General features: G+C 43.5%; 1 protein-coding gene across 3 annotated transcripts; it reads left to right on the forward strand.

The window, feature by feature from the left end:
• Positions 1 to 15,838: 15,838 nt before the first annotated feature.
• On the forward strand, positions 15,839 to 107,862 carry PTCH1 (patched 1). Of its 3 annotated transcripts, none has more exons than XM_044273482.1 (24): positions 15,839 to 15,950; positions 40,104 to 40,296; positions 64,407 to 64,596; positions 65,244 to 65,313; positions 66,572 to 66,663; positions 67,514 to 67,709; positions 68,138 to 68,259; positions 71,186 to 71,333; positions 74,857 to 74,988; positions 75,151 to 75,306; positions 76,776 to 76,874; positions 77,183 to 77,308; positions 79,336 to 79,454; positions 80,789 to 81,179; positions 81,426 to 81,735; positions 87,640 to 87,782; positions 92,537 to 92,717; positions 93,723 to 94,003; positions 95,768 to 95,905; positions 97,271 to 97,413; positions 101,352 to 101,451; positions 102,113 to 102,364; positions 103,554 to 104,082; positions 105,927 to 107,862. In XM_044273482.1, exons 1-23 carry the CDS (start codon positions 15,948 to 15,950, stop codon positions 104,079 to 104,081), a joined length of 4,113 nt encoding a protein of 1,370 aa, XP_044129417.1. In that variant the 5' UTR covers positions 15,839 to 15,947; the 3' UTR covers position 104,082; positions 105,927 to 107,862. The 3 variants fall into 3 exon arrangements, with proteins under 3 accessions (XP_044129417.1, XP_044129399.1, XP_044129409.1); XM_044273464.1 differs by lacking the exon at positions 15,839 to 15,950 and adding an exon at positions 35,592 to 36,181; XM_044273474.1 differs by lacking the exons at positions 15,839 to 15,950; positions 75,151 to 75,306 and adding an exon at positions 35,592 to 36,181.
• Positions 107,863 to 144,179: the final 36,317 nt, after the last annotated feature.

Raw genomic sequence — 144,179 nt, forward strand, 5'->3', positions numbered from 1 at the left:
TGCCCAGTCGCTTACTGCTCGCCTTCTTCATATTAAATCTTATATATGATTGAAAGTCTGTCACACGTACAGTAGTGTAGGATTTGGAAGTGTATGCGCAAACAAATTTTAAAAGGTATTTGGGATGTGGAAACGTCACACAGGAGATATCCCGCAGATAATGTCAATGCTGTCACCAGTGGTTAATGAAAAATTACAGGGAATGTCACAGGTATTTGGGATGAGGAAACGTTATACAGGAGAGGTACCACTGGTAATGTCACTGTACACAGCGTCTATGCAAAAAAGTACACTGTATGTCACAGATAAATTTTAGAAGCACACACGTTACACTGCAGATGTGGCACTGGTAATGTCACTGTCCGCAGCAGACACCGTCTACGGAAAAAGTACACTGTATGTGAAAGATACATTTTTAAAGCGCACATGTCAGTACAGAAATCTATCCCATCATCTATTTATCCCCAGGACTGTGACTGTGACGAGGGGACATCCTCTGCGTCTGGAGGAAAGAAAGTTTGTACGCAAACATAGAAGAGGATTCTTTACGGTAAGAGCAGTGACACTATGGAACTCTCTGCCTGAGGAGGTGGTGATGGTGAGTTCACTAAGGCTACTTTCACACTAGCGTTCGATCGGATCCGTTCTGAACGGATCCGATCATATTAATGCAGACGGAGGCTCCGTTCAGAACGGATCCGTCTGCATTAAAATGGCAAAAAAAAGCTAAGTGTGAAAATAGCCTCGGACGGATCCGTTCAGACTTTCAATGTAAAGTCAATAGGGGACGGATCCGCTTGAAGATTGAGCCATATTGTGGCATCTTCAAGCGGATCCGTCCCCATTGACTTACATTGTAAGTCTGGACGGATCCGCACGCCTCCGCACGGCCAGGCGGACACCCGAACGCTGCAAGCAGCGTTCAGCTGTCCGCCTGTCCGTGCGGAGGCGAGCGGAGCGGAGGCTGAACGCCGCCAGACTGATGCAGTCTGAGCGGATCCGCTCCATTCAGACTGCATCAGGGCTGGACGGAGGCGTTCGGGTCCGCTCGTGAGCCCCTTCAAACGGAGCTCACGAGCGGACAGCCGAACGCTAGTGTGAAAGCAGCCTTTCTGGATTACTGTATTACTGGAGTGTAATAATATTACAGGCTATAGCTAGTAGAAAGGGGTCGTTGATCCAGGGAGTTATTCTGATTGCCTGATTGGAGTCGGGAAGGAATTTTTTATTCCCCTAAAGTGGGGAAAATTGGCTTCTACCTCACAGTTTGTTTTTTTTTGCCTTCCTCTGGATCAACTTGCAGGATGACAGGCCGAACTGGATGGACAAATGTATTTTTTCGGCCTTATGTACTATGTTACATGTTACACTGCAGATGTGGCACAGCTAATGTCACTGTCCGCAGCGGACAACGTCTATTGAAAAAGTACACTGTATGTCACAGATATTTTTGGGATGCACACACTTTACACAAGAGATGTGGCGCAGCTTATGTCACTGTCCGCAGCGGACACCGTCTACGGAAAAAGTACACTGGATGTCAGATATTTTTTGGATGCGCACACTTTAAACTGGTGATGTGGCGCAGCTAATGTCACTGTCCGCAGTGGACACCGTCTACGGAAAAGGTACACTGTATATCACAGATATTTTTGGAATGCGCACACTTTACAAAGGAGATGTGGTCAGGGCCGTCTTTAATATTGATTGGACCCTGGGCAAGAATTTCCTTGGGCCCCCTGGATCCTGTCCTAGCTCTCCAGTGATTTAACTATTCACCCTTTCAGGGCCCTATGTGTTTCCATCAGCATCATGGCATTTAAATGGAGGTGCAGGAAGCATGCTTTACCCAACCTCTATTTAAAGTGTAACTGCCATTTAATTATTATTTTTTTGCTAAAGTATAGGGCAAGTGATAGGCAATATTTTTAGAATATAGTTTATTTAGCCAAAACGTTTAATTTTAGTAGAAAACTGTGGCTGAGATGGCCCTTAGCAGCGCTCTCTGAAATGCTAAGGTCCATCCGTCTTCATGAGTGATTATCACAGGGAAGGCAGGTTAGTTAGTGTACCCGAGCATTAGATTTTAAGACGCCTGTGGCTACCGGGGGAGCACGGGAGGCAGAAGCACAGCTCCCGCACAGCCCGTCTCCCCTTTTCAAATAGAAGACGGTTGGCCGCTAGCAACGCTAATTTCAGAGAGTGCTGCTAAGGGCCATTTCAGCCACAGTTTTCTACTACAATTAAACGTTTTGGCTAAATAAAATATATTCTAAAAATGTTACCTATCACTTGCCCTATACTTTAGCAAAAATAAATAATGAAATGGCAGTTACACTTTAAGCTCTTCCAAGCGACGGTCATCCTGAGGATCGGTGATAAACACCTGTCATACGGTTGCTAATCACTGCAGTATTATTTATTTAGGGACTGTAAGCACATGCAGTCTCAGGAGTGGGTCCACACCACACCCGCTTCTCTGCAGCCTGTGTCCTAACAAGCAGCTGTAAATGAAGGCCTGTATTCTGCTGATGGCATCACTGATGTTGAACCCCTACATTACATAGACTGGCATATGCTTACACATCACTGGTGAATTAACTCTCTATCTGGATATTGCAGAAGCTGCACTACACATTTCTAACCATAAAACATTGCTCATCAAATAATATCTAATGATATTATCTGTATTAAACATCCACATCCATCTATACACAGTGGCATTATCTCCTAAATCGCCCATGGCAGTGGTCTACTATTATCACAGGCCATAATACTGTTAACCCTTAAATACACCCTTACTTTTAACCAGCTGGATTGGCCGGGGGCTGATGGTGGTGGTGATGGGCTGGGTGTCTCCTCTGTAACACAGCCGCCTTTGCAAGTTGAGGTCGGAACTTGAGGGATGAGGCTGGCAGCAGCGGGAGAATGTGGCTCAGAGAGAGGCAGCGTACGTACCGTAGGGACGCAAGGGCAGGCCCAGGTCGGAGGTCGGGAGGAGGAGCTAGCATGGCACTGGCCGGCAGACGGCAGTAAGTAATTGACAGACAAGTCCTTCACTAATGCGAGCAGCGAGCCACACGCCGCTCGCTCGCATAGACAACAAGTAAATGTGGGAGTCGGGAAACGGCAAAGACGGCCCTGGATGTGGTGCAGCTAATGTCACTGTCTGCAGTGGACACCATCTACGGAAAAGGTACACTGTATATCACAGATATTTTTGGGATGCGCACACTTTACAAAGGAGATGTGGTGCAGCTAATGTCACTGTCCGCAGTGGACACCATCTACGGAAAAAGGACATGGTATGTCACAGATATTTTTGGGATTGTGATGCGCACACTTTACACTGGAGATGTGGCGCAGCTAATGTCACTGTGCGCAGCAGACACCGTCTATTGAAAAAGTAAACTGGATGTCACAGATATTTTTTGGATGCGCACACTTCACACAGGAGATGTGGCGCAGCTAATGTCACTGTCCGCAGCGGACACCGTCTACGGAAAAAGGACACTGGATGTCAGATATTTTTTGGATGCGCACACTTTACACTGGAGATGTGCCGCAGCTAATGTCGCTGTCTGCAGCGGCCTAACTATTGTATGCTATTTAACGCAGGATGCGCTAAAAATAGATATTGTTGCCACACACAATAGTCCTTAGAAGGACTTTTGGTTCTGTAAAGTTTTAGCTATTTAGCGCAGGTTGTGCTTAAAATATAGATTGCTGCTGCTACACACAATAGTCCTTAAAAGGACTTTTGGGTCTCTGAAAAGTTTTGGTGGTAATAATATTCTTAAATCACGGCATTACAGTGAGGGCAGTACTTACCTGCACGTTTATTGGCTGCGTAGCAGGCAAGAAACGTGTGGGGCGGAGACTCGAGCATTGCGCTCGAGCACATGCAGTATTCGGCCGAATACCACCATGTGCCAGCATCGAGATGCTCGAGCCAAACAGGTCTTCGGCCAAGCATGCTCGATCATCACTAGTGGAGGTCTTAGCACACAGACCCCCGCCAACCAAAACGTTTGATACGTGCAATTACTCTTGAACATTAATTGATGAAACCAGAACAAGATAAAACTTTAACATTTTCCTATGGAATTGACATATTTTTTAGGTATGAAGATGCTACTTACCTTTGTGGCTGCAGACAATTTGCACAAAGTCCACACCTCAATGCTAGGGTTAAGGGAGTACAAATAAGATTTCTGCTGCATATCGGTAGTTTGTTATGACGCAGATCCTACCACGGATTATCCTCATTCAGTGGGACTAATATGTATCTGGACACCTGCTGTGGTTTCACGCATGGGAACCGTGGCAAGAAGGGACATGTCGCATTTATTATGTGGTGTGGTTTTATATGCTGCGGCAGGAAAAAGTCTGTGTCATATAAACTTCTAAATATTTCATTGTGGGAGGCATATTGTGTTAGGGCTCATTCACACGGCCGTATGAACGGATCCGTACCCGTTCCGCAATTTTGCAGAAGGTTTGCGGATCCATTCATTTCTATGAGCCCTCAAAAGATGCTGACACATCCGTTATTCCGTACCGTGGCAACGTAGAAAAGATGGAACATGTCCTATTCTTGTCCGCAATTGCCAAATGACTGAGTATGAGGATCCCTGCAGCAACTTATTTTTTCCTCGAATACGATGGGTCCCCACTATTCTTCCAGTTTTTAATAATGAGTTGGACAGTTCTTAACCCAATTTTAGTAGTTTCTGCAATCTCTGCAATGTTTTCTCTGCTTGAGGCATGCCAATGATGTGACCCTACTCAAACAGACTAACATCTTTTCCACGACCACGAGACGTGTCTTTCGACATGGTTGTCTAAGAAATGAGAAGGCAACTCATTGCAGAAGTTGGGGTTAAATAACTTATTGCCAGCTGAAAGATAATCGCCCATGCAGTAATTCTCCAATAGGAGGCTTATAACTATGTGCTTAGTTAAATCCAGGTGGCGACTTTTTTTTTGACAGGCAGTGTATTTGAATGTATCCATACGGTGGGCCCCCAAAATAGGTTTTACTGGTGGGCTCTAGACACCCCAGTCCGACACTGATGGCAAGTGACATGTCTTGGAAGTCTCTCATCACAAAACCTCATTGATATGTTTAATCATGTTGGCTGCTTGTTTTTGACTCAGCTAATGATTTACTTGAGTGTTGACAGTAAGCTTTGGGGATTTTCTCTCCTTTAAGAAAATATTTTTGTTCTATTTTATTTTGAATGGATTTTATTGTCACTATGCAGACTATGAATGGCATAATCCTGCTTTAAAACCGTGTGTATAGTTTTGCATGTTTATCCTTCCAGTACGTCCTAGCTGGTTTATACATAAAAAAAATGTGTGGTGGGGAAATGGAGACGACCATATCTTTGGGCAAAACTATGTCAGAAATGTTGAAAGGTTTTCTCTTTATTCTTTCCTACTAAAGGTAGTTTTGACAACCTGCCATTTAAAATATCACTGAACTAAGGTCAAATCCAGTATGACGCTACTTCTGTTCAAATGTTTCATAAAAGCAAATAGTGGTATCAAAATATATATGCATGAGAAGCACCAGGTGTGTTATGAATGCTCTGAATTTACTGGAAAAGCGATCAGAGTTGTATTTACAGCTGATACCGTAAAGCCCTAGACATCAAATCTGAATATGCCCACATACAGTAGTTGTGCAGCACTGTTCCTTGAAGAAAACTGCTTAATGTAATGGGCAGTGGGCGTGGACCCACTGTGCCAACTTACCGGTTTGACTTTGACAGTGGTCCACTGAGGAAGGGGACACTCTAGCCCCGAAACGCGTCTGGCCTGACCCCCCCAAGTATATGTGAGTGCACCACATCAAGTACATTAAGGGACAACTCTGACCCGACTTGAAACTGTCAGCCGATCTGAAACTTCTGCCTGGAAGGTTGGAATACTTTATTTGGATCCAAACAAGCCGGATCGCGTGCAGTAATCAAGCTGCCAATAGGCCAGCTACATAGCAGGTCACTGTTTGTGACTACTTCACCTTCCCTAAAATCCGGAAATTATCTGAAAATTGTTCAACAGGGCTATATCGCCATTTTATACTGGAGACAGAATCAGAAGAGCTTCAACTCTGCTACACCCTGACACCATAATTTTTCCTAGCTATCTGGGCTAGCGAACTTTTATCCACTATCCACCACCATAACATTGAGGATATTCTTTAGATTGGGATATTTTAATTGTAATATTCTGTTCAAATTACGATATTCTGTTCTTTATATTGCTATTTATGCAGTATCAACTGCCAGGTACTACGGACCCACTGTATTAATATATTTGTATTAATATTACTGTATGATCATTGTACCTAAGGTTAAGGCGGCCAGTCACAGATGTCACATGCTACAACACCTTTTGAGTGACTGCTCTCCGCCAAACATTAGCTACAACACGCTAAGATTTTATGCCCTTGATCGCTGTTAGCAGTATTGCAGTAGAAATGCTATTTTAATATGCTTCATTGTTTCTATTTACTTATATCCATTTTAACTATAATAAAAACGAGTTACCAAGTATCCGAGGTGTGCCCAGTTTTTCCATTCACACTTCTTATTTCTATTTAGCAGTGGGGTAAGGCTGCGAAACTGAGAGCACCCTCTTTTGGTGTATCAACCACCCTGTGCATCCTAATAATATACTATTATTCAATTGTGTGATACATGTGACAACAATCTCCCGTATTCTTCATATGTCTGGGCTATGGGGTAGAAGTGGCAAGACTGAAAGCCTTTTCTTACGAAGAAAAACATCCAAGCCAGGCTACATTTTGCAAAAACACATCTGAAGTCTCCCAAAAGCATGTGGGAAAAGATGTTATGGTCCGATGAAACCAAGGTTGAACTTTTTGGCCATAATTCAAAAAGATATGTTTTGCGCAAAAACAACACTGCACATCACCAAAAGAACACCATACCCATAGTGAAGCATGGTGGCGGCAGCATCATGCTTTGGGGCTGTTTTTCCTTAGCTGTAACTGGGGCCTAAGTTAAGCTAGAGGGAATTATGAACAGTTCCAAATACCAGTCAATATTGGCACAAAACCTTCAGGCTTCTGCTAGAAAGCTGAACATGAAGAGGAACTTCATCTTTCAGCATGACAATGACCCAAAGCATACATCAACAAAGGAATGGCTTCACCAGAAGAAGATTAACGTTTTGGAATGGCCCAGCCAGAGCCCAGACCTGAATCCGATTGAAAATCTGTGGGGTGATCTAAAGAGAGCTGTGCACAGGAGATGCCCTCGCAATCTGACAGATTTGGAGAGTTTTTACAAAGAAGAGTGGGCAAATCTTGCCAAGTCAAAATGTGCCATGCTGATAGGCTCATACCCCAAAAGACTGAGTGCTGTAATAAAATCTAAAGGTGCTTCAACAAAGTATTAGTTTAAGGGTGTGCACACTTAAGCAACCATATTATTTTATTTTTACATTTTTTCTTCCCTCTACCTAAAAGATTTCAGTTAGTTTTTTAATTGAGTTGTACAGTTTATGTGACATTAAAGGTGGAAAAAGTTCTGAAATGATTTATCTTTGTCTATTTTTTTACATTACAGAAACCTGACATTTTAACAGACTTTTTATATCCACTGTATGTAGATTAAAACCAAAATGTTGAGGAAATGAGTGAAATGCAATGTACATTTTCCTAAGCTGTAAGTTCCAGACATGGATGTGTGTGTCCACTTTATTTTCTTCATTTCCTCATCAGATTCTTTTGAAGTATAATAAAAATCAGGGTTTGTAAGCAAAGTGGAATCACTAGACATATTCTGAGAAGATTAAAATGCCATGAACATGAATGTTAAAATATAATTACGCTGTAATAAACAGAACAGGTCCATTTTCCATATACAGTATATACATATTTCTGAGAGAACTCTATACACAGCTCATACATGGTAAATGTTTATTACTGTATGTAAGACTGAATTTCAATGTCTTTTAATCATCAAATGCCTGTCATAATGGAAAAAAAGTGTTCAAATTACTGACGATTTAAACAACCTACTCATTTCGTTTTATCTGGTTGTGAAGTATTTTTGGTATTTTTCAGCAGAGAATTCAACTAGCAAAGGGATTTACTATTGCAATTCATAATGCAACTTAAAGGGGTTTTCCTTGAGTTTTTTACTGGTGACCTATCCTCTGGATAGGTCATCAGTATCTTATCAGTGGGGGTCCAACATTCAGAACCCTCGGTTATCAGATGTTTGAGAAGGCAGCGGGACTTGCAGTAGCTCCATGGCCTTCTTCAGCTTTTCCTAAGCCATTTGACATTACGTTCATCAGTCACATGGCCTAGGCACAGATCAGCCCCATTAAAGTGAATGGGGCTGAGCTACGATATCAAGCACAGTCGCTATACAATGTACGGCACTGTGCTTGGTGAGCAGAGAGAAGGCAGCGGTGCTACTGCCAGTGCCCTCTCAAACAGCTAATCGGCGGGGTTCCTGGGTATCGGACCTCCGCTAATCAGATCCTGATATAACCTATTCAGAGGATAGGTCATCAGTAAAAAAAAAAACTTAAGGAAAACCCCTTTAAGTTGCATTATGAGTTGTTCCTTTGCTATTTGAATTCTCTGCTGAAAAATACCTAAAATATTTCACAACGAGATAAAACGAAATGAGTCATTAGTAAAAATAAAAACTCTCAGAAAACCCTTTTAAAGCTAATCTGTCACAGGTATATGCCACCATTGTGCAGCGTATTATGGTGACAGGTCCACTAGGTTATTATTCTAAAAAGTACAAGAAAATATTGTGCCATTTGTATGATAGCCTGGAGCTAAGCATAACCTGCCTCCTCACCAGATGTATCTTCCTGTATACACAGTAGCTGTCAGTTATTGGTGAGGAAGGCAAATGAAGGCAGGGAGAGCACTAGGCTCATTACTACAGTGGACTCTGTACTACCAATAGCTATTAGAAAATTATAAACGACACAATATTTTTGTGGTATTTGCTATACCAGTCCAATGGCTTTGTCATAACATGCTGACCTTTGGAAGCATATTTATTTCCCAATGATCTTACACTGTGCAGGGACTGGAGCACAACATGATGGACTTTCAGTAATGCACACATATAAAGTCACAAATAAAAGCCATTAACCAACAGAAACCAGGATCAGTGTGCTGTAGATTTTATCTCAGAAGCAGCAATACAATAGCTATGTGAAGGTGTTGCACATACTCTACAGTAGCAAAATAGTAGGATATTTTTAATGTTGAAAATTTAGAAAGCTACCTAATAAATTACTCACATTTAGTCCTCCTACACACAACCATATACATTTTACTGTCCGCAAATCGCGGATCCACACAATCCGTATCCCACAATTTCTGCGCGTACCACTGTAAAAAAATACACACTGATACGGACAGTACAAGTTTTCTTTTGCGCACCCATAGAAATGAATGGTTCCATGTGCAATCTTCAAAAAATGCGGATCAGACACAGACCAAAAATACGGTTGTGTGCAGTAGGCCTTATTATGGCTCATCACCTGTCTGCCAGTGTCAAGGAATAATCTGTCTTTGTTGCCTATAGCAGTGTTTCCCAACCAGCGTGCCTCCAGGTGTTGCAAAACTACAACTCCCAGCATGCCTGCACAGCCAAAGGCTGTCCGGGCATGCTGGGAGTTGTAGTTTTGCAACAGCTGGAGGCACGCTGGTTGGGAAACACTGGCCTATAGAAACCAACCATTTTGTAATGGATTTCTATCTAGCTGCTCACCTGACTGAAACTCAATTTTGATATCGCAACCGCTTACCTCATAGCAAAACAGTTGTGATATCTCAGCAGTTTTTCTGACAAAATCCCACTTGTAATATAAACTCAACTTACCTGAAATAAACATAATTGTTATGTTGCAGTAGCTCTCCTGAAACCACCTGAGATGTCATTGCAGTTTGCCTGACAAACCCCACTTCTCACCTAACAGAAACACATTGGTGAGGTCACAGCAGTTTGACTAGTGATGTCATAGGAGCTTCAATGAATGAAATTCATTTGTGATGTCACAGCAGTATACAAGATTGAAACTCACCGGTGATATCACTGCAGCTTACCTGACAAAAAAAACACCTGAATGACACTCACAGGCATCTACTGAACAGAAACACTGAGGTTATATTTACTGAGGCTGATGTTTCATGAGTCTATCTTGGTACAAAATGCTCTGGGATAAGAGGCTTCAGATTTCTTAAGATGCACATGCCTATTCTTTTTAACCCCTTGAAGACGCAGCCTAGTTTGGAACTTAACCGCCTCAGCCCCCCTAGCTTAAACCCCCTTAAGGACGAGACCACTTCTTACAATTCTGCACTACACTACTTTCACGGTTTATTGCTCGGTCATACAACTTACAACCCAAATGAATTTTACCTCCTTTTCTTCTCACTAATAGAGCTTTCATTTGGTGGTATTTCATTGCTGCTGACATTTTTACTTTTTTGTTATTAATCGCAATTGACCAAAATTTTTGCAAAAATATGAAATTTTTCACTTTCTGTTGTAAAATTTTTCAAATAAAACTACATTTCTATATACATTTTTCTCTAAATTTATTGTTCTACATGTCTTTGATAAAAAAAATGCAATAAGTGTATATTTATTGGTTTGCGCAAAAGTTATAGAGCTTACAAACTATGGTACAAAAATGTGAATTTCCGCATTTTGAAGCAGCTCTGACTTTCTGAGCACCTGTCATGTTTCCTGAGGTTCTACAATGCCCAGACAGTAGAAACACCCCACATTTGACCCCATTTTGGAAAGTATACACCCTAAGGTATTCGCTGATGGGCATAGTGAGTTCATGGAAGTTTTTATTTTTTGTCACAAGTTAGCGGAAAATGATTTTTTTTTTTTTTTCTTACAAAGTCTCATATTCCACTAACTTGTGACAAAAAATAAAATGTTACATGAACTCGCCATGCCCCTCACGAAATACCTTGGGGTGTCTTCTTTCCAAAATGGGGTCACTTGTGGGGTATTTATACTGCCCTTGCATTTTAGGGGACCTAAAGAGTGAGAAGTAGTTTGGAATCCAAATGCGTAAAAAATGCCCTGTGAAATCCTAAAGGTGCTCTTTAGAATTTGGGCCCCTTTGCGCACCTAGTCTGTCACCTAGATAAATATCTCTGTAAAAGACAACTTTTCCCATTTTTTTATACAAAGTTGTCATTTTACAGAGATATTTCTCTCACCCAGCATGGGTATATGTAAAAATACAGTACGGAGATACCACATGTGTGACACTTTTTTGCAGCCTAGGTGCCCAAAGGGGCCTAAATTCCAATGAGTACCTTTTTAGGAGGGCATTTTTAGGCATTTGGATTCCAGACTTTTTCTCAAGCTTTTTTTCTCAATTATAACAACACTACATTTATATCCTTTTTTTATACTGAAATAATAAAAACTTTAGAAAAAATAAATTTTTCCTTTCCATCGCCGTATTCTTACCCCCATAACTTTTTTATAGTTACGTCTTAGGAGCTGTGTGAGGGCTCATTTTATGCAGAACGATCTGTAGTTTTTACTGATATTATTTGGGGGTACATTCTTTTTATTCAATTTTTGGGGAAGGTGAGAAAATGAAAAAATGGCAAATCGGCCATATTGTGTTCTTTTTTTTCTTTTACTTCGTTCATCGTATGGGATAAAAAGAATTATACTCTAAAAGTATGGTGCTTTTGGATGTGACAATACCGATAATGTTCATTTTTTTGATTGTTTATTTTTATTTTGGAGAAAGGGATGATTTAATTTTTGTAATATTTTTAAAAACTTTTGCTTACTTTTCTTAATTTGTTTTAGGTGCCCAAGTAGACCCTAACAAGCAACGGAATTTTATCCATTACAGAATACAAAGATCGGTATATTCCAATGCAGTGCTGCCACCTGCAGGCCTGGATTAAACCAATAACCCTATTACAGGCTCTGACCCATTACTTTAATGGAACACCTTCCCTGATCTCAGCCAGGTGTTTTGCCTTTCAGATGCCATGGTCACAATTGACCACAGCATCTGAGGGGTTAAAAGTCCACAATTAGCATTGATGCTGATTGCAGACTTTAGCCCGGGTATCTGCTGTGTGAAACAGCAAGCACCCAGCAGCTATGTTGCTTGCTCTGAAGCGGGTGCATCTTTACAGACCCGATATCCGCCGTACATGTACAGTGGGTGTTGGGAAGGAGTTAATGTTTCATTTATACAGTGTTTACTGCACTGCAAAAAGGACATTTTAACTTTGTTCTGCAGGTCAGTACGATGATGGAAATACCAAATTAATATGGTTTTTATTACGTTTAAAAAAAAAAAAAAAAAAAAGGATTGCTCTGTGTTGCCGTTTTCTGACACCCAGAACTTTTTTTATTTTTATAACAATGGAGTTGTGTGAGGGCTCATTTCTCTGCTTAGGCAAGCTATCATTTTTATTGATACCATTTTGGGATACATTGGTATACACCTCTTGATTATTTATTTTATTTTTTATTTTTTTGGGAGACAACATGACCAAAACAGGAGGCAGAATGTATTACTGGCCAGGAAATGGCAGGCCTGGGGCACTCCAGAAGATCCCTGGCCTGCCATACCAAGACAGAGATCTCTCCCTCTGTATAATCGTCAGATGCTGCGGTCATTATTGACAGTGGCATCTAAGGGGTTAAACTGCCGAGATCAGTAATAGCCACTGAGGCGCCTGCTGTATATTAAAACCGCAAGCGATGGCACGGGCCCAGCTCCTGAGCTTGCATCATCGCTGTGACGTGCTTAATGACATTGAGCGTTACGTACGATTGCTTAGCGATGTAATAGTGTTAATGGGTCCAAATATTTTCCACATCTCAGTAGGCCCAAGCGCCAGAAACTGAAATCTATGCCAGCTGGGAGAGGGCGTAGATTTAAACTGTACACCAGATTTCTTGCATAACTAATGTGACATATGTTGGGATGTATAGGTCCTGCCCACTCCTGCCCCACCTACATTTTAGAAAAGTGGAGAGCATGGCATAAATGGGGAAAAAGTCACAGTTTTCACACTTGCGCTTTCCCTTTCCGCTATTGAGATCCGTCATAGGATCTCAATAGCGGGGGAAAACGCTTCTGGTTTGTTCCCAGTCATTGTCAATGGGGACAAAACTGAACTGAATGAAACAGAGTGCACCAGAATGCATTCCGTTCCGTTTGGCTGCGTCCCGATCGCGGACAGAATGACGCTGCAACACAGTGTAAGTCAATGGGGACGGATCCGTATTCTCTGACTTTCAATGGAGTTCATGACGGATGCAGATGGTTGTATTATCAGAATGGAAGCGTTTTGGCTGATCCCTGGCGAATCCAGTAAAAACGCTGGTGTGAAAGTAGCCTAAGTTGCATCGGCAGAAAAGGATTAAATTTTCATGGCAATATAGGAATTGGACCTCTGCTGATTGGCAAAGAGTTGCCTTCTCCGATGAGTCACATTATATTGTGACTGGACTGTGTATTTAAAAAATAAAAACCTTTAAAGAAGAATACAAGTTTTGTTTGTATCACCATATTCTGACGCGCATAGCTTGTTTATATTTCCCTTTATAGAAGCTTTAGTATTTATTGGTTCCATTTTGGGGTACATATGACTTTTTGATCACTTTTTATTCAATTGTATTCGTCAATTGGAGCCCCGTGATTTCGCTGTGAGAGCTCCGATCAGATGCTGTGGTCGCTATTGACAGCAGCATTTAAAGGGTTAAACGACGGAATCAGAGATACCTTTGAACACAATCATTACGGCCAGGTGTCAGCTGTATTATGCAGCCAGAACCCACTGCATATAGAGCAGGCTCAGCTCGTTCGCCCACTCCATACATTCCCTGCACACATATGCCGTACATATAGGGGTTAATATAATTCAGCATGGAAAACTAGTTACTTTAGCAGTTTACTTTGTGTTACACAAATGCCCCTGCAGTTTGTAAGATATTCTTTTTATGTCATTGTAATTGCACCCCCTGGTATTTAATCTGTATAGTAATGTGTATGTTCACCTACTGAGCTGGATGGCCATGCACATTTCAACTGCCACCAGTCATGTCTAGTGTCAGAAGCTGCTACATCAGAAAGGACACACCCGATGAGCTGTGATTGGGAGAGAGCTGCAGCAGAAAAGACATGGTCTCTGTAATAAGGAGAAAGCTGCAGCAGAAGGGACATGTCTCCTAAGAAAGGACACACCCCATGAGCTGTGATAGGGAGAGAGCTGCAGTACAAAAGACATGTCCTCTGTAATAAGGAGAAAGCTGCAGCAGAAGGGACATGTCTCCTAAGAAAGGACACACCCCATAAGCTGTGATAGGAAGAGAGGTGCAGTAGAAAGACATGCCCTCTGTAATAAGGAGAAGGCTGCAGCAGAAGGGACATGTCTCCTAAGAAAGGACACACCCCATGAGCTGTGATAGGGAGAGAGCTGCAGTAGAAAGACATGCCCTCTGTAATAAGGAGAAGGCTGCAGCAGAAGGGACATGTCTCCTAAGAAAGGACACACCCCATGAGCTGTGATAGGGAGAGAGCTGCAGTAGAAAGACATGCCCTCTGTAATAAGGAGAAAGCTCTAGCAGAAGGGACATGTCTCCTAAGAAAGGACACACCCCATGAGCTGTGATAGGGAGAGAGCTGCAGTAGAAAGACATGCCCTCTGTAATAAGGAGAAGGCTGCAGCAGAGGGGACATGTCTCCTAAGAAAGGACACACCCCATGAGCTGTGATAGGGAGAGAGCTGCAGTAGAAAGACATGTCCTCTGTAATAAGGAGAAAGCTGCAGCAGAAGGGACATGTCTCCTAAGAAAGGAGACACCCCATGAGCTGTGATAGGGAGAGAGCTGCAGTAGAAAGACATGTCCTCTGTAATAAGGAGAAAGCTGCAGCAGAAGGGACATGTCGCCTAAGAAAGGGCACACTCCGTTAGCTGTTTTAGGGAGAGAGCTGCAGCAGAATAGACATGAACCCTGAGAAAGGACACACCCCATGAGCTGTGATAGGGAGAGAGCTGCAGTAGAAAGACATGTCCTCTGTAATAAGGAGAAAGCTGCAGCAGAAGGGACATGTCTCCTAAGAAAGGACACACTCCATTAGCTGTGATACGGAGAGAGCTGCAGCAGAATAGACATGAACCCTGAGAAAGGACACAAGGGGATGCTGACAGCAGCAATAAATGGAGAGCTCTTTGAATCCATGTGAGATATAGAGTTGGTTCTAGTTTTGTTAGAAAGAGGTTTTCGTGTACTATATGATGTCTGATTTTAATTTTTCACATTATTCTTGGCATAGCCCTACAGAATATATCATGCCTGCCAGGTAACACTGGAAATGTCTAGTGTAGGGGAAAAAAGCTAAACCAATGTAATAGTAAAGTATCCTAAGCCTACAGAGTGAAGGGCGCTCCCGAAATGGTGCCTGCATCTTCAGTCCTCATTTCTGCTGCTTTATGGACGTATTCACGAGCATTTGTATTATTTGCTTTATCAGTTTGGAGCAGATGAAAGGAGGGAGAGCAGGATGTTTGCCTGCAAGGCCAGGCTGGCGCACAGAACATGTTACAGGGCTTTACTTTGCCTTCTCTTGTAGAAGTTTATTGTATTAAAAAGGTCACCCTGTTTCTTCTTCTTCTTTCTTGTTTCTGGGAGTCACGTGACGCTGACAGGTCCTGCCTATTGAGAGGCAGACCACCCACATGGAAGACGATGGAGCTGCTTAATAGAAACAGTCATGTAATTGTGAGAGCTTCCAGCACTCTGCAGAATGCCTGCACACCAGAAGGATTATTACACTCTCAGTTCCTGATGGTCTCAAGGATACAGGGATAATATCATCTTCCATTTCACTGGGACTTAGCACATGAGAGAAGGGGCTTGATGGTAAGTTGTCCTGCATGGGGGATAATCACAGGAATCACTCTTCGGAGTGGGATGCTGCTGGCAAATGTCACTGGCTGTGTTGTGATCCTGCTACTGCTGAGGAGCAGAGGGAGGGCAGGGAAGGGTTGGCAGGGTGAGTGTTTGTGTGTGTGGATACAAGATCTGGGACTAGGGATTATGTGGTGTAATAGGGAGAGTTTTGGAAAGGGCATGGTGTAATATAAACTACAAGTGCTCCATGCAGTAAACCTCCCTGACTGTACCCAGTTTCCATAGTGAGGAGTGTGTCCTTTCTCCGGGAATGCTGTGCTAGAATTCCTGATCATGGATTTTGATATATATATATTTTTTATATAAGGACTCTTGCGTGAGCACTTCTTGATGACCCTGCTTTAGGAAAGGTGTATCGAATTGCTGTCACAGGCTGATATAGTAATTGTGCAGATGTCTATGATCTGGGAATTTGTTGTAGAGCACAGGCTGGAAATCAAATCCCCTTGAAAGACTCCCAGATAGAAGAGTGACAGGCAGACCACGGAGAGCTGGAAATGTCCTCTTCCTAGTTTTTTCATCTTTAGATCACCCACACACACATTACACCTTTTATACTCTCAGTGTGGAAAGTCCTGTTGAATTATGTAGGCGTGATGTGTAAACCGGATTAGCTGTATGAAAGAGACATACAATGAAGCGGAATTGTTTTACTTGCCATTCACTTCTCACGCTTATATCTCTAATAAACGTGTTACTCCAGCAGAGAGTCAAAGGGATCGTGTCTCTCAGCATTGCACTGTGTCAGTGATCTGTCTCATGAAAGGTCTTCTTCTGCTATGGGCCATTGCTGGTTCACTTAGACCTCTGGGCCACTAAATGCAGTATCTTGATAACAGGCTCCCAAACTGTATATTATGATTTCATAAAAGGAAAATGCAAGCAGTGGTTTCAGGTGTTACACCATTATCGGTTGTGGTTTCAGGTGTTACACCGTTATCGACACTGGTTTTAAGTGTTACACCATTATCAACCGTGGTTTCAGGTGTTACACTGTTATTGGTGGTGGTTTCAGGTGTTACACCATTATTGGCGGTGGTTTCAGCTATTACACCATTATGGGGAGGGAGTCATCTCAAGTATTACACCATTATCGGTGGTGGTTTCAGGTGTTACACCATTATCGGTTGTGGTTTCAGGTGTTACACCGTTATCAGTGGTGGTTTACGGTGTTACACCGTTATCGACACTGGTTTTAAGTGTTACACCATTATCAGCCGTGGTTTCAGGTGTTACACTGTTATTGGCGGTGGTTTCAGCTGTTACACCATTATCAGCCGTGGTTTCAGGTGTTACACCGTTATTGGCGGTGGTTTCAGGTGTTACACCGTTATTGGCGGTGGTTTTAGGTGTTACACCATTATCGGGGGTCGTCTCAAGTGTTACACCGTGATCGGTGGTTTCAGGTGTTACACCATTATCGGCACTGGTTTTAGGTGTTACACCATTATCAGCGGTGGTTTAAGGTGTTAGACCATTATCGGCTGTGGTTTCAGGTGTTACACCATTATTGGTGGTGGTTTTAGGTGTTACACCATTATCAGCCGTGGTTTCAGCTGTTACACCGTTATTGGCGGTGGTTTTAGGTGTTACACCGTTGTTGGCGGTGGTTTCAGGTGTTACACCATTATTGGCGGTGGTTTCAGCTGTTACACCATTATGGGGAGTCATCTCAAGTATTACACCATTATCATTGGTGGTTTCAAGTGTTACACCATTATTGGCGGTGGTTTTAGGTGTTACACCATTATCAGCCGTGGTTTCAGGTGTTACACCGTCATTGGCGGTGGTTTCAGGTGTTACACCATTATTGGCGGTGGTTTTAGGTGTTACACCATTATCGGGGGTCGTCTCAAGTGTTACATCGTAATCGGTGGTGGTTTCAGGTGTTACACCATTATCGGCACTGGTTTTAGGTGTTACACCATTATCAGCGGTGGTTTAAGGTGTTACACCATTATCAGCTGTGGTTTCAGGTATTACACCATTATCTGTGGTGGTTTTAGGTGTTACACCAATATAAGTGGTGGTTTCAGGTGTTACACCACTATCAGCGGTGGTTATTGACAAATAAGAATTGTCAGTGTAATGCATCTATGTGTAAATGCATTGAAACTGTGAAAATCCATAGTAGTTGTCTATGAAGAGCCACATGTTCTGTAGTAACTTGAAGTGTGTGGAAGTTATTTAACAGCTTGGAAAATTGCATACCTCCAAGAAAAGGACAGGTGCTGTTAAAAAGCTGGAGTTGCAGGAAACCATGGCTTGTAAATATATCTGCTATGAAGTTCTTCAGCGCTCATAACCTCTGAGTAATTGCTGGACCATGGTTTCCATTGATTTACTAATGGATGGTGTCTATTGATAATGCTAAATGACCACAGACTTGTCTGCCTCATTCCAGGTGAAGTCAGTGACTTCCATTGGTCTCCTAGTTGTCGATTTGATGGTAGTTTCCTATAGACAACTGTAAAAATGGTGACAAATAATCTAACAATTAATTACCTGACAAAAATGTAATCTTCTACAACTAGAAGTGTTTTATGGTACTAGTGACTTTAGCTTGCAAGGAACAGACGCATACTAACCTCTAGAACACAATCTTCAACCTGTGGTGCTCCATCTGTTGCAAAACTACAACTCTGATCATGCCCTGATAGCCTCAGGTCGGGGAACACTGCTGTAGAACTAACATACATGAAGCAATAATCCTGTAGTATTACTGACACCATCATAAAAGATTAATGCAGTACTGCTTGTAGAAGACTCCATGTTAGTGCTTTCACCATGTTGTAGCCATATGTAGCAGTGATGGTGACCCATGCTGTCGGTCATTAGCCATGATGCATAAATCCTGATGAATCATTACTTCCAGCGTAGATAAGTGTTGACTGATCACCTCTACCATCTATCTTTCACACCTCACATGAAGAAGACACCATGGTCATGTCTTTCCTTGCTATATGTCCTAAAGGTTTGTGGACATTACCAAAACCTGATGTACATGTCCAGGACATGCAAATTAAAGCCAGTAAAGCTTTCAAGCTTTTCCAGCACCCAAGGAAACAAATTGGGGGCAGGAAGGCCTCTGACCACCCAAGTTGAGTCAGACTATTACAATGACACCTCTTCCTCTTTTTAGAACATTACTGAAACAAGGCCAATTATATCCCAACAGTAATTCATCAGTTGTATATGAAGGAGACTAGACCACAGGGAGAGAGCCTTTCCGATAGTGCTTGTTTAGTTGTAGCCTAGAAAGTATTTTGCTGGCAGCACTATTTTAGACCAGTTTGGGAAAGCTAACCACATAGAGGTGCAGGGTGCCTTCCACTAACCACCACTCCCAAGACCTAGTATCGTCAGTGGAGCTTGTTTCTTGCCAGCGTGCTCTCCTGTGTCTGAGTGATGACTAGTTGCAGTGGTTATAATTCATCCTGTGCCCACTGTGCTGTCCTGCATCCAAACCGTGTTGGCCAAGCCCATGAGTGCAGTGAGTGTACAGTGTTAGCTCATACACAGGGCTGGCAGTGGATTAGAGCTCCAGTCATTGCTTCATCCATATTAATTACACTTCCCATAGGGTTATGAAGCGGCAGCCAAATGTTCAGACGCTGAGATGCTTGGTTCTATAGGAGCTGCAGCTTACCAAGCTTGTAACACACTGTTCTCTATGATTCATGTATCACAATTATGCCTTTGGTTGGTGACTTCCATCAGTGATTTTGAGCCAAAACCAGGTGCGGCTCTATACACAGAACAGGATCAGATCTTTCCCTTATAGCTTATGTCTGTGGAGGCCCCACTCCTGGTTTTGGCTCCCAATCACTGATGGAAATCACCGACCAAACACTGATGTGTGAATGAGGCTTTAATTGTATAGGTTCATCCCATTAGTGGTCCTCCACGGTGAGATATCGCATGCAATGCCTTGTGATACTTTTTCGGATTGGAGCCTTCTTTTTTAAGGTAATAAAGAGGAATCCTTATTGCGATATCCCGTAAAATTTCAGTCTAATAATATTGTATACCATTTTAATTTGAATCCTAAAGTGATTTAATTGAACACACACGACTGTGAGGCCGTCACAAAAGATGCAACACGGTTGTGTTTTTTGGCATTGGCCGTCACATAAAATGATCTGGACACACAGCATTTCATAAGGCCCCATAGGAATACATATTATTCTTATCACAAAATTGTATTACTGTTATTAATACCATTATTACCTATAGGGGCTGATTCGTTTCTTAATATGATGTAGATGTAGGCTACCTGCACACGGGTGCTGTTTTCAAAAACAGAAATGTCACACCGATTTTCGTGTGGCTTTCTCTGCATTTCCGCACCACAATCCGCACGTACTACTTGCGGACTGTGTTGCGGATTTTGATGTCACTTCCCTGCAGTAAGCCTGCAAATAGCATGTGCTCTGTATGCTAATGAAGCATCTAGGGGTCCACCATGTTATTTCTCAGAGCCCAGGAGCAGAGGCCGGGTTCTTTAAAACATAACAATTCAGGCTCTTGGCAGCCTCCACTAGAGGGAGCTTTCTGCATATGGTTTTCATGGCGAACTCTATAATAAAAGTTTGCTCCTAGTCTCACCAAGCGGTGGCTAAAGGCAGACAGAATTATATCATTTAGGCCAAGTTCGCACTTATTATTAATTTATTATACGCACTTATGTAGTGCTGACATATTCCACATCGCTTTACAGACATCACTCACTGTCCCCGATGAGGCTCATAATCTAAGGCTGGGTTCACACTTGAGCGTTTTACAACGCTCAACAGGCAAAAACCAATGCTTCCCTATGTGCATGGTTCTCACCTGAGCGTTTTACAGCGCGTACGATCGCACTATAAAACGCCCTATGCCCCAAGAAGTACAGGAGCACATAGACCTAGCGGGAACGCGCAACAAGGGGCAATCGTTTGTTTCTTCGCACGTATGTAAACGCCCGATAAGCACGCTTGTAAACCGCGCTGATCGGGTACGCTTATGTGTGAACCCGGCCTAAGTCACTTATTGTGAGCCAAAACCAGGTGTGAATCAAGAGGACAGAACAGGTGTTTCCATTACACTTGATCTCTGAGTAGCTTCACTTGGCTCACAATAAGGCTCCATTCACACGTCCGTTGTGTATTGCGGATCCGCAATAAACCGGGCCGGCACCCCTAGAGAAATGGCTATTCTTGTCCGCTATTGCGGACAAGAATAGGACATGTTCTATTTTTTTGGGGAGCCGCGGACCGGAAATGCGTGCTGTCCGCATCCTTTCCGTCCCCATTGAGAATGAAACCTGTTCCACAGAATTGCAGACCCATTCTACAGACGTGTGAATGGACCCTAAATGATGGAACTAAGTGACCAAATTACTGAAGTGTGAACAAAGCCTTTTTTTTCCGTGTCTGTTCAGTTTTTTTTTTTTCAGCCCATATACGAAACCATTCACTTTAATGGGGCTCCCAAAAAATGGAAATGACTCAGTGTGCATTCCATGTCTGCATGGCCGTTCCGCAAAAAAACTGAATAAGTCCGATTATTGTCTGCATTATGGACAAGGATAGGACGGTGCGTCGACCCTTACGCAAAATGCAGAATGTACATGGCTGGTATCCATGTTTTGCAGATCCGCAATTTGCAGACTGTAAAACACCCAATGGTCATGTGCATAAGCCCTTACAGGAACGTTTCTCAACTCCAGTCCTCCGGCCCACCTGCCAGTCATGTTTTCGGGATTTCCTTAGTATTGAGCAGGACATCATTAATGTCAGTGCATCAGGACTTACTACAGGTATATTCTGAAATCATGGGGAGGCTGGAGGACTGACTTATGCATCAGTCACACATCAGTGTTCTGTCAATTATTTCCATTAGGCCTCTTTCACACGGGTGTCGCGTGTGAGGGCCGAACAAGATGCATGTGCGTTGCTGGAAAATGCACGATTTTTCTGCGCGAGTGCAAAGCGTTTTGTACGCACGTGGGAAAAATCGGCATGTTTGGTACCCAGACCCGAACCTGGACTTCTTCACAGAAGTTCGGGTTTGGGATCGGTGTTGTGTAGATTTTATTATTTTCCCTTATAACATGGTTAAAAGGAAAAATAATAGCATTCTTAATACAAAATGCTTAGTAACATGTCCATTAAGGGGTTAAAAATAATAAACAAATTTAACTCACCCCATCCACTTGATCGCGTATCGGATCTCCTCTTCTTTCTTCAGGACCTGGCTAAAAGACCTTTGATGACGTCACTGTGCTCATCACATGGTCCATCACCATGCACCAGCAAATAGTGCCCCTGATACTAATAGTGTAAACATAACGTTCCCCAAAAATAATTGTGGTAAGCTGATACTGTGCCAGGGGGCCGCCGCAGTAATAGTGCTCCCAAAAGTCAGACCATTAGGAATAATTCTCTGCTAGAGCACACATGGTAGTAATAGTACTCCTACAGTGCCCCCAACATGTCCCCACTGTGCCCCAGAAGTAAAAATGCTCCCATAGTGCCCATACTAGTAAACATGTTCTACATAGACCCCCAGTAGTAATAACGCAAATCATAATGCCCCACAGGGGTAACCATTCTTCTTATAATGTGCCAGTGCAAAAAATACCCCCTTTTAATGCCCCCAGTTGAGCTAATGTCCCCATAGTGCCCCCATAATGTGCCAGTATAAAATACCACTATATAGTGCCCCCATAGTGCTCCTCTCCCCCTTCTTCCTAGTGCCCCCCATAATGTACCAGTATAAAATGCCCCATATATAGTGCCCCAGTAGATGCCCTTAGTGTTCCCCATAATTTGCAAGTATAAAATACCCCTATACTGAGCCCCCTATATAAAATACCCCTTCTTTGTGGCCTCAGTAGATGCCCCCATAGTGCCCCCAATAATGTGCCAGAAAAAAGTGCCCCCATAGTGCCACCCAATAATGTGCCAGTAAAAAGTGCCAATAATGTGCCAGTAAGAAGTTCCCGCATAGATGCCCCCAAATAATGTGCCAGTAGATGCCCACCAATAATGTGCCAATAATAAGTGCCCCCATAGATGCCCCCCAATCATGTGCCAATAACAAGTGCCCCCAATCATGTGCCAGTAACAAGTGCCCCTAATCATGTGTCAATAACAAGTGCCCCATAGATGCCCCCAATCATGTGGCAGTAACAAGTGCCCCCTAGATGCCCCCCAATCATGTGCCAGGAACAAGTCCCCCTGTAGATGCCCCAATCATGTGCCAGTAACAAGTACACCCATAGATGCCCCCCAATTATGTGCCAGTAACAAGTACCCCGTAGATGCCCCAATCATATGCCAGTAACAAGTACCCCATAGATGCCCCCCAATCATGTGACAGTAACAAGTACCCCCATAGATGCCCCCAATCATGTGCCAGTAACAAGTGCCCCCAAAGCATGTGCCAGTAACAAGTGCCCCTAATAGATGCCCCCCAATCATGTGCCAGTAACAGGTGCCCCTAATAGATGCCCCCCAATCATGTGCCAGTAACAAGTGCCCCCATAGAGGCCCCCCAATCATGTTCCAATAACAAGTGCCCCCAATCATGTGCCAGTAACAAGTGCCCCATAGATGCCTCCAATCATGTCCCAATAAGTGCCCCCATAGATGCCCCCCCAGTCATGTGCCAGTAGTAGTACCATATAAAAAAAATAAACACTTATACTTACCTCCATCAGGCTGGCCTCTTCCGGCCTGTGTCCTGCGCTGTACGGCTCAGGCGGCGCCTATCAGAGGAACAGTGAACGCTGTCCTGAGGATGGCGATACAGATGACTTTGGAGATGAGCGCTTCCACAAGGGAAGCGCTCATCTCCCTGTGCCCTGCCGCCGCCCCCCACATCACCAGGGGCCAGCGAGGGTCAAGAGGCAGCTGCCTTGGGCCCCCCAAGAGCAGCTGCCCCTTTTGCCCCGCGTTAAAGATGGCCCTGGCAGCTGTACTAGCGGCGACCAGTGTTTTAAAGGGGAATCAGCAGGGTGGGGGGGGCAAGGAATAACCTATGGGGGGCAATTGCCCCCCCCCCCCCTTGCCTCCCTGTAGAAACTCCTATGGGGGCAGATCTTTCACTTAGCTTATGTCTGTGGAGGCTCCAGTCCTGGTTTTGACTCACAATCACTGATGGAAATCACTGACCAAAACACTGACCTGTGAATGAGGCCTTACAGTATATCTATGCTTGAGATTTAGAGCTGTTAAAAAATATATATATATATATATATGTATATGGGTCCCAAAATGAGAAGCATTTTGTTTTTTTTCCTCAGGCACTGCCTCTGCAATTGTGATCTTTTGTTGCTCTTCTTTTAGTGCAGTAATTTCCGATTTTACTACAGATGAAGCCCTGAAAAAGTTGGCTTCCTGAGGAACCTCTAGAACAACTCAATGGAGGGAGATTTATCAAAACTGGTGCAAAGGAAAGCTTCCACCTTTCATTTTTCAAAGCTACTTAGGAAAATGAAAGGATCAGTCTAGTTGATTTATTTGGCGGTTTTCCTTAGCACCAGTTTTGATAACTCTACAATGACAGCTCTTGTTGTTGCTGTCTTTCGGGGAACCCCTAACTAGTATCCAAGGTTGGAAACCTGTTTTAGTGTTTGCCAGCTTCAGGCTGTTCACATCTGTGTTGGAGGCGCTGTATGGAGTCTGTCAAATTTAATAGGAAGACTATTGATGGGACTGACAGCCAACATAACCCAACAGACCCCACTGTAATCTCACATCATCAATTCCATTAGTTTGGTCCCTCATAGCAGCAGAACAAGGAAATAAATAATGATGGACAACAGCCCTCACCAACTTATATCAGGGCCGCCAGCGTCCTGTCATGGTGTACATATAGCACAGCGCGCTGAGCATCTATCAGGTCCGTCAGGTGCTTCGTGCAAGGCTATACGGAAACCATGACAAAGATGTGAACTGTGCCTTATCTGACAAAGGGACTCCTCTAGAAAGGGTCAGTGGTGGGAAAGTCCTTGCAACCTTGCAGCATAGCATTTGGACAAAATACATAAAAACTATTTGCAACATTTTTATACTACATTATTGCAATCTTTTGGATTTTTGGTCAGGTCTCTATTTAGTTGTCACATTCTTATCTGGTGTGCACCCACAGATCCCATATACATGTAGAGGCCTAAGGCACGGCAGTGTATTTTATGTAGATTTTTTTTACACAGGTTTTCATGCGGATTTTAGTCGAATCTATGTCAAAATCGCCAAGTTAGGCCTTATGAACACGACCATGGCCGTATTGTGGTCCGCAAACCATGGATCCGCAAAATATGGACACCTTCTGTGGGCATCCTGCATTTTTCTCACTCCCATCACTAGAAATGACTATTCTTGTTTGCAATACGGACACAAATGACATTTTCTAAAACCTGCGGAACAGACATACGGATGCGGACAGCACACGGGTGGCATCTGTGTTCATTTTTATTTAGCAAATCCATATAAATGAATAGGTCCATATGCTATCCGCAAAGACGCAGATGCAGGATATGGTTGTGAGCATGAGCCCTTACGTGCCGGTGTTGACGCCGATTTGCCCCCATGTTTCATTGCAAAGGGTGAAATCTGCACTGAAAACCCGAATAAACAATGAACATACTGCGAATTTCTAAATCCACACCGCAGGTCAATCCCTGCCCACCCATCTTGGACATTAAAGCATATCTCTAGGATAGCCCAGTGTCTGATAGGTGCAGGTCCAACCTCTGGGACTCGCATCTTTAGGCCTCTTTCACACGACAGTTTGAAAAAAAACTGAATTTATCTGTATGCATTTCGTTTCCGTATTTCCGTTCCGTTGAAAGATAGAAAATGTCATATTATTGCCTGCAAGTCATGTTCCGTGGCTCAATTCAAGTCAATGGGTCCGCAAAAAAAAAAATAAAAAAAAAAATAAAAAAAAAAAAAAAAAAGGAACACATACGGAAATGCATCAGTATGTCTTCCGTATGTATCCGTTACGTTTTTGCGGAACCATGTATTGAAAATTTTATGCCCAGCCCAATTTTTTTTTGGTAATTACTGTATCTGCTATACGGAAAAACGGAACGTAAAAATGGTACAGAAACAAAAAACGGAACAATGACTGTTAAAAACGGACCGCAAAACCATGAAAAAGCCATGCGGTTTTGTGAAAGAGGCCTTACTTAGAATGGATCCCGTCCTCCGCTCATTCCTATAGGTGTGGCAAAAAAAGCCAGTGGATGGAGCGGCGGCAGTGTTGCATGATGCATTTCCCATCCATTTCAATGGTGCTTGGCTATTTTCGGCGCTCCCATAGGAATGAATGGATGGCGGCTGCGCATGCGTTGTGTTCCCTGTAGCAATATGCCCCCAGTGTCCAAGATGGGAATAACTAATGGCCGCATGAATTTACAACAAAATCCGGCAGGCCAGTGGCTGATGTGGGTGTAACTTGGCCACGTGCGTTCAGACACACCACACAGACCCTTTTACACGGCCAAAATGAGAGCGCAACGACAATATAGCAATGGAAACTTATGGGGGATGAACAGTCGTTGCTACCATTGTTTGTCCCCCCGCTATACACTGTACATTATGTTGTCGGCTTGTGTAGGAGGCCCTTAACCTCAGGGGACATGCACACAGCAGTGTAGTTCATGCCCATTTTCATGCACTTTTCACTGTTTCCATACCAAATCTGATTGGATTTTCTCACGGATTCGCCCCCGATCTCATCCTTGCATTGCAAAGAGTAAAATCTGTACAATTGATATGCTGCGGGTTTAAAAATCCACACCGCTGGTCAATCTCCGCACCGTGTCCGTGAGATTCCCATAAATCTTCCAAACGCTCGGCTGACAGGCCTCGTCCACACTTCTGTTTTTCACGGACATGTGCTATCCGCATTCTCCATGGACAGCGCACGTACCCATTGCTTTAAATGTGCCTGTTCGCACATCAGTATTTTTTTTATTGACCGTGGGTCAGTAAAAAAAAAAAAAATCACGGAGACATGCACTACTTTTATCCGTGATGTGGACCAAGCGCGCCCATTGAAGTCTATGGGTCTGTGAAAGTCACATGGATGGAATCCGTGGTGTGTGCGTTTTTCACGGAAGACATAGAAAATGCTCTTTTGAAATTCATTTTCAGCTGAGCAACGTCTATGAATGACACAGAGGGGAAAAAAAATGGACACACGGACCCTTCACAGATGATACGCAGCCGTTTTTTTTTCACGGACGCGACACTGACATGGAAGTGTGGACAAGGCCTTATTCTAATCAACTCCCGCACATACATGCATGCCAGCGCCTCTGCCAGGATGGAAAACAGAGGATTCGCAATGCTGAAATCCAACATGCCCAATCCCCCCCACCACCCCACCCCAAACACCTGCAGTCAGGCCAGAGTGTGCTCACCCTCATACACCTTACATGGTGACATCTACATGATAGTTGAGGAGAAAGTCTCCTGCAGCCCCCAGTGTCTCCAGTGTGGGCTGTGGAAAGACTTCAAGGGCTTGTAGGATAATTCGCAGCATGCGCCAGGAGGGTGCAGCACATGTCTGGACACTGGGCTTCTGTGGACGGGGAGCCTGCACACGGTGTGTAATATCCGTCATAGGGGAGGACTGTCAGCCCTGAGCGGGTGACGTAAAGGTGGACGGCGTCCTCTCTCTCTCAGGAATGTACTAGAGCCTGTGAGGTATTTCTCCAGAGCGCGCAGACACTCTATGGGGAGCCCTCCAGTGGAAGTGTCGGGCTGTAGAAGGCGGCGACTGGCTCTGCCTGACTGTGCAGACCTCTACGAGCCGGCGCGTGCACGCCAGAGCTGACTGACGGGAGCGCGCCTCCTTCAGGGGGCCCGTCCGTCACGTGACGCACGCGCAGTTCCCGCCCAAGTCGGGCGGCTGTTCTCTCCCACAGGCTTGTCCCCTCCGCTCCCCCCTCGTTTTTTTTTTTCAATGGACACACACAGTGCTGCTGTTAACTCCCTCACTGCCGGAAAAGCTGCTAGTTCAGCTCTGTACGTAGGGCTGTCTGAGGGAAAAGCTGCGCTCATGTTACATGGCTTTTTAGGAAGAATGAGTTACAATTTTTGGTGTAAATTCATCATTGTTCAGCATACAAGAGTATTGGAGTTTTTAGGACTTTTTCTTAGTGCAGCCCATTGTTTGATTGCTGGGGGTCCCACCCTTACCTCAGTCCCATTCAATGTTCGTAAAAATTTTAATTTTTGTTTTCATAAGAAAATCATTAGCTGGGTGCTTTTGCGATACTGACATAATGTTACCACAGCTCGCTCTTGACCGCAGGCCACCATGTAACCAGGGCCTTCTTGGATGTGTCTGAGTTGTAGTATAAGGCCTCGTTCGCATTTCCGTTTTTCACTGACGTGTGCTTTTCACGTTTTGCACGTATAGCACACTTACCTATTGATTTTAATGTCTGTTCACATATTATTTTAGTGATAGTCATGGCGACATTGCAACGGGGCCGCAAAAGATGCGGGCAGCACCACCTGTACTGTGCGCATCCGTCTATCCACGGGTGCCGTTCCGGATGCGGACCCATTCACTTGAATGGGTCCGCAAATGCGGAATGGTGCGGAAGGGAACCACGCGGAAGCACTACGGAGTGCTTCCGTGGGGTTTCGTCACGTACTTCCGTTCCACAAAAAGATAGAACACGTCCTATCTTTTTGCAGAACGGCTGGATTGCAATGGGTCCGCGATCCGCTGCGGCTGCCCCACGGACTGTGCTCGTGTATTGCGGCATTTTGTGGGCCGCAATACGGCAACAGGGCGCACACGCCAGTGTGAAAGAGGCCTTAAGGAGTTTTATTTTATGAGGTTTAATTACTAAAAACAATTTTTTACATAATTCTACACTAAAATAAATCCCAGCTCTGTCAAAAAGAAATAATTAGTATAAGAATACAGAATGCAGGAGTTACTATTGCAGCAGCTTCCCTTGTGAGCTTGCGCAGCAGCGCAGGTTGACGTAAAGACCACCATGCACATTCAGTAGCTGCTTGCCGAACATGTATGTGTGTTCTATGGGGAGAAAGTCACTCCCACTGGCGGTGGCTTATCTCCCAGGAGAACAAAAGGATGGTGCGAAAATATTCACTTTGCCCAATCCTTCTCTCCCCCGACACATTATACTGTTGGCCGAACCCGCCATTCCATTGGGGTCGTAGGGGGTCTGGGCTTGCAAGGAGAGACCCTATACAGTGGCAGGCAGAGTCCCATATGATCCTTATGATGAGCACCAGTAGTGCTTTTACCCAAGAAGTAGTGTTTTTTGGGAACAATATCTATGGTTAGAGATGGCCTTGCGGTTCGCCCGGAGGTCGTTTCGCGGCGAAATTTTGGTGTTCGCGATTCACCGAACATATGGAGAAATTTGCGCTCGCCATATTCTTTTACATTATGAAGAACTTTGACCCATGACACATCCATCAGGTGGTACAGTACAGCCCATTGAGACCTTTCAGCACATGGACATACCCCCTACCTTATACATAAACCTGATCTGGCCGCCATTTTACATTCAGTGTTTTGTCAGTGTAGGGAGAGGTTGCTGTGTGGAGCAGGGACAGACTGTTAGGGACACAAAACGCTAGCTAATAGGGCCACAAAAGTCCTTTTAAGGATAGGTATGCTATGGATAGGTGTGATACACAGAGGGGTGCGATATACTTATAATATACTTTAATAATGAGTCATAAACACATAGATCTATATAGTGATCACCTGAAAGTCAGGGGCCTAGGGGCTTACTAGGGCCATTTTTATATAGGGTAAGGTTCCAGACGGGGTCGCTGTTATCAGGGCGGGTGGTCTGTGGTTAGGCTGTCAGGGCCAGAATAGCACCCTCTTGTAGGGCAATATCAGGGACAGTTCTTTGCCCACCCTGTCCTTCAATACCACATCATCATCTAGCCCGGGATAGATGGTTTTTGCTTTCCCTCCGGGATTCATGGATGTGCACTGGAACCCCCCGGATTGTGGTAGGACATATGGTTTCTGATTTGGTGCCGCCGAGCACTTGTTATTGCCTACCACATCTATGCTTTTTGCTTAACTTTAATAATTTAATTTATTTTCATTTTGAGGGATATCTTTTCTATTCACACGTCCGCAAAATGGGTCAGCATCCGTTCCGCAATTTTTCGGAACGGGTGCCGACCCATTCATTTTCATTGGGGCCGGAATGTGCTGTCCGCATCCGCATTTGCGGATCTGCACTTCCGCATCTGTGCTTCCGTTTCCGCCAAAAAATAGATATCTTATTCTTGTCCGCAATTGCAGACAAGATTAGGCATTTTCTATTATAGTGCCGGCGATGTGCGGTCCGCAAAACACTTACGGAGGTGTGAATGGATCCCTCATAGTAACATTATTAAAGGTTACGTTTTATCTTCATGTATATTCTAATGGATTGCCTTCCTTGTACAATGTTCTAATATAGTTTCTATGTTAGAAAGTATATTATAGTGCATTTGTATTGTGCGGCAGTTGTGTGCGGTTCTGCTGCGATACTGCAGGTATATAGAGGGACAAGCGTTATTGGAACAAATCATTTCTACTGGTGTGATATACCAGTCGCCCCCAAAAAAACTGATTAAACAGGGGTGTTATATATCAATATACTTTCTTTATAGTGCATTTGGGTACTGTATAGTGCATTTGCGCATGCGCGAAAATTATATTGCCGATATTTTGCATTGAAAAAAAATAATGAATGGAGATCACAAATTCGAATAATACATCTGGTATGTCACTGTCCATGTTGTGGGACTATTCGCGCACTTCTAGTAATTATTTCTTGGCTGCAAATATGAGCTGAAGGTTTTTCAGGTTCGCCTGCCATTAAAATGAATAGGACCTGCCGCGAACTTGCGGTTCACGAACATTTGATCGCGTTCGCGCATCGTCCGGGCAGATGTTCGTCCATCACTATCTATGGTACGTTGGAGCGTGCCACCGTAGATTCATGTTAAAAGAAAACCTGTGTGTGCATCCATATAAATTGAAAGCATGAAGGTATAGTATGGCTCCATAGCAGGCCGCAATCTGCAGTCTGTAATCCATGGGCCTTAAAAGCGTTGTGCAAGAATGGGTGGTGGGAGTTTGGGTTCCCTCCACTTGGCTGGACCTGAAAAGTGAAGCTTACTTACCTGCTTCGTGATGCTCCTTCTTCCAGCCTGCGATGATCCGCTGGGCTCCCTCACTAAAAAGACATCCACTTTGACATCACTGCAGCCAATCACTGGCCGTGGAAGTGACAGATCCCTATGCGTCATATGGGAGCCGGTCACGACCACAACCAGTGATTGGCTGCAGCGATGTCAAACCAGATGTTTTCAGCAAGGGAGTCCAGCGGAGCATTACAGGCCTGGAGGAGGAGTGGGAGTCGGCGCCAGGAAGCAGGTAGGTAAGCTTCACTTTGCAGGTCTGGCCAAGTGGAGGTCTTTGCCCCCCCCCCCTTTTCTTGCACAGCCCCTAAGAGGAAGCACTGTACTAGAATTTAAAAGGCGGCTAAGGCATTGTTCACCTTCAGTCTGGAGATGTCAGCGTGTAATACATTTTTTATACAGTTTATTCCCATTTACTCAAATTTCAGGTGACCTCATTTTACTGCAAAGTGTCAAAAGCGACAGGTAATAATTCTTCTCCGAGCGGCCAGCTGTGCCTACTGGAGGCTGACGAGAGCTTGTGACTACCATTTTGCTAGCAAAATCTCTGTGCATACAATACAGAGGCATTGCCATCCACAAGACGCGCTTCAACCCCACGCATGCGCATAATGCATGCACTAATGCGTAGTTTCAACCTCATGTGGGATAACGAAGAATGATAGCCCACCAGGAAAAATACCGTTACTTTACGGGGTAAAGTTTATAAACTTCTGTGATATTATCGGATTTCTATTGAGAGATCTATACCTGGTGGTGTATAAAATAATCATCAGAACGGCAACAGTTAAACACCATTCATACATTATATATTACAGGAGGATATGGTTGCTGTAGCATACATCCCGGCCACAAATCTCTATCATGTGTTTCATTGGAATTCTAGAGCATAGCATGTGGTGGGTCGTTAACCCATACCATGCTGTGGGACGAAAGCCACAGCCTTGAATTATGTCAGGGTAATAAGAGGTTACATTTCCTACATATTTGCTCATACAATAGGATACCAAGCTGGCGTGATGATAGCTATCATTGCAGGCTAGTTCGGAATGGGTGCCTTTTTTATTTTCTTGCTAATGGAATGTTAGAAGAAAAGAAAGAAGAAATCTGGCACTTCCCAGTACTTCTCCCACAAGCACTCTGTCATTATTTGTGCAAGCCTGGGAATTCGGGCTGGACCTCCCAGTATGTGTTTCAGCTTGGGGCCAAGGCGCCTCTTTAAAGGATCTCTGAAGAGTTCCCACTAGTTGGGCACAGAACATGTCATGTCCACACAACAGTGTTTATTTGCTGGGGTCTGGTTTTTTTTAACTATGACCTATGAGTCTGCTGTGGGGAGAGGGAAAGCAGAGGAAAATGCAGAGACTGGAGATGAAGAGAGAATGGAGAGACAGTGCAAAGATTGGAGAAGAAGAGGGGAAAGCAGAGAGGTGCAGAGACAGGAAAAGAGAAGTATATGTGCAGAGGTGGATAAAGAGGAAAAGAAAAGCATAGATTCTGGAAAGGAGTGAACACAGGGATAAGTGTAGGGGGGGGGGGGCAGAGAAAGAAGAAAGCAGAAAAAAGTGAAGAGACTGAAGACAAGAAAAACAGAGACAACTCTGTAGACCACAGAACAGGAAGCACAGAAAAGCAAAGGCAAAGCAGAGACTAAAGAACAAGGAAAGCAGAGAAAGGTACAGAGGCTGGAGACAGGAGAAACAGACAACTATGGAGACCAGGGAAGAGGAAAAACAGTGGGAAAGCAGAGACTACTGCAGAGAAAAGGGGAAGAAGAGAAGTACACACTGGAGACAAAGGGGAAGCATAGACTATTGTAGAAACAATGGAAGAGGAAAACTGAGAAAAGTGGAGAGCCTGTATACAGAGGGAAAGCAGAGAAAGGTGAAGAGATTAGAGAAGAGGAAAACAGAGACTGTACACAGAGGGGAAAGCAGAGAAAAGGGAAGAGACTAGAGAAGAGGAAAACAGAGATAAGTGAAGAGACTGTACACAGGGAAATCAGAGACAAGTGAAGAGACTGTACACAGGGAAATCAGAGACAAGGGAAGAGACTGTACACAGGGAAATCAGAGACAAGGGAAGAGACTAGAGAAGAGGAAAGCAGAGACAAGTGAAGAGACTGTACACAGGGAAATCAGAGACAAGTGAAGAGACTGTACACAGGGAAATCAGAGATAAGGGAAGAGACTGTACACAGGGAAATCAGAGACAAGGGAAGAGACTAGAGAAGAGGAAAGCAGAGACAAGTGAAGAGACTGTACACAGGGAAATCAGAGACAAGTGAAGAGACTGTACACAGGGAAATCAGAGACAAGGGAAGAGACTGTACACAGGGAAATCAGAGACAAGTGAAGAGACTGTACACAGGGAAATCAGAGACAAGTGAAGAGACTGTACACAGGGAAATCAGAGACAAGTGAAGAGACTGTACACAGGGAAATCAGAGACAAGGGAAGAGACTGTACACAGGGAAATCAGAGACAAGGGAAGAGACTGTACACAGGGAAATCAGAGACAAGGGAAGAGACTGTACACAGGGAAATCAGCGACAAGGGAAGAGACTGTACACAGGGAAATCAGAGACAAGGGAAGAGACTGTACACAGGGAAATCAGCGACAAGGGAAGAGACTGTACACAGGGAAATCAGCGACAAGGGAAGAGACTGTACACAGGGAAATCAGAGACAAGGGAAGAGACCGTACACACTGGAGACAAAGGGGAAGCATAGACTATTGTAGAAACAATGGAAGAGGAAAACTGAGAAAAGTGGAGAGCCTGTATACAGAGGGAAAGCAGAGAAAGGTGAAGAGATTAGAGAAGAGGAAAACAGAGACTGTACACAGAGGGGAAAGCAGAGAAAAGGGAAGAGACTAGAGAAGAGGAAAACAGAGATAAGTGAAGAGACTGTACACAGGGAAATCAGAGACAAGTGAAGAGACTGTACACAGGGAAATCAGAGACAAGGGAAGAGACTGTACACAGGGAAATCAGAGACAAGGGAAGAGACTAGAGAAGAGGAAAGCAGAGACAAGTGAAGAGACTGTACACAGGGAAATCAGAGACAAGTGAAGAGACTGTACACAGGGAAATCAGAGACAAGGGAAGAGACTGTACACAGGGAAATCAGAGACAAGGGAAGAGACTAGAGAAGAGGAAAGCAGAGACAAGTGAAGAGACTGTACACAGGGAAATCAGAGACAAGTGAAGAGACTGTACACAGGGAAATCAGAGACAAGGGAAGAGACTGTACACAGGGAAATCAGAGACAAGTGAAGAGACTGTACACAGGGAAATCAGAGACAAGTGAAGAGACTGTACACAGGGAAATCAGAGACAAGTGAAGAGACTGTACACAGGGAAATCAGAGACAAGGGAAGAGACTGTACACAGGGAAATCAGAGACAAGGGAAGAGACTGTACACAGGGAAATCAGAGACAAGGGAAGAGACTGTACACAGGGAAATCAGCGACAAGGGAAGAGACTGTACACAGGGAAATCAGAGACAAGGGAAGAGACTGTACACAGGGAAATCAGCGACAAGGGAAGAGACTGTACACAGGGAAATCAGCGACAAGGGAAGAGACTGTACACAGGGAAATCAGAGACAAGGGAAGAGACCGTACACAGGGAAATCAGAGACAAGTGAAGAGACCGTACACAGGGAAATCAGAGACAAGTGAAGAGACCGTACACAGGGAAATCAGAGACAAGTGAAGAGACCGTACACAGGGAAATCAGAGACAAGTGAAGAGACTGTACACAGGGAAATCAGAGACAAGTGAAGAGACCGTACACAGGGAAATCAGGACAAGTGAAGAGACCGTACACAGGGAAATCAGAGACAAGTGAAGAGGAAAGCAGGGAAAAGTGAAGGGAAGGGGTTAAGACAGAATGAAAGAGGGTGAGCACAGAACTGGTAAAGAAGAAAGGGAATGGATGGCAAACACAGGGGTAAAACTGGAGAGAAAGGGAAGCAGAGAGGTTCTGTAGTTGGAAATGAAGAAAGCCAGTAAGTAAGAGTAAATTCCTAGACGTGCAGTTACTGGAGACTGGAGAGTGCAGAGCCCGGATGGAGAAGAGGGCAAGGCTTGGTTCTCTTTAAGACTCCCCCTGAAGCCGGGAGATACACACACAAGCCCTGGCGTCCTGGGTGGTCCCTCTACTTTGGTGAGCTGTTGCTAAGCAGCTAATAATAGTCATGTTTGTTGAGGATTTTTTTGCTCCACTTCAGCCAATGGCAGGCGCGGAGTGGCCGCCATCTGACAGCCCCGGGGGCGGCTCTCTCTGGCTTCTCTCCTCCTTCTCTCTTTCTCCAAATGGAGAGAGCGAGTTTCTCCCTCCCTCCCCCTCCTTCTACATCTCATCTATTGAAGCAAGGAGCGAGCCAGGGAGAAAGAGCGGAGCGATCTCCCCGGGCCCCCAGCTAGAGATCGGGTGCACTGTGGAAAGCCTGCCAGACGGGGCGCAGAGAAGACGGCTCCAGCCTGCCTCCGGACCTTGTGGGATTAGCTGCTCCTCCTCGGATGCTGGGACCGGGCAGCACGGGCTTCTCCGCTCCCCCACACAGACGACCCCTCTCTGAATGCGGGAAGCGGCTCAGACCTCCGGATCGCGAAATGTGGGGATGGAAGGCGCAAAGTGTGACTCGCCGCCCTCCGCAACCTCGCCCGGAGAAGCATGAAGACAGGAGCCGTGCCAGCCAAGGAACAAGAAGCCTTTCCTCCCCCACCCCGACCCTGCTAACCCGTAGGGGCAAAGCGGAGTACAAGAGTCGCCACAACCCGGCCACAACATGGCCCTGGCTGCCTATGCCACCGAGCCGCAGGGCAGCGGGGAGCCAGCCGCCCGGCCGAGGGTAGCCAGGAGGAGGAGGGGGCACCTCAGCAGCACCGCGGGGCCGCCTGACCCGGACTATCTGCAGCGGCCGAGCTACTGTGATGCGACGTTCGCCCTCCAGCAGATCTCCGAGGTGAGGGGGTTAATGCGCGTAGTAAATAGCGGTGTTACGGGAGGTCACGGTGTGGGTGCTGCCCATTCATAAATCCCGTGTGTGTGGCGGAGCCCGTCAGAAGGGGTTAAATCCCCCCCCTGCACACAGGTTGTATACAGCCGCCTGCAGGCATCCTGTTTATGTTCCCAGTGTGGCGGCCACAGGGAACAGTCCCCCCTTCTTGCTCCTCGTAGACCATGTGGCTGCCCTCTTCCGTTCACTGGTGTTGTTATGAGGGCTGATCTCCATTCACTGGGTCCCTGTGGACATTACTATGCTGGGTCCGTGTGTAACCACGTGTGTAGGTAGTATCAGGGTACACAGCCTGCTAGAAGCCCACCCACCTGGGAGCTGGGGTTCCACAGCCTGCTAGAAGCCCACCTACCTGGGAGCCGGGGTTCCACAGCCTGCTAGAAGCCCACCTATCTGGGAGCTGGGGTTCCACAGCTTGCTAGAAGCCCACCCACCTGGGAGCCGGGGTTCCACAGCTTGCTGGAAGCCCACCCACCTGGGAGCCGGGGTTCCACAGCTTGCTGGAAGCCCACCCACCTGGGAGCTGGGGTTCCACAGCTTGCTGGAAGCCCACCCACCTGGGAGCCGGGGTTCCACAGCTTGCTGGAAGCCCACCCACCTGGGAGCCAGGGTTCCACAGCTTGCTGGAAGCCCACCCTCCTGGGAGCCGGGGTTCCACAGCTTGCTGGAAGCCCACCCTCCTGGGAGCCGGGGTTCCACAGCTTGCTGGAAGCCCACCCACCTGAGAGCCGGGGTTCCACAGCTTGCTGGAAGCCCACCCACCTGAGAGCTGGGGTTCCACAGCTTGCTGGAAGCCCACCCACCTGAGAGCTGGGGTTCCACAGCTTGCTGGAAGCCCACCCACCTGAGAGCTGGGGTTCCACAGCTTGCTGGAAGCCCACCCACCTGAGAGCTGGGGTTCCACAGCTTGCTGGAAGCCCACCCACCTGAGAGCCGGGGTTCCACAGCTTGCTGGAAGCCCACCCACCTGGGAGCCGGGGTTCCACAGCTTGCTGGAAGCCCACCCACCTGGGACCTGGGGTTCCACAGCTTGCTAGAAGCCCACCCACCTGGGACCTGGGGTTTCCACGCCTTGCTAGAAGCCCACCTACCTGGGACCTGGGGTTTCCACGCCTTGCTAGAAGCCCACCTACCTGGGAGCCGGGTTTCCACGCCTTGCTAGAAGCCCACCTACCTGGGAGCCGGGTTTCCACGCCTTGCTAGAAGCCCACCTACCTGGGAGCCGGGTTTCCACGCCTTGCTAGAAGCCCACCTACCTGGGAGCCGGGTTTCCACGCCTTGCTAGAAGCCCACCTACCTGGGGTCCCGCTAAGCCCCCGGGGTTTCCATGCCTTGCTAGAAGCCCACCTACCTGGGAGCCGGGTTTCCACGCCTTGCTAGAAGCCCACCTACCTGGGAGCCGGGTTTCCACAGCCCAATATCAAGAAGTGAACCTTTGTTATCCACTATCTAATGGCTCCTGGCTTTAGATCTGTTGGGTGTTGTTACCACCACAATTTTATATCGGGTTACTATAATGCTGCCATCTGTGTCCCCTGACCGCACAGTGAATGACGTAATAGATTTTTATGTGACTGTCACGTCGCAGTCGCAGCATGTCGCATGTCTCAGTGCAACACCATAGACTGGCATTATAAAATATCTGCGACATGTTGCTGTGTAGCCTTAGGGTCTATTCACCCGTCTGGCCAGCACCCCAATAGAAATGCCTATTCTTGTCCGCAGCTGCAGACAACAATAGGACATGTTCTATTTTTTGCGGAGCTGTGGACCGGAAATGCGGATGAGGACAGCACATTGTTATGAAATGCAGCAGGCTGTTCCTGCAGAGAACACCTGGCTGGAGTTGATCACATTCAGCATGGCTGCGGTACCAGCAAAATGAGTGACAAATCTCATGTACACTTTGTGTAATTTTCCTGTGCAGAAATTGACCTGCCAGGTAGATTTGGAAATCCGCAGTCTGTCATTTGTTTCTGCAGATTTCACCCCTTGTAATGCATGTGGTGAGATTGGTGCAAATCCGCAAGTAACACACTAGCCCAGGCATCCTCAAACTGCGGCCCTCCAGCTGTTGCAAAACTACAACTCCCAGCATGCCCGAACAGCCTACAGGTATCAGCCTACAGCAGGGCATTGTGGGAGTTGTAGTTTTACAACAGCTGGAGGGCCGCAGTTTGAGGATGCCTGCACTAGCCTATTTAGCTGTGAAAACGCTGAGAAATCCACACAGAAAGGCCTCATGCACACGACCGTTGTTTGGGTCCGCATCCGAGCTGCCGTTTTGGCGGCTCAGATGCGGACCCATTCATTTCAATCGTTCCGCGGCCCCGCTGAAAAAATATAACATGTCCTATTCTTGTCCGCGCTTTGCGGGCAAGAATAGGCATTTGTATTGCCGGCACCCGTTCTGCGGAAGGCAACACGGGCACCTTCTGTTTTTCGCAGGTCCACGGTTTGCGGACCACAAAAAACGGCACGGTCGTGTGCATGAGGCCAAAATCTGTTTGTAAATGTAAGGTTGCAGGTTTCAGTAGAGTTTTCTGTACTTTTGCGTTTTGGTGGCGTTTCTGTCCTTTTTTGGTGATAAAAGTGCCAGCTCCAGATGTTAATTGAAGGTTTCTGAAAAATATGAAATAGAAGATACACTAGAATTTTTGTTCATTAGGTGGCATTTTTTTTGTCCTCCTTGCTTCTTTTCAGAAACGTATCATGCTGTTGCTCTTGGCGTTTTTAGACCTCTCTAGAGAAGGGAAAACGCTATTGGTAGAACGCACAGTGTGCAAAGAAGCCACAAAAATGGCAGGTGGACAAAGCCAAATAAGCTCTTGTGGATTTTTCTTTTGGCACCAGGCTGTTTTCATGGCCTTTTCTTTCCTTTTTAGAGAGAAGGTGTTGTCAAAACACCTGAAAAAAACACAAAGTGCTACAGCATGCTACGTTTTTAAAAAGTAGGCAGAAAGACAAAAAAACGCCACCTAATGAACAAAAATGTCAGGAGCCAAAAAACACTTGTGTGTCCTGGGTCTCATATTTCCCATAGACCTTCAGCTAACATCTGGAGCTGGTGCAACAAATGCAACAAAAGTGCAGAAAACAACTGTGTGCGAAAGCTCCCAAAGACTTTCATTGCGCTAGCCTCCAGGTGTGTGGTAAGACTTGTCCACTCCGAGATGAAGATCACATCTTCAGGTATACACAGTGTAGGTGACAACACAGCAACTGTTATTTTGACCAGCAGACCTCTCCTAGACCATCTAACCCTAAGTTCACACCTGAGCGTTTTTACAGCGCGTTCAAATGCGCTGTAAAACGCTCAACACATGAAAACCAATGCTTCCCTATGGGAATGGTTCTCACCTGGGCGTTTTACAGCGCGTACGATCGCGCTGTAAAACGCCCAACGCATAATCAAGTACTTGAGCTTCTTTGGGGCGTTTTGACGCGCGTTTGTGGCCATAGGACACTGCAGTCAATCACACAAATGTGCGTCAAACGCGTGTTTACTATTACAAAAATCGCGCATAAAATCGCGCGACAAAAACGCGAGTAAAATGCGCGTTTAAGAAACGCTCAGGTGTGAAAGCAGGGTTAGACCTTTCTACTCGAGAGGAATAGGTGACCTGCTGAGGACTATGTCAGAGGAAGTGACTTACGCTAACATGGTATGAAACAGTGGTAACACGTAACAGCCAATCAGTAACCAGCTATACCAAGGCTGTCCTAGTTGTGGGTCTATAGCCAGTAAATACCCTTACTAGGAAAATCGGGGAAGAAATGATATCTACATTTTGGATGTTTGAGTAATATGTCAACCTGGAAAGTGTGCTATGTTTTACATTTTCTGAAATTATTATTTTCTTTTTAGGGGAAAGCTACGGGCAGGAGAGCGCCTCTGTGGCTCAGAGCAATGTTTCAAAGACTGTTATTTAAACTTGGTTGCTACATACAAAAAAACTGCGGAAAATTTTTGGTTGTGGGCCTCTTGATATTTGGTGCTTTTGCTGTAGGATTACGAGCAGCGAATCTAGAGACTAATATGGAGGAGCTTTGGGTTGAAGGTAAGAGAACATGTTTACATCTCACTTGACGGCCTTTTGTCGTGTGTCGCTCCATGTCTTCCAGGAGAGTACATATGGTGCGCATCTATGACAGTGTTTTTTTTTTTTTATCCTGTACATTTTTCTGCTTTCATGAACCTCCTAGTGAGTATTTGTTTTAACATGTGTTTTAATATCAAAGTTGGTATTTAAAATGAAATTGAACTAGTTGTGTTTGCTGGTAAGGCCTCTAGCAAGAAGGCATACACAATGCAACCTGTAGAGTCTTGTGTGTGGTCCTGTGTGGAAAAGCTTTCAAGTTTTACTTAGAGGGTGGGGTTGTGCAACATATGTCTCAAGGTAAAATAAAGTGTGTAATCCTTCAGATACATGGTGACATCACGGCAAAGGGAGATTCACATATACATCATATTGATGTTGCACGTGATTGGATAGGTTCCAGTGCTTAACTTTGATCATTATTTGTATTTGCTGACAGAATTTTGGTTTTATATTGTGTTGGTAACATTTTTTACCTTCTAGTCTACCTTCTCCAGTGTCTTGAGCAATTCCTAATTTTAATCCGATTTTATATGTCTGATGTTTCCATGGTCCTAATTATGAAGAAGCATTCAATACTAGTGACCATGAGGGTCCTAGTGGTAGGGTCGCTATCATTCTAATGTTTAGTGCTTATCCTGTGGGATGGTGAGAAATGTTGATTGTGGCAAAACCACATTAATATTCATGCAAAAATATGGCCAGATTTTAGTTTATATTATCCACTTAGGCCCTGCAAGGCAATGGGGGGTATCTATGAAGGCCTCTATGCCAGTTTTCTGTCGTAAAAATAAAAAGTGGGAGCAGACAGGGCCTATTCAGGCCAATGGATTAAAATGACTTGCACTACAAAACTTTCTTAAAAGGGTTGTCTGAATGTTTTTTTTTTTTAAGGCCTGTTGCACACAGCCTTTTTTTTTTTTTTTACCGTTTACTGGCCGTTTTTTGCGTTCCGTATACGGAACCATTCATTTCAATGGTTCCGCAAAAAAAAACGGAATGTACTCCGTATGCATTCCGTTCCGTTTTAACATAGAACATGTCCTATTATTGCCCGCAAATCACAGTCCGTGGCTCCATTCAAGTCAATGGATCCGCAAAAAAACGGAACACATACGGAAATGCATCCGTATGTCTTCCGTTTCCGTTCCGTTTTTTCCTGAACCATCTATTGAAAATGTTATGGCCAACCCAATTTTATCTATGTAATTACTGTATACTGTATATGCAATACGGAAAAACGAAACGGAAACAAAAAACGGAACAGCGGATCCATGAAAAACGGACCGCAAAACACTGAAAAAGCCATGCGGTCGTGTGCAATAGGCCTTATACTGTTGATCAGTATATGATCGTTGGGGTTCCGACACCCGGCACCCACTACCAATGAGCTCTTTGAAGAGGCTGTGGCGCTGACCAATGAACATTAAGTCATCTGATTGGCGAGGGTTCTGAGAGTTGGACCCTCACTGATGAGATACTGAACTATCTTGAGGAAAGGCCATCAGTATTGAACATTCATACAAGCCATTTAAGGTACGTGTGAGCTGACGTAGATTTCCGTTACTGGCACATGGACCATGGTTTTCCACACCTTATGCCAGTAGACTCTGTATTTCCCATGCCATTCTTGACATTGTTGACATCCCATGGCCAAAAGTATTTTGAGCCATAAAGTAAATCAGCAGAATGAAAAACTCTCTAATGTGCCTTTACACATGGCAGATTTTGTCGCAGGAATCCACATGCTTGCTGCCCAAACAAACCTGTTCAAATGAATGGAACGGATTTTCAGTTGCAGAAATTTCTGCAACAAAACTTGCCATGTGTGGAGGCACCCTAGGGATCCATGCACCCTGCTGTGTCCGTATTTCGATCAGCAAAATATGGCTGCCTTCCGTGTGAACTTCCACGACTATTCTTTTCTGCAATGCGGACCAGGACAGGACCTGTTCTGTCATTTGCGGAATGGCTTCACATGTTCGCAAAAAGAATAATGGATGTGTTCATGGTCCTACAAAAATTAAGGTATGGTGTTCCTCAAGTAGGAGCAACATTGAAGTACTGTATGGATGCCACCTTCACTGATGTAATTGGCAATGGTTGGGGCTGAAGATCAATGGATATGTTGTGCAGTAGTCCCTGAAAAACTGCCAGTTCCCTGATTTCTCTTCTGCACAACAGCCAGGTGATCATGTACATGTTTCACTTGCTGGATATTTCTTATCCATACTTTTCTTCCATATAAGGTTTTTATTCCATTGGTCAGAGCTGAATGTGCTATACTGTATTTAGAAGTGGAGGCATGCCAATACTATGTGGATGTTTTACTGCGAGGTTTAGCCTAGTGGTGTCACAGCTGTGCGAGTAGCCTTTGGAACATAGAATACTGGGCAATATATTTTCCAGAGCAGACTATGTGCTAAAATGGTATTAGCAACATCTAAGGAGGTTCATAGCCGTATATTTGGGTTGGAAACTGTTCTTGATGCTTCATAGAGAGCACAGCTCACACAAGTGAAGTCTATTTTGAACTGCACATCTGGGCATTTTAGGCAATAATCTCTTTAATTGCTTTCTAATTTTAATTATCAAAGTTACCTTTTATGTCTATAGCTGGTCGTTGGACCATCCCTATAAACAGACAGAGTTGGCCGTTGGTGGATGATTGGGAGGCTTCCATATGTATTAAATTGTAAAGACATGAATTTATTGTCTATGACCATCCTAAGGCCTCTTTCACACAGTGAATCGCTAACGTGTGGTCTCCATGGACTGCTCACGTGTGCATTGACTTTGTCTGTATTCACACATCGGTGGTTTTCCACTAATCGGGGGTCTGTTATGACATCACGGAAGCATGCCCTATTTTCGTCCATGATTACGGATCCCTCACGCACATTATAGTCCAATAAAACCACGGACACGACAGTACTGGGAGTGGTTTTCTCTGACCATTGTTAGGAGATGCTCTGGAAACGAATTTTCAACTGAGCAGTGTCCGTGGACGTGGAATGCAAAAAAACACACGGACCACTCGGATGGTTCAAGGACATCTATTTACTTGCCATCTGATATTTTTTTTTCTGTAAAAATGAACTGTCACAACTCTTAAGTTAAAAGTTTGTAATTATAGGCGTTAAACCAGAAAATCACTGCACATTGAGACATAAATTTGCAGCTAAATCTCAAGCATTTGAAAAATGAGATTTCTCTACAAAGTCAGGATTCCGGCCACATTTTTTTTTTTTTTTTTTTGTGGCTAGGGTGTAATCAAAGCATAAGTTAATGGCTTCACTAATTGGTGATTTTGCTCTTTTGAGCTCTCCATGGTTCCTTAGAATTAAAAGGACATTTCATTTTCTCTGCTCCTGGCCATTCCTGGCCAGTGAATGGAGCTGAGCTGCAATTCCTGTAAAGTGCCAGGAAGCATTGCAGTGCAAAGAAAACATGCTAAGGGTCCACTGTGCTTAACTAGCAGTATGACCCTCTTGGTTCCAGTGATTGATGGAGGTCCCAGAGGTCAGGGCACCACAGCTCAGTAACTAGGGCATATCCTACCCAAATAACGGCATAGCTTACCTAGATGGGGAAGACACTTGAAGGTATTTTTTGTGGACATTTCAGAGGGTTCTTATAAAAGAAGATGCTGGAGTTAGTTGGCAGCACATTATGAATGATTGTTAGAAGAAAATAGGTTGGCACTTATGAGTTAAAGGGTTGTTGGGGTACTTTCACACTTGCATTGTTGGATTCCGGCAGGCAGTTCCGTCACCGGAACGGTCTGCCGGATCCGGCAATCTGCATGCAAACGGATACCATTTTGAAGACCGTCTCACAAATGCATTGCAATCCCGGATCAGTCTCTTCTAGTTGTCACTTGGAAAAACGGATCCGGTATTTATCTTTTTCACATTTTAAAGGTCTGCGCATGCACAGACCGAAAAACCGTGTCAGTTTTTCCGGAACACCTGGATCCGGCATTCAGGCAAGTGTTCCTGGAATTTTAAACGGAGAAAATACTGCAGCAAAAACCGTACAGTGACTGAACTGAAGACATCCTGATGCATACTGAACGGATTGCTCTCCATTCATAATGCATTAGGATAAAACTGATCAGTTTTTTCCGGTATTGAGCCCCTAGAACAGAACTCAGTGCCGGAAAAGAAAACAACGCTAGTGTGAAAGTACCCTTAGGCCTCATGCACACAACCGTTGCATTTTTTTGTGATCCGCAAAACACGGAAGCCGCCCGTGTGCCTTCTGCAATTTGCGGAACGGAACAGGCGGCCCATTGTAGAAATGCCTATTCTTGTCCGCAAAACGGACAAGAATAGGACATGTTCTATATTATTATTATATTTTTTTTTGCGGGGCCATAGAACAGAGCAACAGAAGCGGACAGCACACGGAGTGCTGTCTGCATCTTTTGCGGCCCCATCGAAGTGAATAGGTCCGCACCCGAGCCGCCAAAAACTGCGGCTCGGATGCGGACCAGAACAACGGTTGTGTGCATGAGGCCTAAGTCTGGTAAGTAGAGGAGAAAAAAGAAATGCTGTTAATGCTTTAAAACAATAAAAGTTGTAATACACACATCTCTGATCTACTGCCGTGCTCCAGTTCCATCACATCCAGGGTCCTCAGCTTGTCTCTACTTCCTGCTAACTCTTGAGACAGAAATATGACTGCTGGACCCAATCAGTGGCCATGGTGGGTCACCCCTGCAGCCAACAATTTGCTGCAGCCTTACATGTTCTTGAGAGGGACCAGAAAATAGAGATTGGTGGGACACCTGGGAAGCTTTGGACCTCTATAGTCAGGGAATCAGTGAGGTATATACTACTTCTGTTGGTTTTAACTCCTTCTAAGTGCTTTAAATGATTACTGAACCTGTTTTATATCTGACGGTCTGCTTTACTCAGCCTTATAACTGTGAACGGTCTTTGCCAGTTGTAGGACATCGGTACGTGGTTGGTCATGCAACTTGGTCTGTTACTGTTTCGTTCTACTTTAGAACTTTTATTTCTTAATATATTAGCGTCCTCTTCTATGGTGTGCTATTATTTGGTAAGGACGGGAGTGAGAACATACAAATGAAGTAAAGTCTCTTTCAACAAAGGACATTTATTCCTATGTGGGTTTACTGTGGAAAGGGACTGGAGATGGAGACCCTTGGTGGTGTGGGGGGGGGGGGGGGGTGTTGTGTTGGTCATATTGAAAGGAGGTATACGATAGCTTATGTACTAGTCTGAAAAGGAGGCCTTTTAGATTGTGGAGGTAAGGAGATGAGGGAAGAAGGTTGTGGACAGAGTTGAGCTGGTTTTGGAAAAAAAATAAAATAATGTAGGCCGTGGGTTAGCTTTGTGATTTCCAATAAAGTAAGGCAGGGGAAAATTGAGATTGAGAATAGGAGGATGCTGCAGCGGCCAGTTTGGGATTTGATGAAGGCATACACAAGTATTTTGCTTGTATTGGGGCATCATGCTGAGAAGACACATACACATAGGGTCTTGTTTGTTAGTCCCAACCTTTTGATCCCAACAAGATGGTAATCATAATTGCTAGTCTGTTTGACCTCTTTCACACGGCCAGTATTTTTTGCATCCGTATTTGAAAGCCAAACCAGGACTGGGTCCAAAACACAGAAGAGGCACACATTTCTGTTCCACTTCCAGTTTTGGCTTATAAATACTGGTGCAAAATACTGACCAAATATTGACTGTGTGAAACAGGCCTTTGTGTCTGTTTTCTAATTTAAATTACCATACCGGAAAGGAAATCAACAATCCTTATCCCAAGGTTGAGAACTGTGAGGTACAATGGGTATCTTCAAATGGAACCAATATTGTATCCTATTCGAGGTCATATCTAATGTTCTGATATAATTATTATTTTTCTCTTATATATATTAGGGCGTTTAAATAGTATTTTCACAAGCTGTGAGGGCCATTTGGTAAAATCTTTTGTTTTAGTTACCCCAGGTGCTGCTGATTCATCAAAAGGGAAGCAAACTCAACACCTCGAATACTAAGCACGTCCAGCTGTGATTGCAGAAACCCATGGTGCTAGTCATGGGACTTGTACACACATTCATCCAGCAATTTGGTTGAGGCCTTAAAGTGTTCCTTGGTTGAGTGTTAATCAGCACTTTTTATTTTATTTTATTTTATTTTTTATCTAACTGGCAAGTTTCAGTTCTATATAGATGGAAGGACACAATAGTACCGTATTTAGAGTTGCCAATGGCCTTGGAAGCCACATGTAGCTCCAGACCCACTGGTTGGGGAACACTGCTGTAGATAATGGAAGTATAACAACTTCTCACAAAGATCATCTATGCACTTAGTGAAAAGTCTAAGGGCTCGTTCACATCACCGTCTGGATTTCCGCTCTATTCATCCGTTCAGAGGCTGAATAAAACGCAAATAAACGGATCCGTTGTAAATCCCATTCACTTCTATGGAGGAGGTAAAGTGTCAGTTACGCTCCGTTTGGCTCCTTTCCGTCAGCTTCACGTTATTTTAGACGGGGGGGGGGGGATCCTACATGCAGGACTTTTGCTCTCCTCTAAAATAACGGATTTGTGACTATCCGTTTTGTTTTGCATTACAGTCAATGAGTGACTGATTGTAACGGATTGCTTTGTATGTGATCCGTTATGCAATCCGTTTTTCTGTTCCGGCTTTTTTTCTGCTCAAATGAAAAAAAAAAACGGATCCATTTAAAAATGATGAATAACGGAAAGCGAACAGAGATGCATTGTGTCCATTTTTTAAATGGATCAGTTTCGTCAGTCCGTCAAAAAGACAGAAAATATGCTTTCCGTTAGTATCCGTTGGCTTTTCTTTCTTTATTTACTTTCCGTTATTTTGAACGGATTACAAATATAACGGAAAGCCTAGCGGTGATGTGAACTAAGCCTTAGGTGTTTTTATGATATTATACCCTGTGTATTGGACCTGATCATGAAATATCTGGGACAGAAGACTGGTTCAGTACCCATATTGCTAGGCAGTCCATGTCCATTTTCTGTAAATAATTGTTACCACGCTCGCACATTTATTAGGTTCACTTTGGCATTGCAGTCAAAGCATAAGGAAGTATCCTGCGTTCTATGTTGTCTGACATATCTGGCCTATGTACATTTGGCTCAGCTGATGGCTGATACCCATCATATTGTCATGATGCTTCAACACTGCATACTTGGCTTGTCACCTAGTGGACTACACAATTGAAGAAGATGGTTCTTTAAGAAAAACAATTATCTGATTATCTGTTATTTGGGTAATTATTTTGCCCCATTAGAAATGGCCATTGGATTCTGCTTGGATATGTTATAATACATTAACTTTTGAGAAAGACGCTTTACTAATGGAGGCCTCATGCACACGACCGTATGTATTTTGCAGTCCGCAAAAAATACGGATGACGTCCGTGTGCATTCCGTATTTTGCGGAACGGAACAGCTGGCCCCTTATAGAACAATCCTATCCTTGTCCGTAATGCGGACAATAATAGGACATGTTCTATTTTTTTTGCTGAACGGAAATACGGAAACGGAATGCACACGGAGTAACTTTTTTTAAATTTTTTATTTTTTTTTTGTTTTGCGGACCCTTTGAAATGAATGGTTCCGTATACGGTCCGCCAAAAAAAAAAACAACGGAACGGACACGAAAAGAATATACTTTTATGTGCATGAGTCCGGAGCAGGAAAGTAAATATTGCCAGTTGTAAATGCCAGGAATTGATGGAGCATATTCATACAAGCTGGCATCGCTGTGACAAATGCAAAATTCAGTTAGTTTTGTCTGCGATTGCGTTCAGTTTTTTCCGTGCGGGTGCAATGCGTTCTGATGCGTTCTTCACGCGTGTGATAAAAAAAAACTGAAGGTTTACAAATAACAACATCTTTTAGCTACCATCAGTGAAAAACGCATCGCATCCGCACTTGCTTCCAGATGCAGTGCGTTTTTCACTGAAACCCTATTCACTTCTATGGGGCCAGGGCTGTGTGAAAAACGCTGAATATTTGTTTATTTTATGCACTCATATAGCGGTACTATATTCCGCAGCGCTTTACTGACATTAGTGTCACAATGTCCCCAATGGGGCTCACAATTTAAGTTCCCTATCAGTATGTCTTTGGAGTGTGGGAGGAAACCCATATAAACACGGGGAGAACATACAGACCCCATGCAGATGTTGTCCTTGGTCGGATATAAACCTAGGACCCCAGCGCTGCAAGGCACCAGTGCTAAGGCTACTTTCACACTTGCGCTTGATCGGATCCGTTCTGAACGGATCCGATCATATTAATGCAGACGGAGGCTCCTTTCAGTACGGATCCGTCTGCATTAATAACTTTGAAAAATTTCTAAGTGCGAAAGTAGCCTGAGCGGATCCGTTCAGACTTTCAATGTAAAGTCAATGGGGGACGGATCCGCTTGAAGATTGAGCCATATGGTGTCATCTTCAAGCGGATCCGTTCCCATTGACTTACATTGTAAGTCTGGACGGATCCGCACGCCTCCGCACGGCCAGGCGGACAGCTGAACGCTGCAAGCAGTGTTCAGCTGTCCGCCTGGCCGTGCGGAGGCGAGCGGAGCGGAGGCTGAACGCCGCCAGACTGATGCAGTCTGAGCGGATCCGCATCCATTCAGACTGCATCAGGGCTGGACGGAAGCGTTCTGCTCCGCTCGTGAGCCCCTTCAAACGGAGCTCACGAGCGGACAGCAGAACGCTAGTGTGAAAGTAGCCTTACCACTGAGCCACTGTGCTGCCATATATAGAACATGCTGCGTTTTTCACTGCAGAACTGGTGTGAAAAAAAATAAAAAAAAATCTCATGTACAGATGTATTGAAATGAATGCGGATGCGATGTGTTCACGTCACACATCGCATCGACGCGGAAAACTCTCTCATGTGAAAGGGGCCTTATGTCCACCTGGTAGATATACTGCTGTGAGAAATCTTCTCGATTAATTAAATATCATCATTAGGCCTTGCTGTGTTTTCATGTTTATGGGGAGCCAAACGGTTGTCGGCTGACCGTTATCTTATAAAAGAGGTTGTCCAGCCCTGTGAAATTTTTTGCTGACAATGCTATAAAACAACAAAAGGAGTAAGGCCTCATGCACACAATTAGGTCCGTTATGTGGTCTAAAAAACGTGAATCCATAAAATACAGATGTGTTCTGTCTAGGGTTGGGCGATATACCGGTATCGCGATATACCGCGGTATAAAAAAAAAAAAAGGCGATATCGCTGTTTCCTAATTACCGAAAGAACATGTCCTTTACATGTCCGCAAAGTTCAGACCCATTGAAGTCAATAGGTCCGTAACAAAATGCAGCATGCACGTGGAACACAATTGTATTTTGTGGTTGTGTGCATAAGGCCTAATACTTGCAATCCCCTGCTGCTCTTGTGCCAGCTCTTCCCTGATCTTCCCTGTCTGTTTTCTGGCATGTTGACACACTGAGATCAACTCTTCAGCCAGTGATCGGAAACCTGTCATGTCAACATATTATTATTGCTGGAATCTGCTGAATAAATACTAAGAAAAACTTCTTTAAGTTTATTACTTACTGCATATTGTTCACTATGAATGACTATTACAAAGAGAGGATGTTTTAATTGAGCAATAAGTGATTTCAGTTTTAGAAAATGTAGTTTGTCAAAATTCCTAGAAGGCTGTGTTCACATCAGTGTTGGCGGTTCCATTAGACTCCACCAAAAATATAACAAACAATAGAAAAATATGCAGTGGTGTATATATTTTTTTCTGGTATAATAGGCACTGGTGTCCGTCATGTAATGAATCAGGCACTGTTGTCAATTTCATTGTTCTGCTTCTATGACCGAGAAGAATAATGGAGTTGACCAATGCAGATCTGAAAAGAGCCTTAAAGAGGACCTTTCATGGGTCCAGACTTTATAAACTAAGTATCAGGGTATGTAGGGCATACAGCGGGGATGTAATAGCGCTTACTATTTTTCCTGGGTGCTGCTCCGTTCGTCCGCTGTGGCCCGCGTTAAATTCTCCCACCCTGCATGCTAACTTTCGCATCGGTACCGGGAGGAGTAGACCGTCCTGTTTCTCAATGGGCTCCTCCTTCTCCCTGGCTGTGAGCTGTCCAATCGCAGCAGAGAGGGTCAGAAAAACTCACCTGTGACCCTCTCTGCTGCGAATGGACAGCGCTACAGCCAGGGAGAAGGAGACACCCATTGAGAAACGGGGCTGTCTCTTCCTCCTGGTACCGATGCGAAAATTAGCATACAGGGCGGGAGAATTTAACAGGGGCCACAGCGGGTGAACGGAGCGGCGCCCATAAAAAATTAGTAAGCGCTATTAGATCCCCGCTGTATGGCCTACATACCCTGATACTTAGTTTATAAAGTCTGGACCCTCTTTAAGTGGTCCCAGGTTGCCAGAAGAGGTTAGTCTCTAGTCCTTTAGAAATTGGTGCTTCCAATGGCGCTGGGGTATAAAGTAACCCCCTCTTGGCTCTGCTGTATGATTGATGGGCTGAAAAAGTAGGTTGTGGCAGGGTCTTCTTCCCAAAAAGTTTGACCGTTTTAAAAAACCTTTTTAGTTGTGCCCTCCAAGTGTGGTGAAATTAGGGCAATATTAATTGGGTTGGCTAGTTACTGATGGCCACAGCTAAATGTCTTCACGTTTCAGGGACAGAGTTTCAGATCCATTTGTGTGTGGTACGGTTGATACCTTTTTATATCTTCTGGCTGGATGACGCAGGAGGTGATCTGTATGGCTTTTACAATGTTTACAGTCTCAAAATGCGCAGTCTGGAGAGAACTGGAACCTACTTCAATCTGATGAGTAGTACTTGTTGACTACATCGAGAGTTGTATACTGTTTTTGCGTCAGTTCACCCTGTATAATAGAGGAGATCTGGTTCCGTCCTGGTTTAAGGCAGCTGGACTCAATGACAAGAAATTAAGAAATGCACTGTCAGGACAACAAAGCCCAACAGTCATAAAACCTACCATTTTGGTCACTCGATGCAAACAATGGTACAGGTTTCCTTCTAAATTTTTGTTGTATAATGCAGAGAAAACTGACAGGCTTGTAGAGTTGTAGAGCATAAATGCTCGTTAGCGATTATCTGCTGCTGTAAAGGTGGCGCCAATTACCAGATTGAGCGAAACGCTCTTTCATTGGTTAACGTGATCATGTCTAAACACACTCTGCTGCCGGCAAACAATGTGGACTGTGGAGGTGGTCTTCTTCACTGATGAGCAGGTGATTGTCAGGAAGGAACGCTTCCTTCCTGACTATCATCTGCTAAATCTATTAGTGTAATGGGGCCTGAAGCCTAAGGAAGGACTACATGTTGTTGGTATTTTCAGTCCTGATGAAATTAATCAACTCTTGTCTGTTAACACGGAACCATCCTCAACCAGGAAACGTAAATAATTTTTCTTCATTTTAAAACCTCTTAATGAAAAATTATCTGTCTTACTAGAAGGGGATCCTCTGCTCGGGACCCCTTGTATGAGTCGGAATGGGAGCTTCTAACAAGTTGTGGCTCTTGCCTACATGGAAAATGGCTATTTATCAGTATGTGGCGGAGGGGGGTCTCAGGAACTGGACTTGCAGCTTACAGCTGATCTTTACAATGGCTCTCAGATTAATGGTGTCTGTGATGGAATAACGCCGTCATTCAAGACAATTTAAGTTATGCCTGATGAATACAATGGCAATCGTTATTGCTACACTTCTGCCAACGATCAATGAATGGTAAAAGTCATATTTGGGTGAAGCTCTAATAGTCCTCCTCTTCTCTATTAACCTTGTGGCCTGTGAACTCTGCTGAAAGGGATGACTGCACAATTTGGGAGTCATTCTATGGGAGCATTTCTAGTCTGTGTGACAGAGCGGGAGAAGCTGGTTATTTCCAAGCAAATAGGACTGGATGTTACTAGAGCTTTGGTTACTTTATTTTCTACCTGATTCCCATCCAAGTGTTTGGCAGATGTTTTCATGAGGTCACTGTTAGGGTTTTGGAAAGCCTTGCAATAATTATTTGTACCACTGCATGATGATCTAAGGGTCTATGGGATATTGGTCCTCATTAAAAAGATGTGTATGGGGAAACAGTATGTAAATAAGCTCTCCTGCAGAAGGAAGAGAATTACCTGATGCCAACCAAAAGGAAGAGACTGTAGACAGCAATTCTGGCCCCTCATCTGTACAGAGCAGGGTACTTGGCTTGATGAGATGCCTTTGATGGGTATCTCTTCTTTTGGAGGAGTCTCTGGTTGGCTGGTATAGGGTATTCACCTTCCTTTTGGAGGAGAGCTGACTTCTTGGGGGGGGGGGGGGAAGTATTGCATGAATTAAGACTCCCATGTTCTGCTGGATCGCTTCAAAGAGAACCAGTATACCTTTACATCTGTGTCAAAGGCATCGTATCCAGCCAACCAATATGCCCCTCCTGTGTATTAACCAGGAGCAAAACCCCTAAAAAAGCCCTGTCTACAGATGGGTGTCCCTTACCTTTTGGAGGAGTCTCTGGTTTGGCCGGTATGTGGTAGTGTTCTTTCTTTGGATGAGGACTAAAGCGAGAGACTCTTCTAAAAGTTGATGACCTCCAAAAAATAAATGTTCTGTCTGGTATTTCCATTAAAGAGTGTTGGCCTTTGCTACTCCATGGCTTAGAAACTGTAAGGCTTTCCCCCAGATTACGATTGCACCAATGAGTTAGCAACAAGACTGATTTATTTCGAGGCACATTAATGACTGTGTTAATAATAAGTTGGATACAGCAATTTATTGGAGTGAAATGGGAGAACAAATGTAAGCAATGTGATATTTCCTGGAATAATTTCCTTCAATCCAAAGGCTAAGCAAGTTGACTTTCCTCCGCTCCCATTCCCCTCCCCTAACTCTTGTTAGCCTGTACTGAATAGGCCCCTTTAACGATGGCTTACTATATGCTGGTGTTATGTATACATATGCGAGTCACCTCCTTCTCCAGGTTTTAACTGAAGCAGTGAGTAAAAAATCAATAGGAAACCATGTATATTAATATCAGCTTTCTTTGTTTCTTCCTTTCTTTTATTTTTTTATTTCTGAAATCATTGCTTAAGGGCTTCTGGCCCCCAGCTCAGGAATCCTGACCAAAATGCCAGAAGTATTACACAGTCAGGGATTGCAATGTAAACAGTGCTCTCTGCCATAAGAGCAGGGTGGTCCGTTTTTTTTTTTTTTCCTTTAAGGAGGGGGGAGAGGAGGGAAAAATGCCTGTGCTCACAGCACAGTAGTTGTAGTGTTATTTGTATTTTGGCTGCACAGATGGGTTTTTCTTAGGAGCTAGAGTATGAGAGTACAGATGAATTAATATCTTGGACAGGCAGGAACTAGCATCTGAAACGCTGAGATACTGTCTTCTAAAATGCTGCTGGGATATCGCTGCTTGGTTTGGCATGATATTGCTTTGTAACTGGAAGGATGTGCGGAGGTTATAGTTTAGTATAGTATTGAGTGCATGTGGACTGTGGTATCCTGTGCCACACACAGTGTGAGACCAACATTCATGCCCCTAACTGTAATAAGTTATTCTAGGTATGGTTGGTGAGGATGAAACGTAGGCCCATGTACAAAGCAAACACATGGTACACAAGGGAAGGAGTGCAAAATAAGCATTAGTGTTTCAATGTAACACCTCCTATTTATTCCAAGCAGATACAGGCCCTGGAAGAACATGGGAGAACAGATGGGAAGGAAGTTATGGGATATAGGGCCAAGTCAGGACTTGGGCTTGTAAAGAGCACTGCGGCGCTAAGTGTGAAAAGGGAGGTGAGACACTTTATCTGGACAGCAAGTTGGATAACGTACCGGGGCTGATTTGTTCTATGTCAGTACTGGAGGTATCTCAGAAGTGAGCAGAAGGCTTTGTTGACAAACCTTTTTTTTTTTTCCAGTCCTGGTCTGGACAAGGCAGCCATGCAGTGAAAGATATAAGAGAAACATTACATTCGTTTTTTTTCCCCAAGAACCTTAAAATTTTATTTATTTTTTCCCCAGAGATCACAGGGTGGAATTTATTACTCCCTTTGTACCAGAAAAATGCCATACAAAAGTTGCAAGTTTTGGCAAATGCCGTTTTTACGCCAACATTTTTGACTTTTTTTGTTTTTCATTCCAAATTTTGAAAATTGGGTGGAGAAGTAGGCATTGTTTTTTAAAAGTTGCAAACTCGCTCCAGTAGGGGGTGACATCAACACTGCAGCAACTTGTCTAGGCAAAAATGTTGTATTTATTTATTTTTAAGTCACCAAATTTATCAAACAGTGAGTAACAATTGATAAATTTGGCAAAAAATTACGGCAGTGCTATTAAAACGGACTTAAAAATTCCCCTATCGTGTTGGAAATGCAGTTGGATTTTTGTCACTGAAGTCAAATAGGAAAAGCTTGCCAGAAGAATATGGCGTGCAATAGTTGGTGATAACCCAGCCACACCCAAAACACACAGTACATTACCATAGTTTATGAATGGGAATAATAATTCCCTAATGCTTTATATAAGGCTTATTTCTGGCGTATTTTAAATCCAACACTAGACAAGCTATATAGGCGTGACAAATTTTTTGGGTCACTTTTAATGTACTATGACCATAGTCCCCATCAATAGTGACCCATTTGTAGATATGGGTAATGGGCAGTGGGTGTGGAATCACTGCGCCAACCAAGTTTGACTTCGAGCTAGACCTAAGGGTGTCTTCCTGGAAGTCCCTGGCTGGTATTTACCTTTTAAGCCCTATACAGGGATCTGGACTTGGCTGCAGATTAGTTAACAGACTGCTACCTATTGGGATAGTCCCAGTGTGGTTGGCAGCTGGATCACTAAGTCAGGAATCGCATTGAGGTCAGGGCAGGCAGAGTCCATGCAAGTCCATGAAACTGGTCCGAAGTCAGGTCAATCAGTAAAGGGTCAATACGATAAGCAGACTAAAATTAGGCAATGGAAGGTCAAAATGGGTGAACAGGCAGAGGTCAGTACATGGGTGGACAAGCAGAACATCACACTTTCATTAGCGATTAATAAGCTAGATAACATAAAGTTCAAACATCCTCCCCTAGGGGAAGATGCCTTAAGTACCCAGCAGTACCTAGCCATTGGCTGTGGAAGACTGGTGCGCATGTGCTGGCCCTTTAAGGGCCGGGGAGAGCGCTCACACACATCCTAGAGACAGACCCATAGGAAGAGAAGGGTAGGCCATGGCCTGCCAGTGGCTGGGCCCACTGCCAATAGCAAAAGGAGAACAAGTGGGTCTTTACTGCTGGAAAGCAGAGGGGCCAGGTAGGTGAGTGATATGATTCCCGTGCCCACTCAGAGGGCCAAGGCAGTGGTGGGCATGGGCCGTCAGCATAACAATATGGTGCATACTGCTGTTAAAATTCTGGTGTCATGTCAGACATCAGGTGTATCACACTTGGTAAGCTCTGTTCACATTGGGCTAAGGGCTCATGCAGACAACCGTTTTGCAGTCCACAATTTGCAGATCTGCAAAACATTAATGCCAGGCCCCTAATAGGATAGTCTTCTCCTTGTCCGTAAAGGAACGGACACGGACAAAAAATACCTTTTGTGTGCATGAGCTCCAAGAGCCTATGTTGGAGGTTATGTATGTATGAGGAGAATGTCCCTACATATATTTCTGACATATGGCTGCACTGTATCCAACCAGGTAGGTATAAATTGAGATATGTTAGTAAAGTCTGATTCAGACGGATGTATTTTCCATCCACGTGCTATCCTTGTGAGTAACAGACTAGAGACAGACACATTATAGGCAAGAAAAACATATTTTTCTCACGAACCAGGGAATCTGTAATTTGTTTTCCACCCTCATTTGTTCAAGTGTATGGGTGCAGAGGAAAAAAACGGACATCCACATGGATTGACACGTGTTTGCTTTTTGTGGACATAAATTGGCATCTGAATTAGGCCTGACATGCATTGTAAAAGAAAATGTATACTATGCAGTATATCTGTTTTTGAAGTATACTTTTGTATGAAATGGTGTAGGATACTACACTAGCCACTCTTGGCCTCTGTCATGTGAATGGAGCCCTATGGGTACGTTTGACATGTATGCTGAGTGCTTTTTTGGGCGTTCAACGTGAGGCCCTTAGGCTACTTTCACACTAGCGTTCGATCGGATCCGCTCATATTAATGCAGACGGTGGCTCCGTTCAGAACGGATCCGTCTGCATTATAACTTAGAAAAATTTTCTAAGTGTGAAAGTAGCCTGAGTGGATCCGTTCAGACTTTACATTGAAAGTCAATGGGGGACGGATCCGCTTGAAGATTGAGCCATATGGTGTCATCTTCAAGCGGATCCGTCCCCGTTGACTTCCATTATAAGTCGGAACGGATCCGCACGGCCAGGCGGACACCCGAATGCTGCTTGCAGCGTTCAGGTGTCCGCTCACTGAGCGGAGCGGAGGCTGAGCGCTGGCAGACGGATGCATTCTCAGTGGATCCGCCTCCACTGAGAATGCATTAGGGCCAGACGGCTGCGTTCAGGGCCGCTTGTGAGCCCCCTTCAAACGGAGCTCACGAGCGGACACCTGAACGCAGGTGTGAAAGTAGCCTTAACCTGTATGTTATAACTTGTACATTATTTAAAAGTGCTAAGAAGGGCATCTATCAAAGCTTATAAAGCCTTAAAGGGGTTATTCAGGAAAATATATTTGACTTATCCTCAGGATAGGTCATCAGTATCAAATCTGCGGAGGTGTGAAACCCAGGACCCCCACTGATCAGCTGTTAGAAGAAGCCTTGAGCACCGCGGCCTTTTCCTAGGCCAATGACATCGGTCACATGGCCTAGTTGCAGCTCTGCCCCATTCAAATCAATGGGGCTGAGCTGCAATACCAAGCACTGCCACTATACAATGTACGGCGCTGTGCTTGGAAAGCTGCCGGGAGCCTGAACTTCAGTGAGCACAGCGGCTCCCTGAAACAGCTGATTGGCGGGGATGCTGGGACTTGGACCCCTGCTGATGTTATAATAATGAATAAGTCATAAATATCTTTTTCAAGATGACCCCTTTAAAACAATAGCTTTTTTTTAAATATAAATCTCTCCAATCCCTAAAATCAAGTTCATTGTTGCTCAACTACACTTCCACAACCCTTCTTAGATCTCGGGCTTATACATGGTTGTGTACATGAGTCCTTAAAGAGGACCTTTCACCGCTTCTGTCTGTTTTAATAGCTTCATGCATTCCCCTGTAATAACAATTCTGGAGCAGCTATTCTCATGTCTCTATGTTGTGCCATTCCTTTATTATTTCTACTAGAAGTTATGAATGAATTGCTAGCAGTTTGCAGTAAGGGTACAGAGGGGTGGTAACAAGTTGGGGGGGTGTCTCTGCATAGTCTGAAAATGGCAGCACTGATTGGATAGAGCAAGTCTGTGCAGGTACACCCCCCCTCCTTGTTACCACCCTCTGTACCCTTACTGCAGACTGCTAGCAATTCAGTCATAACTTCTAGTGGAAATAATAAAGGAATGGCACAACATACAGCCATAACAATTCTGGAGCATCTATTCTTATTACATGGTGGATGCATTTAGCTATTAAAACAGGAATGTTAGGACTGGTGAAAGGTCCTCTTTAAAAGTGGTGTGCTGGAAGCGCTTCAGAAAGAGAGCCCTGCCGGTAAAGTTGTCGAGTACTCTGTACCTACCGTCCTAAACGTTTCATGGGCCTTTGATAGATGCCCTCACTAACTCATGACCATGGCATCGAAACATCAACCATTTATGATTGTGTCCAGAACGGGGAGTGACTCCAGCCACTCCCAAAGGGTACGTTCAAATGTTTTGGTCCAAGGTGTGTAAATGCCGCGTGGCCTGTGTACCTACGTTGTACACACCAACACCCAAAATATGTGCAACAGTTTCACAAGACTGGTGAAAAAAATGCCCCTCTCTTTGTTTCCCACACCAATTGATTTATCATTTTGCTTGCAAGCAGACTTTGAGTGTTAGGGCACGAACACACTCACTTTTCTATCGTAACTTTTGTTGCGGACCGAAACCAGTTGACTTGAATACATTTTTCTGTGGCCTGAATGAAGCCAGCAACGTGGAAAAATCTTGCCATTCAAGGCCGTCTGAATGTACATTTCAGCCACACAGTAAGCTGCATTGGTAGGCAGTGGACTGCTAAATACAACCATTTTTCGCAGCAGAGAGTTAGACAGGTGATTAGCATAATTAGCACCGAGTAGGCTATACATATGGTAATGTTAAATGTGTAAATGCCAGCTGCGGTGTAAAATTTATGTCAGGGGTCGACAGGGTTGTGCGAAAGTATTGTGTTACCGCTGCAGGTCAAAGCCTCCTTTGCCTACACCCTTTTCTCTTGGTGGTGAATGCATCTGCAGAATAGAAAAGCAGGAACGTAGCCGATAAGGCCGGGGAGCAGAGCGGTAAGCAACAGGGGAAGTTTTTCTTCTCGCCAGCTATAAAATGCCTAGTGCACGGCGCGTTTCAAGCGTCAGCTGAATGGCTGCGGTTTCTAATGTTACACGTATGGCTTGTGCGTGTATGAAGCCCTTTCTGCGGAGCTAGATGTAGCCAGTCATAAATGACAGGGTGAGTGTAATAGTCACTTGTCAGGGCCACGGCTCTGTAGGCGTCTGGTTGATTTGGAACCAGAGCCAAGAAAAGTCCCTATGTGGTTTTTGTGTGCAGTTTAGCATACTGACTCCCCCTGGCCCCACCAGACTCCGTAACCGCAGCATTCTTGGGAAATGAAAATGTACCTGTGTGGCTAATTTCACATAAACCTCACTTTATTTTCTATACAGGACCCGCATTGTAAGGCCAGGGACGTCGCATTTCCTTTGTTACACCCCTGTTAGGTTCTTCCCTTTCTTTTTCTGCCAGCAGCGGTGGTGTTGACAGAATATACTTCACACCACACTGACCTTGTGATGAAACTTCCTCACGGCCGCAGGGGGTCCTTATGAATCAAACCCTAATCCAGCTAATCCTGATCGCAACAAAAATCATGAAAGTGGCCCCCAGCGCTGTGTGTTTCTCGGCACAGATGCAGCGAAGGGACAGGGCTGGGTATAAATCAGTGCAGTGGGATGCTGGGGAGCCTGTGTGAAGCGGGGGGATTCCTTTGTGTTTTGCCCCATGCGGCCTCAAGTGGAAAGCCAATGAAAGGAGAGCTGGAAGCATAATGAGAAGTGCTCGGAGCCATGAAGTGATGTCAGCCTTCCACGAGTCAAGGCAAGAGAAGCAGTCGTTTAGAGAAAAAAGGGACCGCAATTTGGGCCTAGATTTGTTTTTGTCATTTTTTTTATTTATTGGTCTTTGGTCATGTGCTCCGTTACTATTCTATGTCCTTGGCTTCCGCTGTCCTGTATAAACTGTCTGACCTGTTTGTTTGCATGTGGCCGTAAAGGTGGGCTAATTATTCTGCGTGCGTTAGGTGGCTAAGCGGAGTTGACAGTGAGCTCCTTGTCTTCAGCGCTGTCTGTTCAGATTTCTGAATGAACCATTTACGTATCCAGTGAAAAATAGGCTGCATGACAGGTCCAATGTTGTGTTTGGAACTGGTGGGCATGTAAGAAATATGGAGACAGGGAGGGCCATGACAGGCAGCAGTTTCATGCTGGGGGAGCGCTGACCTGACCTGATTGTCTCTGACAGTGAGAGCAGTTCTGCTTCGCTGCAAGGATTTTCCATAGTAAACCTTTTAGGTAACAACAGATGGCATCGCAAGCAGCTGGTTAGAGCTTTCAGAAGAATGGAGAGGCCTGTTTTTGCTCTTAGAGTATTTTTGGATAATTTTTTTTTCTCGCTCATTTATTATCTTGCGTATTTCTTATTGCTTGGCACGCTTTTAACAGTCTGGCTGCTGTTTGTCCACTTTTTTTTATTTGGGTATTGCTAATGAAACGATGTTTTTGTGTGTAACATTATTGCATGTTCCCTGACTTCTACTTAAACGGAATCTGTTCTCTCTAAAATACAGTCAGTCCAATCTGCAGGCAGCGTGGTATAGAGCAGGAGGAGCTGAGCAGATTGATATACTGGTTTATAGGAAAAGATTCAGTAACGTTAGTGTTTTATTCACTTAAATCTCTCCTCTTTCTATGTGAAGTTCAGTGGGTGGTCCAGCCTTCCCATACACGAGCATGTATACATACTCATCAATTAGAACTACCCACTAGACTCCTAGGCATAGAGAGAGCAGGGATTTAGAGGGGTTGTCTGGCCCCAACATATTATTTTATTTACATTTTTTTTGTGTGAAATGCCAGAAAGTATGGAAAGAAGCACATTCAAAGGGGTACTGGTTTGCTTGTTTTTATTTTTTATTTGTTTTTGTAATTCACTCTACCAGCTCTTTAGAAATGGGATTGGACAACCCCTTTAAGTGAATAAAGTACAAATACTGAATATTTTCTTCTAAAACTATATATCAATCTTTCTGCTCCATTGCATGCTGTCTGTCATGGCGACACTCCATGCCCATGTCCATACTGCTATCTGTGGTGGACATGAGCGCTGCATCACTCACCTAGAGCTTCTGCCTGAGACTGAGGGCTCATTCACACGGCTGTATGAATGGACCCGCACTTGTTCCGCGATTTTGCGGAAGGTCTGCGGATCCATTCATATCTATGGGCCCTCAAAAGATGCGGACAGCACACGTGTGCTGTCCGCATCCGTTATTCCGTACCGCGGCTCCGCAGAAAATATATAACATGTCCTATTCTTGTCTGCAATCGCTCATGGCCGGTATCCGTGTTTTGCGGATCCGCAAAGCACTTCTGCTGTCTAACTGGGCCCTAAGAGCCAGACTCCTGTGTCTCCTGTTGCAAGCTACAACCTGGCTGCTTCGTCTGAGTGTGTGTGTGTGTGTATTAGTGTCTATTCTTTGAACCTCTCCCTGCATCACTGCAAGGATTAATTCCCATTTTTGCTCTGTCCCAGCAGTTTGACTAATGAGCTCATTAGCCCTCCTATATATGCCGGGTTGTTTGTTCTACCCTTTGCCTGAGCAATAGATTACTTTTGGTTCCACTTGCCTGCTAGGCCCTGTAAAAAAGAGCCCTGTCTGTGTACTGACTTATGCCTGTTTCCTGGATCCTGACTCTCTGCCACGTGACTTGACCAATGCCTTGACCTCTACCTGCTTTCTGATGGTGTATTGCCTGATCACTCTGTACTTAGCATTGGTGTGTCTGACCACAGTGGGTCAGCAGCCAACCATACTGGGACTATTCCAAGAGGTCCTGGTGGGTCCCCTGCAGCAAAGTCCAGGTCCCTTTTATAGGAGTTAGAGGGTGAATACCAGAGAGCCGCCAGGATAACGCCCTCAGTACTAGCCCACAGTCAAACCAGTTGGTTGGCACAGTGGATCCACACTCAACAACCATAACACTGCCTGTAGCTCAGGCACCATTTTCAGTGTCACAACATTCCTTTAAGTTAGGTTTAGCTGATACAAAGTACATGTAGTGCATATACTTAAATAAAATGTGTGCAATGGTACTTGGTAATTGAATTTGAATTGGACAAATTGCCTTGGTAGATGGAAAGGGAAGAAAAACACTGCAGTCCTTGAATAGTTATCATGAGTGTTCCCAGTACCACCATCTTTCCTGTCACCTCTTCACTGGTTATGACTGGTGTAGTGTCACCCTTTTATAGCACCAAGTTTCTGGGTTGCATAGCCTGGTATATAATGTGTTGACTTCTTGTTATAATTGGGCAGGGTGTTGGTTTTCATACTCGGGTGCCTAGATGTTTAATGCTTAGGAATAACTTCTGCAGCCATTCTTGCTTTCTCATTCTTTGCATTGACAGCGTGTCTTTTGCTGCTGTTTTGACAGGTAGTCTTGATGATGGGCTGAATTATTAGCGTAATGAGTAAAGGGAAGACTTTTGTTGTAACGGGTGTGCCTTAAAGTCTCCAGCAGCTTGTCACACACACATCAGTTTGTGTATTTCACAGTATTGAGTAGATCTGTGCGGTCCATGTGGGAAGGACAGGGGGGAGCCCCCTTGTTTTTTAGGTAATTCTGTACCATGGAGCATCACTTGTGTATGATACCGCAAGATACATGGATTTGTATCACATACGGTACTCGGGAAGTAAGACTGCTTCTAAAGTGTCCTCACCTGAATGTCCGTATCTGTCCAGGTATGCCCATATGAGACCACTTTTGTAGTTTTGTTTTAGACCTCATCAGTGCAGAAGATGCAACTTGGCTCAGATTTACTAATCCAATAGATGGTGTAAACCTAGACAGGCTGTCCTAGACCTGCGCCAAATTTATCACAGGGGCTCAGGCTGGATGATTAATTTGGTGCCTGGATACAGATTTTGCCCCACACTTGTGGCACAATTTTGGTGACACATCCCTTTCTTACTAAGCCATGCCTCTTGTCAAACAAGATGGGGGGGAGTGCGCCTATATTGTGCCAAAATTTTCACCGACAGATTCTAGGCATAGAAACATTGTGGTTGTACCATATAGCAACTTGCCATTCCTTTTATCATAAGGCAAACGGCCGTTTTCCTGCCAGAAATGATCTGTCTTTGTTTGCAACACCTTCATGAACATTGTAGGGATCCGTTCCCTGAGTGCTCTACAGAAATCCCAAAAAGTAAGAAAACAAATCTTGAATTTGTGCTTTAGATAAAAATCATCAGTGATCAGATCGCGCTATTTCAGCAGCGCTGACTGCTTTCATTTAAGAGAGAGCTCCACCAGTCTGGCTGACCCTCCGTCTAAATCTATTGGAGTTATGGAAATAAATACTCTCTTAAAGGTTTTTTTTCAGGCTTGTGATATGATGATCTCTCCTCAGAATAGGTCATCAATATCAGATCCATGCACCCTCCCAACAAGCAGCTGTTCTCTGCAGCATCAGCACTAGCTGTCGAATTGAGTAGGGAGCACAGCGCCGTTCAAAGTGTAGTGGCCATACTGGGTTATTGCAACTTATTCCCCAGTGAAGTGAATGGAATCCAAGCTGCAATAACGCAGCATGGCCACTACACTTTGAATGGAGCTGCAGCACCAGTAGCTGATCGGTGGAGGTCGGGGGTGTCAGACCGCCACTAATTTGGATAGGTCTTCAGTATCAGGAGTCTGGGAAAACCCCTTTAAGCACCATCACAAGTGTAGACATCTCTTTTTGGACCTGTTAGAAGTAGCTTTTATGATCGCATGAGGAGAATTATTGGAAAATTGCTTGAAGTGTGATAACTAATATTGGCATACAGAAGGGACTAAAGGTCTATAAATGTCAGACGAATTCTACAGAATTGGCGAGATCAGCTCACTCTTTCCCAAATCAAAGGTGGAGGGGGGGGGGGGGGGGGGCGAGACTGGGCATGCTCAATTTCGGAAGATAAGCTGCATCCTGCTCGCCTGAGCCAAACATTAGTATTTTTGGGGCAGACAGGGTTAATAGCTTATTTGATGACCTGTACGGCCATCTTATGGCTCGGTTTCTATGTTATGCTGCCCACAAACAAATGTGTGGTTATTTGTCACTGCCCTCTACCAAGCTGCTGAAAAGGAAAAAAATGGTTTTAACAGTGCCAGGGTTCTTTCTGTGTATGGACATGTATACATAAAAGCCATTGATCGTGGCGTGTACTATAGAACCAGACTGTTTATACAAGTGCGAGAAATTGTCCCAAAAATGTTCAGTCTGCTCGGTGGAGAGAGCCTTCTTAAAGTGATTTAGCTTCTCCATATGGAAGTCTTAGATTCAGGAGGGGGGAAAAGACTGGAAGAAAAATTAAGGCTATTTGTAATGTAATTATTACTCTTATGGTTTATTGTAGTCGTCAACAAATCTCATCTGTACATCAGAGCGCAGGAGAAAGTACCCTGCAGCTGTTTAAGTACTTCATCCCTGGCAAAGGTTTCTGAGAGTGGTAGTTCAGTAGCTGCATGACGGCTTCATGTTCTCTGGCATTGGGTTCGTTTTGGATTCTTGCTTTGTCTTCTGAATGATCTGTAAATGTATTTATCTTGCAGTTGGTGGAAGAGTAAGTCGCGAATTAAATTATACTCGGCAAAAGATAGGAGAGGAAGCCATGTTTAATCCACAGCTCATGATCCAGACTCCGCTAGAGAATGGTGCTAATGTCCTAACAACAGAAGCTCTGAGGCAACATCTCCACTCAGCACTTGAGGCCACCAAGGTGCAAGTCTACATGTACGACAGGTAAATGCCGCATCTGTAAAAATCTCCCTGTCACTTCCTAGTTCTTCTGACCATTGCATGTTTATTATAAATTTGGGATTTAGATGCTGTATATGCCTTAGGCCTCCTGCACACGACCGTAGGTGTCCCGTTGCCGTATTGCGAACCACATTTGCGTATCCGCAGTATCTGGCCACCATAGAGGTCCGCACTTTTTCCTATAATGTGCAAGCATGACCACCCTACTGGATTACAGGGTGGTCATAAACATAGAAACGAGCAGTGTATAATGCGATAAAAAAATGTCAGCAAGTACAAGTGCCTTGTACAAACTTTGTCTATCTGATAAAGGCCATTTGCCGAAGTGAGACAACCTCTTTGAGGAAATTTTCAGTTCTACATCTGTAAAACGCACAACATATGGCTGCGTCTATTTTCCCAACCCCATTTAGACTTCACTGGTCCTTTTTATGACTGTAAAGCAGTAAAAGATATTTCAAATATGGCGCGTATTTTTACAACCACATAAAAAAATCCCATATTAATCCAGATAGGTCACAGAGGCGAAACACGCTCATACAAAATTGGCCTCACTCATAAAACCTTATTGGTAAGGATTGAAAAACACATGACAAGATTCTAAAGTGTCCTCTTTTCTTATCCAATAGGCCATGGAAACTAGAAGAGCTATGTTTTAAATCAGGAGAACTTATAACTGAAGCTGGGTATATGAGCCAGGTAAGTGTCTAAAATGGGTTACATTATTCTGCTGCTAATGACTGGGAAACGTCTGTGTTCACCTTCATTGCACTCATTCTGTTTTCTAGCAAGAGCACTCTTACTAAAAAAAAAAAAAAAAAAAAAAAAAAAATCAAAGTTAAGTCTGGCCCAGTGAATTCTGCTAGCCTTTAATGACTAAGCTCACCTAAACTTGGAGATCATACTGCACAGTGTGAACAACAAAGTATTGGTTAAGGCCCCCATGCCCATTCAATAGCTGTTGGCTGTACAATTGTTCGGCAGACACCTTTCTCTCCCAGTCCCTTCCCCCATACACATACTATTTTGCCTCGAATGAATATGTATGTGTATTTTATGGGGAGAACAAAAAGATCAGGCCAAAATGTAAAAAAAAAAATTTCCAATGCTTCTCGCCTCCGACAAATGATGTTGGGAGCTCCCCATACATGTTAGTGTCAGGCGAACCCACCGAGAACGGCAGATTCGGCCAACAATAGACTAATGTGTATGGGGGCCTTACAGGGGTTATCTGGGAAAATATACTGATGACCTGTACTCGGGATAGGTCATCAATATCAAGACACCTGGGACCCTGCTGATCAGCTGTTAGAAGAGGCCAGCGCTCCATGAGCACCATGAACTCTTCCTAGAGGTTGTAACATCACCATACATCGATCACTTGACCTAGTTGCAGCTCAGCCCCATTCTAGTCGGTGGGTCTGAGCCGCACTACCACTGTACATTACGGCGCTGTGCTTGGAAAACTGCTCCCTGAAACAGCTGATTGGCAGGGGTGCCAGGACTCAGACCCCACCCGATATGATAATGATGAGTTATTTTTGAGCATAGATCATCATTACTTTTTCCAGGATAACCCCATTAAGTCTACATAAGTGACAACTGCTAAGTGATGCCCTGAGTGTATGGCACAACCCTAGTATCACCTAAAAAGAGGATCCCCCCCCCCCCCCCCCCACACACACCTTATTTACTCAGAATTAACTAAAAGTGTACTTGAATATGAGATTTCTAAATTAGAAAATCCCAATGTGAGCTCAAAAGGATCATGGTGGCCTATAATTCTTTACTCAGAATTGACTCTTTATTCAAGTGCCCATAAAGCGATTTCTATCCATGTAGAAGTACATTCTGGGAGGATTCATCCATTCTGTAACGTCCACAGCGGTGTATTGGGGATATATTTTGCATGCAGCGTAGGGTTATTAACCGAAAACCGCTTTGTTTCCTTTCCTAGATCATAGAATCACTTTACCCTTGTTTAATTATCACACCATTGGACTGCTTTTGGGAAGGAGCAAAACTTCATTCTGGAAGGGCATATCTACCGTAAGCAATACCTTTTTATTCTGTACCCTGGGCGGCTATAATGGTCCTCTTAAAAGGTCGATGTGATGTTTCTAGGGTGTAGATCTTTTGGGCATGCACTTTTATTGCTCCCTCCTTGGAAACATTGTGTAGCATGTGCTGGGGAATGTGCTTGTAAAGCTGGAACTATTCAGAGCAATAAGCAACTGGGCCTTTCTTTATGTCGTTTGTTTAATGAAACAAAAAACTCCATTTTAATTCCCATCTACGCTTTTTTTTTTTTTTTTATACAATTGAGCCACTTTTAAATTTTATAGTCTGCAGGCAACAAAGAGTTAATTGTTTTGTGCATTTGGCATATGTTGGCATTTTTGAGTAATTATGCAAGAGTTCGTGTCTGAGTAATTGTTCGTGTCCTGGTTTGCTTGTCTCCGAAAATAAGCAATTTGCAATGGCCATCCTCTAACCTACAATGTGCAGCTCTGGATGTAGGACTCAAAGCATTTTCACTTTTCTAGTTGGGAGACTTGAAATAATGACTTAAGCCTGGATGGGCAAATACAGTTTGGCATAGACAACAAAATGAGGCGGCCAGAAGGCCTTTGTAATCTGCCCGGCTGAAGCGTGAAAAGTGCCAGCAACAGTAGCCACTGTAGTGGGAGACCTGGCCAAGTCATCAGGCTTGCTGAGAAGATATTTTCTGCTCCTGCCTGCTTGGTGTTTTTACTACTTTCTCGCTGATATAAATTTGTCATCATTAGTTATATGCTTTGCCTCCCACTCTGCCTTTTCATTTTCATTCTTTCCGATCCGCTACACTACAGCACATATTGTATGTTGTCATTTTTGGCTCACACCAGTTTCTCTCCAGAGGTAAACCCACTCTACAATGGACAAACTTTGACCCCATGGGTCTGCTGGAAGAGATGAGAGAGAAGTTCCAAGTAGACATCTGGGAGGAAATGCTAAAAAAGGCTGAAGTTGGTCACGCGTATCTGGACCGCCCCTGCCTCGACCCATTAGATTCGGATTGTCCGCCTACAGCACCTAATAAAAATTCAACCAAAGTGAGTTCATACATGGGATTATGTTCTTCAAGCTGGTCTTACAAAAGAAATTCTATCCTTGTTGGCACTGGTGTACAAATCACTTACACTTTTTTTTTTTTTTTTGTATGCCATAAGACATCTGTGATAGTTGGCTATTCACACGAGTCCATTTCAAACGTATTATCCATCTATATTACATGCATGTGTCACGTCTGACGGGTTTAATGAACTGACCCAAACTCACAGCATCATAGGGATATATGATGCTGTGAGTTCGGGTCAGTTAATCCTGCAGTCAGGCCGTGAATAGAAGAAAGGTACAATTGTAATAAAATTAATACAAATTCTAAAGCTATTGTTTGTAAAACAACAATTTCCATCAGATTTTGGGGTTTTAAAGACCCGATTTCCCCTGAATTACCTTTGGTCTCATATTTTACTTTCAGCCTCTGGATATTGCTCTTGTGATGAATGGAGGATGCTATGGTCTTTCAAGAAAGTACATGCACTGGCAAGAGGAACTGATCATCGGTGGAACAGTGAAAAATGTTAGCGGAAAGCTTGCCAGGTAAGTGTTTACGTGTAATACCACACATTCATCTTTTATTGTGGCATATCCCCATCAAAAAAGTGACTACTGACAGCATGTCTCAGTAGTCACTTTTTGATGGGGCGATCTAATCACATGCTTCTTGTTTTCTACTTCAAGAGGTTCACCAGTTTATCCATTTTCATATACCCTGTCAGGGAATTGTGACTTCATGATCCTTCTCTTGCTGTATATCGTCTGTCCTATCCTGCATTGCCCATCTTGATTTGGATGGGCAATGTGTAAGGCTACTTTCACACTAGCGTTTTTTTTTTTTTTTCCGGATTCGTCGTGGATCTGCAAAAAACGCTTCGGTTACAATAATACAACCGCATGCATCCGTCATGAATTGATCCAGTTGTATTATGTTTTCTATAGCCGAGATGGATTCGTCATGAACACCATTGAAAGTCAATGGGGGACAGATCCGTTTTCTATTGTGTCATTGTTTTTCTGTCCGTGATCGGGGCGCAGCCGAACGGAATGCATTCCTAAGACTGATCTTAATAGCGGAATTTGAAAACGCTAATGTGAAAGTACTTAATTTCCCACGTGGTGAAGCTGCAGGAAAATTGAATACTTAAAGGCCTAGTTCACACTTCAGTGTTTGGTCAGTGATTTCCATCAGTGATTTGTGAGCCAAAACCAGGTGCAACTCTAAACACAGAACAGGAGCAGATCTTTCCCTTCTACCTCATGTCTGTGGAGGCTCCACTTCTGGTTTTGGCTCACAAATCACTGATGGAAATCACTGACCAAACACTGAAGTGTGAACGAGGCCAAAGGGGTTTTGCAGTGCTGTCTTCAGGATAGGTCCTCAGTATAGGATCGGCGATGGTCAGACTCTGTTCTAAGGATAGGTCATCAATCCCTTTTTAAGACCTGTAAAGGTGCTCTGTGATCAGCCGACAAATGAGCAGACTCTTGTTTTCCAGTGTACAGCAGTTTTTGTGCGGCCATTCCTCAGCATATTTTCTGGGTAGCAGCCGGATCTCTGCTGAACTCTTTATAGTTAATGTGGCCACCAGGCATTCCGGTACAGCCTGGCAATGCCGGATCCAGAGAGCTTCGGCAGGTTGTCCTCTGCCAGAACAGCCTGCTAGACCTCTTGCTGCATATGTGAAACTAGCCTTGGGGCATAAAAGGATGCTTACTACCCCACAGATTATAGATGATTGCTGGAGGTCTCATTTTATTATCAAGGGGTGCTTCATACAAATAGGGATTGTTCAAAGTACATAACTCTGTACAGCTCAGTGTTCTTAATATACAGTAGACGTGATAACTGAACCTCCTTTCAAGGGAGTCTCATTTTAATCACGGATACATCCATATTGGTGCATGGAATTTAAATGTTAAATCCCAATAACATGCCTTCATTGTTTTTTGCACTTTTGAATATTTTTACGCTTTGTGGTACTTTGCTTATTCCTGATCACCGGCATGTGTTAAAGGGTCCTTAGTTTATCTTTTCTGTTGGAAATTTGTATTTTTTGTGACAAGCAATGCAAATAATGATAGCTGTCATTGGAGAACAAACCAGAAGTTCGACACAGTCGCAGACTGCTGAGATTTGTCCAGCCCGGTCCTTCATTTATGTACTCCTAGTATACAGACATACTTATGTGTGGATGGCATAGACTGGATATGACTGTAAAAGGAGTTATCCAGGAAAATATATTTATGACTTATCCTCGGGTCGTTAGTATCAGATCTGTGGGGATAAAACACCCGGGACCCCTGCCATTCAGAGGCCTTGAGTGCCGCAGCCTATTCCTAGGTCAGTGACATCACCGTACACCGGTCACATGGCCTAGTTGCAGCTCAATCCTATTCAAGTACAATGGGGCTGAGCTGCAATACCAAGCACTGCCACTATATGATGTACGGCGCTGTGCTTAGAAAGCTGCTGGGAGCCTACGTTGCACACCAGAGCTCTGGTGAGGCTCTCTGAAACAGCTGATCCGCGTGGATACCGGGACTTGGACCCCCGCTGATGTTATATTGATGACCTATCCCACATGGATATACCTTTTAATTTTTCTGGAAAATGATGATCAGAAAATGTCCTTTTGTTTCTCAGGGGAAAGTGCATTGTAGCATGCTTTGCTATAATTGCTTGTCCTGGAAATATTATCATGCTTACACCATGTTCTCTGCAGTGGAATTGTATGAGGAAAATCCACAGCATTTACAGCAGCTGCAAAATGGGTGAGATTTCAGAAATCTTATCCACACGCAGCAGTAAAAAAACTGCGCAAACTGACTTGTGTGTGGGTTGTCATTCTATGCTGGAAGTTTTACCTGCGGTCTTCTACCTTTGCACTGAAAAGGTTGAAAGCAGCGGAGGACCTGCTGTGATTTCTCCAGCAATACCGATACAAAACCCATTGCGGCCGCGGATTTGCTATGCAGAACAGCTCCCCAAATGTTCAGTTCAAAAAGTGTCATTTTCTGCATTAAAGTACATATATATCGGCTCCTGCTGCTGTAAATGCTATAATCATTGACGGCCAAGTGAATGTGTAAGGCGTCTTTGATAGTATAGTAAAAGGGGAAAGACATGCACACGTCTGCTTAAATAATCAACATTTGTGTACTTCCTAGATCCCTGCGGAGTGTCAAGAGTTTAGTCTGGGGGAGCTCTCAAGTCAAGCCAAATTTTTAGTGATTGCAGACAGGGTTTCTACACATGGCACTGCAGCGAGAAAGGTTGTTTTCTGCTATGTGATATTGACCTTTTGGCTTTTGCTTAACAAAGGGAAAACTTAACGACTCAAGGCTCCATCGCGTATAATTTTATATTTCTGTAAAGTGCACGCACTTTAGAAAAAGGAATGCAACAGTTTCTACAAAATTTACTGGATTTGCTCATAAAATATTTCCATGCATTTCTGTGTTTCAGTGCCCAAGCGTTACAGACTATGTTTCAGTTAATGACTCCTAAGCAGATGTATGAGCACTTCAAGGGCTATAATGATGTTTCTAAGATCAATTGGAATGAAGAGAAAGCGGCAGCCATTCTGGAGGCCTGGCAGCGGGTTTATGTTCAGGTATGATTGACTGTATTGTGTATGAAGAGATCGCCACCTATAGCAACATTTACAGTAAATCTAATGGTAATGCTTTTTTATTTGAAAATATTCACCCTAAGGCCCCATGCACACAGCCGTTGTTCACGGCCGTGTGCGGGCCGTGGAACCGCGGCCTGGATCCCTCCTGAGAGCAGGAGCGCACGGCGTCACTGGTTGCTATGACGCCGTGCGCTCCCTGCTGCCGCCGCAATACAATAATACACTGGTATAGATCATACCAGTGTATTACTGTACTGTGCCGGCAGCAGGGAGCGCACGGCGTCATAGCAACCAGTGCTCTCAGGAGGGATCCAGGCCGCGGTTCCACGGCCCGCACACGGCCGTGAACAACGGCCGTGTGCATGGGGCCTAAAGGCAAATGTATGGTGGCATTCAGTGATGGCTCGGCCTCACATTTATTGCATTTTATTCCTGTTGTGGTTTTAGAGTATGATAAATAAGGGTGTTGCTTTTTTGTGCCATTTTGCCCATCGACTCTTCTAAGAAAAGAATAGAAACCTAAAAAGATGTAGTTTTTACATGCATTTTTCTATTAAAAGCACTAGGGATATGTCCTAGGGTCCATAGTCTTCACTCACACAGTGATTAAGTATACCTTCATGAGAGAGCCATATATTTATAGGCAAAATAGGGTTAGATCTGCTATGTGTAGTTAGGAAATCGGTTCCCAAACTATTTTGTTCTAAGCCTTATTTCGGCTCTTAGTGTATGACCGCTCACTGAGCCATTTTATGTCCGTGCAAATGACGCATTACACACGGTTCAGTTTGTAGGTTATCTTCTCTGTAACCTATAGTGTAACTATAAATGACCTCATGTTAGGCCAGTAGCTGAGAAGTATTGAGCATGAGATATTGGCTACATAAGCTAGTTGTCATTCACCTGCAAGCGTGTTCTTAGTGGGAAGTCTGGCTGTGATGTATCGCCCCGAAAATAAAAGAATTGGGTTGTTGAAAACAATCACCCCAGACATCTGCCATCAGGGGAAGAGTCAGGAGGCCACCGAAATTGTTTTAGTGGTGATAGAGAATCACTTCTTACCTCTCCTGTTCTTATACTATAAACAGTGATAAGCAGGGTGTTCTAGTGGTGATAGATAATCAGTTCTCACCTCTCCTGTGTTCTCTCCTGTTCTTATACTGTAAACAGTGATAAGCAGGGTGTTCTAGTGGTGATAATCAGTTCTCACCTCTCCTGTCCTTATACTATAAACAGTGATAAGCAGGGTGTTCTAGTGGTGATAGATAATCAGTTCTCACCTCTCCTGTTCTTATACTATAAACAGTGATAAGCAGGGTGTTCTAGTGGTAGTAGATAATCAGTTCTCACCTCTCCTGTGTTATCCCCTGTCCCTTATACTATAAACCAGGGGTGCACAACCTGTGGCCCTTGATATCATTCTGTGCGGCCCCCAACCATCTGGTCGCCGACATGTATGTCTGTCTTGTGGCTGCTCACATGCATTTTTCATGTATTCTCCCATTAGATGGGAATCATGTAGGTGTAACCAGACATTTATAGAATATACTGTATGTACAATATGCCATAAATACAGTACTTAAGTTGGTAATACCCCTTTTAACTTTTATTTTCGGTCCTTGGGATTCCTTCAGTCTGACAATGTGGCCCCCAACCAGAAAATGTTGTACACCCCTGCTATAAACCATGATAAGCAGGGTGTTTTAGTGATGATAGAAAATCAGTTCTCACCTCTCCTGTGTTCTGCCCTGTCCCTTATACTTTAAACCATGATAATCAGGGTGTTTTAGTGGTGGTAATTAGTTCTCCCCACTCCTGTGTTCTCTGCTGTCCCTTATACTAGGTATCTGTGTGCTGCTCCAAGACCCTTAGTTATTATGCTTGAAACTGTGCTGCACATGCTCAGTCGTGAAGACCAGAGGAGAAAGTTCACTACTGGGCATGCCTGTAGTCATCTCAGAACTGATAGACAGAACAGGGAGACAGCATTAAAAGTGTTGTCTGGGAAGAAGTAACTTTTCACAGGAACCCTCTGCCTGCCTCATCTGTGGAAGGAATCTTACTCTGGTCCAGCATTCTGGCTCCCGTGTGTCTATCTTCCTCCCCGTTGCTTGTTTAATTTGTGTCTGGCATGGGTGTGATCATCTGCTCCACTGCAGCCAATAACTGGCTTCAGCAGTGATGTGTCTCTTGCGGATTTGTCACCACTGAATCCATTCATTGGCTGCAGTGGAGCAGATGATCCTTCCGGAGAGTAAGTAAGCAAGCTACAATCCTGAAGATAGACACACAGGAGCCAGTGCGCAGGACCGGAGCTGCGGAGAGCAGCAAGTATGAATCTTTCCATCGTAGCAGCAGACTGCAGGAAGCAGTGAACGGTTAGTTATTCCCTGACAACCTTTTCATGGCAAGCACTTAATATAGCAGCTACATTTTTTACATGTTTGCTTTATTCCCATTTAGACTTTCACATGATCCTCTACATCAGTGTTTCCCAACCAGTGTGCCTCCAGCTGTTGCAAAACTACAACTCCCAGCATGCCTGGACAGCCTTTGTCTGCGTGGGCATGCTGGGAGTTGTAGTTTTGCAACAGCTGGAGGCACACTGGTTGGGAAACACTGCTCTACATTTCCACGACATACACATAGAGCTTTTCTAACTTTTTCTGAGGACAAATTAATAGATTTCTTTCAATTAAGTGCATATCCTTGTTTTCCAGTTATTAACTGCAGATTTCAGTTTATTGCATATTTACTTACCGGAATGTTCAAAATGTTGGGAATTTCAGAAATTGTATTCCAACAAATATGGTTTAAGTTCTGTCTATCTAGCCTAACTACTTACACGAGGGTAAGAAAAAGCCCAGTGTTAGCATTTTACTATATTATTGACTGTTTATCGAGTCGGAGTGTGATAAAATGCTGGAATCTAAGCCAGAGCTTTGGCTTACCCACTCCACAGCCCTGGTTGGGCCGACATTCATCTAATGTACAGATTGAAGTGGCTGAAGTGTACTTTTTAATGTTAGAACAATTTGCAATAGCAAAAAAAAAAAAGGTTCCTTTTCCTAGAGCTTTAATGGCTTGCGAGGGCGAACTGAAATAAAAAGCAAGTGTGACTTGTAAGGAAAGGTGTCTGGAACACATTAGTGAGCCGGAGAATCAGTTCACAGCTGTGGTCCCGTTGGTGAGGTCATGTGACATTTTTTTGGCCTTTGTTTCCCAAGCATTGACCTTTGCCGAGTTGCATGTGACCCCTGTGAGTCAGCCAACCAATTAAAGCTCAAGACGTCTCTCCCAGGCAATGTCTAGAAGACCACTGCAGAGTGATGCATAGGAGATGAGTGATGGCTCTGCCGCTTCCCCGTAAAGATACAATATTCATTTCATTGTCTTCCACTGAAATAAATAAAACGGGGGATCAAGCGCCAGATGAATTGACTTATTCGTAAGTGGTTGTTGAAATTCCTTCTTGTGATGTCAATGTCTCCCTGACTGTTAGGTTGTACATCAAAGTGTCGCACAAAATTCCACTCAGAACGTCCTCCCTTTTACGACGACCACACTGGACGACATCCTCAAGTCCTTTTCCGACGTCAGCGTCATCAGAGTTGCCAGCGGCTACCTGCTGATGGTGAGTGGAACGGAGTTGCTAAGCTCAGAGGTGTAGGCATGTGGCTTTGACACTTGTTGCACGCTTAAAATAGTTTCTTCCTCGGAGAATTGCCAAGGGGATGGAGTGACCTGTCGCATATTAATGTGGTTTGCGTTTTGTCTCCAAATGTTTCATTTGCAGCTTGCCTATGCCTGTTTAACCATGCTGAGGTGGGACTGCGCCAAGTCTCAGGGTGCCGTGGGGCTGGCTGGAGTTTTGCTCGTTGCGCTTTCAGTGGCAGCAGGATTGGGCCTGTGTTCATTGATTGGAATTTCCTTTAATGCCGCAACTACTCAGGTATTAACTTCCCTTGCCGCAAATATTTCAACTCGAGTACAACTTGCTGCATGATTTGTAAGAAAAATGGAATTACGGTCGTATTGTTATCTCATTCATAGCATCAAAGTCCTAAAGGAACACTGAACACAGAAAATGCACACCAAAGGATACAAAAAATCCCAGCGCTTTTTCCATTCATTTCCTCTTTACTTATTTTATTGCATACTGTATTACAATTAACACTGAGAAATATCATGTAAAGAAATCTTCTCAGGACATTTAACAGACCCCTCCTTCTGGCTGCAGCAGGAACCTCCTCCCTGTCTGCAGTAGGACACTCCTATTAAGCCCTGCCCTCAGCCAGCCACCAGTTGAAGCTGGAAGAGATCAGCAGGAGATTAACCCCCTCCCCCCCTTGTTTGCAGGATTTGCGTCAGGAACTTGTAGAAAAGGCAGGCTTACAAACATGGGGGACAACTATGGTATTTCCTTCACTTTTTTTTAAATTAATTTCTAGGTTTAGTGTTCCTTTAAGTTCACCCACCTTATCTTAGATGCTGCAATTATTCTGTTGCATATAAACAATAGCTTCTTGCAGTCTGCAAATCACCATTTTTATATCTTCTTATTTTTGACCTGCTTCTTCATCCAAACACGGACTTAAACACTTGGTAAATGTTATTTGTATCTCTTCATATACCATTTGCTTATGTAGCAATTTCTTAGTATATCTTAGTTAGGGCTCATGCACACGCCCATTGTGCGGCCATATTCGCAAACGACGGGTCCGCAATATGTGGTCACCGGCCGTTTGCAACCCCCTCATCAATCTGGAAGGTCGGTGCGGAACGGAGGCACGGAACCGCTACGGAGTGCTTCCATGGGGTTTCTGTCTGTGCGGACAGATCACGGGCCCATTTAAGTTGATTGGGTCTGGATCCGCAGCCGCACGGGTGTTACCCGTGCATTGGGTACCGCAAATTTTGTCCCCCAATGCACGGAACGGCCGTGTGCAAGAGCCCTTATTATAACATTTGCTGGAGCACTCCAAGAAGATCCCTCTGTGGCTATTCGGAATTTAGATTCCTCAACCTTTGCCATGAAAATCTTATCAGAAGACTTGTAGCCTGCCCAAGGAAAAGCATGGGGTGTCTATGGCTTCTGACAGGGAAGCAATGAGGACTCTGAATTCCCTGGGCTACCCTACTCCCATTTCTCCGATATAGGTGTATTTGGGGGAACTACTATTAATGGAATTCCCTATTAGTATTAGTTTAGGCTCACTAAAGGTGAGCCTAAATTTTAATTGCACTGCAGACTATTGGCGAGCCAAGTCAAGGTTCCTGAATGCAAGAAATGTCTGTGCACGAAAGGCGGCATTCTACTAGAGAAAGCTCCTGAGCTGAATGGACATGTTACTTAGGGTGCACGTGTGGCTGCCAGATATTGTATGTGTGTGTCTTCACTGCCTGCATTGTTCCCCACAGGTTCTGCCTTTTCTTGCTCTCGGGGTTGGTGTAGACGATGTCTTTCTGTTGGCACATGCGTTTAGTGAAACAGGCCAAAATAATAGGATTCCATTTGAGGTAATTACGAAACTTGAAAATGAAAAAGTGTCTTTGTTTAGAGGTATTTTTTCCAGGAGGCATGTGCCGTGCCTTAAAAGCAGAGTTTGACATTGCGTTACTCAGTACTGATTTTTGGACCGATATGCTCCATCCTTTCCAAGGTATAGAGGTATAAATCCACACCACAATGGATTACGCCGGTGTCATACGCCGTTCCGTATCCTAATGTGAGAGTAAAGCCGTTTTGCTGCCCGTCCCAATGACCAATACATTTTATTGAGTTTGTGAATTTAACTTTTAAACTTTTTTTTTTCTTCCACTTTTAGGACAGAACTGGGGAATGTTTGAAAAGAACAGGAGCCAGCGTTGCTCTAACCTCTATCAGCAATGTGACTGCCTTCTTCATGGCTGCCTTAATACCCATTCCTGCACTCAGGGCTTTCTCTCTTCAAGTAAGATTCTTTTTGTACCTTTGTCCCCAGATACAACACATATTTCTATGGGAATTCTTGTGGTGTAGTTGGGGAAAATAGCCTTGCATAGAACTATGTTCACATCAGGGTGCACACTGGAAAAGCTTTTGACATTTACACCAAAAATGGCCATAGGGTTATATTAGCCAGGCTGAGCCTAAAAGAGTATCCTTTTGGCCTCCACCTGCTGGCCAGTAATATAAAACAGTATGGAATTGCGTGATAGACTGCACTATAACCCATTTTGTAAGTATGTATGGGCACATTCCATACATGGACCTTTAGATTAGCTGGCATCCCTTCTCCAAAATATTGGATCCAGTGATGCAGAGACTAAAGTTGTTTTTTTGGTCTTTTGTAAGAGGTTAATTACACTTTCTCGTCTATCTATTACCAGAAACTAAAGTTGTTCTTTATAATAATTTTGTCACAGGATTTTCTCATCTTAATTTTGCCCTAGGTTTGGCGCATGTGCCAGGGAACATCCCAGCATATACTGAATGTATCTATGGCCCCCATTGACCCACATGTGCCAAAAGGTGTATTCGGCATACACCCTACATTATATTTTTGCTCCATGAAATTGCGTAGTAAAATAATATAATATATTTCATCATAATTTCCCTTGGGATCAATAAAGTGTATTGTATCGTATCATACAGGCTGTTGACAAAGTGTCCTCCAGCATGGTGGAATATGTCGCTGCCTTCCTTGGATGCCTAGGTCTGGAGATGCTCCCAACATGTGACGACATTTTTAGGGTCCATTCACACGTCCGCGGATCCGCAAAACACGGACACTGGCAATGTGCATTCCGCATTTTGCGGACTGTACATCGCCAGCACTTAATAGAAAATGCCTAATCTTGTCCGCAATTGCATTTTTTTGGGGAACGGAATTGCGGACCCGGAAGTGCGGGTCCGCATTTCCGGATCCGGGCAGCACATTGTGCGGCCCCATAGAAATGAATGGGTCTGCAATTCCGTTCCGCAAAATGCGGAACAGCATTGCGGACGTGTGAATGGACCCTAAGGCTGTTTCACATAGTCGTAATGTGGCCATAGTGTAGGGTCCATGTTAGTATGCAGACCATGGGGTATAAATGATTAGTTCTTTATTTTAGTATTTGCTGCTGAAGTGGCATATCCTCTGTAGATAGGACGGATTAGATATTAAGTTATGCATGCTTCTCTTTGATTCAGCAATTCTTTGCTTTTAAAAAAAAAATGCGTTTCTGTCCTCAGCCTCACGGTGCTGCCTGTCACCTTTCCTAACCTCTGCCTTGAATAGATAATAGGTAACGTTGGAGTCATATACCGGACAAAAAGAGGCTTTACACAATAGCTGGATAAAGACGGGAGTTAGTGAGGAGCAGCTGTAGTGTGGAGCTTGAGCTGACAGGCGTCCTCATCTGCTCATCACTTCCAGCTATGCAGTCCACCCACTCTCCCTGTGTGGTCTGCCAGGAATGGCAAAGAAAACACACATACCTTGGGCAGGGCCCCATCTGAGAAGGCACACTAGCTGTTCCCTGGGTAGTTCTAACACAGACCTCCCATTCTTCTCTGACATCAGTTACAGGCAGAAAGCTCCAGATTTTTAAACACTGGAACAGTGAAACCTTACAAGGGCTTTCAATGGGACCAAATAGGAAAGGCTTGTGTAGTCTAGCAGATCACTAGTGATCCCTTTCTACAGCGGACATGCGGCCTACTCACTGTGTCTTAATAACCATAGTAGTGCAATAGAAATTGAGGAAAATTAACTCTACTGTGTTAGTTAATAGGCCTGTGTACAGTACTTAGGAACCCAATATATTCCGGGCCATTATTCACCGTGTTTCGAATGAAGTTATTATAAACAGTTACTTTACAGATTTCATGTTCCTATTTTACTAATCAGTCAAGCAATGCACTGCAATTTTAGCCATCTGTATTATTGTGTATAGGAGACAGTATTTCCCGTTTTGTATGCATTCTATGTGTGAACTGTGTTGTGTTCTTCAGGCGGCTGTCGTGGTGGTGTTCAACTTTGCCATGGTTCTTCTCATATTCCCTGCCATTTTAAGCATGGACCTGTATCGCAGGAGGGATCGCAGACTTGATATTTTTTGCTGCTTCAGCAGGTACACATTATTTCAGCATATTTATATGGGTTGTTTACCCCTAAGGACCTTTTCTACAGGCCCCCCCAGCATGGCAAGACCCGCAGTAGTAATCATACTTACTTGATCCCCAACGCTGCTTTCCAACTCCATTGCTGCTTTGCAGGTCCAGAATCTCCCCGCATCAACGTATGTGACTGCTGCAGCCAATGACTGCCCACATCTGTGTCACCCATGCATCATGTGACCCACTGACATGACACATGGGTGACACGTAACCGCTGCAGCCAGTCAATGGCTGCAGCAGTCACATGACCCCCCCCCTCTCTCAAACCAGATGTTCATGCGGGGAGACCTGGGACCTGCAGAGCCAGCGGGGCAGCAAAAGAGCCAGAACCCTGCAGCAGGGATCAAGTAAGTATGATTATCACTGCAGGTCTAGTTTTTATGGACCTCTTTGAATTAATATGTTCTGTGTACATTTATGTGGTCATTGTCTGTCTCTTACACTAATATTCTATACTCCTTGAAACTGGTTTAGTTGAGTATAATGTGTATTTTTTTTATATCTAGTGACTCTATTCTTGTAACTAAGGCATGTTAGAGAGGTTGTCTCATAAAGACCACTCCATTTACAACTGAAGCCAGACCAGTGAAGGAATAAATAGGGTTCCAGCACCGGATAGTATCTTTCGTAGCTTGTCTTTATTTGACGTTCATAATCATAGAAAACATATCACCTCCCACCACCTCCGGTCAGGTTTACATGTTTCGAACTTTCAAGTGGAGGTTATAATTAAGAACTTGAAAGTTCGAAACATGTAAACCTGACCGGAGGTGGTGGGAGGTGATATGTTTTCTATGATTATGAACGTCAAATGAAAGACAAGCTACGAAAGATACTATCCGGTGCTGGAACCCCATTTATTCCTTCATATGTGAGAAGAGCCAACCTTGACTCGTTCCGTGCACAGACATTGGTGGGGGAGCTGGACTTATTCCATTTTGTTTGAAGCCAGACCAGGCATTAGCTAATCATTGTGGATCCACTATCAGAAACCACCAATGGTTGCGTCACTAGAATTCTGGTATTGCATGGAGCCTATGCATGTGAATGGTGACAGTGTAATGCATTGACACTCCAGGTCTGCTAAAGCAAGAGCTGCCCTTTTGTGAGTGGGTCTCTGCTGGATCATAAAGATGAATCTCAAGCAGGAGAGCCCTTCTATGACCTCCTTATGCTCTAACAGACAGCCACTTTAAGGACTACAAAAAGAGATATGATTTTGCTACTAGAACTACTGGAAAGCTCTCATCTGTAATTCTTATCTACAACTCTTCTTTTTTGCTTCTAGCCCCTGTGTCAGTAGAGTGATTCAGATTGAGCCCCAAGCATACATGGATAACAATGAGAATACAAGCTACAGTCCTCCACCACCATACAGTAGCCACAGCTTTGCTCACGAGACACAAATCACTATGCAATCAACCGTCCAATTGAGGACAGAGTATGACCCCCGGACCCACTCGTATTATACCACAGCGGAGCCTCTGTCTGAAATCTCTGTGCAACCATCAGTTTCTACACCCAATGATGCCAGCAGTCTGGCCCCCGAGAACACAAATTCCACACGGGACCTACTAGAGTCTGGCTTTAACTGCGTTGAACCTTCCTGTACCAAGTGGACACTTTCGTCTTTTGCCGAAAAGCATTATGCCCCTTTTCTGTTAAAGCCGACAACAAAGGTATGGTAAACCCCAAAATGCAACCTTACAAATACAGAATACAAGTATTTCAGTTAACATTTTATTCACCTGCATGGACCTGTAACATTTTACAGTGTGTAGTAATAAGTAAAAACAACCTGACCATGTGCAGTGAAAAAGCATAAAACATAAAGCTTGAAATGCATATCTCTGAGTGCTTACACGTTCATGGCATTTATGTGTATAGCTTATGGCTTACATTATTGCTTTATTTTTTTCTCACAGATCTTGGTGATATTGGTTTTCTTGGCTTTGCTTGGAGTCAGCCTATATGGCACCACATGTGTTCGAGATGGATTGGATCTCACTGATATTGTACCTCGAGAAACCCGGGAGTATGACTTCATCGCAGCCCAATTTAAGTACTTCTCCTTCTATAACATGTATGTGGTGACCCAGAAGGCAGACTATCCCCGTGCACAGCGATTGCTGTATGACCTGCACAAGAGTTTTTCCAATGTTAAACATGTTTTGCTGGAGGGTGACAAACAACTTCCCAAAATGTGGCTCCATTACTTCAGAGACTGGCTGCAAGGTAAGGTAGCTTGAAGATTGATCTAAGATAATATTATATAGTAGACTAAATCTATACATAGTACATAAGGCCGAAAAAAGACATTTGTCCATCCAGTTCGGCCTGTTATCATGTTTATAAGGGTATAGACAGACATTGCAGAGGCCTTGTGTGCTGCCGCACAAAAGCTAGACCGATGGCTTCACAATTTGAAGGTAATCCCTTAGTTTTACTGGCAAAATCGTGGAGCCTTTGGCCACCGCATGTTGGCAGGGCTTCAGCCACATGTAGTCTCTCAATGTCTACCTGTTCCCTAAAAAGGGGCAGTATTGACTACAGATTAATTAATATCATATGGAAGTCAGCTATTACTACTGAGATGTACATTCAAACTCTGTGACTGACGTATAATGTTTATGGATTCTTTATTTAATATTGGCTGTCCACCTAGAGATTTTGTATACCAAAAAGGCTGATTTAGACAATGGTTTGATGACCGTCAAACTTTTTGTTTTTTTTTTTATATAAATGGCTCAACTTCCCGGTCTTGGCTCGACACAGGAAATGGCTTGGAATGCCTGTTCAGCCAATTACTGGCCACAGCAGTAACCCGCCGCGGCCGGCCATTTCAAAAGTGTGCAGTCCAATCATTTCATGTGTTAAGCCGAGACCAGGAAGTGGAGAGGAGCGGGGAGTCAAGCAGTGTTGGAATGGCGGCAGTATTTTTCTTTTTTTTTTAAAGGGTTTCTACCACTTGCATATCACATATTTGGTGATCAGACACTAGCGATCCGCTAGTGTCTGATGTAGCTTACAAGCTAATTATTACCTTAATCCGTTCGGCCCATACCTCAAAAAAAGCACTTATATCTTTATGCAAATGAGCCTCTAGGTGCTATGCAGGCGTTTTTCCAGCACCTAGAGGCTCCGTCTACCTTGCAGTTTGCCGCCCATCGCCTCGCTCCAGCACGCCCATCTTCAACTCTATTCGATCCTCCCCCTGCTTCTGCCTTCCGAAATCTCGCGCCTGTGCCGTTCGTCGCGGCATTCGGCGCAGGCAATGTCTGACCGCTCCGTGCTCAGACATTTCCACTGCGCCTGCGCCGATGACATCGGCGCAGGCGCAGTGGAAATGTCTGAGCACGGAGCGGTCAGACATTGCCTGCGCCGAATGCCTCCGAATGCCGCGACGAACGGCGCAGGCGCGGGATTTCTGAAGGCTGAAGCAGGGGGAGGATCGAATACGGTAAGAGATGGGCGTGCTGGAGCGAGGCGATGGGCGGCAAACTGCAAGGTAGACGGAGCCTCTAGGTGCTGGAAAAACGCCTGCATAGCACCTAGAGGCTCATTTGCATGAAGATATAAGTGCTTTTTTTGAGGTATGGGCCGAACGGATTAAGGTAATAATTAGCTTGTAAGCTACATCAGACACTAGCGGATCGCTAGTGTCTGATCACCAAATATGTGATATGCAAGTGGTAGAAACCCTTTAAAGAAAAAAGTATCACCTTGGAAAGAGCATGACCCTTTTGATTTTCTGTTGTACATGGCTGGTAATATATAATTTTTATATTTTTTTTTCTTATAGTATAATCTGTTTGCATGAGGCCGAAAATGCAAGATTGATATTATTTATATATAAATTATGTCCACTTAAATTTCTGGCTTTAGAGCTTTTTTTTTTTTTTTTTTTTTTTTTTTTTTTTGCCCACTGTATTAATTGTCAGTGAATAGGACCAATAGGATAGAAAAGATGAACTTTTTAGTCTTTAATCTTGTTATTTAACCAGATTAACTTGGGCTAAAATGCCAGGAGTGATAAAGGGAATCTGAGCCATCTGGAACGTGTACTTACTGTGGACTGACACATACTCTGATCTGCTTCGAAGTCTTTGTTGAGTATTTACTGAAAGAACTTTGTGTGTCAGTTGTGGTTTTGTGGCTTGCTAGACCTGGGTGGTAATTGCATTTCTGGTCACATTCTCTGGTGGGTAGGTCTAGCTGTGTGTAATCTCTTTGAGACTTGCCTCATTGTTCTCAGGGTTTCACAAGTTTTTACTAGTCTTATTGTTTTAGGCCTTTCACTGCTATGGGGAGTTTTACAAAGCGCAGAAAGCGTCAGTGATCGGTTAAAGAAAACACTGCATAGCTAAAGGAGAATAGATTAGACCAAATTCTGTTTAAGCAACTGTAGCAGTGTAATTGCATTCCTTAAAAATGATAACATCTCCCTTCCAACTGATTTCTTTTTTGTGCTCTGATTGTAATTTTAGATTTGTTTTTAATCTGATATCTTTTCATCTCACGAGTTCCCCTGCTTTCCATCTGGGAAACTCTACTCTGATGTCTTCTGCAGCTGACAGAAGTTTCTTAGAAAGTGGTTAGGTCTCTTGGTTCTGGGTAAATGACTGTTAGTAAGTGCTGAAAATAAGATGTACAATAATTTACTGCTGGGTTTTGTGCTTGCTTTATAACTAACTATGAACATTGTCTGATAGTAGATTTGTGTTTCAGACTTGTTTCGGAACATATTTGCTTGCATTTCAGATGGAAAATAATGAATGTACAGGGGCATAACAACCATAGCGGCAGACCATGCGACTACTATGGGGCCCTGGGCAAGAGGGTGCCCAGTCTTAGGCTAGTTTCACACTAGCGTTCGGGTTTCCGCTCGTGAGCTCCGTTTGAAGGAGCTCACGAGCGGACCCGAACGCAGCCGTCCAGCCCTGATGCAGTCTGAATGGAGGCGGATCCGCTCAGACTGCATCAGTCTGGCGGCGTTCAGCCTCCGCTCCGCTCGCCTCCGCACGGACAGGCGGACAGCTGAACGCTGCTTGCAGCGTTCGGGTGTCCGCCTGGCCGTGCGGAGGCGTGCGGATCCGTCCAGACTTTCAATGTAAGTCAATGGGGACGGATCCGTTTGAAGGTGCCACAATGTGGCTCAATCTTCAAGCGGATCCGTCCCCCATTGACTTTACATTGAAAGTCTGGACGGATCCGTACTAGGCTATTTTCACACTTAGCTGTTCTATGCTAAAAATAATGCAGACGGATCCGTTCTGAACGGAGCCTCCGTCTGCATTATTATGAGCGGATCCGTTCAGAACGGATCCGCCCGAACGCTATTGTGAAAGTAGCCTTAGTTGGGATTATCTCATCTGTTTAATGGAGATGAAAACTTTCTCAGGACTCTACCCTCTAAAGGAACAACCTTTAGCAAATGAGGCAGTGGGAAATGGCCCAAGGGTCATTGAAAAGGCTTTAGGCAGAAACCCTTCTGTCCTGTTTGGGCGGCCTGGTTTAATCCTTGCTATGGGACCCTTACTTCTCTATGTATGCCACTGGTTACATAGATTACTTGTACTCATTATTATTTCCTGTAAAAACACTGCAAGGCATCAAGTGGCTTTCAGCAAGCGGGTCCAAGCACCTCTCCATGAGAAGGACACCGTGTTTTGGGATTGATGGCCTGTAATGATGGGGTTGGATTTCACATTTCTAATGCAAGTGGAGAGGGTCCTCTATCACGTCATGCCATTCTTCTTTCTCTCTGGGCTGTGACTTGTCATGTATGTTTGTGCAGTGGTCAGCATGTGTTGATCTATGGCTTCCTGTATGAAATGTGCTCCAGATTACCTGCCTGCCACCGCTTGTGTGCTGAGAGGCATTCGGTGTCTCCCTCTCTGCTCCCTCTCCCCTAACAGGATGGCAGAGAGGAAAGGAGCAGTTGAGAGTGAATAGATGTTGGCTGTGATCTTTACACATGCTGGCAGCAGATCCCACATCTTGTATTAGCTGCACAAGTTGAACAGATGGAACAAATTGACAAAATCGTGTTCACTCACACTGCGCTTGAGAAGCAGCTGAGATGCTACATGAAGCCCAAAAATTCTTTTTTATTAGTTCTTGTCTTCTCCCATCACAATTTTTTTTATTTTTTTTTAACCTGCTGAATAGTAGCTCAGTATGGAGCTGAATCCTCCCCTCCTTCCTGGTCATGCTTGGTCCCATCTGAGGTGTGCTAATAGACCATAAAGACCATCATCTGCAACCTTTACCGCTATTGAATTCTGTGAGGCTGAAATTCTCTAAATTATTTCACCTCCAGAGCTTATATTCCTTAGTATATTGCTTCTGTAGCAAAACCAAATTCCACAGTGCTGCACACACATAATTGCTCACATTAGGCCCTGTCCTCAGTGGACCTTTCGTTCTCATTTCTCTAGATCAGATACAAACACACAGGGGCAGATTTCATAGTAAGGCAATTGACCTATTGGTATGTTTTAGGAATATGGGAGGAACCCACCTAAATTCCATGCAGATGTGGCCATTGGTAAGGAGGTTTTCCTGTTTTTCAACTAGGAAAGAATTAGGGGTTACGGTAGGCAGCCACCCCTACTCTAAAATGGCAAATTACATAAAGCATTAATTGGCACCTTTTAAAGGGTTTTAGCACCTCCAGGATTTTACCATCGATGGCCTGTCCTCAGAATAACACATCAATATATGAAAGGCAGAGGTCCCACAACCCACTGATCAGCTGTTCTGCGGTAGTTCCGACTCCAGAAGTCAGCCCCAGAATTACACAGCTAGCGGACGGAGTCGGTTACTAAAGCTCTGCTCCCATTGGAGTCAGTTGGAGCAGCACAGCAGTGACCAGCTTAGTTTACTACACTTTGGACGGAGCTGTGTAGTTCTGGCATCAACTTCTGAATCTGGAGCTATCTCAAAACAGCTGATTGTCAGAACCTTGCCTATCAGATATTGATGATCAATGTTGAAATCCTGGAAAACCCCTTTAAGTGGCACATCAGATATTAAAGCAACTTTTTTTCCAAAGTGAGAAGTACCATTTCCACACTTCCTCTTGTCACAATGAAATTGGCCACCCCAACTAAACAAATAACTACCGTATCTCTGTAAGAGAAACATAAATGCTAGACTTTGGCAACTGCTTTTATTTCTGATTTACTAATATATGCCAATGCTTTCACATTGTGGGTGTTATCTGTCCTCTCAGGTAATTTCTCATAATAACATCCACTGCCCATATGCCTTTATTTGAGCCTGTGGACATCATAGAGGAGGTTACCTGCTCAAGACCCCCACCCTCAGTATAGGCTAGAACATAGAGCATTCTGGACTGCCATTCCTAAGGGGAAATACCTGGCTGGACATGGCTTTTTTGGGCAAATAGCTGATTTTTGCCTGTGGCTCCCTTCTGAAAGCAATTGGGAGAAATTTATCAAAACCGGTGCAAAGGAAAATTGGCTTAGTTGCCCATAGCAACCAATCAGATTCCACCTAATTTTCCAAAGGTGCTCTGAAAAATGAAAGGTGGAACCTGATTGGTTGCCATGGGCAACTAAGCCACTTTTCCTTCACACCGGTTTTAATAAATCTGCCCATTGTCTTTGAGAGAATGTCTTTGTCTTTAAAGGGTTCCGAGTAGGAAAACGCCCTTTATGATGTCCATATGCCCTGCAGTTGTCTTCATGACGCATCCTCTTTAAGCTATCTTGACCTAGATGATATTGAAAGAGGTAGCATTCCTATACATAGATCTGACATTATTTATATTAATAGCGTTTGTATTTCCATAATATATTCATCCTTTTCTATAAAATCTGTTTTGGCCATTAATCTATTTTTGTTCTTTTTTTTTTTTCCTTTTGTATTGAATAATTCATGTTCTTTTTAACATGTTAGAAATTATAAAAACATATTCAACAACTGTTGTTAGTTATTGTAATGCATTCCACCTTTTGATAAGTGGGTAGCTGACCAACAGCATATGAATTATGAGTAAAATATGTAGCTTATCTGCAGATTCTATTTTCAGTGATATGATGATCTAATGTTTAATAGTTTTTTGGCATGCATGACTTATGGGTTGTTGAATTTCCATTTTTCCCCCTATAGGACTACAAGATACATTTGACAGTGAATGGGAAGCAGGGAAAATTACTTATAATAATTACAGAAATGGTTCTGATGATGCAGTTCTAGCCTACAAATTGTTAATACAGACCGGCAATGCAGATAAACCTATTGACCTCAGTCGGGTAAGACAGTAAAAAATGAGCAAATTATTTTTTATTCTGTTTCCTGTACATGATTATGGGGGCAGCTATCATTCTTTATTTATTTATTTATTTATTTATTTATTTAACAGCATTTAGAGAGATGCTTTACATTAGCCCCCAATGGGCCATAGAAACAATGGACAGGAGGAGACCTCATCGATTTTCTATAGGAGGGTTTTCTAGGTATGCTTTGTGCCCTATGCAGAGGTCAGGAGGGAGTGGATGATTGTAACTAGGCTTGAGCGAATTGAGCTTTAGATCAGACGTTGATTCAGTCAAACGCTTCGGTTTTGATAATGCTGTCTGAGACCTGTCCTCCGTACAGCAGTAAAAGGTATTGCCTCTGTGGAGGCAAAATTTGTTTCTGCCGAAGTCGCGAGAGACTTTGGTGAATTAATTCGGTGTTCAAGATTTGCCCACTCTTCTTTGCAAAAACACTCCAAATCTGTCAGATTGCGAGGGGATCTTCTGTGCACAGCCCTCTTCAGATCACCCCACAGATTTTCAATCGGATTCAGGTCTAGGCTCTGGCTGAGCCATTCCAAGACTTTAAACTTCTTCGGGTGAAGCCATTCCTTTGTTGATTTGGATGTATGCTTTTGGGTCGTTGTCATGCTGAAAGATGAAGTTCCTCTTCATGTTCAGCTTTCTAGCAGAAGCCTGAAGGTTTTGTGCCAATATTGACTGGCATTTGAAACTGTTAAAAATTCCCTCTAGCTTAACTAAGGCCCCAGTGATGTGCAGTGTTGTTTTTGCGCCAAACATATCTTTTTGAATTATGGCCAAAAAGTTCAACCTTGGTTTCATCAGACCATAACACCTTTTCCCACATGCTTTTGGGAGACTTCAGATATGTTTTTGCAAAATGTAGCCTGGCTTGGATGTTTTTCTTCGTAAGAAAAGGCTTTCGTCTTGCCACTCTAGCCCAGACATATGAAGAATACGGGAGATTGTTGTCACATGTACCACACAGCCAGTACTTGCCAGATATTCCTGCAGCTCCTTTAATGTTGCTGTAGGCCTCTTGGTAGCCCCCCAGACCAGTTTTCTTCTAGTCTTTTCATCAATTTTAAAGGGACGTCCAGTTCTTGGTAATGTCACTGTTGTGCCATATTTTCTCCACTTGATGATGACTGTCTTCACTGTGCTCCATGGTATATCTAATGCCTTGGACATTCTTTTGTACCCTTCTCCTGACTGATACCTTTTAACAATAAGATCCCTCTGATGCTTTGGAAGCTCTCTGTGGACTATGGCTTTTGCTGTGGGATGCGACTAAGAAACTTTCAGGAAAGACTAACTAGAGCAGCTGAACTTTATTTGGGGTTAATCAGAGGCACTTTAAATGATGGCAGGTGTATGCTGAAGCCTATTTTAAAATTATTTTGAATGTGATTGCTTAATTCTGAACACAGCTACATCCCCAGTTATAGGAGGTTTGCACACTTATGCAACCACATTATTTTAGTTTTTTTTTTTTTGTTTGTTTTCTTGCCTCCACTTAAAAGATTTCAGTTTGTTTTTCAATTGAGTTGTACAGTTTATAGGTCACATTAAAGGTGGAAAAAAGTTCTGAAATGATTTCTTTCTCATTTTTTTTACATCACAGAAACATGATATTTTAACAGGGGTGTGTAGACTTTTTATATCCACTGTGTATATATGTGTGTGAAATGAAAAATAACATTACCAATGTTCTTTAAAAATATGTTTAACATAAAAACTTGATTTGAACAATTGGTAATTTTCTGATGACGCATTCCCTTTAAGAATATTGAAAAACTAGATGCTGTCTAAATGTAATTGTCCCCTACCTTCGGTAACTTTTGGCCTTGTGTAATAAGTAGACCACAGTGACGTTGCAGTGCTTCATTGGTTGCTACATGAAGTAACATCCCCCACCCCCAAATCACTCAGTGTTTTTTTTCTGGACTTTAAAGCATTCATGTTGGAAGATTACATATCATAATTACAGGAAAGGTACTGATGATGCAGTGCAAGCTTACAAATTGCTAATGCAGGGCGGCTACATAGACGTACCTGTTGACCTCAGTTGGGTAAGATTGGTAAGCTGGCCATACACATTAGATAGAAGCTGGCTGATGTTTAAACAGCAGATGAACAGACACACATCTGGTGACAGAGACATCCACACTTAAGTCCATATTTCCCCTTACAGTTGTTGAAACTGCCCATACACTTTCAATGAAACCAGGCGAAGGACGAAAGATCTTTCTATGCACATTCTTTCAATGAACAATCTTTCTTCCAACTATCAGACGAAAATATTGAACACAGCCGACTTCTTTTCAAATGATAATTGTTTTATCCGACCGATAATAGACTATCATTCATGGTTAAATTTCATCCAACGCGTTCAGTTGGTTGAAATTGTCCGTTAATCAACTTTATAGACTAATGTGTATGGCCACCTTTAGTCTAGAATATCAAAGTTTAATTGGTGTGGGTCCAATAGTGAGCAGAGTGATGGGAAACTGAGAGGCTATTATCAGGCATAGACACTTCGCTTTCAAGATATTTGACTAAATATTGTACAGTTTATGAAGGAAGACTGATTAGAAGTGTGAAGAGATGACAATACCCCTAATTATTTCTGCTACAATAATTGCATACCTGTCTTGTGTGGAATTAGATGCTCGGACCTGAGATGAAATATCTCCTAGAAGTGGTCTTGCAGTAGAGATGTACTTTGCCAGACACATCTTGAAAACATGCTGTTATTCCATCTCCAGACGATTAATTAACTCCAGATACTTCAACTCATTGGGGGCACGAATAAGCGAGTTGTGCTGCTGTCACTGTTTCTCATTTCATTCAGAAGACCTCAGCATGGAGGCTTGCCAGAATTTTTTTCTACTGTAGCCTCTTTTAAAAATAGCGGTTAAATGGATGTGCCTACCCTTCTGTGATTACCCTTGACTTGGAAGGTCACCATCCGTGGCCCCAGTGGGGCTGCCATTGCTTGTAGCTGGGTCTCAGTAAATGAGTTAATATTAACATAAATGGCCATTTAGTAAATACTGGAGGAGAAGTCATAAGATCACATATACAGATGTTTTTTATTTTTTATTGCTCTCCTTCATTTACTGGGTGGCATTTTCTTTAGTGTTAACAGCGGAGGTTAACTGTACCCAGACGAGGGGCTGCTTGCCAGGCCTTTTTTTTTATTCTATTCTGCATTGCTTTGTTTCTGCAAAATGTTTCTCTGGCTTGGTCATCCCTCCCAGAACCACCCTCACCCCTGTAGACATTTGTCAACCACATTGGTCCATCAGGAGGGGCTTGGATTCTAGAATGGAACAGAGTTTCTAGTGTAATTACAAGGGGAAGAGGCTAAGAAAGGAGAAATGTTTTTGTTAGATGGGGAGTCATATTTCTTAGGAATGCAGCAACTGTTTATTCATTGCCATTCCGTTCACTTCAAGGGTAATTAAAAAAAACTCAGATGTTTATCGTGTGTTTAAGAAAACAAATCAACCTCATATGGCCATAGCCCTCCTTACGTTTAATGGGCCAGTGTGTCTATATGTATCAAGATCTTTTAAGACTATATGTAACAGCCTTGTTTCCACTTCTCTGAATGAGAGGCCCCCCTATCAGAAACATTGCTGGTTATATTGAGTTCAGGCACAAAAGCCTGAGGTGCTGTATGTACTGCTTTTATTTTTTTACAAGTGGTACTTCTGCACTTAGGCCCAAAATTGTAACATGTGCCATTTATATGTCCAAAATTGAATTCAATGGGGGATATTGAAAATTGAATCCTGGGTTCAAATCCTCAGGGTAGTATTGGATAGTTGGGGGTCCAACTGTTGGCACCTCCACCAGTCAACTGTTCAAAGGGGCTTGCTGAGTGCTGCAGTGTCTTCATTGTTTACATGGGGCTATCAACCTGCATGGCATTTACTAAGTAGCGGTGGTGCAGGGTGCTGCAGCTTCATCCCATTCAAGCAACTGAGTAGACGGCACCCTTTAAACAGCTAACCAGCAGGGGTACTTGGAAATGGACCCCACTGAGATGATATTGGTGGCCTTGGGGGGAGGGGGGGGGGGGCAGATTTTGACAGAAAGTGGGGCGACAAAAGTAGGCAGGGTCAGCAATGCAACAGCACAACATACCGTCCCAGCAGAAACAAATACTACAATGCAGCACAATATACTTCCCTAAAAGATGTCCCTCTGGTGGCCATAGCTGCCATTTGAATTCAGGTGGGCATCTGTGGTCACTGACCGGGTACATGAATACCCAATTATTACAGCCGAGCGTTCATTATGTACCCGGCCAATGTCAGCGAGGAAGGCTTGGGTGGCCCCCTGGGCATCTGCTGAACAGGAAAGTTCCCTGTAAGGTCAGCCCTTGTCGGTGGCCTACCTATAAATAAGTCTTCTTTCTATCGGAAGGCATAAACAGTGAATCGCTGTGGAACCAACATGGCCATCTATACAGGGCTCCACTGTTGTATTTTGTACATGCAGAATGCTGTAGTCACACCATATTTTCATTTTCTAAAGTACGTGAGGCCTATTGCAGTTGTCTCTTTTAATCTATCTATATATCTGTTGGATTTTTCCCATATTTGTCTACCTGTCTGTCTATCTTGTGTACAGTTAGTTGTAGCGAGAATTTAATAAAGGTTGTAGTTTTATGTATAAATAATGAGCTAAATCTAATTCGGTCATGTCACAACTTTCCATATCTGCTTGATCTACAGTTGACTAAACAGCGCCTTGTGGATGCAGATGGGATCATTCATCCAAATGCCTTCTACATCTATTTAACGGCCTGGGTGAGTAATGACCCTATAGCCTATGCTGCTTCTCAGGCCAATATCCGCCCGCATCCTCCGGAGTGGGTCCACGACAAAGCAGACTACATGCCTGAAACCAGGACAAGTAAGTAGGACTTTGCCTCAAGCCTTAAACTGTTTATGAGCTGCTTCCTCCTTCCTGGCTCTGTTTTTGGATGATATTTAGCAGATCTACCTCACTTTCAGAGGCTGCTCTGTTTTAATTTGACAACCGTTTTAGTGTTACATTTTCTGTTAAAGAAAAAAATAAAAATAATCCTGTCCTTTCCATTCAGCCAGAAATAAATGTTTTCTCATTGAACAACCCCCTAATTGTGTTGTTATCCTTATTTGTTCGGGTAGCTGAAAAAGGGTTAATGGCTATCAACTATAAAGTGAATATTTCTCTGTATTTTTATTTTTTATATTAAATGCTTGCCCCAATTTGTAATTGCATTATGGGATAATATATTACCAAATCCCACAGCATAATAATTATTCTGTTTGTGGTTATTTTTCTTATATTTTTGGTGCTGTGGGTTTAGAAAGGGGCATTTGAAGGAGATTCACATATTCAAGGAAAAAATGCAATTGGCTACAAAAAAAAGTTACGGAAAAAAAAATAGCTTTACTGTATCTGAACCCTAGAGCCTTGTGGCAGCCAGCCAAACCTTGTCTTAATGAAAATTTATAGTTGAGATTATAATAGGGCAAATCATGTTTAGCAAGTCAACTGAATGACCCTGCAGGGTCTGGAACACACAACGACAGTAACTGAACGCTAGCAGTATGACTGACTGGAATTTATATATCTGGCTTTTTATTCTCCCTTATTGTGGTAGATCTAGGGTTACCGTTACATGATAAAAGAAGCATGGAAAATCAAGGTTCCCAGACTATTAAATGATCATATGTTCTAAATTTCTTAAAACAAAGACCTTTTCATCTTGGTAGATGTTTCTCTGGCTCAGTCATTGTCAACAGCTTTACTAGCCCTCCTGTGTTTTTTTATTTTTTATTTAATTTTTTTACTACAGCCATATTCTACATGCTTCTTCTATTGTTGTCTTGTCTTTCCCATTATTGATCTCCATCTTTCTTTCCATCTCAGTCCATGCAGCTGAGCCAATAGAGTATGCCCAGTTTCCTTTCTACCTCAACGGACTCAGAGAAACGTCAGATTTTGTGGAAGCTATCGAGAAAGTCAGAGCCATTTGCAATAACTATACCAGCCTGGGGGTATCAAGTTACCCAAATGGCTACCCGTTCCTCTTCTGGGAGCAATACATCGGGCTCCGCCACTGGCTGCTCTTGTCCATCAGCGTGGTTCTGGCCTGCACTTTCCTCGTGTGTGCCCTCTTTCTTCTGAACCCCTGGACTGCTGGAATCATTGTAAGTTAATAAGGTTCTTTGTTGCAGTGAAATTCCTTTCGGCATAGCTCGTGCTACAGCCAGGAAGGTTTGTTTATGTCTGGATCTCTGGTGGAATAAAGTATGTTACATCATTCATGATATGTTTATTCGACTTCGAAGGGGAAAGAAAGGGAGGGTTCACGGCTCCAGGGGTAAACCTGAAAAACCTTGTGCACGTATTCCCTCAAGTACAAGCACACTTTTTAATTGATATACGTTCCCGTTGGTTTACGATGGAGATTTGCAGCTCTAGTTGTCAGTGAACGCAGTCTCCTGTTGGTATATTTCTGCAAGCAAATCTGGGAAGCGGGGCAACGAACAGTATAAAAGTGCAATTGAGTTTTTTTGAATCTCATTGATAAAGCTTTCTCTCGTAACCTGAAATCTGCAGATTTGTACTTACAATAGTTGACGCTACTAACCATACTGTACAAGAGTACTTTCTTAGCCCCCACTCCAAAATTCGTCAGTGAAATTTGCCTCACTGCCTGCTTTGTCTATACCAGACTTTCCTAGTTCCTTAAAAGCCACGAGGCCTCCCTGTAATCTGACACCCATTAATTTTTATTTTTTTGTTTAGCTAGCTAAGGATTTAATGTGAAAATATCCTGGAAGATGCTTGTTGTCATATTTCCTAAGTCTAGCATTTAGTTTTTTACCCCAAATGTCCTTTCTGTGCGTTGATGGATGCAAGGGCAAACAAGGTCATGTGCTATATTTCCAGTCCCTCTTGTGGATAAATGCTGAACTGTAAGCAGCTGACCTATGATGTGCTGGGGAAAACCAGCAAGGCATTCTCCTGCTGCATTAGGAGGATATTACATTTCACATATGCCTCTTAGTATATGTGATTTTGCATTCCCTTCAGCATATCCAAACCATTTTTCTAAAAACATCCTAAAACCGGGTCCTCAAGTCCCCCGTATGAATGAAGGGGAAGTGCACATGCTTGACCACTGCTCCATTCACTGTCTACGGGACTGCTAATTACAGTGCTCGGCTGTCTCTGGCAGTCCCATAAAGTTTATGGAGCAGGGGTCACACATGTGCACTACCGCTGCATTTACATCAGCATCTTGAGGACCCCCATTCTCATGACTGATGGGAATCCCAGCGGGTCCCACTCCCAGTTTTTATACATTTATCCTGCAGATAGCTGATACATGTTAATGAGAAAACCCCTTTAAAGGGAACCTGTCATCACCTTTTATGCTGCCCATACTAACGGCAGAATAAAGTAGAGACAGGCGAGTTGATTTCAGAGGTCTGTAATTTATAAGCTAAAAGTGGTTGCCGAGGACCAACATCACAATCATTACAGACTGGGCCTGGAAAAGAGTCACGGCCACCTGAGAAGAGTCCTGGTTATTCATGGATTCCTGCCCTCCCTGCCCACCTGCTGATGGCTGACAGTCTTCTGCCTAGCTTTCTCCCTTTCTCTCTAGGAGAGAACTGCCAGTCATCAGCAGGTGGGCGAGAAAGCAGGAGATTATGAATAACTGACTCTTCTCAGGTAGATTTGACTCTTTTCCAGGCCTGGGCTGCAATGATTATGATGCTGGTTCTCGGCAGCCACTTACTTTTAGCTCATGAGTGACACACCGCTGACATCAGCATTTCTGTCACTATTTTATGCTGCCCTCAGTGAGGTCAGCGAAAAGCTGATGACAGGTTCCCTTTAATGTATGGTCCGGCGGTTTGTCAGATCTTGACAGTAAACATTTATACGTATATTTTTTGTAGGTGATGGTCCTGGCGCTTATGACAGTGGAGCTGTTTGGAATGATGGGTCTCATTGGAATTAAGCTGAGTGCTGTGCCTGTGGTGATCCTGATAGCCTCTGTGGGCATCGGGGTGGAATTTACTGTACATGTGGCTTTGGTAAGTGCAGAACACTGTTCAGATGACATTTAAATTTTGCCTCCTAAGAGTCACTGACTTTTCAAAAAGCTTGATATGTCATAGAGGGATGTCAAAGGTTTAGATTAGTGGTGTCTGGGTGATGATCACCCCACGATCCCTAGAACACGGGGAGGGAAGCGCGCGCATATCACGCTCTGTCTTCACTGCTGAGGAAGTGAGTGTGATATGTACACACTTCTCTCCCCTCGTCTAGGGATCGGTGGGGGTCTCGGCAGGCAGACCCCACTGATCTAAACTTTTGATATGTCTTTTATGACGGAATTTTTATTTTATTTTTTAAGTTAGTGACCCTTTAAATTCTGAATACATATTTTATTTTAGCAGTGAGATATTGTATTCATGGTGCTTACTGGTTGCTACAATATTCCATTTAAATTATCTTTGCTCACAAAACAAACCTTGAAGCAATTTTATCTGCCCTGTGTTTTGTCTATGTACAGACCCTGCTCGTCTGCAGATCTTTAATACACAATACATTAGCTTATGTTATAATTGCTTCAGTAACTATAGAACTGCAGCTCTATTGTGATGAACTCTCCTCCCATATAAAACCAGGTTGTACATGATTTTTCAAATGTAGTCTACTCTAATGGTCCATTTACATGGTCAGATTATCTGGTGTCAATATTCCTAGGAATGCTTATTCCCAATAATTGCTTGGTGCCTATTTTTAATAGCGTCATGCATTCCCCATGTAATAACTATTCTGGAACCTCTATTCTTATGACTCTATGGTGTGCTGTTCTTTTTATTGTTATGAATGAATTGCTATTGGCCTTCAGGAATGGTACAGAGGGGAGGTAACCAGTTGGGGGGTGTACCTGCACAGTCTGACAATGGCAGCACTGATTGGATAGTGACCCTGTGCAGGTACACCCCACCACCACCTGGTAACACCCTTCTGTACCCTTACTGCAGACTGCAAGCAATTTATAACTTCTAGTAGAAATAATAAAGGAACGGCACAACATACAGACATAAGAATAGATGATGCATGATGATGATGATGTATAGTCTTGTGTACACGCAGTCTTACCCTTAGGGCCTCAATGTGCTTAGAGTTCAGAGTTGCCCTTCAGAGTTATTACATGGGGAATGCATGTAGCTATTAAAACAGGCATGTCAGGGGTGGTGAAATGTCCTCTTTAAGCAACAACCCACACAGATGTGCATTGCAATGGCAAGGCTTGGGTGAAGGCCCTCACAATCTGGGCCAAGTCAAGTACTCATACAGACAGTACATGGCACTGATGTTTTTGAAGACCCTATCCTTTTCATTAAACCCAGCAATGAAGACTAATAGCATTTCATCCTCATCCGTAGGCTTTTCTCACAGCCATGGGAGACAAGAACCATAGGGCGGTCCTGGCTTTGGAACATATGTTTGCTCCGGTACTTGATGGAGCTGTATCTACCTTATTGGGAGTCCTTATGTTAGCTGGATCAGAATTTGACTTTATTGTCAGGTAATGCATGATTTTTTTTTAATTTTTTTATTTCCTAATATGATATATTTTAATAATATCCTAAATTACACACGTGACCTTCCTTACCTTTTCTCATGTCTCAAGATATTCCAAGATGAATGGCACGAAATAACCCAGATTTGAAAAAAAAAAGTTTTGAAGTATTTGAAGTAAAACAAAGGTTTTATTTTTTTTCAAAGCTGGTTATCTCATGCCATTCATCTAGGGATCGCTCCAATCAAGAGCGAAAGCAGGAAGGAAGGACACAGTTGTATCTTTTCTGCCTCTTTCCATCATATAATTCACCTACCTAATCTTCATTTTCTTCCTCCAGGTAAATAATATAACCCCTAGAACAATGCTCTTATGGTTAAGCAGCCACGTTATCATTCACATTGGCTAGATGGCTTTAGGAGCTGGGGGGTTCTGCAGGGAATTAAATAGGGAGGCTGTTTTCTTGTGGATTTAATTAAGAATGTAAGTTTGTCAGCTCTGGGAGGTTTTCTTTGAAGGGAATTTGATAAGTGCAGTGAAATGGATCCCTCTCTATTACAAACAACCTGTGGAGCTCTGTAAAATGACTAATCTTAGATGTAACACTGCTTCATTGTGGTGGACCGCTATTGCAAAAAAGCCTGGGAGCAAGAACAAAGCCTGATGGAGGATGGGCATATGAAATTCCTTCCATTTAAAATAGGTACTCCTATCCATGTAAATGTGACAGCCACATTTTACTTGGCACTAGCCATAATTTGTGGGAGAAACGTCTAACATGGAGTGGAGAATGGTGGTGTGTAGCTAAGCCGAGGAAATCACTCATAAGACCATCAGGCCTGCTTTGTCTGAATTTCTGTAAAACGTAGATTCTGCGCATCCGTTCTTCAAACTATATGGTGCATGCTGAATGTTTACTGTGTATGTATAAACTATATGGAGAGAGATGGTCATCATAGCGGAGTTTGTCCTTTTACGAGGATCTGGTAGCTCTCCTGACATGTCCATTTCAGTAATCATTTGTATTTCCCATTAACTAATGGTAACTCGGCGTTACCATTCACATACTGACAGCACTGATTGGGCAATGTCAGGTTGTGTAGACCCCCCAGTTGTCACTTTATTCATACATTTCTAGGAGGAATGGCACAATGCAGTGCTTTAAAAAAAAGTTATGCTCCAGAAGTGTAGTTTTATGGAGAATAGAAGTATTTACTAAAACACAAGTCAGGAGTGGCGGTATATCCTCTTTCATTCTGCCGACTGATTTAAGATAAAGCTGCCTCTACTTTTAGATAAATGGCAATGGATTCCACGACCTATACTGTAGGAATGGGCGTGTTGGTTTCCACCTTTGTTACTCCGGTACGTAACATTGCCTTCTCACTATGAGAGAAAAACATGCACACCCATGTGCTTGGGGGCCCTTGGAGGACATAACAGTCTTATGATGGTCATCTTAATTTACTTTATAACCTATTGTCCTAGACTACAAAACTGATGGCCTATCGAACTCCCACCACCCTGACGATCAGCTGACTGGAGGGGCCACATTGCTGCAGCGAGCACCTCTTCTCCTCTGGCCATTTTGTAGCAGATGTGCCTGGTACTCCAGCTCAGTCCCATGAAGTTGGACCCCACCCAACTGATACTGACCGCCTTTCCTAACGATAGGCAAACAATATTAAAGTCCTGGAAAACCCATTTAACTTACCTGTTAACAGTTTACAGTTCCAATGTCATGTGGAAAAACCTGTCCACCAAACTATTTCTACTCACCCCTCCACAAGCAGGCACGCTTATCACAGCCATTATTTAAATGGGGAGAGGAGGACAATCCGCTGACATATAGGCTTTGGCAGGGGTTTGTCTCCCACGTGAACATAATAATTCGCATCGGCTCAGTTTCTTTGGCAAGCCTAACTACATTTGTATATACAGTCTGTTGGTGTCACGGATCCCCCATCTTTTCTATATTCCTTCCAATAAGATGGATTCTACCCTGTTCTGCATTTTACAGATGGTTAAAGGGGTGTTCCGGCAATATGGATTGTTAAGCAAGTGCCTGCAAACTGCTCCCTATAGATTCACACTTACCTGCTTCACCCTGGTCCAGTTGTCCCCTTTCTCCATCTTCCTGTCCCTGCATTGTTTATATCCAGCAGTGCATGGACATGGTCACCTGCACAGTTCCAGCCAATGACTGGCTTCAGCGTTGATGTGGCCTCAAGCAACATGACACTGCTGAAGCCAATCATTGACCATGTCCATGCACTGCTAGATATAAACTGTGCGGGGACCAGAAGATGGGAAAAAGTTGAGGCAGCAAGGAGGACCAGAGCAGTATGGAGAAGGTAAGTATGAATCTTCTATTTCAGGGGCTGGCTGCAGATACCGGAAAAACCCCTTTGAACCAGATGGCATTTTTTTTATTGGTGTTCTCTGTGCTGGGGAACCATCCTCTTTACCCACTTCACTACAGATGTGTTTGAGCTAAACAGAAATCTGGTTCTTTTCTGGGTTGGATATAAAGTGATCAAATGTTATTCCTTTGTTCCAGGGGATTACCAATGTTCCAAAAGTTCTGGAAAGACAGAGAGATTAGCTCAACGATGCGCTCCACTAAAATGGAGTAAATTAACAGACATTGTATATGCAAAGCAGACTGAAATCTAATCTCCTTGTTTATTCTAGAGCTAGATGGATGACATGCAAATGTTTCTGGGGCCTATTGTTGATACAAATCCCAGTCTAAAGTTTTGCTTGGTTTACATTTGAGGAGGACATTGGCTTGTTCATTGTACTAATGGAGTTAAGATTTTCCAAGATGTTTACAGAACCAGGTTATTTGTATGTTGTGATTTTGCTCGGGAAAAAAAAGATCCTAGGAAAACAAGAGCGGTGTCCCCAGCCAAGTCTGTTAACCTCTTCTGTGCCAAGATCCACAACCAAAGTGATTTGAAGGGGGAGCTATGCCAGACACATCTTTTAATAAATCTGCAGTAAATAATCCTACATTTTATTCACTTTTTAGAAACAAAATAAATATCCCTCAGTGACTATTATGGAAGGGTCTGCAAACGTATTTGAGCAATCCCTGACCATCAGCCTCAGTGGTGGGAAACTGCATCCACTTGTGCGCTTCCCTCCTCTTGCCCATTACTTTCGCCTTTATGTTAGAATTGGCTGACTCAAAACAAGAATATTCAGAGATGCTAAATTGATCAACAAAAGATTAGCCGGCAGTGGCGCTCAGCCATTGTGGAGGCTTTTACTCCGTACAATGCTCGGGCATACCATAGAATGGAAAGCCTTTTCCTTCACAAAAAAGCTTGTTCCTCTCCTCAGAACGGTTTGCAATTTAAGCTATGTGGTAAAACTGAAACACATTGAATTCCAGGAGGAATATAGTCGTTAGCGATCAGGAAAGGGGGGAAAAAAAAAAAAGTACTTCACCTGAAGAACAAATAACTTAATTGGAAATCGCTATAGTAAGTTTCAGAAACGGTGGATTAGCATTTGGGAGAAGTGGCTCCTTACCCCTTGTTGAGGATTTTTTTTTTCATTCTCTTTCCCTCCATCTATTCTGTTACCATTTTCTGGGTTCTGGTTAATGGGGGGAACAGTGGAGTGCGGTATTGTGTTCTATTCACTTCACATTCCATATTTCGGAGACTTGTGTTAGACTTTCATGAATAGAAGCAATTTATCAAGCCTTCTGTGGTCGTAACAATCTAACCATTTTCTTTTCTGCTAACTAAGAATGAACTGTGGGATTTAACATTCAAGGTAAAATAATCCAAGTGTTTCTACTGCTTGCTGTTGTGTGCTGTAATGTAGTTTTTGTTTCATCGTATTGCATGTACGTTTTCATTCTAATAACCAGCACCTTTTCTCATGATATACAGTGATCCTTCATGTGCTGTTTTGTTTCCTCTTTGCAGGTACTTCTTTGCTGTGTTGGCAATATTAACTCTTCTTGGGGTACTAAATGGATTGGTGCTTCTTCCGGTACTCCTGTCGTTTTTTGGACCTTATCCAGAGGTAGGCATCATATTCTTGTGAACTGTGCAGGATATTTACTCCATTAAAAGCGCCAGAATTCTGCCTCAGTTTGCACCAAATAACTGGCATACCGGTATATAGTATTTTAGACACTTATTATGCCTCAATAGACAAGGTTATTTACCAACTGACCTGCACACAAATCTCCCACCAAAATAATTAAAACATTTTGAAATGTGATTAATAAGTACAGTTTTAATTTCATTGGGGGAAGCAAACAGGGTTTCATTGCCTTTAGGGCACTTGGAAAATAGGGGGCATGGCTTTGAGGAAAGAGGAAACATAGAGGGAAAAGAGTGACTTGAAATGTGCCAATGTGCGGCAACATTGGAACAGAATTTTGGCAGACAGTAAACCGATAGGTGGTGTAAAGGTAACTTCTAGCAAGTTGCACCAAACTTATCATACAGTGTGAGCCACTGTGATACATTTTTCAGACACTTCACATTGCCTAGTGTATGTTCGCACTGTCTAAATATTAGACTGAATTGGTTTCTCTGCCCCAATATTCACATTGTAGACTTATTGCTATTTAGGCCCTTTTTTTTTATAATACATATTTGCTTTAAAACAAAGCTACATATACAGTAGTCCAATTCGTATAGTTTTGGAAGAAAATAAATGAAATGTGTTTTTGTAGGTGTCCCCTGCCAATGGTGGAGATCGGTTACCCACACCATCTTTAGGTCTGCCACCGAACTTTGTGAGGTTTCCAGTGATACAGCATCAAACACAAACTGGGTCAGACTCTTCAGACTCTGAATCAAGCTCACAAACTACAATGTCTGGCTTCAGCGAGGAATTTCACCAGTATGAAGCCCAAAGAGCTGGAGTGCCCCCACATCAAGTGATTGTTGAGGCCACAAGGAATCCCGTCTTTCCTAGGTGTTCTGTAAGTACTCTTCTTGTTTTAACCAGTCGAATTCCAGTTAGGATCTTTAAGCCACTACCCTATATGTGGTGCATACATATCCTTGAACCGAGCCTAAAGTTGCCCATACTGTTAATAGCTGTTGGCTGAGCGAGAGCTAATTCTCCTGCCTTCCCTATACACATGCACGCTCAGTTCATCCAAGCTTGTATGTGTATTAAGTGGACAGATAGGAGAATGCTGCTCCCAGACACCTCAGTGGCTTATCTCCCTGGAAAACAGAAGGACTGGGAGTTAAAATTCAGAATGCCCTATCCTTTTCTGTCAGGGGAGAGTCGGGAGCTCCCCATATACGCAAGCTTGTTGGCTGTGCTGACGAAAAAGGTGGGTTTAGCCTTTAGAAAGTTTCCAGGAAAATATTTTAGACCATGGGGGGAATTTATTATGAAGGTAATATTTGAAGTCTGTTTTGGTTAAGTCTGCATTTCCCCATTTTGCATCAAATGATTCAAATGTCGCATGTTGTTGGTTAAATCTGGTGCATCAATAAAGCCGACACTTTTGTCTAGAATTGCTACTCCAGTTTTCTATTTTATTTTAATACCACTTCTTACTTGAGTGAGTTTCCCATCTTTTTAAAAAGGCTTGGCCAGTTTTTTTAGGGAAGGGGGGGGGGGGGGGGGAAGCAAGGGAAGCATACTTATTGGCCTCATTTGGGTCTCCCGTTCTCAACCTCCACTTTGACACCGCTGAAGCCAATTGCTTGCTGCAGTGGTGACTTGCTCCCCTTGCGTCATGTTAATTGGTCATATGATGAAGGGGCAACAGGCCACTTCTACGTCCAGCAATTGGCTGCAGCGATGTCAAAGCAGATGTTGACAGCGGGGAACCCAAGCCAAGGAGACCAGACCTGGGGTTTGCCAAAAAAACAAAGGTGACCAACCCCTTTTAAAAGTTGCATAAATCTGGAGTGAAACTCATTGGCAGCTAACCACGTCCACTTCCCCACCCATTTTTCAAAACTAGAGAGAGTGGTGAAAAAAATGGAGAGAAAAAAAGTCCTACTTTACAATGTTTCTGAAGCCAAAATTCAGGAGTGCAGGGCTTGATAAGTTCCTTCCCTATGTGTTTAAAGTACAGATTGTTTGGTTAGTGAATTGGTACAGCATTCTTAGTTCATTGTGCCATTATTTTATATTTTATTTTCCAGGTTGTGATGCCAGATGCCCCACACAGCCAGTCAAGTCAGAGGACGCAGCCTGAACAAGATCCAAGACCCCAACACCAATCACGGCATAATCGGAACCAGAGATGGGAGTCAAGGGAACAGACGCGGCCCCCTCCTTATCGACCTCGCAGGGATGCTTTTGAATCTTCTACTGAGAACCATGCTGGTCCTAGTACCAGAGATCGCTCAGGACACAGACCACATGTACAAAGCAATCGGAGAACTGCTTTTGTTCCAGCAGGTACTTCAGTGCCTGCATACTGCCAGCCTATTACTACTGTGACTGCTTCGGCTTCAGTTACTGTTGCTGTTCACCCTTCAGCATGTAGCCACAACAATCGTGGTAGCTACCCATTCTACAGTGGGTATCACGAAGATGACCATGGACCTTATGAGGATCCTCATGTGCCTTTTAATGTGCGCTATGAGAGAAGGGACTCTAAAGTAGAAGTGATAGAGCTGCAAGATGTTGATTGTGAAGAAAGGACACAAAGAAATGTCTCAAAATAAGGTATGATAAAGTCATTAATTGTAAGGGTTAAAAGTGATTTCTTGAGGGTAAAAAGGAACAGTTCAAGTATCAACATCTCTATTTCCATTCAACAACCTAGAGGTCCAAGGAGTACTGCTATATGATAAAGACCTGTACTTGTGAAAAACCTGTAGAATTAATATACAATCATCATAGAGAAAGTGTAGTAAATTCTGGCATTCCTCATGAAATAATTCTGTTGCATCTTTACGCCACTCTAGCCCAGATTCACTGATGTCAGTGCTTCTAGACAGTGCGCCAAACTCTTGTGCAATTTGGTACGTTTTGGCGCAGGTCTAGACAGCCTGTATAGGTTTACGGCATTTATAGAATTTGTAAAGCTGGGCCTCTGTGTGTTTCATTCCTCTATTATACCTTCTGGAAATGTATAAATAATCTCGCCATAGGGGAATGATACCAACCAGGAAGCAATGTATTGATATATTTCCCGGAGGAATAGCAGAAGAATAGCACAACAAAGCCTTCTAGTGAAAGATGCTGCAGAATTGTTAGTTCATGTGAAATACAAGTACACTCATTGACAAATAAAATAATTCACCCAGCGGATTGCTACAAAACTCTGCATGCAGTAATGGCTCACGCAGATATGTAAACGATTACAGGTGTGGTCTCATTAGACACTGGCTCTTGTCAGAAGAGGGCGTAAAGTGCTTTCCCCAATGCCCAATAAAAAGTCTCTCAGAAGCAACTTCTGGATAGTGTACCTCTTGGTGAGAGATCAGTGACTGCTAGACGTGTTGAAGACATTTTGCACATCTCAGACTTAGAGAGGGGGGCGCATCATTGGACTGAGGAAAGCAGGATGGTCGTTTCAATGAATTGCCCACCATCTAGGCTGTTCTGACGTAGCTGTTCGGAGCATTGATTACATGAGGGCACACATACATGGCTCCACACGGCCCGGATAGACCACCACTAGAGAGGATCGTTTGATCAACCAACAAAGATGAGGAGCTCCCCTAGTTTCATTGTCAACCATCCAGACACAGATGGTGCCTTCATTACACACCCATGTCTCTGCCTGGACAAGTTCCAGGCTCTGAGCAGAAGTAAATTTGAAGTCATGGCGCCCATTACATGTCCTGCCATTGACAGTCAGCCACCATTGCCTTATTTGCAGTGGTGTTGTGAACTGGAACCATATCATCTTTAGCAAATAATTCATGGAGCTGCACACTGCCCCAACTGCTGGTGTGATCTGGGAGCCATCACATACGACAGTCGGTCACCCCTAGTAGTGATATGAGGGACACCAACAGCTCAGTGATATGTGCAGGACATCCTGCTGGCACTTGCCTTATCTCTCATGGCAGGGCTTCCAACTGGCATTTATAAGCAGGATAATGCTCCCCCTCCAGATTACAACACTTCTTGATCTACCTGCTCACCAGATTTATCCCATAAAGCATTTATGGGAGCATCGGGGATGCCAGCTTCAGCAACCTACAAGTGTGCAGGATCTACAGGCCCAGCTGCAACATCTGTGGGCAAATGTGCCCAGGATACCATATGGAACCTGTATGCCTCTGTGCCCAACCATATCTCATCTTGTATCCAGGCTAGAGGAGGGTCAGGTTGTACAATTTTCCCAATAAACTTATCCTTTCCCTCAAATATTGAATCACATGTATCATCCTTACAGTCCCACACATGAAGTTTCATTCCATTCCAACAATTCCTTCTTGGTGCGTTATTTTTTGTTAATGAGTGTAGTTGCTAAAAAAGACACGGGCCCCTCTTTATCATTTCAAATATCATGGCAGTTCTATTGAGGTAGCTAACTGTATCCCGTTTTATTACAGAGTCAACACATTCTGAATCATTGATGGCCAAAGACGGGACAGAATTTCCAGACTGGTTAATGAAAGCTGCTGGAGGTTTAATATAATGGACATGCTGCATCAAGACAACCAGTTCATTATTACTGTAATCTATTGTACAAATGTGTTAAATATTGGTATAAATATTTAAAAGGTGTATACATATGTAATATACAAAAGAACTATGTAAAGTTAGTATAACTGCGGAGTTCCTGAACTCCTTTTAACAGATGGGGCAAAGCTTGTTTGCCCTCTCTACTTAATGTACAGAATATGTGCCACACTTTAATCTAGATCCAGTGTATTTTTCTGCTGCTTAAATATTGTGTAATGTACTTGTATAATTTCTATGCAAATATTGCTTATGTGATAGGTGTTATTTTATACGTGTAAAGGTTTCCTGTTTTGATGTTTAATGTTCATATCACAACCCTGTGGTAGTATGTTACTGATAATTTTCAAACACGCTATGCGTGGATATCTCTTTCCTTTTCAAATGGGCAGATATGAAGAATTTGTCTTGGCCAATGTTGTTTTCTTGCCTGTCCCCGTGTCTGGATGCGTGCACCTGTCTCATGTGATACTGTAGAGTCTGTTCCACTGTGTTCTGTATTCTTGGTGTGCTTATGTAAATCTGCAACATCGGGAGTTTCTTCTGCCCACCTTCAGCACTTACTTGCAAGAGACTTGCATAGTCTTTAGCAAACGTGATTTGCAGATCTGTCTTTTATTTATACCCTTTATGTGTAGTTTTGCAGGATGGCTTGGGTGCCATTCTAGCTTAGGGGCTACTTGGCCACCATGGGCGTTGTCATTCACTGGCTAAGTGCTTACATTATTATTTTTTTATTGACATTTTTTTTGTAATAAAAAGCACTTCAGGTGATAAAGGGGGCGGAACAAAAATTGAATGCTACATTTTTATATGGCTTTTCCTTTTGTTGGTGCTACTATCCTCTGAAAATGTAAATGGTTTCCCTATCTACCTCCCTTTCTCTTTTACATACATAGATATGTTGTTTGCTCAGAGTTTACCTTTATACTATTAATTTAATTCAGATGATGAGTTATATGTTTGTTTTATTTTGTATATTGATATACTGTAGACATTCGTCATGTGCCATTGTGGATTGCAGTGTATATCGCATTGCATGCTGCGCTGTCATGTGAGAATATTCATTGAAATACTTAAAACTTTAAGGCACTTGTTAAAACTCCTAAACAAATCTAACAAGGAATAAGTAGCTGCCTTTCCTTATTATAAGCTATTGTTACATAAGCACACTGAGACCACCACAGTTTTTCCTGTGTCCAGATCACTGCCCTTCAGTGTAAATCGTAATAAGCTTTGGACCCTGTTTGCTTGCATTATAACAGCCGCACACACATGATCAGTAATCTTTAAAGCTAAACCCTCATGGCACAACCTGAAAAACTACCTTCATTTCACAAATGGTCGTGTATGGCACAGTGATCCTCAATTATTCTGCTCGGCTCCATGAATTGGCATTTGCTATTGTTCTAAACAGTGAAAGTTATCTATATCCATGACAGATCTACATTGCTGTCGTATTCCCAAGAATTTGTCCGAAATCATGCAGAGTAGTAGGGCCTTTATCCTGCGGCTTATCACATATAAAAGAATTTGGCAAGTTAGAATCCATTTGGCCTACCCTTCTCTCCTCCAACATCTGCAGTTGAGGAAGAGTTGGGAGGTCCCTATACACCTTCGGATGGTTGGAAGAACCAACTGAAATTGGTCAGTTCAACTGACATGCATGTAATATGTCTGGCCGGCTTGACAGGGTTTTCTGAGAGTTTTTTGCTGATGACCTATCCTCTGTATAGGTCATCGTTATCAGATTGGTGGGAGCCCGACATCTGAGAACCCCCGCCGATCAGTTGTTTGGGAAAGCATCGGTGCTCTAGTGCTGCGGCCTTCTTTCGGCTCACAAAGCACAGCACCGTACATTGTATAGTGGCAGTGCTTGGTATCACAGCCCAGTCCCATTCACTTCAATGCGGCGCCTAGGCCATGTGACCGATGTACGTGACGTCATATGGCCTAGGCAAAGCTGGAGAAGGTCGCAGTGCTACTGCAAGCGCTGGTGCGTTATCAAATAGCTGATCGGTGGGGGTCCCAGGTGTCAGACCCCCACTGATCAGATACTGATAGTCATCGGTAAAAGAAAACCCTCTCACTGATAGCTTCCAATGCTGCCCAGGCTTCGCTATATGTATGCTTTGTGGCCATATCCTATTCATACGAGTGAAGTACGGCGGTTATATAGCAGGGAGCACACAAAAGCTTCAAGCTTTCATTTTATTAGATTAGATCATAGTCTCTTGATGCAGGAAAGGTGACTATTCTTCTGCTCTGCCTCAATTGGTTGCAGCAATGAAGAATAATTGGAGAATGTAGTAATTAATGCTTTAATTGGAGCCTTTACATTGGCATATAATACGGATACAAGGCAATTCCCTAATCCCACTGCCAGGTGACCGTTTAGGCCGATCACTATCGTACTTGCTGATGACACTTTTGAGCAGCACTGTGCTATCATGACGTGTTGGCATTGGATAGACTCTAAGCTGTGTTTCCCCTTTCCTCAAGTCTCATACTACACACACTTACATGGCCAAATCTCCCCGCTCCCTTGTTAGCGTGTCTGCTGCCTTCTGCACAGTATAGACTTTATAAAGAAATATATATATATATCTCCTATAGTCACATTGGCAAAGGGAGAACAGTAGCTGGCAATGTTTTTGTATGTTTTTTTAATATTTATATTTTTGTATAATAAGAATGTGTTCTTACAGTATTTGTCATGCCAGTTAATAACAAAACAATGCAGGGATATTTTTTTATTTTATTTTTTATTTCTATTGGAAAACACTATTACAGCTATGGGCTACTTTTAATGGAGTTTTTATTTGTATAGAGTGCTTACTAATGTTAAATAGGAGAGAGTATATAACATTTACATAAAAGACTCATAGCATTTTAGCGTCAGGAGTTAAAAGGAAATCTATACAAACTGGGTCTCATTGTCTGCCTCGTTTGGCAGCAGTGGGTTTTTGTGTCATTTCATTTACAAAGATAAACATATGCCATATAATTTATTTATATGAAAATTTATTTTTGTAGTGTACATAGTAGCGATCAATTTTTTTTTTGTTTTTTTTTGACAGAAGTATATTTTTAAAGAGTTTATATGTATTGATACCATTGTGAGACATGAAATTTGGGTACAGTGCACACATACTTTTTAGAAACGCCAGACGGAATATCACTTAGCCCCTTCACGGTTTCGAGTTGGCCAGCAAGACGCCTATCCAGTGTGTATTGCTAAACCACTCCAGCATGGAACGGGTTAACCGCGTTGCGAGAGCATTATAAGCCTTACCATACAGAATGTGTTTCATTTTTGTGATCTAGCGTGGTTTACATTTCAAGCATTGAAAATGGAACTTGTACAAACTCTCTAAATATTAATGTTCGAACACTGATAGAAATTCTAACATTAATAAAAATGATTATAACTTATTGGGTACGCAGTTTGTTTTTGTAGCCTTTTTTTCATATGCAAACCTATTATAGTATGTTTCTAAAACTTGTTCTGTTACTATATCTGAAATGTGAATTCAAAGGACCATGTATGCAGTCAGTTCATGATGGCTGACTTCTGTGGGGTCCTACCGTACCTTCTTCTGACTCTTATTTCATACATGCATTGCTGCATCAGATGTCCTATTACAAAGCTATTCTTCCCTAGACTCATTTGTATTTTGATCATCATCCCCATTCCTATGCTGTGTACCCACAAACCAGTCATGGCATGCATAGGAAGGACTTCTCCTGGTGTCCGCTCCATTATGTGCACCAACACCGGAGTCCTCGCAATGCATTCCATGGCTGGCTTTCAGGGGTATATCAGGGGAATGGCGGTGCATATCGGTATACAAATTACTAATCCGGAGTCGGCAGCAGTTATTCTATACATGTGTTACTGTACTTATTTGTGCTTGCCAGAGATGACCGATTCCATTTAATTTGGGTTATCAAATGAACGGTGTTAGGGTGGATTCACATGTGGTGGAATGAAATAAGCCTGGGTCTAAGTTCTTCTCTGCACTAATGGTTTCCATTGTTCTGTCCTTTAGAGGACAGAAAAATGGGAAAAAGTTGTCTGTTATTATCACCATTGATTTCAGTGGTGTAATATTAGTATCAGTTACTGTCAGTTTGACTCAGATTTCTTATTATTTCTAACGGGAAAAAAGTACTGTCTGGCCTTTTTTCTTTTTTTTTTTTTTCTTTTTTTTTTTACCCAATATAACAGAAATGTGATGGAAAGGAGCTTTCCACGTTTGTGTTTTATTATTTATATATTTTTTTAAACATTGAAGCCAGTAAATGACAGAAATGGAAGGTACCCCGTCCGTATCCATTATTCACTCAGTTTTTTCACTGATGTGAACTCAGTTTTACATGTGGATTTGCTGTGTATTTAACCTCTTGCTTCAAACCTGCAGCAATATCTGTCTACATGTATGACGTGCAGAATTTGTGGTTAATTTGTGTGTTACGTCAAATTATGACACTTGTGAATGCACCCTCAGGCAAACACAGATTGAAGGTTGAAAATGCTTTAAATGGCTTGCTTTCTTGTTTCCCCACCTGATCAACAAGATAGTTTGCAGACTGCGTCGGGATTGTGCAAATTGCGGTGCTGCAACCATGTGCCACTGCCTCCCTCTCCTCTGCATCCAGTCCATTCCTGTGTTTGATCCCTTCCCACAGAAGACTTGCCTATGTTTACTAGTTCTACTCTGCTTGTCAGAGGAGGACACTAACCCTTTCCTTGCCCTGCTGCTCCCCTTACAAGCAAAGAAGATGCTGCAGTGTCAGAGAGCCTTCTCGCCACACCAGACCCTTCTGTGTCTAGGACGAGATGCAGCATATGGGGAGAAAGCAAGAGAATTGTACATGCTGGTCCACCTCGGCACAGTGGACACCGTAAAGAGAAAGAACAGCAGGTGGCACTATACACGGTTTTTAAACAGAATATCTTGCATTAGCCATATTTGGTATAGACTCCGAATGTGTTGCTTTACTTAAAACAAAAAGGGAATTTTCACCCATTAAAAAACTATTAAATAAAAATAAATGTATGGTCTAGGCGGGAATTGAACTCTGGGGAGCAGTGTTCACAAATGTGGACCACTGATCTCTATGTAACTGAGGGAGATTAAGGAGTTTAGTGCTGGAACTGTTTTTGTGGGCCAACCTCTTTACTGTCAGGGAAAACCGGGTTGGGCTAGTTTCACGTATGGGGTGCAAGCAGCAGGTTTTTGTCCGTCCAATTCTCTTCATATTTGCTGGGTTGCTGCCGAATCTCCGCCGTACCCCATTATACCTATTGGGGCTGGTGGGCATTCCAGTAGCATCCAGCAATAGCGAATCCGGATCTGCCAGAATGCTGTGCTGCAAATGTGGAAGTAGGCTTATGGGCCCTTTATACAGGCCGAAAATTGAAACGTTCATCGCCAACCAGCATTACTAGTACCGCTCTTTAGCGATGATCTTGCGGAGTAAATGCACCGCTGATGAACGCACAAAACACTAGGGGTAATTATTAGTCGGGGTAATAATTGTTTCCCAGTGGCAGATTGTGCTGTGTAAACAAATTCTGCTGCCAGGAAACAATGAGACACTATGAGGTAGAGCGATGGCATTAGCGAGGAGATGGGTGCAGGCTCAGACTGGCCCACAGGGGTACAGGGGAATCACCCGGTGGGCACCTACTCTCCTACCCCCTCCACAAGTGGCACATAACACAGTAGATTTACTGTACTACATACGTATTTTCAGTGTACAGCACCTCAACCAGCTGACGTTCATATAACAAACTTGTTAAAATATTTATTATATTTCAATGTATCAGTACGGTGGGCCCCCAAAATTTTACTGGTGGGGCCTAGGTACTCCAGTCCGACACTGGATAGGTGCATGTAAATTTACAAGTCGCCTCCTTTAGCGATCAGCAGATTGTTGGGAAGGAAAGCTTCCTTCCCAACAATCTGCTAGATTGTCATCCTGTGTAAAGGGACCATTAGATAGGTAAGATTCTAACCTCTTCAATCCTTACTTCATAAAGGACCTAATGTACTGTACATGTAATAGCAGCGGTCTCCTCTGCTAGCAAGCAGGCGATTGCCACCTGACACATCAGGCTGTGTAATACAGCCTTTAGGGGGTGCCCTGTGTGTCTCCAGCGGTCTCCTATAACCTATTTATTGACCTCTAGTCTAACCAGACCTGGTGCTTCAGCAGGGCTTATGGGCAGCAGAGATGGCAGGATAATCTAACTACATATACTTGGATAGGGGAAAACGGAGCCAATGCATCAGAATGATGCAGTTGACTAGAACTTGTTTCAGGTGGAAAATGTGTTCACTAGAAACAGTCTCTGGCTCCGGGGTGATAAAACATCTGCTGACCTCAGGTGCGCACACCAGGGACAATATTAGTATGTTTGTGGAATGTGAACTTCGCATTCATCTTCTGTTGCTGTGCACTGATCATAGATCACGGTGGGGGGACGTGGGAGAATTGTGCACCCACGCTATTTCACAAACGTGAGTACACCCCTCACATTTTTGTTAATATTGTATTATATCTTTTCATGGGACAACAATAAACATATGACACTTTGATACAATGTAAAGTAGTCGGTGTACAGCTTGTATAACAGTGTACATTTGGTGTGCACTCAAAATACTCAACACACAGCCATTAATTTAAACCACTGGTAATAAAAGTGAGTACACCCCTGAGGGTACTTTAACACTTGCGGCAGTGTGATCCGGCGGGCAGTTCCGTTGTCGGAACTGCCTGCCCGTTCTGCCGCTGACTGAAAGCATTTGTGAGACGGATCCGGATACGTCTCACAAATGCATTGCAAGGACTGATCCGTTTCTCCGCTTGTCATGCGGACAGACGGATCTGTCTTGTATATTTTTACCGGTCTGCGCAGGCCGGAAGGACGGATCTCGGCATTCCGGTATTTTGAATGCCGGATCCGGCACTAATACATTCCTATGGGAAAAAATGCCGGATCCGGCGTTCAGGCAAGTCTTCAGTTTTTTTTGCCAGAGATAAAACCGTAGCATGCTACGGTTTTATCTTTTGCCTGATCAGTCAAAACGACTGAACTGAAGACATCCTGATGCAAACTGAACGGATTGCTCTCCATTCAGAATGCATGGGGATATGCCTGATCAGTTCTTTTCCGGTATAGAGCCCCTGTGACGGAACTCTATGCCGGAAAAGAAAAACGCTATTGTGAAAGTACCCTAAGTGAAAATGGCCAAATTGTGCCCAATTAGCCATTTCCCCTCCCCAGTGTCATGTGACTCGTTGGTTTTATAAGGTCTCAGGTGTGAATGGGGAGCAGGTATGTTAAATTTCCTGTTATCGCTCTAATACTGTCTCCTACTGGTCACTGGAAATTCAATATGGCACCTTATGGCAAAGAAGTCTCTGAGGATCTGAAAAATGTTTTTGTTGCTCTCCATAAAGATGGCCTAGGCCAGGAATCAGCAACCTTCAGCACTCCAGCTGCTGTGAAAACTACAACTCCCAGCATGCAAAAATGCTGAACTGTTCTAGCTCCCATAGAAGTGACTTGAGCATTCTGGGAGTTGTAGTTTCTGAACAGCTGGAGTGCCGAAGGTTGCTGATCCCTGGCCAAGGCTATAAGAAGATTGCCAACACCCTTAAATTGAGCTGCAGCACGGTGGCCAAGACCATACAGCGGTTTAGAACGACAGGTTCCCTCTGAACAGGCCTCGCCATGGTCAACCAAATAATTGAGTGCATGTGCTCAGCGTCATATCCAGAGGTTGTCGTTTCAAAATAGAGGTATGAGTGCTGCCAGCATTGCTGCAGAGGTTAAAGGGGTGGGGGTCAGCCTGTCAGTGCTCAGACCATACGCCGCATACTGCATCAAATTGGTCTGCGTCGTCCCAGAAGGAAGCCTCTTCTAAAGATTGCTGAAGACAAGCAGACTAAGGACATGGATTACTGGAATCATGTCCTGTAGTCTGATGAGACCAAGATAAACTTATTTGGTTCAGAAAGTGTCAAGCATGTGTGGTGGCAACCAGGTGAGGAGCACAAAAACAAGTGTGTCTTGCCTACAGTCAAGCATGGTGGTGGAATTGTCATGGTTTGGTGCTGCATGAGTGCTGCCGGCTGTGGAGAGCTACAGTTCATTCAGGGAACCATAAATGCCAACATGTATTGTGAAATATTAAAAAGGAATATGTCGCACTAGAATTATCAGGGAGCAACGTGAGGTACACCCACTAACAGATCACCAAGTCTGAAAAGGGGGTTGTAGTAAATATAAATGACAGTGAGGCACTCTCTAAAGTAATGGGAACAGTGGATATTGGTACAAAATAATTTTTTATTGATATATCTAAAAATGCGTAGTTCACCGTTAATATTCAGGTAATTCAGTGTTAGTTACATATTATATATATATATATATATATAGCAGCATGGATGGTAAAATGTACATGCTAAAACAACATTGTGAATGAATATAAGGCTAAAACACAGTTAGCAATCCAACAGTAAAAGTCAATTTAATAAAATCGATAGAAACTTTGTCTCCAAAAATATCAAAAGTTTCTTTAAAAGCTCTAGATATCTGCAAATATTAATAACACTCCAATCTCGATTATTAAAACTCCAATCTCAGGTCTTGATTAATACCACTCCGATCTTAGGTCTCGATTAATAGTGGCTATGCATAGAGCGGCGTCCCGCTCCTTAGCCTGAGACAGCGGCGTCCCGCTGTAATTTTCGAAAAGCGATTGCTTCATTTTCATAGACAGTTCGATCTTACCCGGAGGGTTTTCGACAAAGATCTCCTACCCTCGTCTCGATGCACCTGCTGATGTATCGGTGCTTCGGTCCCGAGGGCTGTTTGTTATTCAAAGGAATCCCACGCCACCGCCGGAAGTCCACGTAGTCTCGCTGAAGGTAAGCTTCCCTTGTCCAGCAAAGACCTCCTACAGCGGGCGTTCTCAGGATAGTTGCAGCATTAAGTTGTTCACCTCCAAAATCGATCGAAAGTCTCAATCTCTATTCCAAACATTGGGGTCCGTTTACCAAATGCGTTTTGGGGTTAGAGCGATTGACCCCTTCATCCGTGGCTAGTGTCCCCCTATTATGGCCCCTCCTTTATAGGGCTACTGATTATTGGAAAAACCTGGTCATGGATCGTCAGAATTTTTGATCATCCGAATTTAAATATTCGGAGACTCTGTGGAGAATCTAACCAGAGCAAATGGTTGTTATGTTAGGTTGCATATGTCCGATCATACGTCAGGGAACATCGAAAAATATTCTATGGGCATAAAATTGTCATTATGGACTTAAAATTACCCAAATCCAGTGTTTAGCATTTTCTATAGTCAAAATCCTTCCATACATTTGTTATTACATCAGTCCCAAATCCCATGGTCTAAAAAACGCATCGTCGACATTGCGGTTTCGGTGCGTTTTTTCATAAAATTCTCTAAAACTCAATTAAAAATGTTAAGAATGATAAAATGAACATTAAAAATGGAGATTATAATATGATACTCAATTGGATTACATGCATTATCTAAAATTATTATAAATACATGATTCAGCAATCAGCATATGATATGGCCTTCCCCAAAAATTCTTCTTAAAAAATTCTTCTATACCTGGGATGTTGATTGGGGAGTAGATGGGGCCTCCATCTACTCCCCAATCAACATCCCAGGTATAGAAGAATTTTTGGGGAAGGCCATATATGCTGATTGCTGAATCATGTATTTATAATAATTTTAGATAATGCATGTAGGAGGTCTTTGTTGGACAAGGGAAGCTTACCTTCAGCGAGACCACGTGGACTTCCGGCGGTGGCGTGGGTTTCCTTTGAATAACAAACAGCCCTCGGGACCGAAGCACCGATACATCAGCAGGTGCATCGAGACGAGGGTAGGAGATCTTTGTCGAAAACCCTCCGGGTAAGATCGAACTGTCTATGGAAATTAAGTAATCGCTTTTCGAAAATTACAGCGGGACGCCGCTGTCTCAGGCTAAGGAGCGGGACGCCACTCTATGCATAGCTACTATTAATCGAGACCTAAGATCGGAGTGCTATTAATAAAGACCTGACTTTTGATATTTTCGGAGACGAAGTTTCTATCGATTTTATTGATTGACTTTTACTGTTGGATTGCTAACTGTGTTTTAGCCTTATATTCATTCACAATGTTGTTTTAGCATGTACATTTTACCATCCATGCTGCTATATATATGTAACTAACACTGTGAATTACTTGAATATTAACGGTGAACTACGCATTTTTAGATATATCAATAAAAAATTCTTATGTACCAATATCCACTGTTCCCATTATATGTCATTTATATGTACTGTGAAATACTGAAGCAGAGCATGATCCCCTCCCTTTGGAAAAATGGCCGCAGAGCAGTATTCCAACATGATAACGACCCCAAACACACCTCCAAGAAGATGACCACTGCCTTGCTAAAGAAACTGAGGGTAAAGGTGCTGTACTGGCCACGCATGTCTTGGCTACATGCACACGACTTCGGTGTGTATTGCGGTCTGCAAATCGCGGATCTGCAAAACACGGATGCGGAACGGCACAGACAGCCTTTAATATAACTGCCTTTTCTTGTCCACAAAGCGCGGACAAGAATAGGACATGTTATATTTTTTTGGCGGGGCCACGGAACGGAGCAATGGATGTGGACAGCACACGGAGTGCTGTCCGCATCTTTTGCGGCCCTATTGAAGTGAATGGGTGCGCATCCAAGCCGCCAAAACTGCGGCTCGGATGCGGACCATGTCAAGGATGTCTCTCATACATCATTGAAGGGTGGCAATTCAGTAGCCAAGGACGTACCTCATACATCTTTGCTACTAATGGCTGGATCTCGGGCTGTGTAACAGCCAACCCCTCTGTGCCTAATTAGGCTATTTATTAATACCATGACCCAGATGTTTACCAGTGTCCAGATCACAGAACCAAACACAAAAATCACGCATATGATGGTACAAAGGATAAGAGATATTTCCCGATTAGGGACCACGAGTTTACGGATTTTTGTTATAACTGCAAAGATATAAGGATTGCAATGTCACAAATATATAAAAGAATTAGGAAGAGATTAGGTAAGATGACTAAGTTTAAGAGTGAGAATAAATGGGAACGGGAGATTGGGTGTAAGAGTCCACTACAATGGGAAGATGTTTATAAAATATAAAAAAGGCTTCTATATCAAGTAATCATAGATTATTACAATTTAATATACCGTAATTCGTTGTTTATATTATACCCCTTCACTGCTGACAAAAATAGATAAAGGTAGGGATCATTGATCTTTAAAATGTCGAATGAACAAGCAGGTTTTTTCATCTTATATGGAGTTGCCCGATTATTCAGGAATACTGGGGTAAGATATTTGAGGAGAAAGAGGATACAGTTAAAATCCCCTGTAGGAATGCAACTTGCAATTCCCCATAGACAAAGGGTATAAGAAGAAAAATATAATGTGGTTAAAAGGGCTATTAATTGAGAGAGTAATAATAGTTAGAAAATGGGGATCATAAAATTACCCTGAGTTTGAGGAATGGAAAAGTTAATGAATAGGATAAAGAATTATGAACGTGTGTTATTTTGGGGAAAAAAAACGCTTAGACAATGGAAACAGATATGGGCAGGATGGATATGAACTCCCTTGTATGGCGCATTGCTGGATTCGAGTGGATGACCTCAGTTGGCTCTTGCGATAATAACTAGGGGGAGGGGAAGGGGAGAAGTGGGGGTAGCTGGGGGAAATGGATATTAATTTACCTTGAGTATTCGAAATATGGGTTTTGGAGTGTACCTTGTCAGAAGTCAAGGAAATATCAATGATATCAGTACTTGGATGATAATATGATTTATATGAATTTTGTATGTTTTATCGTGTACTTTTTTTCATGTAATGAGATTGTGATCATGTTGATAATGGGAGTGGATTGAATGTATGCTCCTGATTCTTTTATTAAGCAATAAAAAAAAAGGTAAAAATAAAACACAAAAAACATCAGCAAAGTCGGGTGCGGATTGGCCATAGACCCCCAAAGGGAAATTTTCAGGTGTGCCGAGCCCACAGTGCTGCTTGAGCCTGCCTCATGGCTGCTGGCCAGGTGCATAAAGATCTGATGCTCTTAGCATTAATTAATTTAGGAGCATCGGGTACTTATGCACCTGACTGGCAGCACTGTGTTATTTGATTCTGCTGAGACAGTATTTTTTGCTGCACTGTGGTATTTGGTTCTGCTGGGGCGGTATTTTGTGCTGCTCTATGATCTTGCTGGCTCCGCCTACTTCTGTTGGCCCTGCAATTGTGTTAGCCCCACTTCTGTCAATTTGGACCTGCCTACAACACGGGGCCACTTTTAGATTATTTTTCCAGGACCACTGTAAGTTCCTAGTCTGCCCCAGACCTGTCCATACCCTTTCTATGTAAAATGTGCAAACTACTGCTCTAGCGATAGCCTTTACACACTGCAGTAATAGCGACAAGAATCATCACTAGAGAGAAATATCTAATATATTTCTAACAGATGGAAAAAATGTTTATTTGTTCGAAAAAATATTTTTGATGATCGATTATCGCCCAAAACAATCATTTTCAATTGCCGTCTTTTTTTTTTTTACTGTAAAAAAAAGGTATGTAGGCGTTTTTCAGACAGGTGTAATACAAGGACTTTTTTGGGCCCCTGTATTACATCTGCTTCATCAGAGAAGCCTAGTGGTTCCCCTGAGTGAAGTCCAGATCCCTGTATAAGGGTTCCCCTTGGTGCCCTGCATGGGTGTCTCTTGGCCTCTACGGGTCAGCTCTCAAGCAAACAGAGACTATCTAAGAAGATATCGGCCTAGCAGTTCCCCTGAGTAAAGTCCAGATGCCTGTATAGGGGTTAAAGTGTGATTGCCAGGATAACAGCCTTAGGGTCCATTCACACGTCCGTAGTGCATTGCTGATCCGCAATACACCCGGCCGGCACCCCCATAGAAATGCCTATTCTTGTCCGCAGTTGCGGACAAGAATAGGACGTGTTCTATTTTTTTTTCGGGAGCTGCAGACCGGAAGATCGGCGGCACGCCCCCGAAATGCGGATGCGGAGAGCACATAGTGTGCTCTCCGCATCCATTCCGTCCCCATAGAGAATGAATGGGTCCGCACCCATTATTACGGACGTGTGAATGGAGCCTTAGGTGTAGCCCCAAGTGAAATCTATTCGGCTTACACAGTGGTTTCACATCAACTGCATAACAATATACCATCTTAATATATTATTTTTACATTGCTTTTATGTATAAAACCTTTGCTTGGATGTGAGTTTTAGGCGAAAATGTTCGTTTTGACACTGTTTGTCACAAAGTTGCATGAAGAAGAACATGATGATCAACAGTCCGTCAAGGCAACTGCAATCATCAGCTTGTCTGTTTTCAGGAAATGTATATGTTTTGGGGATGCATTTAGTTTTTCAGAAATTCCAGCTTAAAACCATATTTTTGGTCTTCCCAAAGTGTTATGTATGAACTCCACATGTTGCGTTGCATGAAGGTGTCTGTGTGTGTTAAGTGCAGAGTGGCATTTTGTCAATGTGTCTACTATCAGAAAGTACATGGAGATCAGGGGAAGGAGACGGGGAGATTGTATGATTTAGTTTTATTTTGAAATAAAAGTTTTATTTGAATTAAAATGTATAACGATTAGCGGCTCACCAGGACTATGTGAGTGCTCTAGCTTGTGGCTGGCTATCCGTCACAACAGCAAAACAAGATGTGAATCAACTATATAGCTGGCAATACAATACAATATTGTGATGAGGTTGTATAGCCGGTAGATTGTGAAAGTAAAGGGAAGTGCTGTTAATGATGTGTGTATTTATATAATATACAGTATCTCACAACTGTGAATACACCTCTCATATTTTCATAGGACAACTTTGAAGATATGACACTTTGACACAATGTAAAGTAGTCAGTGTACAAATTGTATAACGGTGTAAATTGGGTGTACCCTCCAAATAACTCAATACACAGCCACTAAGGTCTAAGCCACTGGCAACAAAAGTGAGTACACCCCTCAGTGAAAATGACCAAATTGTTCCCAAAGTGTCAATATTTTGTGTGGCCACCATTATTTTTCAATATTGCCTTACATCTCTTGGGCATGGAGGGCACTAGAGCTATACAGGTTGATACTCCTTAATGACAACATGACGGAGCTGGTGGATGTTAGAGACCTTGCGCTCCTGCACCTTCTGTTTGAAGATGCCCCACAGATGCTCAATATGATTTAGGTCTGGAGACATGCTTGGCCAGTCCAGCACCTTTACTCTTAGTTTCTTTAGCAAGGCAGTGGTCGTCTTGGAGGTGTGTTTGGAGTCATTATTAGAGATGAGCGAATCGAAGCTGACGAAGTGGAATTCAATCTGAATTTCAGGAAAAATTCGATTCGCAACAAATGCAAATTTCCTCCCACTTCGTGGTAACGAATCACAATTTTTACTAAAATGATGGCTACACGTGTGAGGACTGAGAACATGGGGCAAGGAACTCTGGGAAGGCTGGAACACCCAGATTGACATGCATGCACGCAGCCAATCAGCAGTCAGCTAACCCTGTGATGTCACAGCCCTATAAATACGGCAGCCATTTTAGATTCTGCCATTTTCCAGCGTTCTGAGTGCAGGGACAGACGTGAGAAGGCGCTAGAGACAGCAATTGGAAAAACCTCACTGTGAAAAAAAAAAATTTGAAAAACTATTTAGAAGTGCAGGGAAAGGATAGGGAGGAATCATTTCACAGCATCTTAGTGCAGGGAGAGACATCAGCAGTCGCTATGGACAGTGCTAGAAAAGTCATTTACAAGTGCAGGGAAAGAATATTTGGTGATCCAAATAGCCATTATACAGCTCTGTCATTCCAGGAATTTGTTCTTGGGGTGCAAGTGCTATGTTGAAAAGCTTTTAGTGGCTTATATCAGTGGAAAAAGATACAGCCAGGTCCATAAATATTGGGACATCGACACAATTCTAATATTTTTGGCTCTATACACCACCACACTGGATTTTAAATGAAACAAACAAGATGTGCTTTAACTGCAGACTGTCAACTTTAATTTTAGGGTATTTACATCCAAATCAGGTGAACGGTGTAGGAATCACAACAGTTTGCTTATGTGTCTCCCACTTGTTAAGGGACCAAAAGTAATGGGACAGAATAATAATAATAAATCAAACTTCACTTTTTAATACTTGGTTGCAAATCCTTTGCAGTCAATTACAGCCTGAAGTCTGGAACGCATAGACATCACCAGACGCTGGGTTCATCCCTGGTGATGTTCTTCAGTTCCTGCTTGTTCCTGGGGCATTTTCCCTTCAGTTTTGTCTTCAGCAAGTGAAATGCACGCTCAATCGGATTCAGGTCAGGTGATTGACTTGGCCATTGCATAACATTCCACTTCTTTTCCTTAAAAAACTCTTTGGTTGCTTTTGCAGTATGCTTTGGGTCATTGTCCATCTGCACTGTGACGTGCCGTCCAATGAGTTCTAAAGCATTTGGCTGAATATGAGCAGATAATATTGCCCGAAACACTTCAGAATTCATCCTGCTGCTTTTGTCAGCAGTCACATCATCAATAAATACAAGAGAACAGTTCCATTGGCAGCCATATTTGCCCACGCCATGACACTACCACCACCATGCTTCACTGATGAGGTGGTATGCTTAGGATAATGAGCAGTTCCTTTCCTTCTCCATACTCTTCTCTTCCCATCACTCTGGTACAAGTTGATCTTGGTCTCATCTGTCAATAGGATGTTGTTCCAGAACTGTGAAGGCCTTTTTAGATGTCATTTGGCAAACTCTAATCTGGCCTTTCTGTTTTTGAGGCTCACCAATGGTTTACATCTTGTGGTGAACTCTCTGTATTCACTCTGGCGAAGTCTTCTCTTGATTGTTGACTTTGACACACATACACCTACCTGGCAAGTGTTCTTGATCTGGCCAACTGTTGTGAAGGGTGTTTTCTCCACCAGGGAAATAAATCTTCGGTCATCCACCACAGTTGTTTTTACATGGTCTTCCAGGTCTTTTGGTGTTGCTGAGCTCACCGGTGCGTTCCTTCTTTTTAAGAATGTTCCAAACAGTTGTTTTGGCCACGTCTAATGTTTTTGCTATCTCTCTGATGGGTTTGTTTTGTTTTTTCAGCCTAATGATGGCTTGCTTTACTGACAGTGACACCTCTTTGGATCTTATCTTGAGAGTTGACAACAGATTCCAAATGCAAATAGCACACTTGAAATGAACTCTGGACCTTTTATCTGCTCATTGTAATTGGGATAATGAGGGAATAACACCCACCTGGCCATGGAACAGCTGAGAAGCCAATTGTCCCATTACTTTTGGTCTCTCAACAAGTGGGAGGCACATATGCAAACTGTTGTAATTCCTACACCGTTCACCTGATTTGGATGTAAATACCCTCAAATTAAAGCTGACAGTCTGCAGTTAAAGCACATATTAGTTAGTTTTATTTCAAATCCATTGTGGTGGTTTATAGAGCCAAAAATGTTAGAATTGTGTCAATGCCCCAATATTTATGGACCTGACTGTATACGCATTTCACTTCTATAGTTATATGTGTTAAAGACGTACAAAAATAAAACTGGTGCAGTTACTGGTGCAGTTATGTGTGGTAAAAGCATTTACTGGCTTATTTCAGTAGAGAAATAAAAATATATACACACTTCACTGGTGCATTTATTTCTGCTTAAAGCGTTTACTGGTAGTGTTGAGTGCGAATATTTGAAAAGCTAATTTTTATTGCGAATATCGGCACTTCGAGACTTTGCGAATATTTAGAATATAATGCTATATATTCGTAACTAATGACGAATATTATTTATTTATTTTTTAACACAGTACACATCAGGTGATCATCTCTCTTCTAGCTTGTGGGCCAATGAGAAGGCTTTGTCACAGCTTAGCAACATCCCTAGCAACCAATAGAAAAGTTGCCTGCCCTTTACTATACAAGTTGCACACATTGCGAAAAAATATGCGCATTATTAATTGCCGAAAATTTGCAAGCATAAATATATTGGAGCACTCTATCTGCGTATAAAGCTATTCTAATGTTCTGCATTGTCAACCATTTTCTCCAGTCTCAGAAAACTTATACCAGCTTGAAAAATGTAGCATAAGTGACCCACGCAGGTATTTAGCGCGCATTACACGAATAATACATTGCAAATTTTCGCAATCAAGAATATAATCTCGAATTCACGAATATATGATGAATATTCTACAAAATATTTGCAAAATATTGCGAATTTGAATATTCTTCCTGCCGCTCATCACTATTTACTGGCCTAATTCTGTACAAAAAGAAAAATATATTCTCAGTTCACTTCTGCAGTTATATGTGGTGAAAGCGTTCAGTGTCCTATTTCAGTACAAAAAGGAAAAAAATATACGCACTTCACTGTTACATTTATTTGTGGTGAAAGAGTTTAGTGGCCTATTTCAGTACAAAACAAAAAATATATACGCATTTCACTTCCGCAATTTTTTCACTACAAAAACTAAATATATTCAGCATTCACTTTTGCAGGTATCTGTGGCAAAACCTTTAGTGACGTATTTCGGTTGAAAAACTAATTTTATTCAGCGTTCAGCGCTGTAGTTATAAGCGGTAAAATCATTTGTGGCGTATTTTGGTCGAAAAACAAATAGTAGTCAGTGTTCAGCGCTGCAGTTATATGTGGTAAAATCTTTTGCGACGTATTTCGGTGGAAAAACTAATTTTAGTTAGCGTTCAACGCTGCAGTTATATGTCGTAAAACCTTTAATGACGTATTTCTGTAAAAAACTAAATATATTCAGCGTTCACTTTTGGAGGTATATGTGGCAAAACCTTAAGTGACGTATTTCAGTCGAAAAACTAATTTTATTTAGCATTCAGCGCTGTAGTTATATGCGGTAAAATCTCCATGATGTCTCCATGATAAATCTGCAGCGTGGGGTCCCCGTGTGGCTTCTACACACTTTCAAAATAATCCTTCAGCGGGGCGAATAGATGCCGGATGACTGGGACCCTCCAAGACCTTCCCAGGAGCTGCTCTCGAGAGCAGCGGTTCATTTCTGAGACGTCCGTATAGTGCGGGAGGAGTCTGAAGACCCTCCCAATCTCCGTGCTCTGTTATGTGTGGTAAAATCTTTTGTGACATATTTCGGTGGAAAAACTAATTTTATTCAGCGTTCAGCGCTGCAGTTATATGTGGTAAAATATTTATTGACGTATTTCGGGGGGAAAACTAATTTTATTCAGCGTTAAGTGCTGTAGTAATATGCGGTAAAATCTTTTGTGACGTATTTCAGTCAAAAACTAATTTTGTTCAGTGCTGCAGTTATATGTGCTAAAATCTTTATTGACCTATTTCGGTCAAAAAACAAATTTTATTCAGCGTTCAGCGCTGCAGTAATATGTGGTAAAATCTTTTGTGTCGTATTTCGGTAGAAAAACAAATTTTATTCAGTGTTCAGCGCTGCAGTAATATGTGGTAAAATCTTTTGTGATGTATTTTGATGGAAAAACACATTTTATTCAGCGTTTAGCACTGCAGTAATATGTGGTAAAATCTTTTGTGACGTATTTTGGTGGAAAAACAAATTATATTCAGCGTTCAGCTCTGTAGTAACATGCAGTAAAATCTTTTGTGATGTATTTTGGTTGAAAAACTAATTTTGTTCAGCGCTGCAGTTATATATGGTAAAACCTTTATTGACGTATTTTGGTTGAAAAACTAATTTTATTCAGCGTTCAGCGCTGCAGTAATGTGGTAAAATCTTTATTGACGTATTTCAGTGGAAAAACAAATTTTATTCAGTGTTCAGCGCTGTAGTTATATGCCGTAAAATCTCTATTGACATATTTCGGTTGAAAAGCAAATTTCATTCAGTGTTCAGCGCTGCAGTATTATGTGGTAAAAATTTTATTGACATATTTCAGTGGAAAAACTAATTTTATTCAGTGTTCAGCGCTGTAGTTATATGCCGTAAAAAAAATTGTGACATATTTAGGTGAAAATTTTTTTTAATCAGCTTTCAGCGCTGCAGTTATATGCGGTAAAATCTCCATGATGTCTCCATGATAAATCTGCAGCGTGGGGTCCCCGTGTGGCTTCTACACACTTTCAAAATAATCCTTCAGCGGGGCGAATAGATGCCGGATGACCGGGAACCTCAATGACCTTCCCAGGAGCTGCTGTCGGGAGTAGCGGTTCATTTCTGAGATGTCTGTGTAGTGCGGGGGAATCTGAAGACCCTCCCCATCTCCGTGTTCCGTTATATGTGGTAAAATCTTTTGACATATTTCGGTAGAAAAACTAATTTTGTTCAGTGCTGCAGTAATATGTGGTAAAATCTTTTGTGACGCATTTCAGTGAAAAACTAATTTTATTCAGAGTTAAGCGCTTTAGTAATATGCGGTAAAATCTTTATTGACCTATTTCGGTCGAAAAACTAATATTATCCAGCGTTCAGCGCTGCAGTAATATGTGGTAAAATCTTTTGTGTCGTATTTCGGTCGAAAAACTATTTTTTTTCAGCATTCAACGCTGCAGTAATATGTGGTAAAATCTTTTGTGACGTATTTCGGTGTAAAAACAAATTTTATTCAGCGTGCAGCGCTGTAATAATATGCAGTAAAATCTTTTGTGATGTACTTCGGTTGAAGAAAAAAATTTATTCAGCGCTCAGCGCTGCAGTTATATGTGGTAAAATCTTTATTGATGTATTTCGGTCGAAAAACTAATTTTATTCAGCGTTCAGTGCTGCAGTAATATGTGGTAAAATCTTTATTGACATATTTTGGTCGAAAAACAAATTTTATTCAGCGCTCAGCGCTGCAGTTATATGCGGTAGAAAAACTTTGTGACGTCTTTCGGTGAAAAATTAATTGTAATCAGCTTTCAGCGCTGCAGTTATATGCGGTAAAATCTTTATTGAAGTATTTCAGTCGAAAAACAAAATTAATTCAGTGGTCAGCGCTGCGGTTATATGCGGTAAAATCTTTATTGAAGTATTTCGGTTGAAAAACTAAATTTATTCAGCGGTCAGCACTGCAGTTATATGCAGTAAAATCTTCCAGGTGACTCTTCCAGGCTCAAAGCTATCTTGATGCTTTGTCTTCTCATTTTCTGTAGGTACTTGAGGCCTGTTCATGCCAGGCAGGTTCCCCCAGAAGTATCTTGGTCGCCTGACACTCTGTCATTGTGCCAATCTGTGGCTTCCTCATGCTGCTGCCACCTCTACACTCTGTCATTGTGCCACTCTGTGGCCTACTCATGCTGCTGCCACCTGCAGACTCGGTCATTGTGCCACTCGGTGGCCTTCTACTAATGCTGCTGCTGCCGCCACCTACAGACTCTGTCATTGTGCCACTCGGTGGCCTCCTCATACTGCTTCAACCTCCAGACCCTGTCATTGGGCCACTCTGTGGTCTCCTAATGCTGTTTTCACCTCACCATTATGTCCTAGGTCCACTCTGTGGACTTCTCATGCTGTTCCCACCCTCCCCACTTCATGACTGTCCACCCTATTGGCTTTCGGCCTGGCTGACATCATCATTTATTTGACCTTTCTTTTGATCTGTCAGAAGCAAGGAAAAATTAGATGCACAACGGATCCTGATAGGGGCTTTGCCAGTTATTGGCATTTGCCCCTCATGGTGTCATTGGGAAGAGAAGGTGTATTTATGGAAGACACTCACCATTGGGAGCTCTGTCAGCGGCTGGAAAATCAAGAGGAAAGATCGTGTCCCGCCCGCCCTCCCAATGTTTTAGTCGCGGTCTTTGCAAAGGGGGGAGTTTAACCACTTCAGCCCCGCTAGGTGAAACCCCCTTCATGACCAGAGCACTTTTTACACTTCGGCACTACACTCCTTTCACCGTTTATCGCTCGGTCATGCAACTTACCACCCAAATGAATTTTACCTCCTTTTCTTCTCACTAATGGAGCTTTCATTTGGTGGTATTTTATTGCTGCTGATATTTTTACTTTTTTTGTTATTAATCAAAATGTAACGATTGTTTTGCAAAAAAATGACATTTTTCACTTTCAGCTGTAAAATTTTGCAAAAAAAACGACATCCATATATACATTTTTCGCCAAATTTATTGTTCTACATGTCTTTGATAAAAAAAAAATGTTTGGGCAAAAAAAAATGGTTTGGGTAAAAGTTATAGCATTTACAAACTATGGTACAAAAATGTGAATTTCCGCTTTTTGAAACAGCTCTGACTTTCTGAGCACCTGTCATGATTCCTGAGGTTCTACAATGCCCAAACAGTAGAAAACCCCCACAAATGACCCCATTTCGGAAAGTAGACACCCTAAGGTATTCGCTGATGGGCATAGTGAGTTCATAGAACTTTTTATTTTTTGTCACAAGTTAGCGGAAAATGATGATTTTTTATTTTTATTTTTTTCTTACAAAGTCTCATATTCCACTAACTTGCGACAAAAAATAAAAAATTCTAGGAACTCACCATGCCCCTCACAGAATACCTTGGGGTGTCTTCTTTCCAAAATGGGGTCACTTGTGGGGTAGTTATACTGCCCTGGCAATTTAGGGGCCCAAATGTGTGAGAAGAACTTTGCAATCAAAATGTGTAAAAAATGACCGGTGAAATCCAAAAGGTGCACTTTGGAATATGTGCCCCTTTGCCCACCTTGGCAGCAAAAAAGTGTGACACATCTGGTATCGCCGTACTCAGGAGAAGTTGGGGAATGTGTTTTGGGGTGTCATTTTACATATACCCATGCTGGGTGAGAAAAATATCTTGGTCAAATGCCAACTTTGTATAAAAAAATGGGAAAAGTTGTCTTTTGCCAAGATATTTCTCTCATCCAGCATGGGTATATGTAAAATGACACCCCAAAACACATTCCCCAACTTCTCCTGAGTTAGGCGATACCAGATTTGTCACACTTTTTTGCTGCCAAGGTGGGCAAAGGGGCACATATTCCAAAGTGCACCTTTCAGATTTTGCAGGCCAATTTTTACACATTTTGATTGCAAGGTACTTCTCACACATTTGGGCCCCTAAATTGCCAGGGCAGTATAACTACGCCACAAGTGACCCAATTTTGGAAAGAAGACACCCCAAGGTATTCCGTGAGGGGCATGGCGAGTTCCTAGAATTTATTTTTTTTTGTCACAAGTTAGCGGAAAATGATGATTTTTTTTTTTCTCTTTTTTCCTTACAAAGTCTCATATTCCACTAACTTGCGACAAAAAATAAAAAATTCTAGGAACTCGCCATGCCCCTCACGGAATACCTTGGGGTGTCTTCTTTCCAAAATGGGGTCACTTGTGGCGTAGTTATACTGCCCTGGCAATTTAGGGGCCCATATGTGTGAGAAGTACTTTGCAATCAAAATCTGTAAAAAATGACCGGTGAAATCCGAAAGGTGCACTTTGGAATATGTGCCCCTTTGCCCACCTTGGCATCAAAAAAGTGTCACACATCTGGTATCGCCGTACTCAGGAGAAGTTGGGGAATGTGTTTTGGGGTGTCATTTTACATATACCCATGCTGGGTGAGAGAAATATCTTGGCAAAAGACAACTTTTCCCATTTTTTTATACAAAGTTGGCATTTGACCAAGATATTTTTCTCACCCAGCATGGGTATATGTAAAATGACACCCCAAAACACATTCCCCAACTTCTCCTGAGTACGGCGATACCAGATGTGTCACACTTTTTTGCTGCCAAGGTGGGCAAAGGGGTACATATTCCAAAGTGCACCTTTCAGATTTTGCAGGCCATTTTTTACACATTTTGATTGCAAGGTACTTCTCACACATTTGGGCCCCTAAATTGCCAGGGCAGTATAACTACGCCACAAGTGACCCCATTTTGGAAAGAAGACACCCCAAGGTATTCCGTGAGGGGCATGGCGAGTTCCTAGAATTTTTTATTTTTTGTCGCAAGTTAGTGGAATATGAGACTTTGTAAGGAAAAAAGAGAAAAAAAAAAATCATCATTTTCCGCTAACTTGTGACAAAAAAAAATAAATTCTAGGAACTCGCCATGCCCCTCACGGAATACCTTGGGGTGTCTTCTTTCCAAAATGGTGTCACTTGTGGCGTAGTTATACTGCCCTGGCAATTTAGGGGCCCAAATGTGTGAGAAGTACCTTGCAATCAAAATGTGTAAAAAATGGCCTGCAAAATCTGAAAGGTGCACTTTGGAATATGTACCCCTTTGCCCACCTTGGCAGCAAAAAAGTGTGACACATCTGGTATCGCCGTACTCAGGAGAAGTTGGGGAATGTGTTTTTATGTCATTTTACATATACTCATGCTGGGTGAGAGAAATATCTTGGCAAAAGACAACTTTTCCCATTTTTTTATACAAAGTTGGCATTTGACCAAGATATTTTTCTCACCCAGCATGGGTATATGTAAAATGACACCCCAAAACACATTCCCCAACTTCTCCTGAGTACGGTGATACCAGATGTGTGACACTGTTTTGCAGCCTAGATGCGCAAAGGTGCCCAAATTCCTTTTAGGAGGGCATTTTTAGACATTTGGATCCCAGACTTCTTCTCACGCTTTAGGGCCCCTAAAAAGCCAGGGCAGTATAAATACCCCACATGTGACCCCACTTTGGAAAGAAGACACCCCAAGGTATCCAATGAGGGGCCTGGCAAGTTCATAGAAATTTTTTTTTTTCGCATAAGTTAGCGGAAATTAATTTTTTTTTTGTTTTTTCTCACAAAGTCTCACTTTCCGCTAACTTAGGACAAAAATTTAAATCTTTCATGGACTCAATATGCCCCTCAGCAAATACCTTGGGGTGTCTTCTTTCCAAAATGGGGTCAGTTGTGGGGTGTTTGTACTGCCCTGGCATTTGAGGGTCTCCGCAATCATTACATGTATGGCCAGCATTAGGAGTTTCTGCTATTCTCCTTATATTGAGCATACAGGTAATGAGATTTTTTTTTCCGTTCAGCCTCTGGGCTGAAAGAAAAAAAATGAACGGCACAGATTTCTTCATTCGCATCGATCAATGTGGATGAAAAAATCTCTGCCAAAAAAAAAGATGGAGGGGAAAGGCGTCTGCCAGGACATAGGAGCTCCGCCCTACATCCATACCCACTTAGCTCGTATGCCCTAGCAAACCAGATTTCTCCATTCACATCAATCGATGTGGATGAATAAATCATTGCCGGGATTATTTTTTTTTTTATATATATATATATATATACAAAGTGTTTGCCAAAGCATAGGAACGCCGCCTCCTCCTCAGCTCGTATGCCTCGGCAAACATATCTGTTACTGCAGAGGAGAAAATCCCGTCTTGCAGCGCCGCATACACCGACTTGCGTGTAATCTGACAGCAGCGCAATGCTTCTGTCAGAATGCACATCGGTGCTGCAGCTGGTCGATCGGTTGGTCCACCTGGAAGGTAAAAAGACAAAAAAAAAAAGAAAAAACCAGGCCGCAACGCAATAATTTTATTAACTTTGCAACAGAACATGTAACTTTAACTTTTTAACTGAACATTAACCTTTTTGCTTACTGGTGTTTTTTTTTGTTTTTTTACCTTTATAGAACAAACCTCTCCTTCCCCATGGGTCAATGTGCAAAGCGCAAATCGCCCAAAGATGTGGCGAAGTGCGTTATGCACTTTGTCCCATGTGAAAGGAGACGTTTGCAGCAGCAGTGAGTGAATGGGCCCTAATAGCCCTGTGTGCCTATCCTGGTGAGATGATCCCTATGCTAATAGTGTACCTGTGAGTGGTACTTCCGGAAACACTCTCCAAAGCATAGGGCAGGGTGGTCAGGACAGTCAGGACAGAAATAGCGGGTGTCACGCCTTATTCCACTCCTGCTACAGTCACGACATCTTTTTCGGGGTGACGGTTGGGTTGAGGTACCAGGAACGGCATTGGGGAAATGTCGCTCGTGTAGACGGCTAACTACACTGGTGGATGGGGCCACGGAACCTCCTGGGTACAGGAGGTTCTCGATGATCTCTTCCTGAAATTTGAGGAAGGATCCAGTTCTCCCAGCCTTACTGTAGAGAACAAAACTATTGTACAGAGCCAATTGAATTAAATATACAGACACCTTCTTATACCAGCGCCTGGTTCTGCGGGAAACTAAATACGGAGACAACATCTGGTCATTGAAGTCCACCCCTCCCATGTGGAGGTTATAGTGGTGGACTGAGAGGGGCTTTTCAATGACACGGGTTGCTCGCTCAATTTGTATTGTCGTGTCTGCGTGAATGGAGGAGAGCATGTAAACGTCACGCTTGTCTCTCCATTTCACCGCGAGCAGTTCTTCGTTACACAGTGCGGCCCTCTGCCCCCTTGCAAGACGGGTGGTAACGAGCCGTTGGGGGAAGCCCGCGCGACTAGTTCGCGCGGTACCACAGGCGCCAATCCGTTCTAGAAACAAATGCCTAAAGAGGGCCACACTTGTGTAAAAATTGTCCACATAAAGATGGTACCCCTTGCCGAATAAGGGTGACACCAAGTCCCAAACTGTCTTCCCACTGCTCCCCAGGTAGTCAGGGCAACCGACCGGCTCCAGGGTCTGATGTTTTCCCTCATAGATCCGAAATTTGTGGGTATAGCCTGTGGCCCTTTCACAGAGCTTATACAATTTGACCCCATACCGGGCGCGCTTGCTTGGGATGTATTGTTTGAAGCCAAGGCGCCCGGTAAAATGTATCAGGGACTCGTCTACGCAGATGTTTTGCTCTGGGGTATAAATATCTGCAAATTTCTGGTTGAAATGGTCTATGAGGGGCTGAATTTTGTGGAGCCGGTCAAAAGCAGGGTGGCCCCTGGGACGGGAGGCGGTGTTGTCACTAAAGTGCAGGAAACGCAGGATGGCCTCAAAACGTGCCCTGGACATAGCAGCAGAGAACATGGGCATGTGATGAATCGGGTTCGTGGACCAATATGACCGCAATTCATGCTTTTTTGTCAGGCCCATGTTGAGGAGGAGGCCCAGAAAAGTTTTAATTTCGGAAACTTGGACTGGTTTCCACCGGAAAGGCTGGGCATAAAAGCTTCCCGGGTTAGCGGTGATAAATTGTGTGGCATATCTGTTTGTTTCGGCCACAACTATGTCTAAAAGCTCCGCAGTCAAGAACAGCTCAAAAAATCCCAGGGCCGAACCGATCTGAGCTGTCTCAACCCGAACTCCAGACTGGGCAGTGAAAGGGAAAACTACGGGTGCGGCTGAAGTTGGGGACTGCCAATCAGGGTTTGCCAGCACCTCTGGGATTCTAGGGGCTCTACGGGCACGTCTTTGCGGTGGCTGCGACGGGGTCACTACTGCACGTGCCACCGTACCAGCTTCAACTGCCCTTCTGGTGCTCGCTACTTCACCAGGTTGTACGGCAGTGCTGGTACTAGGTCCAGGGAGGGCTGGGCTGCTGGTGTATGCCTCACCACGTAATCCGACAGCACCAGCCCCACTCTGCTGCTCTTGAAGCGGATCCTGCGCAACCTGTGGTCTAGCGACACGGGGCCGGGTACGCCTCGGTGGTATCAGGGACCTCAGCCTCCTCGTCCGAACTTTGGGTCAGAGAGCCACTGCTTTCTACAGGTTCGTATTCTGACCCGCTGGATTCATCAGATGAGGGTTCCCACTCCTCATCCGACTGGGTCAGAAGCCTGTAGGCCTCTTCAGAAGAATACCCCCTGTTAGACATGTGGGCAACTAAATTTAGGGGTATTCCCTGAGACTACCCAAGAAAAAAAAAGCAAGCCTGTCTTACAAAGGGGAGGCTAGCGAAGTACCGGAGGCCGCTGCGGTTGATAAAAAATATCAAAACTGATTTTTTTATCGCCGCAGTGCGTGTAAAGTGATTGTGCAGTGAACCAAAAAAAAATTTTTTTTTGTCACTGCGGTGGGGTGGGTGTGGGCGAACGCACGTGTGGGCGACCGATCAGGCCTGATTGGGCAAACACTGCGTTTTGGGTGGAGGGCGAACTAAAGTGACACTAGTACTATTATAGATCTGACCGTGATCAGTTTTGATCACTTCCAGATACTATAAAAGTACAAATGCTGATTAGCGATACGCTAATCAGCGAATAACGGACTGCGGTGCGGTGGGCTGGGCGCTAACTGATCGCTAACTACCTAACCAAGGGGCCTAAACTATACCTAAAACCTAACGGTCAATACCAGTGAAAAAAAAAAGTGACAGTTTACACTGATCACTTTTTTCCTTTCACTAGTGATTGACAAAGGGGTGATCAAAGGGTTAATTGGGGTTCAGGGGGGTGATCTGGGGCTAAAGTGTGCTGTTTGGTGTACTCACTGTGAAGCCTGCTCCTCTGCTGGATCCAACCGACGAAAAGAACCAGCAGAGGAGCAGGCAGCCATATATCAGATCATATTTACTAATATGATCTGATATCTGGCCTTTGATTGGTTTTTTTAAAAATTGCCAGCCTGCCAGCCGCGATCATTGGCTGACAGGCTGGTGACCCGACCCCCCTCTACGAAATGCCGGCGCGAACTGCGCATGCGCGCGCGCATATTCGCGTCATCTCGCGTCTCGCTAGATGACGCGTATATGCGTGACTGTGCGCAGCGCTGCCGCCTCCGGACCGCACATCTGCGTTAGGCGGTCCGGAGGCGGTTAAGGGGGGGGGGGGGGGTTAGTGGCTCAGCCTTACTGGGTGGACTCTTGATGAGTAGTGCCCTGATGGACTTGAGTTAATATTGGTGGAAATTTCAATGGCTTAATAATTGAAGATTATGCTAGCGCTAGTGTACTTATAATCTTAATTTTAGTAATGACAGGAGGCGAGTATTTTGCATTAAACTCTCTTTACTTACTCCTCAGCAGTAAAGAAACAGTTAAAACAGTAACCAATCAAAATGCAATAGGAGGTAATATATTCTGAGCCGTGAGACTCCTCCTCCTCTTTCGCATGCGACATCAGAAAAACTGGACAAACTAAAGTCAATGTCTCTTAAACCACGAACCACCGAACGAACTCCTTGTCCTGTAACTGTAAAGCATGAAGAAAATCCGGAGTGAACTGTAACCGGAATCAAAAGACCTTCTGTCCGCACTCAGATCTCCGTGAGACGAAGTCCGATCGACACGAAGAAACTCCCTGAAGTTGGACCGGAAACCTCAAGCATTTATACTGAAAAACAATGTGAAATGGGTTAGGAACCGAAACTGAACCTGCTTGCAGGCATGACCCACATAAAATGACAGTAAATTACATCACTTAAAAGGATCTTGGCTGCTAAAACGCAAAAGGGAGTGAAACCATATACTTACCCACGAGCACTTACCAAGGGTGGGAAAGAGGTGGGAAAATACTCGCCTCCTGTCATTACTAAAATTAAGATTATAAGTACACTAGCGCTAGCATAATCTTCAATTTTACCACATGACAGGAGGCTTCGTATTTTGCATTTTTAACGCTGATTCACAAGACACATAGCCGCCCCCGTGCTTGGACGAAAGTAGAATGTCCTGAAGGTAGACTCCCTCGACCAGTCCGCCGAATGTAGGATGTCTGTCAGAGAAGCGCCTGCCGAGAAGGCCGAGGAAGCAGCCGCCCCACGAACTGAATGTGCCCCAAAACAGGGGTCCACGCCCGCCGGAGACAGAAGCCACCGTATCCACCTGGCGAGTGTAGTAGTTGAGACGGGAACGTTCGGTAGGACACCAACAGCTGTCCCGAGGCAGAAGTTCGAAGCGCGGAAGTGACCTCAACGTACCGAGTAAGGGTAGAAACGACACAAAGTTGCGGTTCTGAGGCAAAGAAGGGATAAAAGACCGACGTAGAGTTGGACTTGGTACGTCTAGACACCCGAAAGGTAACTCCCTCCGGAGAGACCGAAAGGCGTCGACGTCGAAAGCCCGTACGTCCGAAACTCGACGAAAGAAAACGAGGCAAAGTAACAAAGTCAACTTGGCCGACAGTTGTCTTAGAGAGAGGGAGGTATTAGTCGGCCAATCTCTCAGAAACTGAAGAACCAAGGCCACATCCCAGAGCCGAGAATATCTGGGGTCCGGAGGTCTCTGCAACCTTATACCCCTAAATAAACGGCAAACAAGTGGATCCCTACCGATTGGGATACCAAGAGAGGGAACGTGCGCCGCCGAAATAGCGGAGCGCACCACGTTGAGAGAACGATAGGAGCGGCCCAAAGAGAACAAATGTGACAGAAAATTCCATATGGCGGTCACAGGTGCCGTAAATGGATCGAAGTCCCGTTCACAGCACCAAGAGGACCAGGAACCCCAAGCTGATAAGTAACATCTTCTAGTTCCAGGAGCCCAGGAGTCCCATATGAGGTCTCTAGCTGCCTGCGATAAATCGCTGGTCTGCCAGGCTCCCCGGAAAGAGCCCAAGCCACCAGAAGGAGACGGCCTTCGAGTACCAGGGGATGCGGATTCCCTTTCTGGTCCGTGAGGAGCATCGGGAAAGACGGTAGAAGCAACGGATCGATGTAGGAGAGCTCCAGAAGGTCCGGGAACCACGGTTGATTCCGCCAAAGCGGAGCGACGAGCAGGAGAGAAATGTGTTGATTCCTCAGGAATTGAATTGTCCGTGCGATCATGCTGAAAGGTATTCCGCCTTGAGTGAAATGTTGCAGGGAAAGCAGAAGTCGAAGATCTCCTTCGTCACCTCCGACAGTAGACGGGAACGGGCTCCGCCCAGGCGGTTGATCTAACGGACCGCCGAGATGTTGTCCATCCGCAAGAGAATACAGCAATGTGACTTGTCCTTCGCCAGACTGCGGATAGCGAACGACCCCGCCAACAGTTCCAGGCAGTTGATGTGGAGAAGACTCTCTTGAGCGGTCCAGGCGCCTCCTGTTGATCTGCCTCCGCCCGTCGCGCCCCAGCTCCAAAGGCTGGCGTCCGACTCCAAAACGACATCGGGAGAGCTCCCGAAGATGGCTCGGCCGTTCCAACGGTCCCGGGAGAAATGGCCTGAATGGAAGCAGATAGTAGACCTACGATCCGAGCCAGAGTACGGAGTGGAATGGAGAAGCAGCGGATGACTCTGCGCAATTCCTTCTTGATAGCCGCGATCTTCGTCGCTGATAAGCGTAGTGTGCTGGACCTGGAGTCTATCTCGAATCCCAGAAACTGGACAGTCTGAGTCGGGGACAACTCCGACTTCAAGAAGTTCACCACGAACCCTAGGGAGGTCAGGAAGTCGACGGTAAAACGTGTGTGCCGAGTCAGTCCGGACCTGTCGTCGCAAAACAGAAGCAGGTCGTCCAGGTATATAATGCACCGAATCCCTTGAGCACGAAGATGTGCGACCACAGGCTTCAGCAACTTGGTGAAACACCACGGGCTGAACTGAGGCCGAAAGGGAGGCATGTGAACTGCCATGGTCGACCTTGCCACAGGAATCTGAGGAAACGTCGGCAGGTCGAGTGGACCGGTACCGACAAGTACGCGTCTTTGAGGTCCAGTCTCGTGAACCAATCTCCGTCTCGAAGGAGGTCCCTCAGAAGGTGTATGCCCTCCATCTTGAAGTGCCTGTATTGCACGTAGGAGTTGAGCTTTTTTAAGTTTAAGACTGGTCTGAAATCCCCGGTCTTTGTCTTCACCAAGAAAAGATTGCTGAAAAAGCCTCCCTGATCGTGTGCGGGCTCCACCGCACCCTTGGAGTGGAGGTCTAGTAGCTTGTTTGCTATCAACCTGTAGTCCTCTGCGGAGCAGAGAAAAGGATGCGGCAGGATCGACTGGTCTGGACGTCCCACGAAGTCTATGACGTAACCCTGCACCGTCTGGAGTATCCATGCGTCCGACGATATAGCCGCCCAGTTCTGAAAACAAAGGGAAATACGACCTGCTGTATGAGTGAGAAGAGGTACCTGCAACCAGTGACAACTTACCGATGGAGTTGAAGCGAGCCCTGCCCCGGGCACGTGATCCACGACCTCTGTCGGCTCCTCTGGTGAAGGAGAAAGGCTGTCTATAGCCTGTTTCTGGGTAGAACGGTTGAGGCCTTTGAGAACTGGGGCCCGAAGGCCAGAATCGGCTGGCTGCTCGGCCTCTGTGGCGGCCAGCGCTTCCAAAAACACCCCTTTGGGAGTTGGCTCGGAAGACCCGCTTCATGGAGGTCTGTGCTTTGTTAAGCGAGGTAAAGACATTCACATGTCTATTGAGCTCCTTCAGAAAAGTCTCACCAAATAGCTTGCCCTGTGCCAGAGGTCCTAGTTCTTTGGTGCCCAATTCCACCAATTTTCCGTCAAGACGGAGTAATGCTGCTTTCCTCCTCTCAGAAGAGAGGGCTACGTTGGCGTTGCCTACAAAGCAGAAGCACCGTTGAGCCCATTCTCTAATGTCGTGAGCCCATTCACGAACCATATTAGCGTCAAACTCCTCTGATCGCGCTAGGGCATCATCCGCCAAATACAAAATGCGGGAAAGTGGACCAATGGAGTCCAACAGCTTATCCTGCACGCCGTGGAATGCCTTCTCAACCCCTTTGCGAGGGTCCTGACCACCCCTAGACATAAAGGTGGTCATGATCTGGTCGAACTCCGGAGTTTGCGCCACGAAGTCGGGTAACAGAGGGCGAGGGCATTCGGATCGTAAACGGTTGCGAATCGTTTTGTCCATAGGTTTGCGTAGCCATAGGTGCATAAACTTTGCGAGGTGATCCGGAGGCGTCCAGTTCCCAGAACGTGGATGACGGATGTTTCTCGGATCGAAGAGACGTTGGCCGGAGGGGTCCAGGATGGTTTCCTCATCCTCCAGCAGTGGCGCCGAGTCGTCGGGTAGCTGGGCGGTTTCGAGAAAGGTGCCCTTTTGGTCACCGGAAAACGCGCCCTCATCTGAGCCCCAGGCGTCCTCCGGAACGTCGGAGTCCGCAGCCTGCCACGAGTCCAGAATATTCATGGACGGAGAAAGCTTATCCTCCTCGTCCGAGGAGTATTGATGTTCAGGCGAGGGAGCGAGAGGAGACGGTTTGTCGCGCTTGGCGGGGGCCTTGCCCCTGTCCGGATTAGCAGAGCCCTTCTCTCCTTTCCAATGGTGTTTTTGTGGGCGAGAGTCGGCACGAACCTGTGACTCCGAAGCCTCGGAATCGTAGTCCTGTTGCGGGACCTCAGCGAGGTCATCTGGCCCATCAGCCGCCGTCAGAATTCTGGAGAAAGCCTTCTCCATCGAGGCAGCAACTGCCTCATTAATCATGGCCTGAAGCTGTGCAGCGTTCTGGTCCATTGTCCAACAACACCCTGGCACAGGGTAGTATAAAGTATATAGAGATGGTACCAGCAGTACCTATAACCCCAGCAGGGTAAATTGGGATTTTTACACTGGGCAGCACCCAGGAATAGAGGATGTATAGAGATGGTACCAGCAGTACCTATAACCCCAGCAGGGTAAATTGGGATTTTTACACTGGGCAGCACCCAGGAATAGAGGATGTATAGAGATGGTACCAGCAGTACCTATAACCCCAGCAGGGTAAATTGGGATTTTTACACTGGGCAGCACCCAGGAATAGAGGATGTATGTCTGACACCTCTGTAGCAGCAGCAATTTCGGGGCGACACCCCAAAGCCCAGGGAATGAACCCTGCAGTGGTGAGGCCTGGACAAACGGCCACAGATTTGAGAGCCCTGCCTGGTCGTCTGACAGGCTTATGCAATCCGAGCGCAAAAACCGAGCACTGAGGACATGGAGTCTCTATCCAAAATGGCGGCCACAGTTCTCGCGAGATGCGAGTATAATTCCCGCCGTTGCCGCGAGCAAAAATGCGCGGCGCGACGCGATATTCGCAGATGGGGTGAACGTTACCCCTTACCATAATCCTTTGGGGGGGGGGGGTGCTAGTAAATAAATAAATAAATTGGCTAGTAAAGCTTATCCTCCACGTCCGAGTGAGAAGGCCAGACAGGGACGGGAGACCAAACTGAGGAGAATTTTTTTTGCTTGAGCCACAATCCCCCAAAATGTAGTAGTAGACATTAAATATTACCACAAGGATAGATAGAAAAACATTCAAATGGAAATACGTAACCCCAAAAGCCTTATAATTGGGAGAGCAGAAACTCTGACCTGTCTGTCTGATGGAGCAGTAAAGAAAGAGGAGGAGGAGTCTCACGGCTCAGAATATATTACCTCCTATTGCATTTTGATTGGTTACTGTTTTAACTGTTTCTTTACTGCTGAGGAGTAAGTAAAGAGAGTTTAATGCAAAATACGAAGCCTCCTGTCATGTGGTAAAATTTATGGAATGTTATTATTAATGGTTACCCCCCCCCCCCCCCAGTTAATAAAGACCGCGGCCATTTTTATCCACAATGGTAGTCTTGTGTAATTATTTTAATATAAGGTTGAATTGGCGAATATGGCACCATGTCTGTGTAGCAGCTTCAAGCCCTGTATTTTCTTATCAGAATTGGCTTATGATTTGGTAGCCAAAAGCAGGAGTAGGTAGAAAACATAGAAGACATGCAAATATTCCATTCACGTGTCATCTCTGTTTTAGATCCACTCCTGTTTTTTTTTTGCATTAGCAATACTGATCGATTATTGAGCAAATGCTGACCGAGTGCTGACCAAGTGAAGGCGTATGCTCCACAGACAGGATCCGTTTTTTGTGGGTTATTGTTCTGACGGATCACAGGAAGGGCAAATTAATCAGTGACGTCAACACAAACTTACTGCTGACACCCTCTCCACTCTGTCAGGGGGGCTCTACTTGTATAAGCGTTTAATAGAACAGGTTCTGTAGACATCTATGTGGAATCAGCTGACAACGGTGTAAAAGGAGTGCGCTTCTTCTTGACGCTAACATCTACCTGTAAGGCTGAGTTGATACTTATTATTGGTATCAACTCAGTTATTTGGTCAGTTTTGGCCCCGAGACTGCCCAAATAAGTGAAGTGTACAGTGATTCTAAGAGCGACCCCTGTCATTTGCATGTCATACTGACTCACAGTATTATTTCACTACCACAGCAGACTCCCTATGCGTGTTACAGCAAGGCACAGTGTTCTTCACCCCTATAAAGGCTCTCTGCAGCCCGGAAATAGCAGTTTTTTAAATGTAATTTGCCACGAATAAATTCGAATCAAAGCAAATTTTTTCGAAAAATATTTGGTGAACCGGCCGAATCGAATTTTTGAAAAATTTGCTCATCACTAGTCATTATCATGTTGGAATACTGCCCTGCAGCCTAGTTTCTGAAGGGAGTGGATCATGCTCTGCTTCAGTATGCCACAGTACATGTTACCATTCATGGTTCCCTCAATGAACTGTAGCTCCCCACAGCATGCAGCACCCATACAGCCCCAAACCATGACACTCCCATCACCATGCTTGACTGTAGGCAAGACACACTTGTCTTTGTACTCCTTACCTGGTTGCCGCCACACATGTGTGACACCTTCTGAACCAAATTAGTTTATCTTGGTCTCATCAGATGTTGGAATATTTATGCTGTCTCCGATTGACAGTCTATATAGTGACTGCTGCAATCATGACCCCATGATGACCTCTTGTCTGCAGTGGTGTCTGAATCAGTGTATATATACTCATAAGCACTTCCTACTTTGCTCTTGCTATAAATATGCTGTGAATTGTGAATAGTAATGCCTTCTAGTGCAATGTTTTGTTTTTTTCTAGTGTTATGCTTTAGTTTAAATGTCAGTTCTTGTTCCTCTGTCCATGGCATCTAGGATTGCTCCAAACAACATTTCATTGTATTGTACATTGTATTACATTGTATTGTACAGTGACAATAAAGGCATCTTATCTTATCTTATATTATTTATGTGAATAAATTAAAATCTGTAATGAAGGAGATTCTAATTTATTATCATAAATATCAAGCTAAAACAAGCTTGTGATCTGTGTTGAATTGAAGACAAAACCCAGTTACAGACAAAATATATATGTAATTTATTAATACAATTTTTGGTGCAAAATAATATATAATAAAATTGGTGACAATTGAAATTCAATCAATGATATGCAAAATAGTGAGAAAGTCAAAAATTATTGAGAATATATATAAACACAATTCTGCCTTATTATAATGATACCCCTCAATTATATTTTAAATCAATTAAATACTTGATTTCTCTCAGCCGACAAATGTCTGATTTTATCTTTTATCTATCTATCTATCTATCTATCTATCTATCTCTATATATATATATATATATATATATATAATCAACCATACCGGTCTAGAACTGAATTCAATTCCTTGGAGATAATACCGTGTTTTCACCAGTATATTTTCAATCTCCCTGTATTGGATTAATTTTCAGGACGATGCTGCAGGTACACCCCGATCTTATACCAAAACAGATACTATACACAAGTTATGGTTAATTGAATATATATAGATATGTATTATATTGATTAATTAACCTATAAAATATAGGTAAGGTTATACTATACCAAAATGTCAGCTAGCAGAAATCAGTTTCAATGGTTTTAAGATGGCTGCCTCCAATGACTGAAAAGGTGGTCAGGGCTGGATCTGGTCTTCTCCCTTTTGATCCTTTCCTGATGATAGTTTTCTGATGATCGTCTCTCTGAAGATGGTTTCTTTCTGAAGATGGTCTCCTCTCTGTCAGCCCATACCATCTTTTTTATCCTATCTTAGAAAGGGGCTTGGCCAAGTTTTATCATTAACTAGTGACCTCACTTTATAATTAATAGAACCTCCCCTAGAGAAAATACACCCTAAACCTTTATGTTACCCTAACACTAGATGGCACTAGTACTCCATACAAAAGTCGAGGCTCTTATTTCTCTTTTCTATATATTCTCTTATTCATTTACTTGAAATAAACTTTAACTAATGTTTTAGACAAAACCTTGAAGAAGTCTTAAATAGACAATGACTTTTGTATTTAGTCAAACACCTCGTTCATCCCTTAATCTTTTGACCAGACCTAATTAAATCAAGATACACATGACTATTCTTAGGTCATTGTTCTGGGGGAAAAGACAGGGTTTGTTTATGATCACCTGTGTCCACATTTCTCCATTCAAGAAAACCTTAAGGAAAGAGATCATTAACTTGTGCTTTACTCTGGGAGAGATTCTAAAATGACATAGGAGTTTGTACCTCAATTCTAACCTTAAAACTGAATATATTTATAAGGACCCCACTCATATATATATAAAGCACACGTATTTAAATTGATGATATAAAAATCAAAATCCACTCATACATTGATTAATATAAAAACCCCAAAGAAAATTAGAGTCTTTCTATTCACTGAAAATCATCAAAACTCAGCACATTTCTAATACATTGTCTTATCTAGGCAAATACTTTTCATTAGACCTTGGGAAACCTCCTTCTCACAAAAACAGACTTGGGTAAACACTCTGGTACATACTGTTAGTTAATCTTAGGTTAGTAATCCTAAGTTAAAATCCTGCACTTTTAAAATAAAACAAAATGATTGTTCTTTAGGTTCATGTCCATGCATCTTATATAGGCCTTATACTTATGGACTTTATTTATACTGTAAGCATCCAAAGGGTGAGGTTATTGATGGTAAGTATGTGTCACTGAGGCTGCTGCTCTCAGTGATGTAAATCCCGGAGGTAAACGGCAACCAGTGATGTTAGATTGCTGAGTTTGTGGTAGCTGGAATTTGGGTCCGGGATTTAGAAGTGACTGAAGAGTTTGGGTGGGAAGGTCACTCCCATACTCCATCTCCTGTGTTACCACCTCACTCAGCTGGAAGCTAATTTAAAAAAGACACACTGTCAGTGTGTGTTTGGTGTTGGTCTGCAGAGGACTTAGGAGCATTCATCTCCACAGTGTTCCAGAGAAGGGAAAAGACAAGATTCTGCACAAAGGTGATAAGTGCTTTATGTGACTGAACTTTGATGGGCTGAAGCCAAGCCATCCTGTTGGAACAAATTTGAGTTGTGTTTTTTCCAATAAAACCCTTATGTTGCATCCAATCCTGCCGACTGCCTACCATTTGAACAGCTAATCTCCACAATACCCAATAGTTCTGACACAGACTACAGGACATGGTTCCAGTAATACATGTGCTTAGTCTGCTTGTCTTCGGCAAACTGTTTGCAGTCTTTCTTGTGCATCATCTTTAGAAGAGGCTTCCTTCTGGGACGACAGCCATGCAGACCAATTTGATGTAGAGTGCAGTATATGGTCTGAGCACTGACAGGTTGACCCCCCCACTCCTTTAACCACTGCAGCAATGCTGGCAGCACTCATATATTTATTTTGAAAAGTCAACCTCTGGATATGACGCTGAGCACGTGCACTCAACTTCTTTGGTCGACCATGGCGAGGCCTATTCTGAGTGAAACCTGTCTTGCTAAACCGCTGTATGGTTTTGGCCACCGTGCTGCAGCTTACTTTCAGGTTGCAATCTTCTTATAGCCTAGGCCTTCCTTATATAGAGCAACAATTCTTTATTTTCAGATTCTCAAAAGGTCTTTGCCATGAGGTGACATGTTGAACTTCCGCTGACCAGTATGAGACAGTGTGAGAGGGACAACACGAAATATAACACACCTGCCCCCCATTCACACCTGAGAACTTTTAATACTAAAAATTCACATGACACTAGGGAGGGAAAATAGCTAATTGTGCACAGTTTGGCCATTTTCACTTAGGGTGTACTCACTTTTGTTGCCAATGGTTTAGACATTAATGGCTGTGTGTTGAGTTATCTAGAGGACATACCAAATTTACACTGTTACACAAGCTGTACACTACTAGCTGTGACTACTTTACATTGTATTGTGTTGTCCCATGAAAAGATATAATAAAATATTTACCAAAATGTGAGGGTGTGTGTCTACCATTGTGTACTTGGGTAGTAGGATGCTCTCATTTACACATTGCACAAATTCTTTTGTACCCTTGACTGTACAGATCCTGAGACCCTTAGTTCTACTGTAGCCTGAAGCCACAGTTCTACTGTAGCCTTAAGCCCAGCCACTGGGCTTAAATAGCCTAACACAGGGGAGACTACACACAACACACTTCACCACCCCCAGGAACAGACAAGAGGAGGTTCCTCACCATCAACT

The sequence above is a fragment of the Bufo gargarizans genome, chromosome 1 (genome assembly GCF_014858855.1).
Source record: "Bufo gargarizans isolate SCDJY-AF-19 chromosome 1, ASM1485885v1, whole genome shotgun sequence".
NCBI lineage: Eukaryota > Metazoa > Chordata > Amphibia > Anura > Bufonidae > Bufo > Bufo gargarizans.

Excerpts from the sequence above, each read along its gene's own strand:
- PTCH1 (XM_044273464.1), top strand. The coding sequence starts at position 36,005 with ATGGCCCTGGCTGCCTATGCCACCGAGCCGCAGGGCAGCGGGGAGCCA. Across the intron at positions 71,334-74,856 it reads GGCAGCGGGTTTATGTTCAG|GTTGTACATCAAAGTGTCGC; the intron begins GTATGATTGACT and ends CCTGACTGTTAG. Across the intron at positions 92,718-93,722 it reads CATGCCTGAAACCAGGACAA|TCCATGCAGCTGAGCCAATA; the intron begins GTAAGTAGGACT and ends TTTCCATCTCAG.